The sequence below is a fragment of the Ostrinia nubilalis genome, chromosome 17, assembly GCF_963855985.1.
Source record: "Ostrinia nubilalis chromosome 17, ilOstNubi1.1, whole genome shotgun sequence".
Lineage (NCBI taxonomy): Eukaryota > Metazoa > Arthropoda > Insecta > Lepidoptera > Crambidae > Ostrinia > Ostrinia nubilalis.
The window spans coordinates 4,932,508-5,076,686 of NC_087104.1; the positions used below are offsets into that span (position 1 = coordinate 4,932,508).

Below are 144,179 nucleotides of genomic sequence, written 5' to 3' on the forward strand. Positions count from 1 at the left end.
TTACTTAACAGTTATAAATGCTAATCAAATATGGTAAGACTAGGAATAAAATAAAGTGCCCACACACTAAAACAGGTGCACGTTTAAGTTACCACACGAATAGCTCCATTATTTTACATTGAAAGAAGTTTAGTTACTGCTGCAAAAATATAGCTTTTTATAACATTTGTACAAGCTTTATTACGTTGTGTAATTGAAATAACTCAAAATCTCTTTAACAGACCCTTAGCTATGTTGTGATAGAGTGTAAAATACGTTATTTACTTTCTCAGACTTATTGAGTCAAGACGATTTATAACGTCTGAAAGAATTTAGATTCTGACCTCCATTACCCCTGGGCCACACACATTGTGATAATTCAAAGATTCGCGCTATTGCGATGTATGTAGACAAGTATTCGCATATAATGATAATACATAGTTTATTTGACTGAAGACATACTATATTTCGGTGCTTTTTTGCATAGACATAAGAATTTACTCTGTCTATGAATGTTATAGCTATGTGTGTGACCTAAGGGTTACTGATAGAAGTTAACTTTCATGATAATAAAACAAAAGGAAGTTTCATAAGGACGTACTTTTAAGTTATTTCAATTACACTACCAATGGTAATTATATTAAGTTTTCTATTCTCTTCTATCTACGTGATTGGTATTTTTGTTTGATGTTTTAAAGTGTATTGAAAATACTTGTAGAAGAACGTAGAAACAAGTCACACTACACGAACTCTTTATTTCTAATTCATTTGTTATTTTATTTAAATCGGTGTTATAGGAATGATTGTTTCAATAAATACAAGTTGCTGCTAAAGGCTTGCAAATCACGGCAATTAACAAATTTCTACTAGAATTACATCTATATTCTATAGAATTGGTGTCGAAAGGTGTTCAAGACATATTGTAAAATAATTTAAGGGACTTTAAAAGTATTTGAATCACATTTTTCACTATATTGCCTCAATAATTCTCTCAATCATATTTTTATTATTTTGTGTTGAGAGATTTTAATTCTAAGTAGTAGAATATGTTTTATTTCTTATAAGAAAAATGTACTCTATCTCTTAAAAGTAAGAGTGCAATTTTTCTTACACTGGCAACACCTTTATTTAGTAATAACAACATATTCGATAAAATCAATCACGTTTCACCTTTCGATCAAATTGACATTTTAATTTAAAATTAGCAGTAAGAATCGCAGGTGAGCGAGCAGTGCAAATTGTTCTCGTCGTCTTAATTGTAACGTAATTCCACAAAAAATCGTGTGCATCTATCAAGTGACGGTGTGACACGCCGCGAACGCTCGCGGAACGTTCGCAGCGGCGTGAGCGCGCACTAACAGTCCTTACACTAAGACCAGAGTCAGACCGAGCCGAGCGAGCGTTCGCAGTTGCTACGTCGGCTCGTCTGATGACATCAGCGCTTCTGACTGCTCGTCCAAGTCGGAGATGTTCCTAATTGCTCTGTAATAGAAATGTTGGAAAACTTAATTTGGTACCTAACGAGAACCATCATCTAGAGAAGTTATAATTAATTGTTGATACATTAAAAACCACGAAGTGGAAGTTGTGCCAGATTATATCTCTTAATTAGAAGAAAACTGCAGTCTATCGCATAATACTTTTATAAATAGAACAGAAACCGAAAAAGGCCCAGACGGAGCCGCGCCCGCTGTACACCTTAGGTCATAGATACTCACGAGAATCCCTCTGCGGCCCGCAACCGGTTGGTCAGCCAGCTCACAGGTCTTGGCCGCGGTAGTTCTACTGTTCTAACACCGCTGCCGCGCCGGCCCAGACGGAGCCGCGCCCGCTGTACACTATTCATCATAAGTATCTAACTTACGAGAATCCCTCTGCGGCCCGTAACCGTTTGGTCAGCCAGCTCACAGGCCTCGGCCGCGGTAGTTCCAACACGGCCGCCGCCCAGCCAGCGGCCGCCAGAGCCGCCGCGGCGCCGGCCCAGACGGAGCCGCGTCCGCTGTAAGCCTCCACGCACACCGCCAACGGCAGAACTAGCCCCAGCATACTGGTCGCTGTCACTGTGCTGGTGAACGACCGGCCACTGTTGACAAACACGATCGTTCGTAAAAAAATAAAAAATACCTTTCCTTACTAAAGCCCGGTCTGTGAGCACGTAGAATTTTGTCCAATGACCCCAAGCAACCCATCCTTAAGACCTCAGCCTCGAGTTTAGCGGGCAGCGGGGCGGGAGCGGCGGCGGCGCGGGAGCGGGGCGGGCAACGCAGACCCGTTCTCGAAACAAGCGGGCAGCTTGCGCGGCGCTTTAGCGGCGCAGTGTTGTGTTCGGGGTTGTGTTGTCGAGATATTTGTTTTTATTCGCAAACGAAATGTCTGAACAACGGCGACAATTTATTTCGATCCAAATTTATTCCTAACGCTCGATTTATTGTGTGCAAAAGAAGGAGTGCGCTGCCTACTCGTTGCCCGCTCCCGCGCCGCTGCCCGCTCGTTGCCCGCTCCCGCGCCGCCGCCGCTCCCGCCCCGCTGCCCGCTAAACTCGAGGCTGAGGCCTAACGCTCGCGCGCAATTATGTTGCTGTCGCGCTCGCACACTCACTGCGGGCGCCCGTCGCACAGTCGCGACAGCAATATAATTACGCGCGAGCGATAAGGATGGGTAACTTGGGGTCATTGGACAAAATTTTACGTGCTCGCAACCAGACTATAGGCACTTGTCGACAGAGACATTAGCAAGCCTGTCGAGTGTAGATATTAGTCATTCATAAGGTTTTCGTTTTAATACATCGAATGCCAACTACGCAATATTGCGTTGATAGGTTCAGCAGTGGACGTCCTGTGGCTGAGGCTGATGATGATTGTAAAAATAAATGAGTTTTTTAGGCAAAACAAGGCAGGTATTTGACCGCACGGTGTTAAGTAAGATGCAGTCTAGGATGGTACATATTTACCCTGTAAGTGTCTATTCAACTCGCGCCTTGAAAAGGCCCGGATTATAGTGTTCAGGAAAGACAGCAGCAGGCAGCGAATTCCAGTCCCTAGCTGTTCGTATTATAAAAGACTAGCGGCCGCCCGCGACTTCGTACGCGTGGATCCCGTTTTACCCCCTTCATCTATCTTACGCGGTTTAGATTTTTTCATACAAATGTTTTTTCCCGCTAACTCCCGTTTTGCAATATCCTGTTGTAACTAAGCTTTAAGTATACTAAGGTACCTGCATGCCAAATTTCAAGCGTCTAACTTAAGCGGTTTAGATTTTTCATACAAAAGGATTTTCCCGCTAATTCCCGTTCCCGTAGGAATTTCGGGAATTTCTTTCTTAGTGCACCTCTACGGTAGTCAGAAAATTGATATCTTCATTTTAATTATTTTAATTTTCATACAAATCGGATTGTATAAAATTTATTTTGTATGAAAATTTAAAATAATTAAAATGAAGATATCAATTTTCTGACTTCACCATACCATTTATATGCCTATGTTAACATGGGCTAGTGTCGGCTCATATACCCATTTACCTAACACCCTGTATATTAAGATTTATGAGTTTTTTCACTCACAGCAGCCACAGCGACTCGAGCAGCAGCGGGCCGAGCGCGGCGTCGAGCAGCAGCCAGCTCCACAGCCGCGCCGGCGGCAATTCCGCTCGCTCCGCCCCGCCTGCTGCCAGCGCCGCGCCTAAAAGCCACACGAGGCAGCCGATCGCGCACCCCACTAAACCTGATGAGAATAAAATTATAATTAAAAAAAAACTTTTTTAAAAACAAGCTTTATTCTGAAACTAGCTTTCCGCCCGCGGCTTCGCCCGCGTGGAATTTTGTCTGTCACAGAAAAACTTTATCGCGCGCGTCCCTGTTTCAAAAACCGGGATACTATGTTCTTTCCCGGGACTCAAACTATCTCTATGCCAAATTTCATCAAAATCGGTTGCGAGGTTTAAGCGGGAAAGCGTAACAGACAGACAGACAGACAGAGTTACTTTCGCATTTATAATATTAGTTGGGATGCAGTTGTACTACGTACGTAGTAGTTTTTTTAACTATAATTTTATTTTACAATTTTTAGTTGTTTATCGATCTCAGGATGATTGGTGAATTTTGACATATCTGTCAATGTCATGTAAAAATAACCAATCATGCAGCATTTGGACCTCGCGTCTACGTATTGCCATCTGGCGGATTATTCATTCGCGAAAACGCTCATTAATGGAAACTAGCGCCTGTAATTGAACGCGCCTAGCAGCCACACGAGGCAGCCGCTCGCGCACCCCACTAGACCTGATGAGGAAAACAATACTATTGGAACTTGTTTGAACTTACAGGGAGCATACAAGTATTACGTAACGCAATTTTTGAAGATTTTAGACTCCCCCTCCCCCCCTTGTAACGCACCGTAACGTTTTGTTTTTCTGTACCCCCCTCCCCCTCTCTAAACGTTACATAACACTCAAGTGACCATTTAACAGATGGATAGCGATTAATCCCAACTTAACAGTTTTATAGCCATAAAAGTTGGCTCTAATACAATCGAAAAATGACGACCAGACTATAATACAATCGAAGGATTCCCCGTAAAACGTAAACGAAAAGGGTTGCCAATTTGCGAGTTTTAATTCCCTAAATTTTTATTAAAAAAAAAAGAAACAATGTTACGTAACGTCTTGTAAGAAAGACCCCCTCCCGCCCCTGTAACGTAAAGTTTTACGAGACCCCCCTCCCCCCTAAATTGCGTTACGTAATACTTGAATGCTCCCATTAGTGCAGATACCGTCAGAATAAAATTGAACATGTGACATCTTTTAGAAATAAATATATTTTACTTTTTTGTCTTAGGACTAAGTCTGCGGGCACAAAACTGGCGACGGCCGAGCGATTGGCGGGGCGACACGACTCGGAGCGGCGCACGGTGGGCGAGAAATCGACCTCCCCTTTCATAGGATTTTTAAAAAAAAATTTTTACTTTTTGGCACTTTAAAGTATGCAGGTGTTTTAAACACATTATAACATTAAATTAAATAGTATTCACGGGCCTCGTCTCGTCTTGTACACCACGTAATGTGTCATTTTGTGTTTCAAATGTATGAAAATGAAAACTAATTACCTCATAACTTTTTCCGGTCTTGCTCGGTCAGGCTGAAACTTTCAGGTATTGTTACCGAGTCTGTAAGGAAGCTGCACGATCTTTTACTTTGATCCCGAACGGTCCCGATTAGGAGTTACGAATGAAAATAACATGCGATTTTTTTCTGATATTCCCGTTTAAATAATGTATTACTTCGGTACGACAGACAGAAAAATAATAAGTATGAGCTAGCTCCATTACACAACAAATACCAAATCACATAAAACAAATGAAAACATACCTATCGTTTGTATATTATGATAAAATAAAAATATAAAAATTTAAGTTTTAAAGGAAGGCACTATCAATACTGGGTTAATAGTTAAAAATTTTACCGTTTGACATTTCAGAATCGTTTCACTGTACATTTTACTGTTGCCAAATGTTTATTGCTTAAAACTTAAAAACAATTTTATTCTTTAACTATCCCCGTAAACTTAAATGAAGGTAAGTAATGTTTACAACATTATCTCATCAAATGCGGGTAGTAATTTATTACCATACTGTTAGTGAGGGTATTTAATAACGCTGTACTCTTAATATTTACCCTCGTAATACACTGATAATAATAAAATGTCACTTCACTTATCATTACTGGTACTTAATACCTTAACGTTATCCTTACGCAAATTTTTAATTATTGAAAATGGAAGGGCTTTTTTCTAATCTCGACGTGTTTGTGTACATGAGACAAACATCCTTTAACGCGGACTTGCTGTTTGAAAAAGTGGTCAATTCAGTGAAATTTTCTCTGTCCGAAAAACAGAAGACCGATCTTAAAACATTTTGTGCTACATATACCAGTAATCTTAAGCGAAAATGGAAATCTGCCAACAGCACACTGGACAATTTTAAGGTGAAGTTCGCTGGCTGGTTGGATTCAGAAATTAAATGGCCGGACTTTGTTGTAATAAACGAAGAAATATCTTATATGATGTTGGATAGTGAACTTTCAACTCCTAGTACATCATCCAGTCCTAATGTTCCTCGTAATGTCTCTGTGTCGACATCAACCACTCCATTTAGAGCTCGAAAAAGTTTTGAAGATCTAAGTCCCCTTCAAAAAAGAAGAAGAACTGAAAATCTTATTGCAGAAAATGATTTTGATACGTTAGCTCATGCTCTGGCCAATAAACCAGGAGAAAACCAAAATCAAACGGACTTCGCTGAGTTAGTGAAACATTTAATCAAACACCCTAATGACGCATCAATGCTTCTAGCTTGCCTCAAATCACCAAAGCGATCTTGTCCTGCTGAAAAAGCACTGGGTATGTTGACATCACTAAATTTATCAAAATGGCAATATATTGTATTGAGGCAGATGTTAAAAGATATGGGATGTGATATATTCCCATCTTATGATGCTGTGAGAAATGAGAAAAATGAGAAAAAAGAAGGTATGATAATAACAGATACTGGCGTTAAACTTAAACTACAATCTATTTTGGACATTACGGTAAAGAGGCTGTTCAAGACTCTGGAAACAAAAGCAGATGAAAATAAATTGTCTTTGATCAGTAAGTGGGGCTTTGATGGTGCATCTGGACACAGTAACTACAAGCAGACTATGGAAGGTGATGATTCCAGCATATTCATGTGTTCATTTGTACCATTGAAAATGGTACGAGATGATACTGCTGAAATTATATGGGAAAATCCCAAAGCCTCCTCAACTTTTTATTGCCGGCCTATTTATTTTAAATTTGCCAAGGAAAATGATTTAAACATTAAAGAAGAAATGACAAAAATTGAAACAGAAATTTCAGCTTTACAGCCATCAGTTGACGGAAGTGCAAAGGTGAACCATAAACTGCATATGACCATGATAGATGGCAAGATAACCTCACACTTATCAGATACCTCCACAGCGACATGCGATATCTGTAAAGCAAAACCGAGCGAAATGAATAACCTCGACATGGTATTGCAGAGACACCATTCTGTGGATATGTTTAAATTTGGCCTATCTTCCCTTCATGCACGAATTAGATGTATGGAATGTATCTTACATGTTGCTTACCGCCTTGATTTTAAGCAATGGCAAGCTAAAGGAGAGAATTTGAAGTCACAATTAGCTAGCAAGAAAAAAACCATTCAAGATAAATTTCGAGCTGAAATGGGATTGCTCGTGGACGTGGTTAAACAAGGTGCAGGGAATTCCAATGACGGGAACACTGCGAGAAGGTTTTTTGCAAATCCTGGGGCAACTGCACAAATTACGGGAGTGGATGAGGAACTCATAAAGAGATTTGGTGTGATTCTTCAAGTAATATCTTGTGGAGAGTATGTTGATGTGGAAAAGTTCCGTGAATATTGTGCTACAACAGCTCGAAGATATGTCGAGCTCTATGCTTGGTATTATATGCCGGCAAGCGTGCATAAATTACTCCTGCATGGTGCTGAAATAATTGAGCACAACAATTTTATTCCAATCGGCAAACTCTCTGAAGAGGCATCGGAAGCACGGAACAAAGATTTTAAGAAATTCAGAACCTTCCACTCTCGTAAGACCAGTAGGATTGCTACAAATGAGGATATCATCCATAATTTATTAATATCTTCTGACCCATACCTGTCTAGTTTTAGACCTAAGATGAGTCAGATTCGTAATAAACCTCTTTCAGATGAAGCCAAATTGTTATTAAATCATAGTGTAACTAAGGCAAATATTGAATTTGTAGATATAGGGAACCTGTCTGACTGTGACACTGATTAATTTATTGATTTTTCGATTTTTCATTATGTTATTTGTGAAACTTGATATCTTTTTAATTACAGCAATTTTCAAGTGTACTCTATTTTTTTCTCATCGATAGATGATTTTCCTTAAAATTAAAATACAAACACAAGGTACAAACACACGTACATAAATATAAACACACACACAATATTTATGTTTTTAAAACATTCACATCCAAATATGGATGTTATGTTTTGATTCATAACTTCTGATCGGGACCGTTCGGGATCGAGGTAAAATATCACATAGCTTTGTTAAGGACTCGGTAACAATACCTGAAAGTTTCAGCCTGACCGAGCAAGACCGGAAAAAGTTATGAAGTAATTAGTTTTCATTTTCATACATTTGAAACACAAAATGACACATTACGTGGTGTACAAGACGAGACGAGGCCCGTGAATACTATTTAATTTAATGTTATAATGTGTTCAAAACACCTGCATACTTTAAAGTGCTAAAAACTAAATTTTTTTTTTTTAAATCCTATGAAAGGGGAGGTCGATTTCTCGCCCACCGTGCGGCGCCGCGGCGGCGGTGAGGAATAATATTGCATTGCAATCGCCCCGCCCGTTTCGTGCGCGTCACCATAAAGAAGTAAGGGTAAGGAGTGTTGCAACGCGACTGTGAAAAAATAATGGAAACTAGCGCCTAGAAGCCACACGAGGCAGCCGCTCGCGCAGCCCACTAAACCTGATGAGAAAAACAGAACTCTTGGAACTTGATTGAACTTGTTTAGTGCAGATACCGCCAGAAAAATTGTACATGTGGACATCTTTTAGAAATAAATACTTTTTACTTTTTTGTCTTAGGATTAAGTCTGCGGGCACGAAACTGGCGACGGCCGAGCGATACGACACGACTCGGAGAGGCGCCGCGGCGGCGATGAGGAATAATATTGCATTGCAATCGCCCCGCCCGTTTCGTGCGCGTCACCATATCAATCAATCAATGCGCGGGGGTAAGGAGTGTTGCAACGCGACTGCGAAAAATTAATGGAAACTAGCGCCTGTAATTGAATGCGCCTAGCAGCCACACGAGGCAGCCGCTCGCGCAACCCACTAGACCTGATGAGAAAAACAATACTCTTGGAACTTGTCCATGAACCACACTAAAACCAGGCTTGTTCATCTCCGCGAGTTTGCGTGGAAAACAAAATACGCGCGACGGCACCTCCTGAGATATTTAACCTACAGGACAATCACGAGCGAGCATTGACGCACGCACGTGTATTCTTCACCCATTTGCATTGTAAAGACTAAACTATGTATGTAAAAACGGTGGTGCAATTAATACTGTGAAGTATTTTAACTGCCTGAATAATAATAGAGCGCAGCCCACTAAACCTGATGAGGAAAACAAACGTTTTTTCCAACTAGTCTTAGAACTAAGTATGGGGACACAAAACGGAGCGGCACACGAGGCAGCCGCTTGCGCACCCCACTAAAACTGATTAGCAAAACAGAACTCTCTTGGAACTAGTCTTAGGACTAAGTTTTCGGACACAAAACAGACGACGGCCGAGCGATGGGCGGGGCGATGCGATTCGGAGCGGCGGCGATGAGGAAGAGTATTGCTATCGCCCCGCCCGTTTTGTGCGCGTCACCATAAGGCGAGTTTTAGAGTCGCGCTGACCGCTCGCTGATCGTCGGCGCTGACAGATCAATATGTATGTAATGAGGGCTATCGTTTTTATACTTAACAGTTGGCACCCCTGGCGATTGACAGGACCTTACTCTACAGTGGCGCCATCTTGATGAGTGCAAATGCGATAGTCCTCCTACCACTTTAGCGCTCACCAGTTGGTGCCACTGTCTTCGCTACTAGCAAGTGACAGGACCTTACTCTACAGTGGCGCTAACTGGTGAGCGCTAAAACGATAGCCCTCATTGAAGGGAACGTTCCTGAGTGACGCTGATCGCTCGGCGCCGACGCTTCATACATTTCGGCTGTCAGCGATGACGGTCAGCGTGCGTCAGCGTGACTCTAAAACCAGCCTAATATAGATACTGTCATGTTGTTGCATGTCGTAATCAAATCAAAGTGACCGACACAGCTCACAGAATTACTAAAATCAAGTGGAAGTGGGCGGGCTACATTATACATAGCTCGCAGACGATGGCCGTTGGGGCAGAAAAGTTCTCGAGTGGCGACTACGGGCTGGAAGACGTAGCGTGAGCAGGCCTCCTACTAGGTAGACCGACGATCTGGTGAAGGTCACGGGAAGAACCTGGATGCGGGCAGCGCAAGACCGTTCATTATGGAAAAGCTTGGGGGAGGCCTTTGTCCAGCAGTGGACGTCATTTGGCTGAAACGACGATTACGCGTATGATTTTGACGTCATACTGGTGGTGACTACGTGAATAACATGCAGGAGCGAATGTTTTGTCATGGACAAAACCAACTAGTATCGGGGAGCTTTGCAAAGCGCGAATTCGAATACGCAAAATCAACTACACCCACAAACAACGTATTTATAAATTCTAACGTAAAATAGCAGCTGTCACAAACTTACCAACAAGTAGCGGTGAATTGATCCCGTCTCCTTTCCTGAGCTCCCGTCGGAAGAGCAGCAGATGGACGGCGTAGAACACGGCTGAGCCTAGCGCAGCCAGCACCGCCTTCCAGCTGTTCGTATGACTCTCTGATATGCCCAAAACTACCTGTAATAATAATATTGATGTGTGAATATCCTTACTTTATAATAAACACGCACTTTGACAGCGACAGTCTGTCAGTGGGCGCTTGTGCGAATACAGCGCCGAATGAAAACAAACTCTAATACCTAAGGGGTAACGTACACTCTTAAATGGATGCTGAACATATTTACCAGTCCCGCGGCAGTCAGCAGCACTGACACGCACTTTGACAGCGACAGTCTGTCAGTGGGCGCTTGTGCGAACACCGCGCCGAATGACAGCGCTAGTGATGCGGTTGTAGAAGTGTAGATATTGGCCGAACTCGCCGGCCCGTACAAGATACTCAGCCGGTACAAATAGTTTGATATGAACCACTGTAACAATAAAATTTGTTTTTTATTGTATTGTTATTGTGTGATCAAGGCCAAATCAGTTACGCTAATCGATTTAAATATAATGGCATGACTTATCTCATTATGTAAACTGGATACTGGATAGATAAGGAACCTTTACCTACCTATTGTTTTATAGTCTAATAACATTATTAGTTTTTAGTTATTAAACTTTTGGAAAGTAGTATGATAATATTTTGGATATTATTTATGTTAATTATGTCTTTATGAGAGATTAGAACTTAAAAAAGCTGTCTAACTTCTGATGTGTCCGAATATTCTGTAGCGCGTTTTGACGCAGCCCATGAAAAACATGCAAATGTCGCCTCTCCTGACATAAAACGCACAAGTTCAATACTTACTGGTATACAGAACAAAACAGCCAGCTTGAGGTGCCTCCGAGTGGCCGCGGCGGCTGCTCTGCGCTGCGCATACTCTGTAGCGCGCACTGACGCCGCCCACGATAGCCGCGCTAGTAGCGCACTGATAGTGTTTTGTTTCCTTGAGACAAGTTCAATACTCACTGGTATACAGAACAAAACAGCCAGCTTGAGGTGCCTCCGAGTAGCCGCGGCGGCAGCTCTGCGCTGCGCATATTCTGTAGCGCGCACTGACGCCGCCCACGATAGCCGCGCTAGTAGCGCACTGATAGTGTTTTGTTTCCTTGAGACAAGTTCAATACTCACTGGTATACAGAACAAAACAGCCAGCTTGAGGTGCCTCCGTGTAGCCGCGGCGGCTGCTCTGCGCTGCGCATACTCTGTAGCGCGCACTGACGCCGCCCACGATAACCGCGCTAGTAGCGCCTCGCCCGCCATCGCAGCGGACATAACTCGCACCTAAATATATATGTATATTATAAATATTTGCTGTAAATTAATAATTTTCCTGATCATCAATATTATTTCCAAATTCGATAAATAAGTTTTTTTTCCTATTCCTGTTTCCTCGTTTTTGCAATCGACACTGGCAAGATACGTGTCCCAAAATTCAACGATAAGCTGGCACCGTAGGGTGGACATGGTCATGACCACTTTAGAAAAAACAATAAAAAAAAATTTAGATAAATTACTTCTTTTGATTGTTACTAGTCTAGTGATTGTAATATTAATGAACTGAAATCAACATGTTTAAATACATACAAAAATATATCCTTAGAAGAGTACCCAGATAAAATTATAAACAAGATTTATTTATCTTTGGGCTGATTTTTCAATTGTTAGATATCTTTTAACTGAAGAATAACCTTGTAATTTTGACATATTTCCGATAGTAAAACTGTCAGAGTGCCAAACTTATTCTTTAGTTAAAAGTTATCGGACGATTGAAAAATCAGACCTTAGAATGAATCTTAAATAAAAAATGTTACCTCCGCCACTTTGTTGAACCGAACAGCTCTGGGTGCTGCATCGTCACTGTCAGTGGTCTCCCCTGCTCTGACGGGCACAAAAGTCGAGTCCCCCTTCAACAATGATAAATATTATTAATTACAGGCAAAATGTATAAGTTTATTTTATTATTGCTGTGCCCTAACAGGGTGCTGATGACATAATGAGAGCAGCGAGTGAACAGGCAGAAGTGAAGCAGGATGTTTTTGCCCATGCCACAAGAATGAACAAACAAATATTTTTAATTAACTTAATTTATTGTAGCCAAAATCTGTTTGTGAAAATAAAAGTTTTATATTTTATTTAATTAATTTACAGGGTGCATGTGATGCACTACCATCATACCATTTACTGACTGTCAAACCACACATGTAATGCAAATAAATGATTTAATTTTACTGACACTCAATGCAATTAAATTTGTCAATGTATATAGCATTTCAATTCAACACTGATGTCTATCACAATAAAATAAAAAAAATAATGTAATCACCAGAAAATGCAGAGTATTTAAAAAAAAGGTAATTATACTCACCAAGCTATTAGTAGACTCGGTGAAATAATTCTCATCATCTGTTTCAGCTGTCGGCTCTAACAGTTGCTGAAATTACAAAAATAAGTTAGGTGCTGAATGAACAGGCACATTTTTGAACATATAGAAACAATAAATGATTACCTAACCTACCTAATAAGTTAGTCCTAGTAACTCAATCTTTTGTCATAAAGTTTAGTGTGAATCTTTCCATAGAACTTTTTTAAATAACAATCTCAGAGGTTTTAGTTTTTTGTACAGTACATAAATATTTTTTAATAGACAATTCATGTATTTTTGCTAATAAATTTTATTGATATTATAAGAGCTCTATAGCATTAAATAATTGAGACTTACAGTGTAGTCGGCAGGTCGACAGGGGTCCCTTGTAGGAGGCGCAAAGCACAGCACCAATAGGTAGACAAATAACATAGAACTCCGCACATAGGTCACAAGGAATGGCCTGTCCAACTTCTTTTCAACATATATAAACTGTAAAAAATATAAACATATAGTAATCACCTGTAAACAAAGAATTAACGCGTAAATAGAAACTCCTCTACTTACTTTTGTCAGTTCTGATGATGCGACCCATAGAACCACCACCAAAAATAAAACAAATACACCGAAAGCGAATTTTCTCTTGCTGACATTCTGGGTGGATTCCTTATTGTTTTTATTATTAGGAAATACACGAAAATAGTTGTGGCACAAAGTCAACATGAAGATGAATGAAGAAGTCCAATGAGCTAAATTTTGTTCATACGAACAGTGGCATGTCAATGTTTTTGCACTGATTAGATATTATTAAAAATGCTTTATTTAACGATTAAAACACTTAAATCATTGGCATTTATACCATGAAAATGGTAAAACTTGCACAGGAACCGTAAAAATGGTAACAAAATATTTGACAGTTTGAAATTTGACAATTGACTGACAGGTGTCTCATTGAAACTTTTTAAAATTTTCATTAGTGGCTTTGGATTCTAGTCATTTAGTTACTGTACTCAATGGATCTAGCTAGCTTCTTGACTTGAGCCATCTACCCCTGTGATCTACGGCCCTGAGACTGCGCATTGAGAAGTTCGTTCGCATGTAACTGCATACAAAAAAATGCTATTAGAATTTGGAACAGCACAAGTTAATTTTTTAATTAAAATTCATAACCGGTATCTGAGCCCCGATTACGGTAACTTTTAACGCACAGATATGGATTAGAGTAGATACAGCAAGTTGATCGTCAAAGCGTGCCATTCCGATATGTCCAAATGGACATACATGGTCGAGTGATGTTCATGTAATCCGATTACAACAATCGGTTACGATGATTTTACGAGGACAGTAGTACGAACACGGTAGAAAGAAGAAATTATTTACAGATTGAGAATTGTAATTAACAGCACAAGTAACAAATAATTAATTAGAATAAAGTAGCAGTAGAAGAAGTATAAAGTAGCATTGTTTTTAATACATATCCTGCGATGTACTCTTAAGAGTTAAAACCATGGTCCCTGTATGTGGTGCACTCATACCGATCCCAAGGAACCGTACTTACTCATCAATAAGACACACACTGATGCATGTATTCATGCACTTGACAAATTTATGTCTTGAAACGCTTGTAGGGTAAAAAAAATAACGAGATTTGACGATTTGTAAGAATTAATTTATTTTAAAAAGGTAAATAAAGATGTTTTTGGTTTTGTATTTAAGAAATTATCAGTTTTATCGGAATTAATTAATTTTTGAATCGAGTCACACGATATCATTCGATGACTTTGCAAATGCAGTACGATGATACGATTACTTTTACGTTGCGGCAATCACTAAAATTCGCTAAAATGACACTAATGACGTTTAAAAAGTGGCACGCTCGGCTTCATACAATTTTTGACACATGCTGCATCTATCCATATCTGTGTTTTAACGTTTCCAATCCAGACACGCTTCTCGATTCTGCGATACGATTGGTCGTTCAACAGCGTACGTCAGCTGTTTTGACCAATCGTATTGCAGAATCAGAAACGCGTCTGGATTGTAGACGTTAAAAGTTACCGTAATCGGGGCTCTGCTAAAGATTAACCGACCAACCGATAAAACTACCATGACCTTTGCTACTATGGTTGACCATGAAGAAGAAAAAAAATGCGCCAACGAATGAAATCACAGATAAGTTAGAGTAGATGCAGCAAGTTGATCGTCAAAGCGTGCCATTCCGATATGTCCAAATGGACATACATGGTCGAGTGATGTTCATGTAATCCGATTACAACAATCGGTTACGATGATTTTACGAGGACAGTAGTACGAACACGGTAGAAAGAAGAAATTATTTACGGATTGAGAATTGTAATTAACAGCACAAGTAACAAATAATTAATTAGAATAAAGTAGCAGTAGAAGAAGTATAAAGTAGCATTGTTTTTAATACATATCCTGCGATGTACTCTAAGAGTTAAAACCATGGTCCGTGTATGTGGTGCACTCATACCGATCACAAGGAACCGTACTTACTTTTATAACAATAAGACACACACTGATCCATGTATTCATGCACTTGACCAATTTTTGTCTTGAAATGCTGGTAGGGTAAAAAAAAATAACGAGATTTGACGATTTGTAAGAATTAATTTATTTAAAAAGGTAAATTAAAGATATTTTTGGTTTTGTATTTAAGAAATTATCAGTTTTATCGGAATTAATTAATTGTCGAATCGAGTCACACGATATCTTTCGATGACTTTGCGAATGCAGTACGATGATACGATTATTTTTACGTTGCGGCAATCACTAAAATTCGCTAAAATGACACTAATGACGTTTAAAAAGTGGCACGCTCGGCTTCATAATTTTTTTTTCACATGCTGCTGTGAATGAAATCCACAATCGAATGAATGAATTGAATAGAAAGAAATGTCCACAGATATGGATTAGAGTAGATACAGCAAGTTGCTCCTCAAAGCGTGTCATTCCGATATGTCCAAATGGACATACATGGTCAAGTGATGTTCATGTAATCCGATTGCAATAATCGGTTACGATGATTTTACGAGGACAGTAGTACGAACACGGTAGAAAGAAGAAATTATTTACGGATTGAGAATTGTAAATAACAGCACAAGTAATAAATAATTAATTAGAATAAAGTAGCAGTAGAAGAATTTATAAAACAAGTTAGATCAGTGATCGCGGAAGACAGAGTGCACTGTTTAACATCGAAATTATACAAATCAAGAAGAAAAATCGGTGATCGCAGTATACGTCTATGTATACGACGGCACTGGATTTTGTCGTTTAGAAATATCTTCAAAACTAGGTACCTGACTTAGCTTTATGAAACAAAACGTATTGGCAAAACTACGCATTTTACATTTATTAAAAATAAAAACCTTGAGTTAGTCTTTATTTTATGAAACTAGGTCAAGTACTAGGATATTTAAAAGTATGAAATCGATGGCTCCTACGTATACTGGCGTAAGTGAAAAAAGTAAATTTTACAGGAGAGCCATTTTAGTGGCCAGAACCATATTTTTGGGTCATATCTTCTGACCTACTAAAACGAATTTAATGAAATTTCACATTTAGCCTTAACATGTAATGCTTTTGCTACTGCTGTTATCAATTTTTATATTTTTCTTATATATTTTGAGATTTTACGCATTGCCCTTTTACGTCGGCATATTTCTATAATTTCATGTATATTGTTCAACGTAAAGAGACTTAAATGACAACGTAAATATAATATTTTATGCGATTACTCTCTTTATTTATGCATGTAATTATTTTAATTGTTATCATGTGCTATATCAATAATAAATCAGTTAGAAAAAGTCGTTTAATGTACCGTTTTACGTTTTAACGCAAATACGCCCATATACTGTGCTCGAGATTTAGTTAGGTCTTTTAACATAATGTGTCATATTTTTAAAATATATAAATAACTTGAGTTTGTACAAATTTAGTTTGTTATTGTTTAATAAAGTTGTTATTTCTTAATAAATGATTAAAATAACTTGAAAAAATCGAATTGCCTAAGGCGGGAATTGAACCCACGATGCCTTAGGCAGTTCGATTTTTTCAAGTTATTTATAATTTTCAAATTAGTTTGAGATGCGACTCTTAACGCTAAAAATTAAATAACTATATAATGTGTCATTATTTATAAATAAAACAATTTGCTAAATATTTTCATGGCTTTATTTAAGATTTGGATTATAAAAAATATATGTTTATGTAAGCAACTACTCGTATAGATTGACGAATCGTATGATTGGGCTTTATACGTGGCGTAGTTTTGCACATACGCCTTTTTGCCTAAAATTTTATTTTGTATCTAATGGAAAAAAAATTTTTTTTTCTTACTGATGTTATAGATTAGAGCAAAGTGAAATCATTGCTTAAATAATTGGAAAAAGGCGTAAGCGGCAGTTTCGCCCTTATACGTAGGAGCCATCGAAATTAGATAGGTATGAATTACTAATAGTACTATTTAACACAAATGGAATAATGATCATTACTTTGATATACATTAAGCACAATAAAAATATTATTTGCAAATAAATAAGAAAATTAATAATATAGAATGACGTTTAACGCTACAAAATTATTTTAATCCACAGTTAACAAAATATAAGTTTTATCGGAATTAATTTTTTCGATACGAGTTACACGATATCTTTCGATGACTTTGCGAATGCAGTACGATGATACGATTATTTTTACGTTGCTGCAATCACTAAAATTCGCTAAAATGACACTAATGACGTTAAAAAAGTGGCACGCTCGTCTTTTTTTTTTTTTTTTTTTTTTTTTTTTTTTTTGGACTATCCCGCGGATTTATTGCCGCGGTGATTCTGCCAATGTCAAGTGTTTAAGGAGACACATACTTTAGTCTGCTTCAGTGGGTCTAGTCAAAATGCCATCGCAAACCAATATGAAGTTTTCACTAATGTCAGTCGGCGGCGGCCGCGTCACCAGTAATTCGATTCGATCGGAAAATGGCAGCCAAAATGCACATTGAACCACCAACGACGCGGCGACATAAAAGTTCATTCAAAATCGAATAAAAGTTAAAAAATGTCTATGACTTTGCGATTGTTTTTACTTTTTTTAGCTTTTTTTTTTTAATTTGTTTCTTCCTTCTTTCTGCTCTCTGTTTACGTCTATGCTTCGCGTAGATAGAGGATAGAATAAAGATAAGCTACTAATTAAAAAAAAAAATTAGAGTGAGAAAGCTTATATGTCAGATAAATATGGGAGAGCAGGACAAAACATTTTTTTCTGTCTCCGCTTGCGTATCGGTTTTTTATGTTTGCCACCATTTGCTTTGGTGGCAGACAATTGCGTGGTGTTTTGATGTTTTTCATCAATTTATAGTGATTTCATGTCAAATAAAACAATCAGAACATTGTTCTACACAGTATTTTGTGTGATTTCGTTTGCAGTAATGGTGAATTGTTGTATAATTGGTTGTAAAAGCCGTAGTGAACGAAAAGAACCAAACATAACCTTTCATCGGTAAGTAGCATTTTTTCGCTATTATATGGTAACTGAAGGTAATAAACATTAAGAAAACGATTGTTTGATGTTACCGAAATGTAAGTTTTCTCGTAATTATGTTAAAAATTTGATTATTCTAAACCTATAAATTGGGTATTAACCGACTGGAGTGAAAGTCATCATGTGCCAGAAGATTCATTATGATAATACATGTAATCTGTCATTAGTCGGGTTATAAGCCGCTGGGGATACCAGCAGGCCTAGTCAATATTCCCTCATGTATTTTTGTTTTTAGATTCCCGAATGAACCAAGTTTAAGAAATAAATGGACGGAGTGTACGGGCCGAGTACATTGGCATCCAAGTCAACATTCTCGAATATGTTCCAGACATTTTGAATCCAGATGCTAAAGTATCTGAAAGTTCGAATACATCATGCAGCTAAAAAGCTTTCAGAAAAGTCTGATATCGTCAGGAATTTTTAAAACAAATTAATTTTGTTTAAGGGTCAGTGATACTGATTAAAGTATTATATTAAAGTGGTTTTTTATTTAAATCCTCAAAAACTCAGTTTAACCTCTTAAATATAGAAAAAAGCTTGCACGCACACGCCATCAATCAAGTCCATCCAGTTGTTTAAGCGTAAAAAGGTAAACATACATACACACAAACTTTCACTTCACCTTTATAGTAATACTTACTAGATTTTGCGCCTCAGTTTCACCCGCAGCTTACCTATTTACCCCTAAAATCAGGGTAATTTTTAACGTAGCCAATACTAAGTCTATTGTTGTAGCTATAGATATGGTATGTACATATATTGCTATCTCACTCAGGTGTACGCTAATGACCCATCTACCTCTATTCTCTATCTACGATGCTTCGCCGTCAAACTAACTGTCAAAACGACATCGCGATCATGAAGCTACAGATAAAAATGGAGGCCAGACTCCCAATACCTACTTGAAGCACAAACTAAGTATCAGTATCTCGCTCTCTGTGGGCAGACTTGCTCTTTCTAAATAAACAAAAAATATAAAATTGTTCAAATTCAATGAAACCAATGTAAAATCTTTATTTGTTGACATAGGTATCATTAAAAATGATAAGTGTAATTACTGGTAAAACGTTTTAGGAAGAAATTACTGTAAAAAATGTGAAAAATGTTTACAATGATCCAATGTCGGAAATCACGAAATAAACACTTACGCGTGGAATCTCATGTCACTTCCAGGACAGCACGTACTACCGCAACCACGCACTACAAAATTTTGCACCAATTCTTGTGATAAAACAATGATTATTTCCTGTAAACAATCTCAAACGAAATTAACTGCTTAATAAACAAAATAGTAAACAACCGCCATGATGGGCCGGATTGGGCCGATGTTGCCACATGGTACCGATTACCCAGGAATTGGGATTGTAATTCCCTGATTCGCCAACACATTAAGCCTAAATGGCCGACAATTTTGTGATTTTTTATTTAACTAGGTAATCTTAGTTTCAAATATTAATTATTTATTTGTTTAACTTCTGATTTGGTCAGTGAATTGGCTATTTCGAAGAATTTACAAGGAGATTTAAATCAGAAGATAGCAATACTACAGTTCACACTAAAAAGAGAGGTAGGGCCGCAGAGAGCGAGATAGATATAAGTAGGTATTTGACTCAAGTTTTGTTCCAAACTCTGCCCTCCATTTTTATCTGTAGCTTCATGATCGCGATACGGATTTGTCAAAACAGCCTTAGGATGGGTTGCACCATCTTAGTTTAACTTTGACAAACGTCTAAAATCTGTCAAACTCCATACAAAAAACACCGGTTAACGTCATAGTTACGGTCAAAGTTAGGTGGTGCAACTCACCCTATTGGTTTTCGATCAAATGGAAGCTTATAGTTCCAAAATACTGGACTGTCCTATCGATGACATTGACAGTGGGGCGCCACCGTCAATACCGGATCGCTGGTTCCGATTTTTGCCATGTTGGAAACCATATAGTTGAACGATGGTAGCGCCCCCCTGTCATTGAGTTTGGCGGGACAGTTCAGCGTGGGTCATCTATATCACCGGGGTTTTAGTAATCGCAATGAAAATGGCGGGTGTTGCGATTCGATTCGATTTTGATTGAGTCTTAAATGCATGTTGGCTAAGCCTTTGTATGGGAAATTTCAATCCAGTCTTTCGATTATCGATAGGTAGGGCTTTGCGATTCGATTTTTTGCCGTTTGACTAAGCCTTTTTTGTTATCGACCTCTTTTGCGATTTGTTTATTTGTTTGCGACTGGTTTGCGATGGGTTTGCGATTTTAAAGTGCGTTTTGACTAGACCCGCAGTAATATTTTAGATAATGCAGCCCCTCTAGACAAAACGCACTTTTTGATCGAATCGAAAATCGAATCCGTCAAATTCCATACAAAAAAGGGGCTTTTCGACCACTTTTCGACTGGTTTGCGATTATAATGGCACTTTGTCTAGACCCACAGCAGTGTTTTCCCCTTCTTTCTTTTTTTTTTTTTTTTTTTTTTTTAAACCTTAAAACCACCACCTAAAACAACAACAAACATCACAGTCAAACGACACAACAATTATGTTAATAGGGAAAGAGGAGTTAGAATAATTTTATAGTTTGATGTCAAAGACAGCACAATATTTACTTAGATATTTAATACAAAAGTGTTGAGTTAATATATATTGGAAGTTGAAAGGACGAGGAGTTTTACGGGGAAGAATATCATATCACGCTCGTCTTTATACAAATTTTTTGACAAGCTGCATCTATCCATATCTGTGGAAATGTCTTCTTCTTCTTCTGTCAATGAGGAGTAATTTCAACCACAGATGACAGATCACATGCACAGATTAGAGAGTATGTCTAAAGATCACATGTAGATTTCAACTTCAAGTAATTTTACGAAGTTGAACTTTTGTGTGAAATTTCAATATTTTTCTGCCAATTTTATCAATAAATATGTGTGCATGTACCGTTGAAGTTGTGAAACTGGTGGGAAAATATTTAAATACACCAGTGGGCCCAATATGTTATAACACCGATAAGGTTTACTATTATTTTTTCATTACTTTCAATCTTGTATTTATAAAAGTCCTAAACTAATAAAGCTTACACTTTTGCAGGTGTTAACAACGGTTCTTGATAAGCAGAATGTGGAAGGTTTCGCTAGCATTTTGTTGAGGTTAGCATCGAAGTGTGGATGTCCAATGAGTCAAGAACAGACGCTGCTCTGCTATCAATGGTTGGAGCACATTGCTATGTATTCAAACCAAGCGATCACGAACCCCACGTTCGCCAAAAACTTCTTACAGGTTATTATTATCTTATTTACTATACTTAAAAACTGCTAGATAAAGGACTCCCCCAAGCATTTAAGTAGGTATGTATTGGGCATTCTAATTCACTTTTTTCTTCACCATTCGCTCTCTTCGATCGCTCATTCGAAAAAAGTGAATTAGTCATGCCCAATACATACCAAACGATTGTAATAATCAGAAAACATAATTATCCATGATTGCTTGAACTACAATGCATGGATTCTGCGCACCTTATTATACTTACCAGAGCTAATGAACTTCTTTAAACTAAACTATTTAAATGTTTTAAAGCGATGAATATTGTCATTATAATTAAGCTATTGCAGCACAGCGGACCTTTTAATTAGATAAATGAAGTTCCTGAAGCAAAAAGACTCGTTAAAATTAGAATGTGTTGGTCCTGTGTCATCAACTGTACCAAAACGTCATGGTAAACTATTACCTAACACTATACGCAGCCTTGTTTGTGGTCCATCCAATTGCGGAAAGACAAATTTAGTTATTAGCTTACTGTTACATCAGGATGGTCCGCGTTTTCGTAACCTTTACGTGTATTCTAAATCTTTGTATCAACCTAAATACATATTTTTAGAACACGTGTTAAATAGGGTTGCAGGCATATCTTATTACAAATATAATCATAACAGTGACATATTGAGCCCGCATGAAGCTTTGCCTGACTCAATTATTATATTCGATGACGTTGCTTGTGAAAACCAAAATAACATCAGGGACTATTTTGCAATGGGTCGCCATAAAAATATTGATTGTTTTTATATTAATCAAACTTACACTAAAATACCCAAACAACTTGTGAGGGACAATTCCAATTTGATAATATTATTTAAGCAAGACGATATAAATTTGAAACATGTTTATGAAGAACATGTAGGATCTGATATGACATGGACTCAGTTCCGCGAAATGTGCTCTACTGTTTGGAGAAAACCTTACAGTTATGTCGTAATCAACAAAGACTGTGAACGAAATAAGGGATATTATAGAATGGCATTCGATACGTTCATAGTAGTCGACTAACAATGGTGGTGTAACATTCATAAATAGATGTTATATTGGTAATTAATCAGTTTCATTTGTGATTTCATGCTGAGTGGAAACTTATTAATATGAACAGAAATTTAAAGGAACAAATTGTTAAATCAGCAAAAGCTGTAAAAAGGAAAGTTAAGATGATAAAAAATGCTAAAAGTGCTAATGACGTTGCTTTGGAAACGATGTTTAAGCCTATTGTTGATCCACTTAATCGATTGGCAAACAAACCTTGTGAAAAACAGAAAATAAACGAAGACGAAACTGAGCAATATCATTCTATAAAAAGAGCTAAGTACAGTGAAAGCGAGTCATCGAACTCCCAAAGCGAAGATTATGAAGAATCTGTAGATGAAGAAGAAAACTCGACAGATGACGTTTTTCGAACATCTGACAAAACCCTCACGACATCGCCACCTGAAGAGCATAACGTGAGCGAGAATTCATTTAAGTCCCTTCAGTCTTCTCCATCAAGTGTTGGAAACGCATCATTATCATGGTCCACGTCATCTGATGTGATGAAAGACGTGCCTTATGGCGTTAGAAATGAACGAGGGAAACTTATGCTTGGAAAATCACGTGTTTACGATGATGGTCGAACACTAAAAATCGGAAATCGAGTCATGGAAAACACTCAAGGTCTAAAGGAATTATTGTATAAAAAGATTCCAAATCTAGATATTGTTTCAAAGGATGATTTGGAAAACTATAAACTTTTACTTATAGACACTAATGCACATAGGCGAAATTGGGATGCATCCAAACCAGTCAATAGTAATAAGGGATTTAAATATACGAATGTAATAAAACCATTATTTAAATTTGCACGAAACGTAACTAGTAGCATGGAAAGTGTTTCACAGGGGCGAGGTATTGATATTTAAAAAAAAGTAAAATCTGATACCGATTTGGTTTATTGGGACGATCCAAACGAATTAGTCGAACGATTAAAATTACTACTCGCATCAAGAGAAGCTGGCAACACTGGAGTAGATAATGAAATTTATGCAATAATCGAGGAACTGTCCGAAGCTGGTATAATAAATGTGAAATATAAACATCATCAATCAGCTTAATACAACAGTCTTAATTGAGCAAAGAAAGCAGAAAGGTTGCAATGAACATTGATAAATTTGGTCATCACGTACATAAACGTTTACGACTATCTGAATTTATTGACACGCTCGCTGAAACATTAGTTAAATCAGATACAGGTGACTTCGATTTGAAATCTTCGCGATTAAAGGGATTACAAACTCCTGAAAATGATGATGAAGCTGTGAATAAGGAATACGTCGATAGATGCATTAAAGAACTTAAAAATGAAATGAAAAAAATCCAAAGTAATTTAAAAATTTACTTAAACAATTTAGAAAAATTAACGTCTAGTAATTTAAGTACATTGTATTACACAAAAAACGAAATCGATCGCATGATTGAAGCAAAAACAAGTAAAAATGAGTAAACTAGACATAGTTAACGAGCTTCACAAAGCAGCGAGACGAAATTTTTTTCGTAGGCATACAATTATAAAAGGAATAGATGATTTATGGCAAGCAGATCTTATGGATTTTAAAAAGTTTTCTCAATTCAATAAGGGATATAAATATATTCTTATTGTAATAGATGCTCTATCCAAGTATGTATGGATTAGTCCTCTAAAATCGAAAACAAAAAAATGTGTTTCGACTGCAATGCAAAATATTTTATTGGATTCCACACGAAAGCCAAAAAATTTGCAAACTGACTTAGGAACAGAGTTTTATAATGATATATTTAAACAATTAATGAAAAAATATAAAATAAACCACTATTCCACATACTCTGTAAAAAAAGCATCTATAGTAGAACGTGTAATAAGAACGATAAAATCTCATATTTACAAACTGTTTAGTTTACATGGACGTTATATATGGCTAGGAAACAATATAAACTCTGTAGTGAAAGAGTATAACAATACTGTGCATAGAATAACGAAATTTAAGCCTGTCGATGTTAATACCTCTAATCATATCTTAGTTAGATCAAACATAATTAAAACCCAAAAACAGAAAAAAAATCTTAGATCAAAATTAAAAGTTGGTGATTTTGTTCGCATAAGTAAATATAAAGGAGAATTTTATAAAGGTTATACCCCTAACTGGTCAACGGAAATTTTTCGTGTAGTAAAAGTTAATCAAACAAATCCTGAAACATATACAATTGAAGATAAACACAGGCAAATAATTTTAGGCACGTTTTACGAATACGAATTACAAAGAACTAAGTATCCCGATCATTATCTGATTGAAAAAGTTATTAAAAGAAAGGGAAGTAAACTTTTTGTAAAATGGTTAGGTTTAAGTAATAAAGAAAACAGTTGGGTTGATAAGAGTGAATTAGTACAGTAAATGTGTATATATATATTAAGCAAACTTATTTTTCGCATTCACTTTAAATTTATCGATGAAGGAAGGCAGTGGTATTATTAATAAGTTAATAGACAATTTACCTTTTGAGTTACATTTACCTGGATATCAATTTTGTGGCCCCGGAACAAGACTTCAGAAAAGGTTGCAGAAAGGTGATCGTGGTATAAACAAATTGGATAACGCGTGTATGTACCACGACATTGCTTATTCAAACAGTGATTTAAACAATCGACACAAAGCCGACTTAGAACTTTTAAATATGGCGAAAAAGAGACTAAATTCAAAAGATGCTGGAAAAGGAGAAAAAATCGCATCATGGATAGTAAAAAATGCTATGAAAGCAAAACTGAAGGCTGGTGCTGGTGTCAAATCGTTTATGTCGGGTGTGAAAAAAATACGATCTCAATTAAAAAAATTGAAATCTATAGACAATCAATCAGCCATTAAATATGCCTATGCGGCAGCAAAGAAAGTATTCACAAATAAAAAAGGAATACGTTTACCACGCCGTATTGCTATTCCAAAATGTGGAGGGCTTTTACCACTTATCCCTATTTTTGCGGGATTGTCGGCTTTGGGTTCTCTGGCTGGAGGAGCTGCAGGTATAGCAAAAGCTGTTAATGATTCGAAAGCCGCCCAAAAAAATCTTCAGGAAGCGGAACGACACAACAGGATGATGGAAGCAGTGGCACTAGGAAAAGGCCTTTACATCAAACCTCATAAGAAGGGAGCCGGTTTATATTTGAACCCTTCAAAAAACTGAGAAAGAGGCTACCCAGACGTGCACTCACCAATCTAGATATTTTAGAACACGCTAACGATATTCCATTCTTTCGAGGTGTTTTTATGAGAGACAAATTACCATCAAAACCTAGAAAAATTGAGTGTGGAATACTAAATTTGGATAGTTCCAAAAACCCTGGAACCCATTGGGTAGCCTACGTCAAGCAGAATAATTACGCTGAATATTATGATAGTTTTGGTAATTTAAAGCCACCATTAGAATTAATGAAATATTTAGATAACTTACCTGTCAACTATAACTATTTACAACATCAAACTTTTGGCACTACAAACTGTGGTCACCTTTGTCTGAAATTTTTAAAAAGTTATTGGAAAAATCATTTAAATATGTAATAAAGTAAATAAAATTGTCAGTATAAACATGTCTTTCACTGTGTCTATCACTGGGAGAGGAGCGTCTTTAATAACAGATTACTCACCACCCTTAGAATTACGCGGAGATTATGAATGTGGACTTTTGTATTTTTCTACTTTTAATTCGATACCTAATATCGATGAAAGAAATAATAAGTTTTATTATGATGAGAGTGAAGTTATCGAAATACCAGAAGGATCATATGAACTTCAAGATATTTGTGATTATTTAAGAGGTCATATTAAAAACGCTGTCTTAAAATTGACTTGTAATAATAACACTTTAAAGACAACAATTTTTTGTTCTAAAGAAGTTCATTTCAACAAAAATAATTCACTTGGTACAGTTTTGGGATTCGGCAAGGAAAAAATAAAAGCACATATAAGCACTGAATCTCAGTACCCTGTCAGTATTCTACCTACAACCATCGTGCGCATCGAATGTGATGTGATTAGTGGATCTTTTGTGAATGGAAAAGCAAGTCATATTATTTATGAATTTGTTCCTAACGTACCACCTGGTTATCGGATTATTGAAATACCTAAGAATTTAATATATTTTCCAGTTAATCAAAGTTCAATTACTGCGATTAATATACGTTTACTGGACGGAGAAAATAACCAAATTAATTTACGCGGTGAAGAAGTGCAGTTGTATTTACATTTTAGACCAAAATGATCAATTTCAATAAATACCCAACAACCTCATGCATTCAAGTCAGTCCTAAAAGAACTTCCCGTAAAAGAACACCGGTGCAGCTGAAAAAAAGGCTAACTAAAAGCAATAAGGAATTTTTAAAGTTAATAGGTTTGTTAAAATGAATATTTTAAATATATCTCAACAAACGTCGTACGATAACAGCATTGAAAGTTTTGAATATCACTCATACAAACCGTATGTAACAAGTTTCAACAAGAATGATGAAATAAGAATACCTATAAATCAACAAGACTTGTATGTGTTACCGTCACTCAGCACTTTATATATCGAAGGCAAAGTGAACGTTTACAACAGCAAAAAAGAAAAAGTATCCAGTGTGCATTTTGTAAATAATCCGATATTATTTCTATTTCAAGATATCCGATATGAACTTAATGGAATAGAAATAGATAAAGTTAAAAATGCAGGTATTACAACAACCATGAAGTCATATCTATCCTTGAATGAAAATGAATCCAAAAGCGCGAGAGCTTGGGGATGGTCAACTACAGGCACAACTAATGTTGGCGATGGTACATTCTCTGCGTCTATACCTTTGAACAAAATGTTGGGTTTTGCTGAAGATTATGAAAAAATCATAATGAACTGTAAACATGAGCTAGTGCTGTTGCGAAGCAATACAAATCTCAACGCTTTGAAGTTAAACTCGGGTGAAGTTGTAGAAGATATATTAATTAATAAAATTGTTTGGCGGGTTCCTCATATTAAAGTATCAGACCGTGAAAGAATCAATCTATTAAAACATTTGGAAAAAGATCGAGCTATCACTTTAGCATTCCGCAATTGGGACTTATACGAATATCCTTTATTGCCAAAAACACGTAAACATACGTGGTCCATCAAAACATCATCTCAATTGGAAAAACCGCGATATGTTATTATAGCTCTACAAACAAATAGAAAACATAGGAGTGATTTGTCAATGGCCGAGTTTGATCATTGTCATGTGCGTGACATAAGAGTTTTTTTAAACTCATCATATTATCCATATGAAGGGCTAAATGTTAGTTTCTCAGAAGATAAGATTACTTTATTATACGAACAGTACGCAAGATTTCAACAGTCTTATCACGGACGTCGACCAGAGCCGTTGATGAGTTTGAAGGAATTCAGAGACGTAGCTCCTTTATTTGTGATTGACTGCTCACGTCAACACGAAACATTAAAAGGTTCCATTGATGTAAGAGTTGAAATAGAGTCAGATCAAGAAATTCCTGACCAAACGGCTGCTTACTGTTTACTATTAAACGATTGCATATTTGAGTATAAGCCTTTGAGTAATATTGTCAAAAAAATATCATGAACTGTAACACAATATTCTTGGATTTGCAAGGATTTAAAGATAAACATAATAAATTTATAATCAAAGAATTAGCTTTAGCTACTCAACAACATACAGAAATATTTTTAATAAAACCACCATATCCTTTTTTTGCGCTAACTGATGAAGAGAAGCGACATGTGAGGTGGATAGAAAAGAATAGAGGACATCGTTGGAGCGAAGGCATCATTGACTATAGAGAATTCCACAGAATTATAAAACCTCATTTGAAAAATAAGAAAATTATTGTAAAGGGCGAGGAAAAAATTAAGTGGGTCAAAGAATTGAGTGAGCATGAAAATGTACTAGACATTAGCAATCAAAATATTCCTAATTTAAAATGCCTTCATGAACTTTATTCTAAAGATAGTTTTAAAAATTGTTTAAGTCATAGAAATATTAAATGCTGCGCTTTAAAAAATGTTCTGTGTATTAAAAAATGGTGTGTAGACAATAATTTACATTTTGAATAAAAACATGGTGTAAAAAACTTTTGTTTTTTTATTTTATGTGTAATGTGTACCTATCAAAATTATTACTAACCTACCTATCGAATTAAAAGATTAGACATTATAAAGAAACACATTAATTATGAAATAAACATTTATTTTATTTTAACATAATATTACGCTATAATAACATACACTAATAATATTTCAATACATTAATAACTATTATTGTCACTTATTTTCTTACATATTTTTTTTATTACCGTTTCCGTATCGTCCATTATGTCGTCCAAATCGTCTTTTACAACATATTGTGCACTTAACACTACATTTTCTTCATCGCATTCAATGTTCGATGTATCGGGTAATTCTCCACTTATATCGATCACTTTTATCTTGATAAGACGAGTCCCCCTCTGATGCTCGTTGTTGATCACGTACGAAGCTCTGCGCAGCCGAGACTTCTTGCAGCGGTGGCTCCTGCGCCGGGGCTGCCGCTCCCGCGGCACGGGCACGGGCACGGCGGGGCTCGGCTGGTACAGCTCAGGGCAAACTGGCCTGAACGCACTAGCAGCTCCAAATGGGTCTTGTGCGTACTGGTTGAACACAATTTCGCAGTCGGACATTTTCTGTAACAATAAAATAACATAATTATAAAATACGTTACACACATTATTAGGAAATAGATATTTTTTTAATAACCTTTTAATTTGAATCAAATTATACTTACAATTTTGTGATGCAATTGCACACCGCTTCAACCGAGCTCGAAAAGTAAATGAATGACAAAAAATATAATAATCTGATCGGATTCTAATTTCTTGCAAACTTAACATTTTTCAAGTCCAGCTACTAGGGTTGTCAATCTTTTCCATAACACATTCAATAATAAACAGGTACTGAGAAAGTAACGAAAGATTTACTCGTTTTTATATTGGTTAGGATATAAACATTAATAGTTGTAACTACATTTATTTATTTATTTATATTTTAATATCACAAAGTTGGTACATAAGGCATACATCGGGCATTCTCTGCCAGGTAACCTTTGAACTGAACAGAAAAAAAAAATGTATTCATAACGTCAAAGCGTTGTAAGTAATTATTAGAACCAACATTCTAAAATTTATATCTGACAACCCTATCGCGCTGCAAACATGCTGGAACTTGCACGGCAATATGACCCCGTTTGTTAACTATTTGCATGATTGCAATTTTTTTACAGGTATGTATTTGTAAAATATTATAATCTAAATGTTTCGTTAACTAGCAGTTCAGGGTTCGATTCCTAGGTTAAGTTTAGCAATATTTTAAAGTTACATTACATAAAAAGTATTAAATAAAACAACAAACGTATTTTAATCTAGTTATTTTATTTTATAGGTAATTTACAATTGTGTTAGCCTAGCCTTAAACTAAGCGCTTGCAATCTAATTAAAACATTTACATAATTAAAATATAAAATAAACTTAATCTAAATATTGTATTGCATGCCCAATCTATTCATATGAATCTAAGAAACTTATTGTAATTACCTAAAATAATCTGGATTTATGGCCCCAAGCCAATGTATCTATATTATTCCTTAATATGATACGTTTATCGTCATTAGATGACAAAACCACTTTATTAACAGATTGAGTAAATATTTGATGTTTGATAGATCTAAAAATTATATTTTTCTTGCGAATTATTTTTTTATCCAACAAAGCTTGATTGTAGTCTTTGAAAAACAACTGCTTTACCACGGGATTTTTAATGCCTTTTGCCTTCTTTATTTCTTTAGTTTTCGTTTTGATACAATATAATTTAGATCTCAGACCAACAAATTCCGTAATAAGTTGTCCGCCTAGTTCGTCTTTAAACAAGCCAGGAACCTTTTTGTTTTGACATATTATACCGTAAGAATTATTTTTTTCATAGTTGCTTGTATCAAAATAGGTTTGAAAATTATTTTTAAGGTCTTTATATACGTCAGTAGTCTTCACAGAGTAAAGGAAACTATCTGTGTCCGTATAACAAAGTTTCAAATTGCTGCCATAAAACGGTTTTATAACAGAATAATGAAATTGGTACATGTGGCTTTTTGAAATTTCTAACACCGTAAACCCTATATAAATAGGTTTGTTCAATATAACGGACTCTGGTTTCAATTGAACAGCAACAAAATTTTCAGAAAAAATAGTAGAACTATGATAATTTGGTCTCGCTATTAATTGTTCTGCAGTGAATTGTTTTTTTGTTTTATTTTTAGTATCAACCCACTTATTGACTAACTTTACATCGAGTCTTTTTTCCGTATCTTCTAAAGTTTTACCGAAAATACTGTTATTTAGCAACTTAAAGAAATCCTGTTCGAAAGTAGATTTAGCTTTTTGTCGTAATTCTGTATTTAAATCAATGTATTGTTTTAAATAAGGGCTCTGTTTAAATTTTATTACTTTATGAATTTTTTTTAGCTTTAAACCATGAGTTAAACACGTTTTTAAATGTACATAATGGATAACGTAGTTGAATTTATCGTATAAGTTTGGTATTAGTTTCGAAGCTTTTGAACCGGGTGGACAAAATTTTTGAGGGCAAAAGGGTAATTCGTTATGTAAATCGTGTAAATTTTCTGGGTATTCTAAATCTACTTCCAAAATATAGCCTTCCTCAGAATCATCGGGTGTCTCAAGGATTTCACGACGATCAAATTCTGAACTATTTAATAGTCTAAATTCCGAATGTGGTAAATACGAACACATTGCATATCCGTACAAATTATTACAATCTATGTAAAATAAATAGTTATCCGGAGAAGTCGGTTCGTAATCTGATAAATATTTGTTATTTGCTTTTGCATATCTCGTAGAACAGAGACATACTCCTCCGCGAATACCTTTCTGAATTAATCGAATTATTTCCAAGTCCTCGATCAATTCAAGTTTAACGTTCGTTTTAAGAAGCATAGCGTCAAAACTCAAACTTGGGGCTGTAAGATAGAACGAAGGGTCTAAATTGTAATTTGTCTTACACGTGTGGCGAAACTTTTCAAACACATCTGCTAGTAACAATACATCTGATTTCAAATATAAATCTGTGTATTCGCCCAGATTTTTTAAATTAAATTCTTTCCAGACATCATTAGCATGTTTATAATCAGACTCTGAAACAGTAGAATCACTTAAACTTGTATAGAAGCACTGTCGAGGAGGCAGTTCCTTTTCATTGTATGACTCCCAGGTGGACATATATTCATATGGGTACACACCTTTCCGTCTTAACAACTCGAACTTCTCATGTTCAGGAAAGAATTTAAGTAAATGTGCAAAATCTTCTGTATTTAAATTTGAAACTAATTTTTCAAGGCTTGTGCCCAAAAATTTAAAGGAGTCTACAAAACGAACCGCCATATGTTTATTGTCATCTGTCGTAAAAAACTTAGTAAATGATATGTAATTTTCTTTATTTTTAGCTATAACCTTGATGGGTCCTGATGTTTGTCCCAATTGACAAATAAATAAATGGCTATCGTAGCCCGACAAGTTATGAAAAAATACAGGTACGAATTGCGGTAAACGAAAATTAAGATTACAGTAAGAATGTGCCGCACCGCGATACTTGCCTGTCAGGTGACAGTGGTCTTTAACTCTATCGTCAAATAATAATTGATTGCACAAATAACAATATTTTGTTTTTTGAAACATTTCCACTTCGTAATTTGTTAATTTTTTCATGGGGATTGGATTTTTGTAAAGTTGTAATATTCTTGATACATCTCTCTTAATATTTTTTATAAAAACTTCAACACAATCTTCACCGCGGTAAGATACGTAACGGTTTAATAAACTATTATAAGAGCAGACAACGTAATAAGCAAAAGCAGCTGGTATGTGTTTTTGAAACGTTTCGGTACAATTTGAACTCGGACCATCCGGACTGGTTTGCAAAAGGGATTCGAAATCCGCGTATATTACAAACGGCATATCCTGCATTTTTTCAAAATTCTTAAATTCAATAAGTGTACCACGCTTCGGCAAAATAGTGGTGACACCACCACACACATGAGAATTTAATTTATGTTCATTCTCAAAAAATATCATACAATCGTCACAAAAATATATTTTGCCGTGATGCTTAGTTATTTGCGATCTCATTAAACGAGTAAGATTTTTTATTAAACAATAATGAGAACAATTTCCTCTTTCTATGTACAATAAGTTTATATGGTTTCTTTTTTTATTCTGGGTTCGATATAACGGACCAACAATATTTGTTTTATTTTTGAGCCCATAAACATTAACGCTTATACTAGGATTATTTTTTTCAAACGTTTTTATATCGGAAAACCTCACGGGAAACGACATATTATTTACATTCACTACGTTTTTAAAATGAGGATAAGAAGAAGTTCGATGCGCATTGTTTTTAGCTGGGAACAACGCAGCTATGACGCTCCACAAGAAACAAAACTCGTCTCTATTTTGAATGTTAATGCACGCACGTTTAAGCTTTATAGCTTTTGGCAAGTCAATAAATTTAGATGCTCGAAGAGGATTATACTTATTGATATTAACTTCCAAGTGACAATTACGTAAAAATAACCAGCCGCTGTCCCGTTCTTCAAATTCGTCAATTTTAGTTGAAATGATGTCAACTATTTCAGAAAAAATGTCTTGAAAATTAAAATTCCTGTGAATGATAATGTTTTCCGTAGCGAAAGACTTTATTTCAGTCTCGTCAGAATCATTGGTTCTCAAATGGAATTCAGCAAACAATTCAAAGTTCACCTTAATGGTGTCGAAAGTTAACTGGCGCGCGCGGAGCAGCTGCAGGACGCGCGCGCGCAGCCCGCGCAGGAACTCGGCCGGCGGCTGCGCGGCGCGCTCGGGCTCGTCCGCGCCGTAGCGCAATCGGTACGATGCGATTCGACTACGGAAAGCACTGGCTACTTTTTCTATACCATCACATACTTCAACGGCTGAGTTATTTTTATGAATCGTACTTCTAAGATGAGCTGAGAAAGCTTTACTTTTGACGGAAATATCACAAACTGAACAGTATATAGATCTGTTCGACATTTTTAATATTTAATTTTATGTTACAAATACAAAAGTTACTTAAGAAAAGGGTTGTTATAAATAAAATCAAATAGATTGAGCACTCAGTACGTTATAAAGTATAATCAAGTATTTATTATTTCAATAACTTACAACTAAGATACAAATTATAATAAAAACTAAAACTACTCGTACCTAAATCTACCTACTTCCTATTGGGGAAAAATGTACCTTCCTCAACGAATTCTGCGCGCGCTCTCTTAATAAACTGGCGCAAGAGATTCACTTCCTCAGCGTCAGAATCCGTCTGGTACTTGAGCGCCAAGACCGATTTCTCCCAGCGATCCTTGGGCGCCACCGAGCGGATGTCCTTGGCGTTGTAGAGCCGCAGCTCCACGAACAGGTCGCCGGGCAGGCTGGCGGTGCTGCGCAGGTTGCCGTCCGCCACGCGGCGCGTGAGCACGGACTGCAGGCGGCCGGGCGCGGCGCGCGCTCTGCTGGCCTCGACGTCTTCCTCGTCGTCCAGCTCCAGCTCCCAACCGTCAGCCCGAGCTCGTTTGCGCTTCAACGCTGCAGGTCTCTTCGTCTCTTTGCCGACTCTGAAAAGATCAATCATCGATAAATAAATGATAGGTACAACTAACATCTTATAAATTAATTAATATGACGTTTATAATATCTTTACTATCAAACAAAAGAAGATGAATTTAAAGATGGGAGCAAAATTATCATCCATAAGAGATTTCTAATAAACTTAACTACCAGAACCAATATGTGTAACTCTGTTAAGTATTGCATAATAACTTACCGCTTATGAACTTGTTCGTCTTCCGAATCGAAGAGATCTTTTTCAAGGCCTGCAGCAGACTTGCGCTTAGACGGTGGGGGCTTCTTTAGTGTCTTTGTACTGAAATTATAACAAAAATATCTGTTTAATCACAAAGTAATTTTAAATAAACATACAGTAATCATTGGTGATAATACGCGAACTCAAGTTATACGACAGTCAAGCCTAAAATTACTTAAACTCACCGTTTGCTAGCATGCTCGTCCTCAGAATCGTAAAACACCGCCTTGCTCGCCTTCCGAGGTCGTTGAATGGGGCGCTCGTCGTCCTCCAAGTCCTCCCGCTTGCGGGCAGCTCGAGGCTTGGCTTCAATCTTGTTGTAATACTCAATGTCCGACCTAAAGATGATTTAATAAACATAACACACTAAATTAGCACTCACACAATAAACACAATCAAAGTGAATCAGTAAAAAACTTACGAACATGATTTTTGCAGGGAATCCTCTCGTTGAAGCACAATCACAATACTTTGCAGGTTCTTGATGAACACGGTATAATAACACTGATTTAATTCTTTTTAATGAACTCGGGGTCTCGATTTATACCAAAATTTTGCAAATTCAGACAAAGAAATCGTAAACATTTTTGTCGTAAAAGTTAAAAACTTTTAGATAAACTTCAATGCAAAACTGTGAAAATTAACATTGCGAAAAAGGTTTACAAGCACTGCCTAAAAATGTTCCTTATGATCAGCAAATATAAAATTTTACCAATATTTTAACGAAAAACAAAAGTTTCAATTTACAGCAAAGGTAAGCATGTGTGATCAAAGGTTAGTTTAGGTACAGTTAGCGTTAATATTTTATTAATAACAACATTTAAGAGTTACTTAATACATAAAAAATTTAGGTAGGTATCTCGTCTTTGAATGTCAATTGTATTTGACAATCTTGCAAACAAATAACACTTAAGCTAATATTAACACCTAACTTTTGATCGTTAACCTATTTTTGATTGCAAACTGTAGTAACGTGGAGATTACGGTTTCTGTTTTAGTTGCTTTATAACTTGCTTTCTTAAACTTTTGAAGAACATTTGCGTTAGTATTAGGTCAGGTTATGTTTTTAATGTAAACGTAAAAATTTTACACATGTCGTTGCAGGTGACTGTACTTTAACTGTGTTGTTAGTTAAAAATATACGTGAATTGACATTATTTCATAATTAGAGTATTAGGGTTCCTTGTTGAACACATAAAATTCAAACAGTATCCCGCCCGTCAGTCATTATAATTCCATTTACAATTGATATCTTGTAATAAGTTTGTTTAGATTTTGTTGTTTACATTTTAATGACTAACATAAAGAATATAACTCAACATAAATACTTTTAATGTTTTAATATCACCTACAACCAGTGCTCACACACCAGAGGGTTATAAAACTAATGAAATCAAATTATTTTAAATAAAAATTAAATTGTCATAATATGAAATTCGTTTAGTTCTAAAGAGGAAAACAACATGTGCCTGTGGAATATCTAACAACAGCGTTTATCAAAATGCCTTATTTTATTTGTGTAATATTCTACAGAACCTTTTCTAAAGTAACATTTCATAATTATTCATTATTTATAGCATTTTCCCACGGCTTCGCCCGTGTGAAATTTAACTTGTCACAGATCTTTATAAATTATAGCTTATAATGTTATTCTGATGTACCTATAAACAATAATACCTACTGTAAAGTTTCCTCAAAATCCGTTTAGAAGTTTTTGTGTGAAAGAGTAAAACCATCCACACATCCACACAAACATTCGCATTTATAATATTAGTAGCATTATTTCATACAAGCAACAGCTACCTATAATATCATGTTGCAGTATCCGTCGGGCTGACGCTAATACCAGGGAACCAAGTGCTGACAAATCAAAAATGAATCAATTCTATCGTTCATTTGTGTTGCACCAGTGTTATAGTGATCGCCATGGGTTTCGCACTGTCTTGCGAGGTTTCTTTTCTAGGTACTAATTATTTCGAAACAAGTAGGACGCATAGCACAATGTGTTTAGTATTTGAAACTAAGTTCAGATTATGTTGATACGACCAATCGGGCCTGAACGAGCCACTCCATAGCGAAAGGTTCCGGTTCAGGGTGCCGACATTTTCTGGCAAAAGTGAGAAGAACGACATGTGCTTGTCCGAACGAAGTATGAAATAAAAGTACGACGAATCGCGCTAGAATAAACCTTCCGCAATAAACAGGCTAAGCGGTTCCCATCGAGCGTGATCTAAACAGTGAAGTGCAGTTTTGTGAATATTTTGTGTTGTGTTGTGGATACTGAAGCATAGCTGATTACTGGTGAGTTTTCTGATTATTACAATAAATCGTTTGGTATGTATTGGGCATGACTAATTCACTTTTTTCGAATGAGCGATCGAAGAGAGCGAATGGTGAAGAAAAAAGTGAATTAGAATGCCCAATACATACCTACTCATTTATACAACAACCGGTCCTGCGCTGTCCAAGACCAGCTACCCCCCGCGAACTTCACTAGATCGTCGGTTCACCTAGCGGGAGGCTTGCCCACACTATTTTGCCCAGCAATGGACGTCATTTGGCTGGAATGAATTACTAACTTTAAAAAATGTATGCTTCCAAAAATTTTAAGTTTCCTTTTCTAATTTGTTTTCAGGACATCAATAAGGCACTAGAAAAAAACACTTATTTGACTGGACAGTTCCTAACAGTAGCAGATATAGCAGCTTATTATGTATTATATTCGATACTGGTATGTATATTTTAACTATTATACTACATGGGGAAAGATACATAATTTCTGCAAAATTCTCAACTATTTTTTATTTACAGGAACGTTTATCAGTGTCGGAACGTGAATCTCTTCTGCATTTGTGCCGATGGTCCAAACACATTCAAGCTCAGCCAAGAGTGTGTGCCAGTAAACCACCTCTTCCATTGAATACTTTGACATTGTGTCTGCTTGCACCAGCGGTGCATTGAATGTACTGAATTATAAATTATGTGACATTAATTTATTAAATAATTGTATTATTTATATTTGTGTTTTATTGATCCCATCAAAAGCTTCAGTGAGCTTTTTGTATTTCTTTTATGGATATTTCATTGTACACTAATAAAATTGCAACATCAAAACTAAATCAAAAATATTTTTAACAATTTTATAGCAATTATGTTTTTATAGTAGGAAATTTATTCCTATGTCAATGATAAAGGCAAGGCAGCAATGAAATGTAAGCTAGGAAATTTGATTTTGAATACTTAATTGCTATGCTATGTATTCAATCTCAATTTTATTGGCAGTAAAAGTTGCACACACAACATAAAGTTGATTGACAGATAACATGATTTTTTACATTTGGTTAGTGTTTTTCGTTTGTGATTGTGTAGGTAAAATACCTATTTTATTTCTCTTTATTATTCAAATTCTAACAGAGGTGGCTGAAATATCTCAATTTTCAGGTAGCCAAGTCTCCAATTCCTTTGCCTAAGCAGTTGTATCCTCATGAATTAAAAAATGCAAGTTTGGAGCGCCCCTTGGTGTATCATCCACAACCTTTCTCATATCCTGGCTATCCAGTAATTTTGTACTTGTGAGTTACGTTACTAGAATTTGTTGGTAAATAAACATTTTAATTTCTTGGAACTAGGTACTAAATATTATGCCTACAGCTCCAATAATTTAAATCTAAGGTATTTGATAACTACATAGGATACCTATTCCTTGTAAATTTGATTCAATGAGATATTTTCCCAAGTCCTAAGATATCTTGTAAAACCGTAGGTGGTCGCATGAGACCGCGGTTATTAATGATTTCTTTTGTGTCTTGATTCGATGGGCTTTAAGCTGGGCTTGAAGGGCTACAGAGCCAATACAATAGATACGTGTCTCACTATTGCCTACGTCTTAGTAGCAAAAGTACGGTTAGACAAATCCTACCGATAAATTAAAGGCAATTTTACGTTCAGACTTTATTCTGATTTGCATCGTAAACGCTAGTAACATACATACAAACTCTATAAAGCTATTTTTTAATATAAATAATGTTTCGTCAGTAATTAACAGTAGGTATTAGCATCCATTGTAACTCATGTCATTTGTTTGAATGTGATTCAAGTTAAGTCCAGTTTTTCCCATTTGAGTTTGTTGTTTTCTGGTTGCTCGATTGAGTCTTGCTGGCGTCTGACTTCAGGCGATCGGAAAAGCGTAGCATCAGACACCGTTCCAGTTTGTTGGAGTACGAACAACCGTTGTCTTCGGCCTCTGTAAGAGCAAACCAGTTGAAAAACTTATTACTTACTAAAAAAAAGATCAAACTTTTTTCGCAGATTAAGTAGGACTTAGTATTAATAAACACTACATAATCAATATTCATTTAGTAGACCTACTAACTAGGTCTCATGGGTACCACCACTTAGTCTTTGGTAACACGTTTGTATTCCGACACGTGAGTTGAGTGGTCTTTAGAGACATAAAGTAGGGAGGATTTTTTATTATTATTTTATATCTTGCTTACCAGTGCCGGATTTAACCCACTAACTAAGCAATTGCTTAGTTAGGACATACGTCTTGGAGGTAGATCAGGTGTGGATTGCTTTGGGCATCAAGTACCTACTTTAGTCTTAATATGGCACTGTTGCTTACCCGACTGTAGCTCCTGGAAACAAGCCCTTATCTGGTCCCGTAGAGCTGCCCGCGACTGCTGCGACGTCACTGACGACTGGACCTTATTCCACAATTCTGCCTCCCGCGGGATTCCCCTAGAATCCACCTGTTACCACCATACTTGTTAATTAGTAAAAAACTCACTCATTGAATTTTTTCAAGTAGGCTTTTAAAAATCACTTCTACACATCCCAGTAATTTACAACATACGCGTTTTTACATAATTTGAAAACATATTGATTAGAACTTAGCAAATGTAGGTTTAGGCTAATAACTTACCACTTGCAGATTAGCAAATATGCATTGGCTCAGACACTGTAAATAAAAATATTTTTGCGATCAGCGGTTTTTCCAAAGCAAAATTAAATAAAGGACACAGTTGCTTGTCTTATTACGCAGTAAGTAGGTAAGTAAATTATTTAGACTGTGTCACAGTAGTAGAACATCCAGTGAAGGATGCTGCAGAGGCTGTGAACAGCAGTAGGTAGGCCTTATTAGGTAATATGGTCAAGGTGCCGCGGGTGCCTAAAAGATAAAGAAGACCCACCCTGCTGGAAAGTCGTATAAATGTCCAGATTTGGAAAATTATTTACGGACACAAATAGAAGCTTTCACCGGTAGGTAAGTAAATATGGTAGGTAAATACAAAGCAGTACAACAAAGTATTTAACTTACGACGTGAAGTTACTTAGTTTCCTACCTAAGTAGCTGAAATCTATATCATTAGCTTTGGGTTTTATAATATAATAAAAAAATAATAAGAGGGATGACCAACACTGGTAGGTAGTAGTCATTACCGGATTTTGGTTGTCCATACCTATAGATTTCCAAAATACAAACGGATCTGCTGATAATGTTTATTTATTGTTCGTGACTTTTATTTTTTGAAATCACATGATCTCGTATTTAGGTATGATCTCATAATTTTTTGGGAAAAAAAGAAAACAAACCATTATTTAATGGCCATAATTATGGCAATATTACCCTTTTATAATAGCAGACCCACCTACTTTTTTAGTCTTTTTAGATACCTACGATTTTTTTTGTTGAATTTTGATTTACTTAGGTAGCTTTAGGTTCGTTAGCTCCTGGGCAGGTTATAGTATACTTAGGAATTCCCACGGGAACGGGAATTAGCGGGAAAATCCTTTTGTATGAAAAATCTAAACCGCTTAAATTAGACGCTTGAAATTTGGCATGCAGGTACCTTAGTAAACTTAAAGCTTAGTTACAACAGGATATTGCAAAATTCTCACAGGAACGGGAGTTAGCGGGAAAAAACATTTGTATGAAAAAATCTAAACCGCGTAAGATAGATGAAGGGGGTAAAACGGGATCCACGCGTACGAAGTCGCAGGCGGCCGCTAGTAATAACTAATGATCTCCAAGATAACGCTGCAACGGGATGCTAAAAATGTAATATTACCTATACCTGCATTCAACTAATATCTAGTTAGTAGAAAAATAATGATAGCCTCACAATAACCCAACACTTGTATCTGTTTATCATTGGACACCTGTAATGTCAAGTGTCGATAACAAACATAACGTCCCGATAACCTTCCGACAAAAAACAGGAAGGCAATAATAAAAACAAAATTGGTGTAATAACCCAAACACAAATGTCATATCAGACCATTTTCCAGCGCTTAAAAGCTTGTATAAATAGCAGAGATTCATCCGAAGACTTTACACATCGACTCTTCATCTCTGTGGAATCGTTGCTCCTGACTTCAAAATATACAAAATGGCCGCCATGAAGACCGCCCTGATGCTGTTGCTCGTCGCCTTCGCCTTGATGTTAGTGACGGAGGCCGACGTCCGCGTCGAGCCCTGCGACCAGGTCTGCAGCCGCAACGACGCCGAGAAGGACCAGTGCTGCAGGGCCCATGGATACAGCGGATGGATCAGCTGCGATGGCGGGATGTATTGTTTCTGACACCTTAAGCACCAGGCCACGCTCAATCAAACATTAATCCTAACGAAACATAGCTAACGAACAAGGCACCGTGTTGAGCATCAGCATCTTTCTTTGAAAATCTAACATAAGATTTATAGAGTAACACAAAACAAACTGCATGGACAATTTTAAAACTTATTCAAAACTGTACCTATATTTTATTTGTAAAATTACATTTTGTCAATATTTTTTTTTGTTTTTCAATCGGCACAATAAAACTATCGAAAGGAAGGTAATGAAGTTATTGATATAAAGTTCTTATTTTAGTATCACTTAATAATTTCAGTTGTTTATGTAGATAATAATTATGTCAGAGTAAAATATAAAGTCTATTTAAAATAACTCGGGTATGTTACTCTATAATTATGTACACATTACAAGACATTGTGACACCTAGCGGCAAGCGGAATAGAGCAACAAAGAACTGAGCGGAACGAAGTCGCGGGCTCAGCTAGTTGGATTATAAAAGTATACTCTATTCTTAATATAACACCACAAAAAATAATTTTCTTGAGTGAGATCAGGGCTTCCTGGTGGCCAGGAGAAGTCACCCCTGCCTGAAATTATTTTTTGTGGGATGTCTCTTACCATCTAAATCAGCGGTTCCCAAACTTATTTTGTCTACTGCCCACTTTGAGAATAAATTCTTTTTAGCGCCCCCATTTGTAGTCGAGTGTCGAGTGCTCAGTCGGTGTCTAAGGCCTCAGCCTCGAATTTAGCGGGAAGCGGCGCGGGAGCGGCGGCGGCGCGGGAGCGGCGGCGGCGCGGAAGCGGGGCGGGCAACGCAGACCCGTTCTCGAAACAAGCGGGCAGCTCGCGCGGCGCTTTAGCCACATAGCGGCGAAGTGATGTGTTCGGAGTTGTGTTGTCGAGATATTTGTTTTTATTCGCAAACGAAATGTCTGAACAACGGCGACAATTTTATTTCGATTCAAATTTATTCCTAACGCTCGATTTATTGTGGGTAAAAGAAGGAGTGCGCTGCCCGCTCCCGCGCCGCTGCCCGCTCGTTGCCCGCTCCCGCGCCGCTGTTTTCGAGAACCGGTCTATTTGATTTTACGCATAAGATTCTGCCGCTCCCGCGCCGCCGCCGCTCCCGCGCCGCTGCCCGCTAAACTCGAGGCTGAGGCCTAAGAGTCCTCCTAGTAGATGACGCCTCCCAAGCCTCTACACAACGTCCCGATTTTTTTTCTGGGTCTCTTACCGCCCCCCTTTAAGCCTGCAGCGCCCACAAGGGGGCGTTATCGCCCACTGTGGGAAATACTGATCTAAATGCTCTCAGTTGAAGTGTGACACGTAGCCCCATCTTGATGAAACCAAGTGCTCCGGTCATAACCTTGCGAATCTTGCAACTTTGAAATCAAAAAGCTTTTCATATAATAATAGTAAAGCGCTCTCAAAAATTAATCATCCTTTCAATGCAACAAACCAATTAAGCAGTGGTGAAATCTCACTGCCTCTAAGAAGCGCTAATCTCATTCCAGCAGACTTCTTTTTGTGGGGTTACCTTATGAGCAGAGTATACTCTCTATAATCCAAAAACTCTGCAGCATTCATCCATCCTGAATCCATTTTGAGGTAACTCTAACGAAAGTTTTCCAAAATTTTGATGTATGTTGACCGAATGTTGTAAACGTCAAGGGAATCACATGTACGATAAAATTTATAAAAGATAGTAAATTTTAAAATAAATTGCACTCCTTTAAATTGCAATAGTACAAAAATGTACAGTTTTCGTTTCCTTGAATTTTCAAAAGTGAATTTTCTTCTAGGCCACCCTGTAAAACAATATACATACATGAAGTTGTGGAGAGATGGTGCTCCTGCTAGGCTCCGAAGATCCTGTGTTACGAGTTTTTTATTTTATTTTTATTGAAACGCAATTGGAATTTATTTTAAAATTCATGAAAGTAATTAAGTATATATTACAGTGCGTTTATTAATCATTTATTTATATATGGATTGTGTATACGTATAATTATAATTTTTTTTCCTGTAAAAATATATCTTAATTTGCCGCCCCTCTAAATCTGCCGTCCTAGGCACCGGCCTACTTGGACTATTGGTAAATCCGCCACTGGAAATCGGGCATTAGACTCCCCGCAGACTTCAGAGTTTTAGTCGGCCGATAGTTGTGCCCGATTCTAATTTGTATGAAGAATCGGCCGATAAGTACCAATGTGCGCACTTTCATATAATGTCCATCCATACTGATACTGATTAACAGCCTGACCCAACTATGGCTCTACAAAAAGTTTGTAGTCTGCGGTTAGGCTTACTTGATCAGTATCCGGTTTGTTCAATAGAGGTTCGCTGCGTTTCGTCCTGTTTTCATTGTAGCTGCTGTTATAGTCCCTTCCTGCTGGTCTGGGCAACGTCGAAAGGAACTTTTCGCCCTCACTACCTGCACCGTACCCCCCGTAGTCATAGTCGGTAGCATTCAAAACGTACATTTGGTCTCTTAGATCTGTTATGTTTCGTCTTTCATGAGCATACAGGTTCTGTCCATTGCTGCCGTTGTCTATTCGTGGGTAGTCTTCGGATCTGCGCTGACGCTGGTTAGCTGCTGAAGAATAAAATAGTTCTAACTAAATATGTAGGTAGGTATTAGTAGGTAGATAAACTGTTTGTGTGACGACATGTTGTATTAGTTAGGCTGTTTGGAATTTGGTTGTGTCTATGTTCTAACGGGTTTCTGTTGTAAGTTCCATAAAGTACGATTCCCATCGTCAATATGGCAATTTTTTAAGGTATTCCTAAGAGCTCTTGCACCTCAGGTGGTGACTCACCTGTCGACACCACAACCACAACGAACGCAGTGAACTTAGTTTCTCTCTAATGCCAGTAAAAAACTTACCCATTAAGTATGCCGATTGCGTTGTTTTATTCTAACACACCTACGAAGTAGAGTATCCTCATTCGTCGTTATAAACAAAGGGTACTTATCTATTTTTTTATCCAAGTCAAAGACCTCACATTCTGCGGTTTGAGGATAAAACGAGTAAGTAACGACCTAGCGGTCATACCTAGTAGGTACTTTTAGGCTAAGGTGAAGGTGAACCATCCCAAACACGGTGTTATTTTCTCGTATAGTTCACAGCGCATTAGAATAATATATTTTTGTTGAAAAATTGCATCTTTTACAAATTAAAGAAAGTGTTTACCTTTCCTAAAGCGACGACGCTATTCGCTGTCAAATCAAATTACAAATCGTAAGATGTTGACACCTATGTCATGATTTTGCTAACGCCCTAGTAGTAGGTATCCCAAGACAGCGGTGCACGCCCAACGCCGTAGGGACATTATATTAACCACGAAACATTACCCTCTATCCTACTGGCTTGAGATTGGATCCTACAACATATAAACTCTCACTTACCATCGTTGGCAACATCACCAGGCACAGCGCACGCTTTCATAGCCGTCGCTACATCCTCCTCCAGAAGTTTGATGTTGCCCTCGCCTGAGCATCGGACCAATGCTGGCACCAGCGACAGTATGACCACAGCAATGCACATGTCGCACTGACCGAAGAGTTTATGTTCCCACCAGCCTATATAAATGGCATTTGCACAGGAAACTATCATATTACGGGTGACAGATGATGGACAGCAAGGTTGTGGTATGCATTGGATGCAATCCCAAAGGTATAACGATTCTTGTGGTGGATTGCAGTGGACTGTATGCGTTTGTGTGTGTTCGAGAGCGCTGACCGGACGATGATGACTGCCGTTGAGAGCTTGCCCTTACTATGTCAGGCGTAGTAGGTGCTACTTGCAGGAATAAAACCACTATTTCACTTGCTGAGACTTCTCGCGTTTATTATTCGCTTCCTTTTCTCAGTTCTTGCTTCTTCAGATCACTTGTTGCTTGGAGCACTTGTTCTCTGAACTGAACACAACATCACATCAAATAAACTTAACTCCCGGAGCGCCTCGCTCCGTATTTATAGGGCCCCGGGCTATATCCATCCCTTTCTCTCCCGATATTCCTGTCTCTGTCTCTCATGTTCTGGACCATAGTTCTGGAATGTTCGAAGCGAGAGGTCCGATGTTGCCGTCCCGTTTCTTTTTCTCTCGAATATTCCAGAAGTGTGTGGAAGAGTATTTGATGTGCAAGCGAGATGAGAGATAATGTGAGAAAGAGATGGAATGTTATTTATACCTAATCGACTCTAATTGATTTATTTTACAACATTTTCTGACTGTTAATGTTGCTAATCGATTCTAATTAATAAGTTAGCGTATTTTCTCGGTTGACGTCGCTAACAATCTCCCCCGCAGTGCGAAGCACTCCCTCTTCTGGATGCGACGTCTTGGTAGGAACCAGAACTGCCACTCGTCGCTTCGGTCGCCGTAGCACTCCTCCGGGTGTTCGCACGTCGAGGACTCGTACTCTTCCGTCCGGACCAGGGTATACCCGCTGTACTCTCCTTCGTGGCCAAGAGTTTCTTGGTGGCGTTGCGTCGAATCTCAAGGCGACGTTGCCGACTTAAGGGTCTTCTGTCTCCCGTCCGGCTATCTTCCTTGGCATCAAAGTTGGCAGGTACTCTTTTAGCCATCTTTGCCAGAAGCGCTGCGTTGTCCTCCAGTTTGCCTTCCCGATGAGGTAGCAGTTGAGTCCAATCGGAGAATCTCTTCGGGTCCGGAGTGACTTCTGGTGTTACCTTTAATGTGGCAACAACTTGAGAATTCTTCTCCTCTCCGGTGTATTCATCCTTCATCTCGAAGCGATCTTTCTTCAAAGTCTTCAACGCTGGATCTTTTTCCAACTTCCTCTTGATGAGACGCTGATGTGCCTGATGCCCTCTGCTGGTCTTCTTCAGGACATTGCGAGCCCGTTTGTCGGCGTCGTTGCATGGCCGACGTGGTTCCACTCCGATGTCCTCTTTCTCGAAGTGTTGGTGAACCAAGGCTTCCGTTCCATCTTCCACTAATCTGCTGTGGTGCACTAACTTCACTGGATCACTTCTTCCAGTGTTGCATCCATGCAGAACCCATCCAAGGCTGGTCAAAGAGGCAACTGGTTCGGAGGCCTTCCCTCTGCGTAGTCTCCGTGTGACTATCAGCCCCCAATTGTCTTGCCCAATCAGAAGTCTAGGTACTTCTTTGTCGTAGACCAGCTTCTTCTTAATTTTCTTCAGGTGTTTCCAGTTCTGAAGCATTCCTTCTTCGACACCTTGCTTCGTCAGCTTCAAGTTGTCGATAGTTCTCGCTTCTATGTTGAGTTTATTTCTACAATGGACCCCCTTGATCTTCATGTTGATCCTCTGGGAGTTGCTCTTCACCATTCCGTTCCCCCCGACCATCTCGATGGTGATAGCTTCCGGCTTCCCTTGCGCCCCAATCTTCTTCGCCACTGATGAGTCCAGCAGCGTGACGGTGGACCCCTCGTCCAGGAGCGCGAGCACTCTTGCTGTCCCCTTGGGCCCGTAGAGGTTTACCGGCGTCATTTTGATGTAGGTCCTTCTGCAGCTTGTGGCGTGCACTGACGACACAACTCCTTCAGCGGGCTTCTCTTGAGTCTTCGTTGCTGCGGACTTCTCCGAGTGAAGACTGGTGTGATGCCACCTCATGCACTTCTTGCACGGCTGTGCCCGGCATGTGTTCCTAGCGTGCTTGAAGCGCAGGCATTTGAAACACATTCTTGCCTTCTTTGCCATTTCCCATTTCCCGTCTACACTGGATTCCCTGAACCTCTTGCACTCGTACAGCCAGTGATCTTCTCGGCATTCTGGGCACTTCTTCTCGTCGGTATTCTGATCTTCGTAGTATTCCTCCGCTTGTGGGACGTGGTGGATCGGCCTCTTGAACGTGTTCCTCTTCTGGTCCCAGGACACTTCTGGGGGAGCGTAATCACTGTTAATATCTGCTTCAACTTCCATGAAGTCGTACATGAGATCGAGCGCTGGTTTTCCCTCTGCCCGGCGCTCACGTTGGTACATCAGCCACCGAGACTTCATTGTCGGCGGCATCTTCTCAATAAGACACTCCACGGCCCCTGGTGCACACAAATATTCCATTTTGCCGAGTGCCCTGATAGTGGCTACGGCATTGCGGACTCGGCTGGCAAACATGCAGATCTCCCCTGATGACTCGTTGACCCTTGGCAGCCTTTCCATCTTCTTCAACTCCGCCAGGGCTATTGCTCCAGGTCTGCCGAACCGGACCTCCAGGCTCTTCATCAGCTCTTCCGGATCCTCGGCGGTGAACAGGAGGCTCTTGACTGCCTCCCTTGCGTGCCCTTGGAGACACCTTCGTAGTCGCGCCAAATTCTGTGCCGGCGTGAAGGAGCGCGCGGTGTCTTCATACGACCTTCTGAACGCGAGCCATTCTTCACATGCGCCGTTGAAACTTGGGAGGTCGACCAGTTGCATTGTGAGGCCACCTTCTGCCCTCTGTGACAGCTTGGTGATGGCCATAGCCAATTCTTGAATATCGGTCCTCCCTTCCGAAGGTAGTGGCTGCGGCGGCGGCAACACTTGCGGCGGCGGCGGCGGCAACACTTGCGGCTGCGGCGGCGGCAACACTTGCGGCTGCGGCAGCGGTAGCGGCGGCAACGGAGGCAACACTTGCGGCGGCGGTGGCGGCAACACTTGCGGCTGCGGCGGCGGCAACACTTGCGGCTGCGGCAGCGGTAGCGGCGGCAACGGAGGCAACACTTGCGGCGGCGGTGGCGGCAACACTTGCGGCTGCGGCGGCGGCAACACTTGCGGCTGCGGCAGCGGTAGCGGCGGCAACGGAGGCAACACTTGCGGCGGCGGTGGCGGCAACACTTGCGGCAGCGGCGGTAGAACATGCGGTGGCGGCGGCAGCGGCGCGGCGGTTGGCGACGGCGGTAGCGGCTGTGGTTTCGGCGGTACCCTCTCGGCGATGATGCTCGAGTGGTTCGACCAATCTTCGATCTGCATTTGCCTGTATTGCACTTCTTCTGGATCCTCTTCCACGTCGGAATCCAATTGGGCCAACTCCAATTCCGCTTTGGCAACTTCCAGTTCCTGGCGGGCCACTCTTAATTTGGCCTCTAATTCTGCCCTTCTTCTTGATGAGCGGACGGAGCGCGTGTCTTGATTCACTCGTGACAGTCGCGGCGTTTGTTCATGCACTTGCAGCGTGGGTGGCGCGTACTGTCCTTCAACAGTCGGCACGGTGGTCACCGTAGTCGCGGGAGTCGCGGCGGCGGCGTTGGCGGCGGCGACGGAGGCGGCGGCAACATTGGCCGCGGTGGGCGTGGAGGCGGCGGCGGCGGCTGCTGCGGCGGCGGCGGCACGTCTCTTCTCTGCTTCCGCGATACGGGCCCTTAGTGCTTCGTGTGGCTTCGTGACGTCGGCGGTTATCTCCTCTGTGTAGGAGTGCGGTGCTGGTTCCCCTCTTCCCAAATGCACGCCGGGCTCTCCCATAACCCGGGTGCTAACAGCCGGCGCGACGTGGTCCCTGGCGATGCGTGGTGAGGACGCGCCCCCGGCGGGATACGGGGTCAGCGTTGATGAAGTATCCGTGGTTTCCATCGGAGTACTTCCTCCATGAACCGGCGGCGACGTAATTCTCCCTGCGGCGGCGGCGCTAGCCGCGGCGGCGGCACCTCGTAGCTTCTCCGACCTGGTGACAGGCATCTTCGCTATTCCCGTAATCCGGCTACTCGAAGGACCAGGAAAATGTGGTGATCCGGCTCGAAGGACCAGGAAAATGTGGTGATCCGGCTCGAAGGACCAGGAAAATGTGGTGATCTGCAGTGGACTGTATGCGTTTGTGTGTGTTCGAGAGCGCTGACCGGACGATGATGACTGCCGTTGAGAGCTTGCCCTTACTATGTCAGGCGTAGTAGGTGCTACTTGCAGGAATAAAACCACTATTTCACTTGCTGAGACTTCTCGCGTTTATTATTCGCTTCCTTTTCTCAGTTCTTGCTTCTTCAGATCACTTGTTGCTTGGAGCACTTGTTCTCTGAACTGAACACAACATCACATCAAATAAACTTAACTCCCGGAGCGCCTCGCTCCGTATTTATAGGGCCCCGGGCTATATCCATCCCTTTCTCTCCCGATATTCCTGTCTCTGTCTCTCATGTTCTGGACCATAGTTCTGGAATGTTCGAAGCGAGAGGTCCGATGTTGCCGTCCCGTTTCTTTTTCTCTCGAATATTCCAGAAGTGTGTGGAAGAGTATTTGATGTGCAAGCGAGATGAGAGATAATGTGAGAAAGAGATGGAATGTTATTTATACCTAATCGACTCTAATTGATTTATTTTACAACATTTTCTGACTGTTAATGTTGCTAATCGATTCTAATTAATAAGTTAGCGTATTTTCTCGGTTGACGTCGCTAACAATTCTAATATGACGAAAATGCAACCGCTGACGGTTTGAAAAGTTGTTAGAAAATAATTGAATTTTTCAGTGATCTATAATAGTTAGTAAACTACTTTAGATAGGTAGGTAGGTACTAAGTACGCAATTTAGGTGATCTTCTTTGTTAAAAACGGTCTCTTACAAACAAATAGGTTATACCTACTTCTACCTATATGTATTGTGCAGAGAATAGCTTAAACAGTCATAAATTCTATGATGTTGCAACAGTAATCAATAAAATCCTTGTAAACTATTAATGATAGGTACACACCTCAGATCATAGGTACACACATTATTCAATATAGGTAATAATGATTAATGTGCTCATATGAATAAACTCTGATGTTATTATTAAGACTTTACATTAACACTTCGTAAAGTTGTTTATAGTAATTATTTATTGGGATTCCCAACCGGTTGCACTTATTGGTACTTGGTGTAGGATGTAACTGATGTGATTAACTTCCTATTATTATGGTCATAGTAAGCAAGACCACCACCATGTGCTTAATGTTTTAAAAAATAAAGTCAATTATTTCACATTAGCTTTCCGCCCGCGGCTTTGTCCGCGTGGAATTTTGTCTGTCACAGAAAAACTTTATCACGCGTGTCCCTGTTTCAAAAACCGGGATAAAACTATCCTATGTCCTTTCCCGGGACTCGAACTATAGGTATCTATGCCAAATTTCATCAAAATCAGTTCAGTGGTTTAGGTGTGAAAGACAGACAGACAGACAGAGTTACTTTCGCATTTATAATAAGTATTAGTATAGATTTGACCAGAAGGACACCTTTACTTCATTGAAAGTTCTAGATAGGAACTAACTGGGGATAGGTATGGGCACAGAATAAGTAATAGTGGGCGAGTTTTGATTATTTGCTGAAATTAAAATGCCATTATGTAACTATTTCATTCATAAGTACAAGTAACATCTAAGTTTAAAAGGGTTTTTTATTATGTGCTTAAGTATTCTGAAATAAGGGCATACGCACACTACATAGGAATAAAGAATTTGAAGTCATAAAACGATTATGAGTTCAAATAAAAAAAAAAAAAGATTCAGTGTTAATAAAACCAACCGTTGATTGTATACTGAATCGTTTTTATGAAAAATAATACAAAAGTTATTGTACAAATATTTTAATTGTTTTATTTTACTACGTATAAAACAAAAGAATCACATTTTACACTTTAATCCAATTTAAGTATTTTTCGGAGTAGCTTAACACATCACTATTGTTTCGTATATTGACCAAGTACCAATCTAAACCGTTTTCTATTTCACAAGCTTAAAAAGGTACTTGGTTTGGACGTCACTGACCGTACCACAAATAATCAGCAATAATTTTTAATTCTTATAGACATAAAGTTAGAAATTAAATAGGGAATTTGTGGTAGACTAATCATATTTAACGTCCCCAGCCCCATCCGCGTCCCCATCCGCCGCCGTACCCCCATCCTCCTCCGTAGCCTCGTCCCCACCCCCCACCGTGCCCCCATCCCCCTCCGTGTCCCCAACCCCCTCCGTAGCCTCTACCCCAACCGCCGTAGCCTCTGCCCCAGCCCCCGTAACCCCAGCGGGACTCCTCAGGCGTGAGCTCCTCATTTTCAGTAGGAGCGGTCAGGTCAGCAGTGTCTGTGGCATCACCCTCGGGTGCTGGGAGGGCCGACGCGTACGCCAGCGCGATGCACATCAGCAAACCAAGGGAGAAGATCTGGGAAATAACAAGTGAAGTTGAGAAAGGGCTTATGCATGCTACGTTTTTTCAGGTGCCTTCCAATTGCGTGACACGCTCGATCGCCTGAAAAATGCGGTGTGCATACGCCCTAAATACTTTTTTTGCTTGCTGCAGCAGCCTGACATTAAAATAACACCCAGTACTGACAAATGTATGTTCGAAGCCTTTTCCTTGTGTTTGTAGCTGCCTTGTTAATTGGCGGTCCTAAATAAATAATTTCTTGAGACTTTTTGCTCGCATCTTCAAACCAGGCTTAACTCAGCTAGCTCTAAATCATCAATGAATATTCCAGGTTAATCAAACTCTGGCTGGCGTCATTGCCAGTCATACTTCTTAATAAGTGAATAAATAATGCTTGTCATCACAAAAAAAGCATTACGTAAGTAGTTAGTGTATTTACCTACTGAATATTTTAGATACTAATGGAAGAAGATTGTTTAACACAAGTTTTAAGCCATTCGGAAGACTTTCTTCGTATTTTAGCGTAACTTAGCTATTAAGTACCTATTTACTTAGCCGATCAAATATTAGTTTTCATCTAAATGTAAATAAATGATGACTAATAAATGGAATTGCACAATATTTTCAAATTAACGCTCTCACTGTGCTTTCTAACCCTTTCGTGCTAGGGATCATTTAACCAAATACACAATCATAAGCGCTGAAAAAGTCTATAAAGTTTTCCGAAAGCTTTAAAAGTTTGTAGTACGTGCTCTATTTAATTTTGTGTGTTCACTTTATCACCTTTAATGCCAATATTTACTGCCCCCACAAACAGGTTTTAAAAAAACTAGAGCCTTATAATATACTTTTCTAAGTATTCAAAAATATTCAGATTTTTGGAATTAAAAAAATCTCTGCAAATTACAAAAGGGGGCCAATGTCACAAAATGGTTTTTAAATCCTAAGGCTGAGTTGCACCACTTTATTTTAACCGTGACTATAACCATAAACGGTGTTTTTTGTATGGAGTTTGGCAGACTTGACGTATGTTAAAGTTAAAGTAAGATGGTGCAACCCAGGTTAAGTAAATAATTTAAATGTGTCGTACTTACAGTCTTCATTGTTCCAATTTCTGCGGAGTACTGATGGTGGTGGCCCATACAATGCAAGTATTTATACACACGGGTACCAACAGACTGCAGGGCGCAAACTTGTGTCGATGTGTGACGACGCTCTACAAAATGTGTCTTAATGCATCCACATACCTGGCAGATTGGTCTAGTACTTAAAACCCATTTCTAGGTTCTTCCCTGAAGAACTTGCCCTAGCGAAAGAACTTTTGAAAGGTTAACAACCTCTTTCAGTTCGTGTGCGTAGACTTAAAAATGTCAACGCCCAGTAGCTGTTATACTCGTAGCTATTTTGTATAGAAGTAGGTATAACAACATAAATTAACTTACTCATGCCTTTTCTAGCTTCTTAGTAGGTAATTTTTATTGTCTTATTTTATGGGCTCCTGGTACAGTCAGCTTCAAAACAACTTTAATTTTGAACATTTTCTTTTTCTTAAAAAAACAGTAATTATTAGAATAGGTTCAAACTTGGTGTTTTATTTATAACCCTATTTGCCGATCGGATGCGACCTGCATTCAGCGGTTTTCTGCAACCTTATTTTATTTTATAAGTGGACAACCCACGCTGCGTTTTATTAGTGATGATTATTTATTATCTCGGCAACATGGAACTACATAATTTTGCTATTGACTGTACTTACAAATATTGTTTACCTGACTTTAACGAAGTATAAGAGTAAGATTGTCAAGATATTATGTGTCATCATGTCCGTTTATTAGTGACTCACCAATGACCATCTAATGACCGATCCTAATCTCTCCTGTTGAATAAAGGGCATGATCGATTTTAAGAGGTCATTCGATCCGTCTTCTTGTCCCAAGTGTCATATATTGAGGTACCAAGTCATCATCATCATCATTTCAGCTACAGGATGTCCACAACTGAAAATAGGCCTCCTCTAATGATTTCCATATTGACCGGTTGGTAGCGACCTGCATCCAGCGCCTTCCTGCTACCTTTATGATGTCGTCGGTCCACGCTGCGTTTTCCGGTACGTGGCCTATGGCTGAAATGATGATGATGATTCGATCCGTCTTTACCCAAGTAGCATTTTACTCCATTTAAGAGTTCACATTTAGTTCCAATGTGTACTAAAAGCATAGTCCAGTCAATAAAGCATTATAGATGGAAATCCATGGAACACAATTTTTGACTTCGGGAATTTATTTAGACTAGTTAGGAGGTGAACATAGCAAAAGTCCCCGCCTTTAGCCCTTGAGCCGGCGGGGAGAGGGGGGTTTAAAGGTGCCACTTTTCGGTTTTTCGCTTAATCCTCGGAAACTATGCGTCCTAGTGACATGACTACTATGGACGAAAAAAAGCTTATTCAATTTGCTATAGGTGAGATAAACAAGTTTTTCTATAAATTGTATAGTTTTCGAGGCATCTGCTCTAGAAGGTCTGTAATATTGGAAATTTTATTTTTGTCTTACATGTTCCCATCAGGAGAAAATCGACTAAATCAACATTGAGCAAATATTATAGACATGCGGGAGCATGTTAAGTCTAGTTCCAGGGAGGGGACTGCATCGTGCGTATATTTAGACGAACTAATTGGAGCCACTTTTGACTCCTCATCACTCAAAAAGCACTGTGCATTAACACTTCAAATTTGGCTCATGTGTTGAGACTTGCAAGATAAGCATCAGCTTCAAATTTCATAAATATACCTCAAACGGTTCTTTAGGTATTGACGTCTAAAAATCTACATGGCTGACCTATAAGACCAAATTCTAACCACTTCCAGATGACCTTGAAGGTTCAAATTTGGGATCCAGATAGGTAGTTGTGTAAATACAAAGGAACAAATTAAAAACCAGTAAATTTTAACATTTCACAGGTGATAGATAGATTTGAGTGTCCTAAATGTCGATTTTTGAACGTCAATACCTAAATAACCGTTTGAGGTATATTTATGAAATTTGAAGCTGATGTTTATCTTGCAAGTCTCAACACATGAGCCTAATTTGAAGTGTTAATGCACAGTGCTTTTTGAGTGATGAGGAGTCAAAAGTGGCTCCAATTAGTTCGTCTAAATATACGCACGGTGCAGTCCCCTCAGTGGAACTAAGCTTAAAATGCTCCCGCATGTCTATAATGTTTGCTCAATGTTGATTTAGTCGATTTTCTCCTGATGGGAACACGTAAGACAAAATTAAAATTTCCAATATTACAGACCTTCTAGAGCAGATGCCGCGAAAACTATACAAGATATAGAAAAACTTGACGGTCTCACCTGTAGCAAATTGAATAAGCTTTTTTTGGTTCATAGTAGCCATGTCACTAGGATGCATAGTTTCCGAGGATTAAGCGAAAAAGCGAAAAGTGGTACCTTTAAACCCCCCTCTCCCCGCCAGCTCAAGGGCTAAGGGCGGGGACTTTTGCTATGTTCACCTCCTAACTAGTCTAAATAAAGCCCCGAGGTCAGAAATTGTGTTCCAGGGATTTCTCTCTACACCGTCGTTAAAGCATTCATTGACTGGACTAGCATTAGTACAGTTCACTCGTGATGTATAAGCTGTATTATTGCAATTAATTACACCTATACCTGTCTAAGGGACTTATAGGAGTGTAGAGTTATACTTTTATACGATTGTTGGTTTTGTAATACTCTAACAACTATCCTTTAGTCAGCCGTCTGACTAAGAGCATTATAAGAGGGTAGAGATACGGCAACCGCTGTTTAACGACTTACTTGTACGATGTTATAGAGCTAGCATTTTAATAGAACACACGTGGTCATTTATAAAGCCAAAGGCTGTTATGTTTACTTGTTTAGACTGTTATACAGCTAGTAGCTGTAGTAGGACTTGTTTGTGATAATTAAAATAACCTTTTTTACTATCTGTACAAAAGTGTTTCAATGGTTCGCATGTGCACTGTAGGCTGTTAAAAGGACTATTTATGTGTTGTCCATTAACATCAATAGCAGTTTATTTGTCCACAAGTACTACTCTTATTTGCTTTAAGCTGAACATGAATGTGAATGTGATATTCTATTACACTTTTCCCCGAGCCTGTTTTTAGTTATTCATGGTGGTTCTGTACATGATGCAGAGGAAAATATTATGCCTGAACCTGAAAGTTCCCTTCAAAATATACAGATATCAGAGTGTGATGATTGCAGTTCTAGTGATAGTGAATACAATTTTGATTTGGACAATTATTTAACCTTTCGCAAAAAAATAAGAACATGGGCTATTGAAATATTCCTCATTCCGCTTTGAATAAATTGTCAGGCATAATAAACGAATTTAAACCGGGAACACTACCGTCTGATGCTTTAGGTATTCATACTTGACTATTAGTACCTGGGCTAGGCGATTTAACGGACATTAATAATTTTTATTGCGGATCTCTAAAATTTCAGTATTTGAAAGAATTAAAGATACACAATTGACCTGAACTAGGTACATCTTAAAGCTGTACATAAGTTCACATTAGAATAAATTTATAGACTTTAGCGCTGTAGTGGTACAAATGTGGAACTTCATATAGATAACAGCATTCTAACAGAATACATGTGAACCTAATATACGCTCACCGCATAAATTGGAGTTATAACAGTTCACATAGCCGTATTTCATTTCCACCATTTTGTTCTACATAACCTAAAATATTTACCAAATAAATCTCCAAAATTAATGCAGATTTATCACAAAATTCGCAGATAGAGCGATTGAGTTTTGGTTTTATGTTATAATTAATTACCGTAGTATAATTATAATGCCAATACAATATCAAAAACTGAAAATTGTAGATTTCCTCTCAGCCAGTTTTAAATATTTTAAAATGAATATCGCGTTTTTACAGAGGCGCGTAAATATTTTAGCTGTAAATATGTATACATTTCACGATAAAGTTGCATTCCCAATGGCATTAACATTATTAAGTATTTAAAACCCGTGTTATTATTTGCATAAATGATTAGCCGCCCGAGTTGTTTCCCTCTTGGCACTCACGTACAAATACCAAACTAATATTAAAATGTGGAAATAATTTAGGACACACGTGAACTTTATGCTACATTGGAGTACTTTTGTCGGACTTTATAACTTTGAAAGCTGTGCATTTAGCCACTTGTTACTCTTTATTACACTCACGTACGTTGTATGGTTCACACTGCGTCCCATATAGTGCCGTAAGTCAGCCTTAAGTCCGATGTTACTACTTAAACTGCTATTATAATGCTATTATACTGCTAATGTACAGCCATAGTGAACTTAAGGCTGTCTAATTTGTGCCCAAACTGGTTCTATAAAAGCATTATAGCAAGCTATACAGCTCGTATACAGCTGACATACACAGCTTATGGAGTACATGTGAACGACTAGACATACTATACAGGGTGGAATTTTGTAATGCCACCTGGAGGGAAAGTACTCTTAATACTGTAGATAGAAAATTTTACTGAAAGAAAACATTCCTTTATTTTTTTAAAGAAAGAGAACTGCATTCAGAGATTTTTGATTTTTTTTTCGAAAATTGACTACCATACCATACAATTTTCTGTACAAAATTAAAATAATTTAAGATTTCATAGTTTTCCTTTCATTTGATTTATCAAGTTTGTTAGAGAGATTTCATCCTTATACTTAACCCTAACGATCGATGCAATAAAAATACAGGGTGTAATTTTTAACAGATTTTAGTTGGTTCGATTCCCGTGTGTGGCAAGCAAATTTTTGGAAATCTCTGAATGCAGTTCTGTTTCTTTTCAGAAATAAAGGAATGTTTTCTTTGGGAAAAAAAATCTATCTACAGTATTAAGAGTACTTTCCCTCCAGGTGGCATTACAAAATTCCACCCTGTATAGAACCCCGAATGCTACTTGGTTATCTCTCAAGTGTCATACATTGAAGTACCAACTAGGTACCATCGACCAAAAATTAGTTCCAAAATAGCACCTACCGTAAATAAATAACACAATGTTCATGTGAAGTAAATAATGTCTTAATGATTTAGGGCAGGGCATTAATTAGTGGAATTTTTAAATATTTGTCATATAGAGGATGTGGCTTGGTGTGGCTATTAAACAGTTGATGTGTATTTTTTATTTTACAATAAGGACATACAGTAGAGCCCGTTTTAGAACAATTTAATAACGATTAGGCGTAATTAAGGATGTAGCACATTTATTAACCCGGAAAGGGATCGTAACCGTATCAACTCGAGCCGGTCAGTAATCTTTGTATGAACCTCCATACTGCAATGCACACTTATCCGCACCGTAAGGGCTCCTGTACACGACGCCGCCGCCGCCGCCGCCGCTTACACGCACCGAGTAAATCTCGCCCGCGCCGCCGCCGCGCCATCAATGCATAATTTCGCCAGCGGCGCGGCGGCAGCGGGCTTCACGCGGCGCGTATGAACAGTGTAGCGGCGCGGCGACGGCGCGGCGGCGGCGCGGTTGATAACGCGTGAAAGGCGATATGGTGTTGATCCCTTTCCGAGTTGATAAGTCTGCTATGACTTTTATGCGACAGTACACCAAATATAGTGAAGTTTTTAAGTATTTGTCATAGAAGGCGTGGCTGGTAAATAACGTGTTGTTTACATCAAGGACTTATGGAGCGTGTGTTAGGACTCATCGCTTTCCATCACGTGAGATGCTGGCCAAAAGTCTCTCTCTATGGGTAAAAAAAAAATAGCAAACAATAATTTGTATTTTATTAGTTGACATTGGATTTACCTAATTGGTTTGGAAGTCAATTAGTGTATATTTATCTAGATATGAAAAATTAATGATGATTTACAAATGACAGGCAATATTCATTATGTATGATCTTCAAAGTGGTTTTAATAAATATGCAAATGAGATTAGGGTTTCTTTTGAAGTTAATCTAAATAACTATGATCAGAAATGTTATGCAGCATGATTAAAAAACATTATACATTTTTTTTATTATGTCTTAGTTTCGTATTCTTACATTTTTCAATTGAAACCGTGTCCTTACCTACTTAAAGTGAGTATTCATAACTTAGAATAAATACTTAATAGTTTTTACCTAGTAAGTACGCTCGATAGCACATCAAGCTTAACACTGTGGCATCCTATGTAAATTGTGAAATTGTTACAAAAATGCATTATGTATGTCTGATGTGCTATCGACCCGACTGCGCCAGAAGGGTTATAGGGGGTTATAAGGAGGGTCTACCCTTTCCCGTAATGCCCCCACTTTCCATTCCCCCATCCGCTCCAGCCAGGCTTGCTGTTTCCACTGAACAGTCTCACGCCTGGGTAGCCGGACCCGTAAGTTCCGTAGCTGCTTCCCGCCAATGCTGACTTGCCGTAATTGCTGAACTTGGCTGGCTCGTCAGAAGAAACGCTCGCGTATGTGCCGGCTACACTGGCCCCGTAGCCCAGCAAGCCGGTGCCATAGCCGCCGACTACGCCGGACCCGTAGCCGCTACCGACTACGCCTGACCCGTAGCCGCTACCGACTACGCCTGACCCGTAGCCGCTACCGACTACGCCGGAGCCGTAGCCGTCGCTGCCGTAGGTGCCAGATACGCTGAACGTCAGCGGTATGTGGATGCCACCGAGACCGTACCCCGACGTTCGCATACTAGACCAAAATGTCTCAGAACTTTCCATTGACTCCGACTCCTCAGTTGTCGTGGTTTCTATGAAAAAAAAATGCGTTTATTAAAATTCCATGAGTAACATTTATTTTGGATTAAAATCTCGAAAACCAGCTGACTGGGCCAGTAATTCGAGTACAAGATCAGCTACGGTTGCTATTCAATTCTCGCCAGGTCGCTAGAGGTGAATTAGCAGTACGACAGTGGCTTTACTTGATTTCGAAGGTTTGAAAGCAGGAAATCCCTAAGTAACTAAGGTCATAAGTCACGCTGGATGCAGATGCTAGTGGAATTAAAAATACAGATTTTTGAGTTATGTGTAATCTTGAATGTGTAACTCGTTGAACTCTTTTGTACCTACTACGAAAATATTTCGTAACACTAATGAGAAAAATTTAGTAACGGTCGCGGTATCCTGTCTGAGCGAAATACCGCCTTTAAACTTACTTGAATCTGTAATTGGATCATGCGTAGCAGCTTCTCTCGTCACTCTACTTGGTTGGGACCACGTTGGGACCTTGCCGCTCAGAGGGGGGCTGGGCAGAAGGTACAGGGACGGGTCCAAGACAGCACTCTCTATACTTCCCATACAGATGCCCAGTAGTAAAAGTAAAGCCTGGAATGAAAAAAAAAAGTTTTAGCCACGCCTATTAGACTCTGGCTGGCCTGGAAATGTCGTGGTAAATGAAGTGTGATAAAAACACAGTAATAGTTATTCTGCAACAATATCTCTGTAATTTAGCATGTAACTCTATTACACGAACGACTACTACAATTTTTTTTAGTATTCTTATTCGGTAATCTTACTAAAAACTACGCAAGGTTCGACGACATCTCTTATCTCTAAACGCATCCGTTTTAGTTGACCCTAGAGTTTACGACCGGCGTTGCTATGTTATATTTTTTTTATCCACAACGAGGAAGCTCTTGGCCTGTATCTCACCTGAGGCCGTACCTATACAGAAAGAAAGCTGGAAACTTATAAGCGCTTTTACCAGCGCTTGTCAGCGCTGCCGCGCTGGCCCGTTCGTTCACAAAGGAAGCAAGTTGTATGGCATTTTATATGGCAGCGTCCAGCGCTGACCAGCGCGTGTTGAAACTTGTCGGCGCCGTTCAGTGCTTATCGGCGCGCGTTCATATAAGTATTTTCCTGCGCGGGTTACCAGCGCTGTCAAGCGCCGGTAAGCGCTAATAAATTTCCAGCTTTCTTTCGATATACGGCCTGATGGTAAGTGATGATCAGGCCGAATATATTCTTTTAGTGACAGTCAAAAATTGGCAAAAATAAGTATAAATAAATAAATTAAGGGAGGATATTAACAACAATAAATCAATGTCACTTGAGAACACAAACAAAGCTGATGAGGAAGTCATCTTAACATGCGTTAGGTTATTTACGTTGGCGTACAAGTAAACTGCATACCTACATATAGGTTTATACATATTTAATCAATTACAACTGTCTACAGCATTTTTGCGCACGGGTTATGCATAGCTTATTTTTATTGCTTTAATACCTAGAAATAAGAATAACAACAAAAAATTGTTCTGAATTTGCTTTTATTTGTAAAAAATAGAAAAATTCATATCAATGAATGTATGAAACATGAACATAGAGATGATTCAATTTGTTGCCAAATATTTTTCTTTCTTTCTTTCTTTTATTCTTTCTTATTATTAAAACATACTAAACACCCATTTAAGATTCATTCTCACGAGAGAAGTTTTAAAATAGAGTCCAAATATTTATTAAAAATGAAAAGTTCTACTTCCCTGTCATGTTCCATAGAAGATTTTTCTCATAAAAACCTAACACTATCATGCTTTCAGGATACTGGCCTTGGTAACGTCGTCTCTCAAATCCCACTATATTTTGACGGCAGCGTACCCCTGTTCTTGCGAATAAGCCCCCATAATTATCTATAAATGTATCCCAATGAGAATGTGACGTGCATCTTTAGAGACATTCTACTATGAAGATGGAAAATTCAAATCGCTATAACTTCTTCAAAAGCAAATATTTTCGATTTATAATCGCACTTTTTTATATAAATTAGGTTATATAATCATAATATAATAAGTAAAATCCATGCGCAAAAAAAAATATTTTTTTTGTTGACCGGTGTTATGTTTGACATCTCCTTTTATTATTAAGAAATTATTACGATGAGTGTTTTGTTTGTTATCATTTAATTTCAAAAGTTTCCGTGTTATTATGACAATGTTACCTTTGTGCGACTTATTTCTGATTTTAACTATCCCACTAAATACTACTAATTAATAGTGTTAAGAGTTAGTTTAAAGTTCGTTCTTTGTTCTATTACTAGATGGCACCACCTGTAATGTTTGTGTTTGTTTACATAGTTTTACCAATAGATGACACTTGTATTTTATGTGCAAAATATTAGCCCGCGGTGTCCAGATTTTTGGCCCGGCCTTTATATATAACCGGGACGCAATAAAGCATTGAATTCAGTTGACCTCAAGACAGTGTTTCATTCACTAGTAGTTAGTAGTACCCAGTCAGTGGTAGGTAGGAGTGAGTGATAGCGCCTAGGAAGTGCGCAGGGTGAGGGAATTCCACCCTCCTCTATGGGAGGGTTAAACATGGTCCTTCGAGCCGGATGCTATGAGGAGGTACTAGCATCCTAAGGAGTGGATTCCTCCTCCACGCGAGCAGTGGACTGCTGCTGTGGGGCACCTCAGAGGTCCAGAGGAGGGCCTCAGACGGCGCTGGGCTTAGCCGGCGTGTACGTCAGGAACCGGTGCCATTTGAGGACAGAGGAGGGTCCAAGGGCAGCTCTCAGGGGCTGCAGGAGGTGAAGGTCTACTTCACCTAAGAGGTCCTGAGGAGGATCTCGACGGCGCTTGGCTTGGTCGGCGCACGTCAGGCTGAGGACGGAGTGACGTCCGAGGAGCAGCCCTCCTACCAGAGGTTGCAGGAGGTTCGGCAAGGATTGGCAGAAGCGAGACTTCAGACTTCGGCATAATTCGTGAGAAATGTCACCGTGAGTAACTTCTTTTTGATTGACTGTCAGTGTGTTTGGTGTCAGTGCGGTTTTGAATTTTGACAGTCGATTTACTTTTAGAAGTCTTTAAAATTTTTGATTTTTCGGTGACAGGTTTTGTATTTTGTTTATTGTGTTTTGTCAAATTCATAAAATGGCGAAACGTAAAAAATGTAAAATTGAAATGGAAAATATTATGAGATTTCAGTATGATATTTTTAAGCGTTTGAACAAACATAAAGTTAATTTCAACAAACTTTCGGAAAGTCAAATAACTAAACAGTATGTAGAAGGTAAATTGGAACTGTTGGAACAGCTGTGGGTAGAGTTTTCTTCAGGACACAAAGAGTTGATGCGTAGTGCATGTCCTGAGGAACTAGCTGATTCCTTGTATGTTAAAGAGGACTTATGTGATCAAGTAGAGGAATTGTACACTTGGTTCAAATGTGATCTAAAAACCTGTTTGTTGAAGTTGACTTCCAACATCGATCAAGATAGTACTTCGCAAGTTGTTCAGGGGAAAATTAGTCAACTTGAATTGCCCAAAATTATTATTCCATCATTTTCGGGGAAATATTCGGAATGGCCCACATTTTGCGATTTATATAGTTCTTTGGTGCATTTCAATGAGCATTTGACAAAGGTACAGAAGTTCCATTATCTAAAGAGCTACCTTACAGGAGAAGCAGAACAACTTGTGAAGCACATATCTATAGCTGAATGTAATTATGATAGGTGTTGGCAATTATTAGAGGAACGTTATAACAATAAGAAATTTATTTGCCAACAAACATTAAATCGGTTATTTAGTCAGAAAAACATTGTAAATGAGTCGGCACATGCGCTGAAGGAATTAATTGACACGACTAATGATTGTTTGGCTACTTTGATGAACATTGGTGTAAATGTAGATAGTTGGGATGTAGTTCTTGTTCATATTTTGACATCGAAGTTGGATACTGAATCTAGACGTCAGTGGGAGTTCATGATTGCGGAAGCTCATACATCGGATGAACTGCCTACTTATGATCTTTTTAAGGAGTTTTTAACGAATCGTTACAGGGCATTGGAGTTTCTAGATTCAAAATCCACTTCGATAAATGTAAATAATGTACATAATAGAACTACTAAGTCTATGCATATTGTAAAAAATGTGCAATGTCCGTTTTGTACGGAAGGAGGGCATAAACTTAGTTATTGCAAAGAATTTGCAAGGGAGGCGGTGGAGTCTCGTCGGGAATTTGTTTTAAATAACAATGTATGTTTTAATTGTTTAGGACTCAATCATTCTGCCAAATTCTGTAAATATGTAACTAAATGCCGAATCTGCAAACGCAGACATCATTATTTGTTGCACCCTCGAGGTAATGTACATAGAGGTGTAGGAAACAGAAATGCAAGTGAGAAAGTTAAAAGTTCTGGGTCTTGTTTGTCGACAGGAAATAATAATCAAGTTTTACTGCCGACTGCGGTAGTCAAAGCTATGTCGACCAAGAAGAATAGCATAGAGATTAGAGCATTGCTTGATCAGGCCTCGGAGTCGTCTTTCGTAACTGAAGAAACAGTACGAAGACTTGGGTTGAAAAAGACTCCAATCAAAGAGCGCTTGTCAGGAATAGGTGGGGATAGTTTAGTATCCGAGGCTTTTGTTGACTTGGAGATTAGTTCAAGGATTCATCCAGGGGAGAATTTAGGGGTGAGAGCTTATGTTTTGAAGTCAATAACTTCTCTATTACCATCCCATAAGATAGAATCTGTGCAATGGGCTGAAAGTATGAATTTGCCGTTGGCAGATCCTGGCTATCACACGCCAAATCGTATCGATTTGTTATTGGGAGTAGATGTGTTTAGTCAGGTCTTGCTAGAGGGAGTTAGGAAAGGTCCAAGCGGTACCCCTGTTGCACAACAAACATTATTTGGATGGACTTTGTCCGGAAATGGTACGAAGTCAACTAACAGAACTGATTTTAGGGCTAAAGTTCGATTTAAAGATAGAAGTCAGGTTAGAAGGCAGACTGATTGAATATTTAATAATTATGTCTGGGTTATATTTCAAAAATATTATGCCTGCTTTCTTTAGTATTTTAAGTGTTCATAATGGGCGATTGTCATGGTGGGCGATGTAGTTAAGGACGAAGCTTAGCTCGTCCTTGGTGGGCGATTATGTTAAGAGTTAGTTTAAAGTTCGTTCTTTGTTCTATTACTAGATGGCACCACCTGTAATGTTTGTGTTTGTTTACATAGTTTTACCAATAGATGACACTTGTATTTTATGTGCAAAATATTAGCCCGCGGTGTCCAGATTTTTGGCCCGGCCTTTATATATAACCGGGACGCAATAAAGCATTGAATTCAGTTGACCTCAAGACAGTGTTTCATTCACTAGTAGTTAGTAGTACCCAGTCAGTGGTAGGTAGGAGTGAGTGATAGCGCCTAGGAAGTGCGCAGGGTGAGGGAATTCCACCCTCCTCTATGGGAGGGTTAAACAAATAGGTACGAGTATTATAAATGCGAAAGTATGTACGGATGTCTGGATGTTTGTTACTCTTTTACGCAAAAAATACTGAACGGATTTAGATGAAACTTTACAGTATTATTGTTTATAACCCAGAATAACACATAGGCTATAATTTATGACGATCTGTGGCAAACTGAATTTCACGCGAATGAAGCCGCGGTCAACCAACAGCTGGTGTTAAAATAAAATTAAAAAAAAAAAAACAACAACGGCAACATTTGTCCAAGTTTTTCTTTTATTGCAAAAAAATAAAAAAGTTTGTGAATTAACGAAACTTAGGTATAAAATTGGAAAGTGAGTAAACGAAACTTTGTACCTAGGTATAAAACGGCAATCTTTTTCAGGCGGCTTTAGAATACTTTAGATAAATATTTAAAATTATTATTATTATTTTATATTTTGTATAAAATGTAGTTTTTTAAAGTATAAAACACTCACCAGCATTGTAGCCTTGGAATTCCCGTGACCCTCGTCGTTTGTGTTATATTGCCGGGCACCGTGTGGACCGCTGCGCCCGTTACATAAGAATTTAGGGAAAGACTTTCACCCACTCGTCTCGTTCGATACTTTTACGGGAATAGTGATGTTCGTGCTTTTAACTCACTTGTCACTAGTCTAGTCACTTGGATTTAATTTGTATTTTTATACAGAGTGACCAGGGAGTTGAAAACATTACATTTTACACGAAACTTAGATAAGAAGTTACACGAAAGCTTCTAAAAACAAAAATAAAAATAGGGGTTAGTTAGAGGGTATCTTGCCTCTATCTATGCCCTTAGTAATCAGTACCCTGCTCTTAATATTATATGCAGGGTAATACTTAATACTTACTACCAACTTGATTGGTCTGTTTACCCGACTGCGCCAGAAGGAGGGTTAATAATTCTTGCTTTGTGTACCTACACTAACTAGTGTCGATACATAAGAAAAAAATGATGTCTATGATCTATGTGATGATTAAAACATACAATACAATCGTCAAATGATTGCAATGATTTGGGAAAACCCATAGGCAAAAATCTAATTCAAGCAAAAATTGGACTAATTCACAGTCCGTTTTATGTAATAAGACACATGACAAAAAAGTGAAGATTTAATAAGTAAAAAATATCGGAGTGATTTGTCACTGTTACTTACTACGCATTAGAAAACAGGTTTGGAGCGAGGCATCAATGGCAAGGTCATCTCTTTAGGATTGAACACGCGTCATAGACGAGAAAGCGTCTTGTTTTAACAACAAACTGGTAGCTCTTGTTAGACAGTTTTTAGGTTCATAATGCGGCTTAATTGCAGTGTAAATTGTTTTTATTAAAAGAAAAACAATCGCTTCATAGTAGCTGGTTATAAAGCGTTATTATGTCAAAAATATTAATTTGACACCTTGTCGTTCCTTTTGTATTTTTAATTTGTGTGATAAATTAAGTTAATTTATCCTATCTAATATTTTGCCTCGCCAAAAGGATAGGTGGTTCATCTGTATCTATTAGTGTGTTGTTTTTTTATGATAATGTGGTCTAAGCAACTTTAAATTAAGTATTCAAAATCTCTTCAATTATTTTTAAGGTAGGCTTCCTTACTGACGTTATGCACCAAATAGTGTTGGTAAATGACCTAAATCATACCCAAATCGGTGTCCGTTTCCTGGCAAAAAGCATTAAATGTCATAATTTTCCTTGATGATAAAGGTAAAAATATGGAAAAAAATTGCTAATCAAAGTAATTTACGATTCAAGACTAGTTATTATGTACCATTTTTAACCGACGTCATATAAAGAGGTGGTTCTCAATTCGTTTGTATGTTTATTTTTTTGTAAGTATTTTACTGCAGAACTTCTTTATTTGGTCTCATTTACATTTTTTATTAAAATTGGTTCATTAGTGTATTTTTAAAATTAAAATAACTAGAAAAAAAGTGTTGTTTCGTTTGTTTCAGCCAATGACATCCACTGCTAGACAGGCCTGCCCCAAGGAGTTCCACAACGACTGCCCCAGCACTCTACACATCCAGGTGGTTCCGTGACCTTCACCAGATCGTCGGTCCACCTAGTGGTATAGCTACCTAATTTTCTGCCCTACGCTATGTCTGTTGTAATTCAAGGTAGTTAGCATAAACATTAAAATAAAAATTAAAAACACTGATAAACAAGAAAAAGACGTTTTTAAAAGAAACTGTATATTATTAAAACATGTTTAGTGAAGATGTATAATTAATGTTCAGATGCAATGTACTTGATTCATCCTGCCAGCTCTTGTGCTGTGAAGTATAATTTTTCCTTTGGTACGCCGGGCAGCGCAGAGGCGAACGCCAAAACAGCACAGGCAATGAACAAAACGATGCTGACAATCTGTAACAACAGTCGAGAAGTTTTATTTATGTACACATTATATTATTTTTCTTTCGTATATTAGGAAGAGTAGATTAATTTAAACGTGTTTTTGTACAATTTACGCCCGCTTTTCAATAGTCATAGTCCTATAAACAATATGAAAATGTAAAACATCAAAAATGTAAGATATTGGATCAGGTTTAATCAAGGAAAGCGGGCGTTAGAGGTCACAGAGATATTATGTATATGATCTGAGTATCACGATACACCAGTACGGCTAGCACGAAAAACTTTCGAGTTCAAATCGTTTGCGTACTCGAATCGCCATCAAAAGATTTAGTAAGAAAACTACAACAGCGCCCTTGTGAACGTGTCGTAAAGTGAACTTAGTATGAGATGTGGTTGCATGAAACTTATTTTGAGAATCAAAATTGTCCCGTTATCGTTTAATTCGAAGTTTGAGTATCGAATTTTAACGAATACGCAAATGATTCGAAGACGAAAGTTGTTCATGCTAGAGGTACCTACAGTGGGCCTAGTGCGAGTTTACATCAAACGGGTTCCCTGGTGAGCGCGTCAAAAAAGGACATTAAATGTATGACGGATTGTACAGCGCCCCTAGCGGGAAACGTTCAAAAATTAAACTCACACTCAGCCCACCACTGTCCCGCAGTTTCCATATTTACCTATATTTTTCTACTTTCTGGTGGGTGGAAGCTAATTCGAAACGAAGTTTGCTGGTTAATTTTATGTTGACCCACACGTCCCCGAGAAAAAGGGTAGGGTGACAGGGCAAACGGACAACAAAGTTATCCTATAACATACGGAACCCTCGTCGATTAAAAGAAATATTTTGATAAAATTAAAAACACTTACAGTCTTCATGGTCGTGGCTTGAGAGTTGTAATGATAAAGAAGACTCAAAGTTAGGCCACATTTATACCCAGATCGCCTGGATAAAGGATTCGTCACACTGGATGCGTTTTGCGGTTAGATCAAAGTAAACGCAGCCCGCATAGGGTTGCCAGGTCCAAAAACACAAAAGCCGGACTCGGTGCTTAAATTTGGCCGGATATTTAATCCTAAACCGGACACGCCTTTTTTTTCATGACACGGGGGGGGGGGGGGGGGGTTCAATTAGTATCATAGGTGAGTGAGTACCTACTATCCAACTATCATCTTCGTATCGGTAGCCCAACATTCCGCGCACGTGTGCTTTTTACTGGGCGCGAAAAAGCGCCTAACAAAAGCCGGACAGGCCGGACAAGACAATTTTTGGCCGGACAAGTCCCTAAAAAGCCAAACATGTCCGGCTAAAGCCGGACACCTGGCAACCCTAAGCCCGCATCATGTATGAACAACTTTGTCGGTCTCTATACCACAGTATTGATGCGATCTGACACAAGTAAAGAACACAAGCGCTGCGGGCACAAACAAAGAACGCAAACCGCACCGTTGACAGATTGTTTTGCCTGGATGCTGAACGATTTCCCTGACCTCTGACCGATTGTCCTGACCGTTAGTGGGAGACCTACGTCTTCGGGCTCGTGGTCGCCACTCGAGAAAGGACAATGTTCGTTCTCCATACATTGTTCGCCGTTAGATCAACAGTGCCGAAAAAATACTTTCTAGGTTCTAAATGACACAAATCTTTATGTAAGAACAATTATTCCTGGCGGACCAATTCTATAAACTTATTGATAGCAATATTGTTATCATAACCTCTTACTTACTAGTATTGTATTATAATATTGTATGCACATCGATTTGGGAGATGTTCTGTATTGTAGTTGTCGCAGCCAAATTGTATTATAATATTGGACGGGTTTTGGAAATAGCTCGGCGTTCCACTTTTATGATTTACTTACTTACATTTTGCACGTAAATAAATAACATGAATCCTATGTTTACTTTCCACTATTGACATTTAACACGTGACTTACCAAATTAACTATTTCCATGGTTACCGTCTTAGTCTATGCATGACTAGGGATTGAACAACTTTTAATTGAATATTATTAACAATTCTCGATATTTTTTATCGATTGAAAAATATTCGGTATTTGAATCGAAAGGTATATTCAATTTTATCAATATCAAAATATTCAATTTTAATAATAAAATAAATATTATTTACTACCACCTATGAAATGTTCTGAAAATTGCCTGGAGCGCTCCCCCAATCCTGGGTTTTCCCTTTCCAAGCTGAGAGGACATCATTTTGGTTCTATCGATACATTATAAAGGTACTTAATTTGAAATGTATTACCAATTATTGTTATAAACATTTTGAGCGAATAAAACTTTCAATTCTATTAGAACTTTAGACATTTCTGTCACTTTAAGCGGCATTGGATTTTTCATCGGATTTTGAAACTGTTACAGATATATTAAAGATGATCCCATATTGTTGTCATTGTCAATATCAGTATTATGATCACAATTCTTTTTATTTTATTCATGACCTTTTAGACCAGTTGGACACATTAGATAGCTTGTTGTAGTATCGTGCAATATATTTTTAACTTTTAATTAAAATCTAGTCATACTGTAGCAATTTGGACGATTTATTTTATTTACAAGATCGGTATCTTATTGTCTATGATGACCGCAGTCAACATCACTATTACGTGGATTCCTAACAATGAAGTACGGCATTGCCTTGTGCCGATTTTACATAGATTTTATCGACACAAATTATGGAACTTCATAGGATATGGAGTAGGCCACGCCCTAAAATGTCCGGATGTCGTCATAGTATTATGGAATACATATAAAAGACTTTTATTATTTCATTTTCTACTCCTCAAGTGTCCATTACAATCTAATTAATATTTATGTTTTCAAAAAGTAAGAGATTAATTTTGATACTTTACTGCTGTGCCCAGGAATCTAAGGCCGTTTCTGACAATGTCCTTTACTGCCCTATGCTATAACTGTTGTTTAATTCCAGGTTTTTGATAGCAGCATAAACATTAAATCTAAATGAAAAACACTGATAAGTACAAGAAAAAGACACTTTTAAGAGAAACTGTTTATTATTACAACATATTTAGTGAAGATGTTTAGTATGATGTTCAGATGCAATGTACTTGATTCATCCTACTAGCGCTGCTTGTTGTGCCTTTCGTACGTCGGGCAGCGCAGAGGCGAACGCCAAGACAGCACAGGCAATGAACAAAACGATGCTGACAATCTGAAACAACAGACGAGAAGTTTTATTTATGCAATTAGGAAGAGTAGATAAATGTGTTTTTTTACAATTTTTAAATAGTCATAAGGACTATGACTAAACAATATGAAATGAAGATATTGGGTCAGGTTTGATTAAGGAAAGCGGGCGTTAGAGGGCACACATTAAAAAAATGTTTTGATAAAATTAAAAACACTTACAGTCTTCATGGTCGTGGCTTGAGAGTTTTAATGATAGAGAAGACTCAAAGTTCGGCCACATTTATACCCAGATCGCCTGGATAAAGGATTTGTCACACTGGATGCGTTTTGCAACTGGATGGGTCAAAGTAAAGGCAGCCCGCAATTTGACAATTCGCGAATTTGGCAGATTGCGACCGCTTTACAATTTGCGCATAAAGACTCTATCGTTATCATACTATTGCAATGCGATCTGACACTAGTAAAGAACACAAGCGCTGCGGGCACAAGCAAAGAACGCAAACCGCACCGCTGACAGATTGTTTTGACAGGACGTTGAATGATTTCCCTGACCTCTGACCGATTGTCCTGACCGCAGGCCAATTGCCCTGACCGCAAATGTTGTTCATGTACAATGCGGGCTGCGTTCACTTTGACCTGACAGCAGACCGCCAGTAAAGCCAGTATGACAAATCCTTTGATCAAGTCAGGTTTTTTGTATTTAAATGTATCACAAAAATAATATCATACGTTTGTTTGACCTTTCCTTAACTAACTTTGGTTTTAAACATTTATTTTTATTTATTTATTGACGTCTTTCTGATTAAAATACTTTTTTACAGATTAAAACTATGAATATGAAAAGGCTAAAACTTATTTGTGAAGTAGGTACTACTTACACTATACTATTTACACTACACTATTTATTACCACTCTACACTTCAGAAATTTTCAGACTAAGATTGAAAATACACTCAGCGGCACGGAATTTGGCCCAAGCCTAAACACCCAGATATGAGGCTAAATCGGTGTTGTATACCTAAGTTTCGTGTGACATGTTAACAGATTGTTTTTGTTAATTTAAGAGGCTAGATTAATAAAAAATGCGTCTGTTTAACTTTTGTGACTCTAGAAACGCATTTCGTTGTTGGAGCGTAAAGAGTACAGGTAAGTTTAAATTCGATATTAAATGTTGTAAGGGTTTGGCGTTTTGTATTTTGTTTTAATATTAATCTTAGGGTTATTTTGGTTTCCATAATTTGAGAATAATGCCCATTACTCCAGCTCAAGTTGCTCAAATAGTGTTGCTTAGAAGTCAAGGGCGTATGCAGCGGGAGATGGCTGAAACTTTCAATTTATGGCGTACAAACTTAAGATACACCTTAAAAAGGCATGACCAGATCGCCTTTTACACAAGAAGACCAAGAAGTGGGGAATTAAGGTGTATGTCAGCGCGCGATGACCCGATTATCGTGCTTGCAGTATCAAGAAATCGGGTTCTCACTACGTTTGATATACGCCAGTGAATGTCAGTGAGCACACAATAAGAAGAAGAATGGAGGATCATAACCTGCATACTCGAAGATCAGCTCGAGGACCAGAACTTCTCCGATAGCTTCGCGAAGTGCGACTTACGTTTTCTAGAGAACATGCAAATTGGACGTTAGACTAATGGAGTAAACTCTTTATGAAAACTGTCTGTTTGCGTAGTAACTCTTCTCCGCACCTTCTCTATACACTTACACGGCCGTCTGGAGCTCTTAAGGTGACTCTGCAATCATCGATCCATAGAACTTTACTCCATTAGCCTTGCGTCCAATTTGCATGTTCTCTAGAAAACGTAAGTCGCACTTCGCGAAGGTATCGGAGAAGTTCTGGTCCTCGAGCTGGTCTTGGAGTGTGCAGGTTATGATCCTCCATTCTTCTTCTTATTGTGTGCTCACTGACATTCACTGGGCTTGCTGTTTGTAAACGCTGGCGTATATCAAACGTAGTGAGAACCCGATTTCTTGATACTGCAAGCACGATAATCGGGTCATCGCGCGCTGACATACACCTTAATTCCCCACTTCTTGGTCTTCTTGTGTAAAAGGCGATCTGGTCATGCCTTTTTAAGGTGTATCTTAAGTTTGTACGCCATAAATTGAAAGTTTCAGCCATCTCCCGCTGCATACGCCCTTGACTTCTAAGCAACACTATTTGAGCAACTTGAGCTGGAGTAATGGGCATTATTCTCAAATTATGGAAACAAGAATAACCCTAAGATTAATTTAAAAACAAAAAACAAAACGCCAAACCCTTACAACATTTAATATCGAATTTAAACTTACCCGTACTCTTTACGCTCCAACAACGAAATGCGTTTCTAGAGTCAAAAAAGTTAGACAGACGCATTTTTTTTATTAATCTAGCCTCTTAAATTAACAAAAACAAATGTTCTGTTAACATGTCACACGAAACTTAGGTATACAACACCTATTTAGCCTCATATCTGGGTGTTTAGGCTTGGGCCAAATTTCGTGCCGCTGAGTGTATTTACTGTAATATACAGAATATGCAGTAAATATTAGATTATTAGCGTTAGAGCGAATTTATCCGTAAAAAATCAATAACTTGTTCAAAGGGATAAAAACTTAAGTATTTGCAAAATACATAATACAGAGTGACTGGTAATTAGTGGCGGAACCCTTAATATAAATTAAGGGGAGGTAGTCTAGGGTTATTCTGACAGATATCACTATGAGACCTACCGTCCTCTTAAAAAAAGATCAAATCATCATCATCATCTCAGCCATAGGACGTCCACTGCTGAACATAGGCCTCCCCCAATGCTTTCCATGTTACCCGGTTGGTAGCGGCCTTAAAAAAAGATGCATTTATTCTATTGTAGAGATGTAGAGATCTAGATAATATTTCTAATGATGTTAAGGAATATTGGTGCAGTATGGAACGACAAAATTAAAAATCTTCACTAAGTATTTCGATTTTGACGGAATCAAAAGTTTAATTCCGTTAAAATCGAAATACTTACATTTAAAAATATGGAAATTAGAGATCTTTCGATAGGTCAAGGCTGTGTTAATTTGATCAACACACCATTTACTTACGAGTATGTAGTTCTTCATAACTAATAATTATCTTTTTTGGAAAACCGAATTGTTCAAAAATATTTGCAAAGTTTTGAGGATTTTGCCAGCCGTAATTGCTTGACGTCATCATAATTAATTGTTGTTCCATGCTATTTTAGGATCTGGTTTCACATGATAATCTTCTCGATTATGTTTTGATTTTCGTTTCTTGTCTTTGTATGTAAATAAGTAACCAGTTTTCAAGGTAGTTAATTTTTATGTTAGTTACTAGCTTTCCGTCCGCGGCTTCGCCCGCGTGGAATTTCGTCTGTCATAGAAAAACTTTATCGCGCGCGTCCCTGTTTCAAAAACCGGGATAAAAACTATCCTATGTCCTTTCCCGGGACTCAAACTATCTCTATGCCAAACATCAAAATCGGTTCAGTGGTTTAAGCGTGAAAGCAAGACAGACAGACAGAGTTACTTTCGCATATAGTATTAGTATAGATTTGTATGGTACGCAAAGATTAGCATAAAATATTAGCCTGTTTTAATATTGTCCTAATGCGTAGTTTTTGATTATTCTATTGTTTTTGTTTTATACAGGGTGGCCAGGGAGATGACGTATTATTAGTTTTTTAAAGAGATAACTTGGAATTGTCATTCTCACTAAAATGTCTCTGGGGTGGTGGCGTAGTGAGGCGGGTCGTTACATTCCCTCTAATATGGTTGAGTGAAGCGATTTCTGGTTCACTCGTCATGTCTGTAAACAGGCGCTGCTTTCGGGGACTGGTCAATCCAAGTTATTAAAATTTATTAATGCGAGTCATTTCTTCTAGTAATTAAGTATCTTAATCTGTAAGTCTAGATATTAGCACGTTACTACCTTGTTTAATACACGCAATTTTGTATACCCATTCTTATAAGATACACCATACAAGAATGCGTGGCAAATTCAGTGAACTGCTCCTGAATCAAATGTACCTACTACTGCTTTTTCAGTTAACCGGCAGACAGTGGTGACTGAGTTTGTTGCGGCGCTTCTTCTCAGCACTTGCCAAATGTTGGTCTCGAAGCGCTGGTAGGGTAAAAAGATTATGAGACATGTAGAGGCTCCTTAAGAGCAAAATATTTGACGATTTGTAAGAACTATTTAATAGTCTATACAAATAAAGAAATTTTGACTTTGACTTTGACGTTCAAAGCTAAAATTTAGATTCCTTACATCAAGGTGTATCTAAATCATCCCCATGTATGTTCTACGATTTTGCACAGTTTAGGAGATAGAGTTAATTTTGTGATTTATCCTTAACTATCCTTAACTCTATGGTTGGTTTTTAATTTTTTTCTCACTCTGGAAGCTTCTCTAGCGTAAGTAACTCTATCTCCTAAACTAGGCAAAATCGTAGAACATACATGGGGGTGTTTTAGATACACCTTGATGTAAGGAATCTAAATTTTAGCATTGAACGTCAACTCCCTGGCCACCCTGTATTTATTTGTCTTTTAATAATGTTTTTGATTCGTATTTTATTTTGTGATTGTTTAGGTAGTTCTTTTAAAAGAATACGTCTGAATTTCATTCATTCAACACAAAAAATAATAGGTAATAATCCGTAGGACCTAAATACGAGATGTATGTTTGTTTGATTAATGAGTTTGAATTGTTTTACTATAGGTTTAGGTACCTACTCAAATTAAGAGACATGGACAATATGGACATCTCGACACAGAATAATAATAAGTACCTACTTGATCTCGATGACAATTTTGTAGCAATTTAGTAAGTAGGTATGTGTGTTTTGTTTAAACTTATTGTTTTTGTTAAATTTTGTTGATAAGCCATGAGGTAATTGATTGTGTAGTTATTGAATATTTAGCGTTAAGAGTTGATTGTGTATTTTTTTATTAAACAATAGAGTGCCACCAATTTCTGTTAAATCGAACAAGCACCTGTGACACAGAATAACTGGGATAATAAATAGATCCCCTTGTTTATATTTTTTAACGTTCTATTAATACTTACCTATTCATCATAACAAAATTTTCATAAGCGAATAAAATACTTTTTTGTTAAAACAGTTTATATTTCTTATTTCATTAACTTAATACTAAAGTCCGTACTAATCACAGATAATAATACTAAATGTCACGTTTAGCACATCACTTTTAGCGGCCGTATCCGTAGCCACGGAATCCGCCCACAATAAATCCGCCGCCGCCATAGCCGCCGCCGTAGCCGCCCCCGTAGCCGCCGTGGCCGAAGCCGCCGCCGTGGCCGAAGCCGCCGCCGTGGCCATAGCCGCCTCGGAATCCTCCGAAGCCGCCGCCGAAGCCGCCGCCGTAGCCGCCGCCATAGCCGCCACGGTAGCCGTGGTGCGCCGTTTCCGCCGGTTCAAGTGACTCCTCCGCGGGATTTTGGATAGGTTCTGCGGGATGTTGGAGGGTTGATGACAGTCCTGGCTCTCCTGCCTGCTGCAATTCCGCCAGGACTGAGGCCGGGATTGCTCCACCAAGTGCCACACTGGCGCACACCAAAACGAAGAGGGAAGTTAACTGGAACAAAAATGAAATAGTTAAGTTTCAACACACCGCAGTTGAAGAAAGAGAAGGAAAATATAATGTACCTAATTTGCGGTGTATAATAATTTAGCTGTGCCCGCGACTTCATTCGCGGGAAAATAGTTTGAACAATATTTCGCGTTTTTGCAACATTTTTCTTTACTGCTCCGCTCCTATTGGCTGTAGGGTGATTTTATATAGCCTAAGGCCTTCCCCGATAAATGGGCTATCCAACACAAAAATATTTTTTCAAATCTGACCAGTAGTTCCGGAGAATAGCGCGTTAAAAGCAATCAAAGAAACTCTTCAGCTTTATAATATTAGGTAGTATAAATTTTCCTGTTCTTTCAAAGCCTTCATTTTATTAACTAAGCCTAGCTTTAGCCCGTGGCTTCTCCTGAGTGGGTTTCGGCTTTCGGTTTGCCACAAAAATTACAAGCCATGTGTTTCTGTTTCAAAACCGGGACAAACTGTCCTAGGCTTCAAACTATTGTTCTATCGTTTTACCAAAGTTCGTCTAAATAGGTTTTTTAAGCGTATATGTAATAGACAGATAGAGATTTGTATTTATTATAGTTTTTAAGTAGGTACTTAATAAGGAAGTGAGGGTTTGAAAAGTAATTTCAGAAAAATAGTTTCGAGTTATAAAAATATAAGGACCCTAAAATACTCTACTGAAACAATGCCTAGATTAATGATAATAATGATCTATGAATGCCTTATAGTAAGAAAATTAATATGAAACTCACAGTGTTCATTGTGTCGATTTCGGTTTTGAAATGTGGTCGATGGTCAAAACTGGAACTATTTATACCTATTTCGGATACGCTGCCTGCTGGCTAGTGCGGTCTAACCGTGGGTAAACAACCTCTGTGGCTTCCGACGATGTTTTTGTTGGATCTCATCGAGTTCTCACATTCAATAATGAATGATCACGCACATGGATAATATTATATTAAAAGATATGCTTACTATAAATGGGGATTTCAAAAATAAAATGCCGACTCACGATCATTGTCAGTAAGCAAAGATCTTACTAATATTATAAATACGAAAGTTTGTATGGATGTCTGGATGTCAACATGTTTGTTACTCTTTCACGCAATAACTACTGAACGGATTTTGATGAAACTTCACAGTAGGTATTATTGTTTATAACCCAGAATAACATATTGGCTATAATTTGTGACGATTTGTGACAAACTAAATTTAACGCGGGTAAAGCCGCGGGCAAAAGTTAGTTTATAATAGTTACCTGTGTCATTTCTAAAAATAATTATAAATTAATCATTATTAACGTGTAAATTCTACAGGTACGAATAATCATCGCTGGGCCAGAAAGACGTTGGAGTGGAGACCCCGCAATAACACCCGCGGCAGAGAAAGACCGCCTAAAAGATGGACAGATGACATCCGGCAACAAGCTAGAATAAACTGGATGCAAGCGGCCAGAGACAGAAGTCGGTGGATGGTTGAAGAGGAGGCCTATATTCAAAGACGAACCCCAAAGGCTGTTATAGATAGATATAGAACGTGTAAATACTAAATAGTACACGTATAAAGGGCTGATTTTTTGTTTCAGTTTTTCTGTGTAATAAGGTGATGCCTGTAACAAAAATTTTATAGTCTGCCTGAACCACTGAACTGACCGATTTTGAATACAATGAAGATGGGTTCGTTCATTCGTTTCAGCCAAATGACGTCCACTGCTGGACAAAGGCCTCCTCCAAGGTTTTCCACAATGCACGGTCCTGCGCTGCCCGCATCCAGGCTCTTCCCGCGACCTTTACCAGATCGTCGGTCCACCTAGTAGGAGGCCTGCCCACGCTACGTCTTCTAGCCCGTGGTCGCCACTCGAGAACTTTTCTGCCCCTCTGAAGATGGGTTGGGATGGGTGGATGGATGGATTTTTCGAGTATTTTGATTGATTACGCTACTACGAGTAAGATACGTTCGCCCCGCGTCGATGGTTCTCGAATCGGATCGCAAAGCACGCGGTTATGGGTTCAAAACTTATATTATGTGACGCGGGTGTATAACTCGAGCCATGGATTTTTTTATATTTATTTAAATTTGCTTAATTATCGTGCAGATAGTCGCTAAGGTACAGAGTCAATAACTTCCTAATTATGCTTGGGCCATGAAAAATGGTTATAAATTGTTTTTTTCCAATCCACGAGGGATCATAATTACATCGGGGCCGTAACCCACGGACCCGGGAATGGAATATGCGACCTCTGGAATACTCGCAGCAAACACGCTAACCACTTGGCCAGGCGGCCGTCAACCGTCGTGCTTACATAATTAGAAAAACGGTTTTTTTCTGGTTTTCGATAGACTTTCGTATATTTTGGAGGTGTCGTGCGGTGCCGTTGCTTGGGCCGGTTTATTAACTGTTTTAGAAAAGTTATCATTCAACTCACAATCCTTGGCGCGTCATAATTGAGTTTCCTTCTTAATAAGAGGTAGTAAAAGGAATCAAGCGAACAGGCTCCAGCGACATTCAACAGCCAAACGAGAAAATTATATTTTCCGGGATAAGGCGCTCGAATTTAAACGCACAATCCTAAAAAGCCTTGCCTGTGAAAGGTGAGGAGGCTCTACTATATTTTACTTATGTAAATTTTTTTTACTGTTTAAAAAATACATACAGTGAAACATAGAGATACTTCCTTTTTTAGGCATTTCCCTGCATTGCGCACCCTGTTGAGGGATAGCGAACTAGAGTCGGTGTCTTCTCAAGGGAATTGTTATGCATAAAAAAAAGGTTACTTAAAGCACAATTATCTGTTATAGTGTATACTGTTTCTTTTATTAAACCGCATGTCTTTAATGATGCTTTAAGAGCACATTGTCAAGGTGATCAAGTTTAATCATACATTAGACATGGCCCTTCGTTGCACATTACTGATGCAATTCATGACATAACTGAATTTCATCTTAAGATTTAATTATCAACAACTAAAGATTCTTTGTAATGCTTTTAATGTTCAGTGTTCATAGAAAAATTGTCATCAGTTTGTCTTTAGTACGTTGATTCATTTAGCCTTGAGTAGCTTTAAGAGTAGGAATTTCACAAAGTAAAAAACTATTTGACTAATTTAATACATACGAATAAATTTGGCCTTGGGGTCTTTACTGTATTATAATTATATGTTTTTATTTTTATTCTTGTGTATGTCTTTATTTTATTTATATTTTTATTCTCAAACCATAACCCTTTAAAATATACATACAAAATTCCAACTAAATCGGTCCAGCCGTTTAAAAGGAGTAGGTTGAAAACGCACGTGGGCAGGACTCCTACTAGGTGGACCGACGATCTGTTAAAGGTCGCGGGAAGAGCCTGGATGCGGGCAGCGCAGTAACATGCATTGTGGAAAACCTTGGGGGAGCGAAACGTAGAAGAATTTTAATATTAAGATTTTATTGTTGTGGTCTTTTTGTCAATTAAAAGGAAGGAGTAGCATTTATTCTTAGACAGGATCTAACCGTTCTAGGAACATTCAGATTCTTATCAGTGCTGTACCTACGCCCTATTTTTGCAGGTTACTCAAATATTTGTAGCTTTGATAAAATGTAGAGACGAGTTTTGTGCACATAGACGAAACCTGACATCGTTGGTTAGTCTATTTTTATAAAGTAGGCTTTTACATTTTTATGTTCCGAATTCGACCGAAGTTATATTGAATAGATTTTTATTAAATCGCAATATTTGGATAGTGCGTGATTTGGAATATTTTTTACGCGTCTCCTCGCGCCGTAATCTTACGTTGAATCATCTATTTCCTGTTTGTGGTGAATCCCACGAGACAAGAAAAACCAAACGATACATTAATAAACATATTGCGTAGGTATAATAATATCAATAAAGCAAACATTCGTATCATGCCCATAAACGAGTTTCAACAATTCGTCTCTAGAGTGTTTTCAAAACAATTAATATTATGACTTTTGAATACATTCTTAATTAAAGTAATCTACTTGGTCTCAGAGGTGCTAATAATTATTGTATCCCTTCGGGATTGGGTAATGGTTTCAGGACAATTATCACTTCTTGTTCCCACTTCTGCAATGTAGATCCTGTGTAGCTCTTCAAACCCACAGCTCTTCTCACCATCAACGTACCAACCAGGAACTAAGTTATGGGATGGCAAAATTCGAAACCTCGCATAACTTTTTTCGGACTTTCTGAAGAAACTTTTGCAATAAATCTGGATCCTGTTTTTACTGGTCCAGTTTAATGACAAAACCGAATAGCAAATTCGAAAGGATCGGTTTTTTGGGGGACACTGCAAAATACATAGCTACCTACATAGGGGAGAGTTCGGTATATTGTACCGCCGGGTAAATTGTACCACCCTCATATTTCGTAAAGTATTTATTGAATGTCTGTAATTGCAACACTCAGCGATACACATTAAATTCAATTAATATCGGTCATGTGGTTTTTGCCGTGACAACGAACACGTGTGTTTTATTTTGAAAAGTATTTTTTCATTGTTTTCAAGTAACTTTTGACAATGCATGTTTAGTTTGTAATTTTGTTAAATTGAATCACAGGGTGTTTCTAATGTATTATTTAGAAGCGTAAATTAGTGTGGATTACAATTATTTGAAACATTTTTCGGTATTTATAAGCTAAATTTTTTACCGATTTTTTAAAAGCACTATCACCTAGTCGGCTAAATTGTACCACATCAAGTTGTATGGAACTGTACCAAAGGATTTTGAATTTTTTTTTAGTAAATCATATTTTGAAGTTATAATAGCGTAGTTATGTTTGACTAACAATAAATGAAAGCAAAAGACTGGCAAAGTAGATTAGGTACAACTGTGCGTTACGATAATTGGAATTACAAAACTTTTACTCAAAATCGTGATAACGTGTAAAACAATATCGATTGTCTATGTTATTAACTACTGTTCCTTTTCGTTACCTAATTTGTTAAGAATGTATCGTATAAAATTTTGCCATTGTTTTTTTATAGGCTTGAAATTTATTGAAATCCAATTTAGTAACCCTGTGGTACAAATTATCGAACCGGTTGGCTAAATTGGACCGATGCTCTGAACTCGTATTTTGTTGATTTGTGCTAAATATACAACAATGGTGTTGATTAATACCTATGAAATAGTAAGTTGAATAATTTCTCTTTAATTATATACCATGAACATTAGCAAAAACAAAAGAAAACTATGTGTAAAATGGGATTGAAAAAAACTGGTCCAAATTACCGGATCCCTTACTACTAAAAAGGGATCCCGCAAAAACCTGATGTTTCCTTGGGAAAAAGCCCTAAAAATTTCCATTCATTCCATGATCCATAATTTCATTTTCTTCCAGTGTAAAGTGTAAAGTGGATGACAGATGCCAATCAGAGGTTGCCTCCTATCACATAAAAAAAAAAGAGGTGTTGATTAAAGTGTTGGTTCAAAAACCACAAAGTTGAAAATTGTTTACCTTACTGGACGGGGATGACTGACCGCGGGATGGCTGACGGATGGCCAACGGTCGAGCTCTATTAAACTGTCTGTCATGAATCTCAATCGTTCTCGCTTGGAATCAATGACCGGTTGATCTCAACTTCAAAGGATTTGAAAAGTATTAAAGATGATGACTATGATGATGTATTAACACAAAAAAATAGTTTGTTGCCCTTTTAAAGCAATTTTGAGTAATAGATAAAATTGATCATCACCATTACCATTAATCATAATCATCATTTCAGCCACAGGATGTCTACTGCTGAACATATGCCTCCCCTAATAATTTTCATATTGACCGGTTGGTAGCGGCTTGCATCCAGGGCCTTCATGCAACCTTTATGAGGTCGACGGTCCACATCGTGGGTGGTAAAATAAAATTACATTATTATGGGGTTAACAAGGAAAGAGAGTAAGTATTTTTTTAATTTCTTAGAGATTAGAATCGCTTTTCAAACTAAATTTCCCGCCTTAGGCCCAGTTTTTTGATTCACAGTTAAAATAACCAATGGTCAAATTTGACAGATGTCAAATGACAAGTGGTTAAATATCAGAAAAAATGTTTTTTAACAATGGTTAACTTGATTTTTAGTACATAATTTAACTATTTGTTTATATTTTGTTAATATTTAACCATTGGTAGCAAAATTTAACAATTAGTTATTTTAACTAAGAACCAAAAAACTGGGCCTTAGGGAGTTCGATTTTTTCAAGTTTATTTAAAATTAAGTATTTTTTCTCAAGTTCCATCTCCTTTCTTCTACAACTACATATTAGGAAATATCAACAGCCATAATACAATTTCGTAAGTGATTAATCGTGAATAGGTATGTTTTGATAAAAAATTTGCGGCATTAGTATTTAGGAGAGGCATTAAAATAATAGCGCAAAACAAGTTGTGGATCATCGCTAAGTATCAAATTAACCATACTTTAAAGGTAGGTATGGTAATTAAAACCACAAAAACAAAATAACTTTACATATATACCTAATGGATTTAGTTCTGACACGTTAATCACGTCGGGCACAGGGATAAGACTTGAGATGCATCTTAATATCTATTATAGAAGTTTGTGAGGATGTATGGATGTTTGTAACATTATCTCATTTTAAGTAAAGAATGTAAAGTTTTTGAATATATCCTTAAATCCATACCTATCTAGTAAATCACAATTGCTAGGAAAGTTGTTAATTTTATTTGATTTACAGCCGCCCGCGACTTAGTTACGCGTGGATCCCGTTTTAACCCTTAGGGGCGGAGTTTCGTAAAATCCGTTCTTAGTGAGCACCGTTCTAAAAGGAACCCCCAAATAGAGACTCCTAGCACTTGTAGTTTCTGAGATTTGGTGATGAGTGAGTGGAGTCAGTCAGTCAATCAGTGACGTTTCACTTTTATAGACCTAATATGTAGATTGATCCTAGAACAATCCCGATGAAACCATTAGGTATTCGTCTCTTCCAAGGCAACAGGATTTGTTATTTTTGTGTGATAATTTAAAATTTCAAATAGTTTTACTTTTATTTACTAAAAAATGATCGTCGTAGCAGACTATTCGGTCTTGTTTTTCAACACAAAGAGTCACGGGCTGCCCAATTTTGTCTTGCGATGTTTTTCTTCTTTTAATTTTGATTTTATCTTTAAAAATGCTTTTTTTGGTTGTTAATGCTGATTCGCTTTTAGTAGTATCACTTTTTGTTGATGTATATTCATAAACTGCTTCAACCTGTTTTGTTGTGTTTATGCTTGATATCTCTGAGGTGTTATCTATTATATTTATTGAATTGGAGTCATTACCGTTTATTACATCAGTAGTTATATTGTTTGATAATGTGAGAGTCGCTGTTGGTAATGATGAACTATATCTTTCTGTAGTAGTTGAATCACTTATATTTAAAGTTTCTTCTGTAGCTGTACTTGTTAGTGTTGAATTAGCTGTGTCTGTCAGATTGAAGGTCACATTTATATCTTTTGAAGAATTTGACAATAACAATGATTTTAATTTCATAGTAATTTGTTTAATCTTTTCAGTTGAAGTTGTCATTACAGATGCAGCACGCAATTTCTTGATTAACGGCATTTTTTCTAATGACGTTCTGGATGGATTTTGTTTCGCGTCTTCTCCACCATTAGCCAACGGTGGTGGACGTCGAATACCCTCGAAAGGACCAGTGACGTAGCCGCATTCAATCCTGTCACCTCTCATTCGACACCCATTTCCCATATCCACGATATTCTCTTTGTTTTTAATGTCGCCCGTATTTTTATTATAGCCACACAGAACTCTGTTATTTACAAGTTTGCAATTGTTTTCGTCGAAGTCATAGCCATGGCAGGGTCGTCCTGGTTCTTCCTCAGGGCTGTCAGAGCGCAGTCCGATGGCAGCAATAGGAACTGGTGGTGGTCGTTCAACCATGGGATTGCTGATATCTAGTGTAAGTGGATCAAACTGGACTGGACCCAGTTTAGGTTCACATTGTGATATTATCAATAGTTTTGTAAATATTATGAAGTTCTGAAAATATTTAATTTTTTAAGTACCTATAAGAAATTATATAATTTAATCTAACTTAGGTCATACCTACTTACCAGTACTCGTATAAACATTTTAATTTAAAAAGTCATTGGATGCATCGGCGGAAACTATATTATGTGAATTAATCTGTAAAATTAATTATTATTGAGTAGGGTTTACAAAACAGACTAGGGTTTAATAAAAACGTCACATAAAATCAAGTTTCTGGCGATTCTGGGTAATTAATGGCCATTATCTTTTAATGCGTCATATGATTAGAGCTAACGTAAATGAAACTCCAAAAAGTTTAAAATAATTTATGGCGCGAACTTTTTAAACCAGATCTTCTTGATAGACTGGCCACAAGGTCATGGTCGAGCATTATAAAATAAATCTCACGAGATGACGTTGTCTGTTATTTATCAGAACAGAAATTGTGTGGGAAAGTTAAAATGGATACAAATATTTACAATTGAAAATATAGAAACATTTCTTACTTGCAGATATACTTAACCATATGCAAAATGTAGTTGCTGGAGGAAATATAAAGTAACAATCTTCAATATGTCTAAAACCAGGAAACTAATAATATTATGTGTCGCACCAAGAAAAGTAAGTTCAAAGTTTAGCAATAAACACGACTGCTGAAAGTAATCCTAATAAAGATGTAAGACATACAATTGAAAACCAAAACTTCTGTATTGTACCTGGACTCGATCCATCTCACACAAAAATTGATATACAGTATTCATTCGTACATAATTTAAACAGTGATAAATAACCATATCGTCCTCAATATTCCTTCAATTTAGTTGAACCCAGAAGAGACCGTATAGCAATAAGAAAGAAAAAGAAAACTTGTAGCGAAAGATGCGGACCTAAAGCATGCATAAAGAAGATTTGCCGTTTTTTTTGTAGAAGAATTAAGAGGTGTGTCAAGAAGAAAGTCTTCGGAGTGCCAGACCCCAAACTCCACGAATATGAAGTCGTCGGAATTAATCTAGGCAGCATAAAAGATAAGATATTACCAAGTAAAGATCGTAGTAGAACATCGCTAGCTAATCAAAACAAGAAAATGACGAAGCTTTACCTCGAAGATTTAGACCTGATAAAAGGAATGAACGCAAGTGAACTGGGAAAGAAATTTTCTGTATCACCATCAAAAGCCAAAGTATTAGATAAATTGGTTGAAGATTATAAGAAAGGACGCCTTTCTGTTACTATGTTGCCAAACAAATCTAAGATAAGGACAAGGAAACTTAACAAAGAGAAACTCAATAAGATAATACAGGATTACGATGAAATTAAAAAGAACAGTAAAACTAGGTCATCGAAAATCATCGAAAAACTGAGAAGTATGGAGCCAGCGGAATTGAAAAAGAAATTTTCACTGACTAGTTCAAGACACAGAGTTTTAGAACGAATGGTGGATGATTATAAGAAAAATAAATTTTCCTTTTCAAATCTATCACACCATTCTAAATTCAGTTCAAGACGAATAAGCAAGGGGCAAATGAACCAAATGTTGACAAATTATGAGGCACAGAAGAAAAAGAGTTTGAAACTTCCGTTTTCATTGCCATCTAGACTGGGACCCTTAGAGCCTTTAATTGATGAATTAAAGAATACCAGAATGTCAATTTCCAGCATTACCAGAAAAGTCTTCAGAAAATGATTCATTTTATAACTTGCTTCTAATAATGTCAGTACAATAAAGTTTGTCGTTGTGCCTTATTATATTTAATTTAATGACTTCACTTCCTCCTAAGTACGTGTGTTACTAATATCAAAATATTATATTGTTTTATTCATAATTAGGCCAATTTTTCAGGCGGTTTAATAATATCTGACTGCGCAAGGTTCCTTGATCACTAATTATACTCACTCCTCGAGCTATTACTTGGGTGGGTCCGCGTGGCCGTTTGGTCTGAGTCACCCTCAGATCATAGAAGAGTCACCCGACTGAGATGTGATGATAAATATGCGAAATACGTTAAAACAATTGAAACATTTTTAAAGGTAAATAGCGAATCCTATTTACGGAAATAAGACTTTCAGTTTGCAACATACTATTCAAAGGTATGCATCGGCATTGCAAGGTTACATACTCGCGGTATTCACGAGCAACCACGCAGAACCTCGCAATGTTGGATATCCGATACACACGCCTTATGGTACCTTCATAGCAGTTTCTAAACCTGGCAATAAAACCTTTTCTAAAAGAAGGAAATCATGACATCAGCGTTTGACACTGACATGATTACATTACCGTTCCCCAAAAATTGTAAGTGAAAAATGAGTAAATATAGAAAAAAACATGGGATAGTTTTAAAAACCACTTGATATAACATATTTTCTGCGTATGAAAAATGTGTCTGACGTAAAATAAAAGCAATATGCCTAGAGCGATGTTTTTACCATGTGTATTGGAAGGAATAAAAGTAAGTTGTGTGTTAGTTTTTTAGAAACTTAATGATAGGTAATTTTTAAGTAAATTTGAGACGAGTATGATTGGGACATTATCGGATAATGTCGTATTTTCAATATCTCTAAGTTTTCAAGATTTGCAAGTAGAATCGCACTTTAGATCTATTAAAAGTGATTGCGTTTCCATCGAATATTCCTTTCATTCAGGACATCCAAGAAAGGATAGCAGAATAATTACGAAAATCCTAGATACTACTGGATGTTCCTGCCACGACATAGAATATCAAAATGCAGAAGCTTTACGAGAGCATTTCTAACAAATTCGATAACAATTATGCTGCAATGAAGTTTAGTGCAATATTGAGTCTATTTAAAAAAAAGCCAAAAAAGCCTCCTAGTGTTGTAACCTTTTATAGAAATAAGAAGCGATTGAGTAGATTATCAATTAAAGATTTGGATTTATTAGAAGGAAAAAACGTTGAAGATATAATAAAGAAGTACCCTTTGACGCCATCGAAGACAAAAGCTTTAGACAAAATGATTGTAGATTACAGAAAGGGTAATTTGTCTCTATCCGGGTCAACCACATCAAAATATAAGAAAAAGAAATTGAACAAAGAGAAACTTGAGAAACTCATAACAGATTACGAAGAGGCAAAAAAGAAGAGAAGAAATAGTTTGTCACTTAGAATTATAGATAAATTTAAAGAGCTGGATGTTGCTGAACTAAAAAAGAAATTTTCATTGACAAGTTCCAAGGGAAAGCTGTATAACCAAATGATTGAAGATTATAATGATAAAAAAGTGTCCTTATCAAGACTTTCAAACAAATCAAAGTTTGACCCAAAAAATATGAGCAAAGAGAAATTAAATAAAATTTTAAGAGATTATGAAAATAGAAAAATAAATACATCTACTTCTAAGCTAAATGACGCATTAAGGAAATTCTCAAAGATTTCAATTGATAATATCAAGAAATTATTCTAGATCAATTTTTACTACCTAAATTAGTTTTTTAATATTAAAATGATCGCTTTAAGTTGTTTTCGACGTAAGAGTATGATTAAAATAGTCAACCTAGTCACAACAACGTGCTTTGTGTCTAAGCGTTTCACACTGATTGTTTTTTGCAGGTAGTGAATCTCTCCATTCGTCAGATACTTCGCGTAAACGTTCGCCTCGGCCGGAGAGAAAGAAAAGTAACAGTGCGCAGAATTTAAAAAACGCCAATAAGTCACAGTCACAATCCCGTGCAGCAGTAAGACCTCTAAACATACCTGGTTTATTCCCATACAATATTCCTGGCCTGAAGCACAATAACGCACCCACAAAACAAAACAGTAATACGCATGTAAGAAAAAATAGCATCTTGGACTTAAAACAAAACATAAGCAAGGGAAAGGTGCCTGTTATAGAGACAGAGAGACGCAGAGATAAATCCCCTAAGCCAGAGGTACATAAAGAGGTCCATAAGAAATTAAAAAATCGGGGTGTTGTAACTCAAGAAGTGTACCCAGCAGTGGTCAGTGAAAAGAACAAGCAAACTTACGTAGATGCTGCAAAGGTCTGGAAAACTCCGCCTCCGACTCCTGTGTCTAAAGATTTGCCTGGCCCGAGCAATCAAAAAGTTAAAGACAAACCAAAAAAAGAAAAAAGAAGAAAGTCCTTAAAAATAGCAGTACGACGTCAGCTATGGAATTGGTCGAAACACGCTCTCAAGGATAATGAACATTGGGGAAAACTATTCAAAGATAATGCTATAGATGTTGATAAAATCAATATTGACAAAGTGGATTTAAGTCTCATAAATATGGATGGTTTGGGTATTCAAAATAAATTTGTAAGACGAACTGTGGAATGGTTACTGAAATAAAATAATGTTGTTCTATTAGCCATTGTTTTAATGTATAAATCCAGTCTTCGCCAGCTAGTAGATACTGTCTCCGATAGCAAATAAAAGAATCGGATGAAGTTGTACAATATGTCTGATAACTATGCCTCAAGTACTAATTCTATTCTATGATTGTATGAAATGTTGATGTCCAAATGTTCAGTCGTGCTGCGACAGATCACGAACGACGACATTGAAAATTTAGATTTTGATCTTTGTCTGGTTTTAATTATTGTTTTATCCTATTGATCCTACCACTTTTGCATGAATCATGGTCATGGCGGATCGCTTTGAGTACATTTTCTGTCTGACATGTATCAACCAAATTCTTATGTTTCGCACAATAATACTTACCTATTCATTATTACAAAATTATACTGTTGACTCTACATTCTTTCAATCAATCCCGAGTAGCAGGTAAGTAATCGAAACGCACTGTGATTTGTGATAAGAGACATGCTGAATAGCTATGTCGGATTTGTTATGGTTCGTTGCAGTAGTTGTTCGTTTCTTGATTATAAAGGATGTAAAGGATACTCGTAGATTTTGTTCTTAAGAGTTGCAATTTTTTCAGGTATACCTCAGACTTGTAAATTTAGTAACGACACGAAATTGTCAACCGCGAACTAACCACGAAAATCAGAATCAACCACAATCTCTTAGCCCAGGACTACCAGAAAATGACAACCTTAATGAGGCACCCAATGTGAGACCTAGAAATCGATGCTGTCCCTACGATTTTGACAGTACGTTATGTAAAGTTGTCGATGATAGAGTCCTTTGTGGATTTAACAGAAACGTAGGGAGGCCTGCGAGTAAAGATCATGAAGTTGAACTTGGCCAGAATTGCCGTTTGAAAGGGGGAAGATTGGAATGTGGTTATGTGAATGGGCCTTTTACAAATCCGCGCAGGCCTCCCCCGTGGTATAAGCCTGGATCCGAATCAGATGGTGACAATGATGTTGATTTCAATCCGTCAGGAAATGACAATGATGTTGACTTCAATCCTCCGGGAAATGACAGTCCTGAAGTGACTGATGAAGAGAGCAAACAAAAATTGAAGCACAAAATAGTGACGCCTGCACCCCATCGAGGGGTGACCAGGTGTGTAGAAATAGGGGAACGTATCGTATGTCGGGATATGTAAAATGACGGCGTTGTTACTATCTATTTGGGTCATTCTACGATAGGGTAGGTGAAACGAAAAAAAAAGTAAAATCCACTTTTTTAATTATTTATGGTATCAAAAATATTTGTCTAACATAAAGAATCTTATAAAAAATAACGACAGAGATCAAACTTAATTATTCAATTTTAAAATGAACTTTTTTTAAATAATGTGATAGACAGAAGTGACCTTAAAATCGACAAATGTGACACTTTGTGTTATAGGTCCTAAGAATTATAAAAATTAAAACAAAATCAAGCCGTAATATTATAGCCTTTAACGTTAAAAACTAGTTCTCAGTCTCAAATAATTCAAGGTAATCAAAAGTTTAGAATTAAAAAAATAAGAAACGATGTCGTCAGAAAATAAATCATTTCTGTCGACGATTAAAAAAATAGCCTCATCACTAGACGATGACATTAAATGAATGCGTTTTTGTTTTGCGGAATTAGGAAGATCGTCAAATACTTCAAACTGAGTCTCAGAAATGTTTTATATAAATAAAAAAAATGTTGCATGCAATACTTCATGCATGGCAATATTAACAGAGCGATCAAAACAAATACGTTTCGTTCTACCGATTTTGTAATAAAATTTATAAAAAAGTAAAAATATAGCACAAAAAAAATCACGAACTACTGTTTTTTTATTTTGAAATCACTAATGTTTCATGTTATAAAAAGTAATTGCATTTGCAATTCTCATTGCTAACAATCATGTTTTTATTGAATAATTTTCAAAGAACGAAACGCTCTTGATAGTATTGACCAAATATCGAGCCCTAAAGTCGTAATAATATGCATAACTGGCAGAAAAAAGCTAAACAATAATGTTTCTGTCTGATAGCGCTATTTTAAAATTCTTTAATAATTTAGACGGAAGCATGGATAATTGTAGTGCCACGATGTCACAGACAGATACGTACATATCACACACACAATAAAACACCCTTCTGTTTGAGTCAGGAATTGAAAACAATATTAAAAGCATGAATATATCATTTCTGTCGACAAAACTATAGACAAGTGTGACATAGACAGAAATGACAATTTGAAGTAATTTGAAAATTGTGGTTTTAATTTTGCAGTTAGATTGTAAATAATCTAGGCACAGTAAATAATTCCACATTTGAACAAGGGCATGTGATAAAAACATCTCCAATAAGTAACATATTTTAATTATGTGTCTTTTAGAAGTGACACTTCAACTTTGAGATGATGTAGAACCACTCTTAAAATATAATAAACTGGTGCAATATTCTCTTTGCAGAAAAAAAGGTCTCTATACAATAACAAGTGGGTTGAGGTGTTGTCATAAAATATAAATTAATGTTCCCACCATTAAATTTTCTTCATCTTTTGGTAGAAACTTCAACAGTCGACAGGTGTGTCAAAAATCTTATAACAGTTGTAGAATCGTCGGTAATTTCTTATTTTCAGATCGAAATTTATTGATATTTAATAGATATAGTCTTGAGTATGTCTGATTTACTTATCACGAATTGTTATCCCATTTTAATGAACGGGTTTTTTTTTGCAGGTATGCAAACATGAAAAGCCGTGTTCATAACAGTCGACAGAGCGTGATATGTCACATACTGTCGGCAGAAAAAATCTAATAAAACAAATGTCTTTTATGTTTCTTCACATATTTTTTGAAGCTACTAAGTATACTTTTGCTTATAGAAGTTCATAACTAAACGAAGACAAATTATTTTACAAGTAATTTCACCTGAACAAAAAACGGCCTCTTCGTAGAATGACCCATTTAATAAAATAAAAACAACTTTTTCTAGTGGAGCCGGTCCTGTGTCCTGTGTCCCATGAAGATGTAAGCTATGTTATTGAGGCAAGCATCAAAATTAAATTAATAGCTACTTATTGAATTTGCTTTTAATCATCGTTTTAACCTTTTACATCTTGTTTTCTAAACTAACTAAATTTTAATTTGTATTTTAGTCTAACTCTTCGGTTTTATCGAACACAAAAACCCTAGGTGTCGAACTTTGCAGCTACTTTTGAAATAGGAGTTCGTACGTACAGAAATGTTTTTTAATGTCTAACATTTTATTCCTTTATGATGAACCATTTAGATATTTGGTTCCAATGCTATGTTCTATGCACTACTTAGACAACGTGCTCCTTTCTCATTTTGTGAAAAAAGTACTCATACCAAGATTGTTTTATTTAATTAAAGTTATTGCTAAGAATAAGTTACAATAAATAACAATAAATACTTAACATCTTAATACATAGGGTTCAGTCGTTTGTATGTAGGTACGTGGTAATAAGTGTAAGGGCTCGTAACATACGACGTGGCGTTTCACGTAGGTACCATGTTTATGTGTACGAGCCCTATACTTCTGAAGAAAATTAATCCTCTGACAAATAGTCCATTCCCGAATATTGACTGCTAAACAAGTTGTTTCCATCTTCGTTGTACATGGTGAAGATGTTCTTCATGGCTTTTGTGTCCTTGTCATCTTTTGGGAACACTTCGTCTAAGAAGTCGGTGATTATCTCGGACATGCTTCGCATTTTATTCTTCCCTCCGAACATGAAACCAATGATGTCCTCCAAAAAGTTGGCATCACATGATGCCATCAGTGACAGCAGCACAACAACCAGGAGAGTGCTTCGGATGACGCTCATTGTTCTGGAAAATAGAATATTGGACGTTTAATTAATTGCTTAAAACAAGAGAACACTTGGGTAGGTAGGTACTATTGGACTTGGAAACATGATCGAGTTATATTTTTGAATCGAATTTCACATTGCATGAATCTACATTACAAAAAACGTCTCTAGAATACGTCAGAGGAGGAGAAGAAGGATCGAAAAACAGCTACTAACATTAATTATAAATTCTATTTTTTTTACTATGTGCCAAAAAACTTTAACGAAGAGTTTTTTCTGCCGTAAGTAGGTATTGGTAATAATAAAAGTTACACCATAGTAAAAGTCTGGTTTAAATTGTCATTTAGTAACTATGGAAATGTAATTTTAATCCACTTTTCGTCCCAGGTTTTTTATTAATAAGGGGGGTATGGTATAAATGTAGCTATAATATGAGTAGTGAGTACGTACTTAATGATCATTATATTTCCGTTGTAAATTAACTCAATTGATGTCAACTCCAGCTTGTAATTTATCTGCGATATTATGATTGAGATATCATTTGCATAATTTACAATAGGTAGGTAGGTATAATACATTAAACTATGTCATGTTCACCTAAAAACCAAAACTTTCTTTTGGAATTACGTATTCGCTAGTAAATATTTATCCAAGAGAACTGGCTTTGTTTGTTCTTTTTTGCTAATGTGAGAAAATGTGTCAGTAAAAGTAAAAACTACTATATTTCCGGATTACAATTTAGGTAATGTAATTATAGGCAAATAATAAATCTAACTCTAATCGTTCTTTGTTCAGTTGTCATTTGATAAAAATCTTTGTCTAAACCAGTATGTAAATTAACTGTCCGAAAAATAACGAACAAACCATTAATAAAGCGTGGGTATTCTAGTGTCATCTATTATAATATTCTGTGGTGTCAGTGGGTCATTTGACCATAATGGTTTGGTGACTCTCAAATCAGACATAGCTCGCAGAGCTGATGACCGTTGGGATGGAAAAGCTCTCGAGTGGTGACCAGACCACGATCCCGAAGGCGTACAGACGGCCAGGCCACTAGGTGGACCGATGATCTGGTGAAGGTCGCGGGAAGTACTTGGCAGCACAGGACCGATCGTTATGGAAATCCTTGGAGGAGACCTTTGTCCAGCAGTGGACGTAATATGGTTGAAACGAACTACCTATTCCTGTCGTTCATGCTGCCATTTCGCTTTTGCCATTTGTTTTTAATTAGGCGTAAAAAAAAAACGGAAAAATCCTTCGGACAGTCAGAGTTCTTTCGCACAGATATTAAGCTTCTACACCTATACTAAACTAATAGTAGATTTGAGATATACTTTATGAGTCTATGTTAGGTTAATAGGTACTTATTTAGAAAGAAACGATCGCGTTTTCTAATATTTTCTAGTCTACATATCGTGAATGCATAATAAAAGCTGCGATATTTTCTTATAATGCACCTATTATTATCGAGCGACTACATACTTTCGCGTTTAGAATATTATGGTTATGGTATTTTAAATTAGGTACAAGTAAGTATATAGTAACTTTTCCCCCACGAGTTTGAGTGTTTAAGCATATATTAGGGTGTATTAAGGTGAGTATTTACTTGTAACAGAACAACGAGCCGCTCTATGATGTTCTACTCGTAGTGTTCACCCTTTAAAGGATCACGAACCAAACGTCGCACTTTTGTTAGAATATGACACTACATAGGAATGCTCTAGTGACTAGAGTAGTCTAGTCTATACTCACCTGCAGGTCACACATAGTGTGATATCACTGACCCAGTTGTCAACGAGGCATGGTGTATCAATTAGTGATACCGTCATCAGTAACGACGTTGCGTGACGATTTAATTGTAGGATAAGTTTTATAACGTTTAGTTGTCTAATTAAAGCATTTAAAAAGTTAGCGTGATTGTAAAATGAGACAAGGTTTTCTCTACATTTTTATTTTCACAGAAAGTCTATCGCAAACCAATGATCGACATGAGAATGTCACTTGGCATCTGTAGCTACGAGTCTATCTACAAACAATTTTAATATTATTTCAGTAAATAGCTGAGGTAAATAGGTACATAACACAAATAGGTCATATTACGAATGTCTGAGATGATTATTTGTGATTTTATCATCATCATTTCAGCCACAGGACGTCCGCTGCTGAATATTCCTTAATGACTTCCAGATAAGCAGGGGTGGTAGCGGCCTGCATCCAGCATTTAATTTTCGTAGTGTGCAAAGTTTCAGTGTCGTTTCAGAATAGATTCATATGCTGTACTCGTTAAGCTTTCCCTAAGAATCAGTATTTCCTAAGAAAAATAAATATTGGAAATGTACCTACTTGCACCATTTCTTGCCCTGAAATTTTTACAACTAACCAAAATAAGCATACCTACTTGGCGTCGCTGGCAAACATTGTAATAATATTTTTTTACTAAAACTTACCTTAATATTATCTGTTGGTAATTCTCACATATCCCACATATCAACGCACTATTTTTTATTCATTTCACTACCACTGTCGAGAGAGAAAAAAAACTGTCATTGCGTCAGGCCCGGAGTGCGTCAAGCCTCGACTGTCGCATGGTCACATGCGTTTAGCGGAACGCAAGTCGCAACCACTTTCTTTCTTGCTAAAGAGATGCAAAACCAGCACTTATGGATTAAGCATTAAGATTGCGGCTTTTATAAAATACGGAAGAGGGTGGTCAGCTTCAGTTACGTAATTTAAATTTTTGGAGACTTGATGCTGCGGTTAAAATTTTCTTGAAACGTAATTGAACACGCTACGATTACCTGTATTATGAAACCTTTATGAATGATAGGTGTGTTTTCTTTTATGTTGTTGTTAATCTTGTTCTCATAAAGGTAGCAGGAAGGCGCTGGATGCAGGCCGCTACCTACCGCGCAATCTGGCATTCAATAGGGAGAAGCCTATGTTCAGCTGTGGACGTCCTGTGGCTGAAATGATGATGATGATAATCGTGTTATGTTATTTATTGATATTCTTCAAGTGTTAAGTGCTATTCAAATTATTTGCGTATTTGGTTTTTCCGGTTTTTTTAGAAACCACAACATGACTCATACATACTTTTCGTCTTTAATCAAAACAACTTTTTTTGTCATTAAAAGCATTCATGGCACCTTACAATGGTGGATTGCGCAATTCACCCCTTTCAAGTTTCTTTGATTAAATAAAGTTTGTCCTTTTCTAAAGTATTTTTTTAAACTAATTGAACTCTACAACAAAATTAATTTATTTTAAAAAAATTGAGTAAGAAAATCAAAGTTTACTTAATTTCACATTTAAGATGTAATTTACCTAATTCAATCTTATTTTGCATTTTACTAAACTATCTTGAGTCGTTAATGAGAAGTTAAGCGTCGTTAGCGAGTTCAAAAGAACATAATCGGGGCAAGGAATAAATTCAATGCCAGCTCTGCACTAGTTAATAAGTAATTAATTAAGATACCTACGATATTCTGACACAAAACTGTAAAATGAATTACCTACCTACTTAATTTCCCTAACTAGTTTTCCAGAAACAAGTACTTAGTTTTTGGATATAATCTCTCGATTGGTTGGTTTTTGGACGCGAAAGGGTTTGAGAAAAAAAGCCTTTTTATTTTTTGGTATTCCAAGACACTTAACAAGTTAGAATATTATTTACTAGCTTTTGCCCGCGGCTTCACCCACGTATATGTTATTCTGGGTTATAAACAATAATACTGTAAAGTTTCATCAAAATCCGTTCAGTAGTGTTTGCGTGAAAGAGTAACAAACATCCAGACATCCATACAAACTTTCGCATTTATAATATTAGTAGGATTTCTGTAAAAAAATGCCAAAACATTACTTAGTTATTCATCAGACAATCGTCGTCATCAATTGGGACTGAGTCATAATGCGTAACGATTTAGGTTCAACGTACAGACAACAGCACGATAATGTAAACATTGTGACATCTTATTCAGTTGTAATAGGTTCTATATTGCAACAAAAATGGATAACATACAACCATAAAAAAAGATTCGATAGTAAAATCCAAAAGATCCGGCCGAACCTGTTTAAGGAAGCCAGCGAAATGAAAACGAGCCTCATCTATATGATAGTTCCACATATCGATTTATCAATTTTTAAAGACAGGTGAAAGTGAAACAGCAATATCTTAAAACAATGAGCGGCTTATTACAAAATGTTAAACGACCGTTCAACGTTAAACAACCGTTGAACACTTGTTTAAATTGTCATTTAGTATAGAAATGCCATTTTAAACCAATATGCAACGTGTGTTTAACTTTTTTTGTAATAAGGCTCTGAGACTTGAGTTTGAGATTCTCCTGTGCTTGAATTTAAAATCAATTTGAATGATTGTGTTCGAGCATATCTCTCTAGTAATATAAAATTCTCGTGTCAGTGTTTGTAACAAAACTCCTCCGAAACGACTTAACCGTGCGTGTAGACTAGTATTATATTCGCTATGGTGTAGGTTTAATAATTAAATCTGAAAGTGAACTATTTTTCATACCCCTAGGTGATAAGGGTTTTTCACGCGTACGAAGTCGCGGGCACAGCTAGTTTCTTATAAGGATTGCTACCTATTTAAAACAGGCTCGATCAATGCAAAAGAATTTCTTTTTTATCTATAATACATTTTTGCAGCTATAAAAACTGGTTTGTGTTTTCACTTCTAGAATTAATTTGTGATTCCTCGCGCATTCAACATTAAATACTTTCTGTCTCTTTGTCCAGTGTTTCTTCATAAATATGTATAGCGGAGTTCCGAGAACCTTTGGTGGGTTTTAATGAATGAAGTTATCGAATGACACTGTCTTCAAATTTACAAGTCTTCAAAACCAGTTATTGAAAACTACTATGCAGGTATTTAGGTAAAAAAGTAAAGATGACTTAGTTTCTTCCGCCACTTCTCAGCACCAGCCCATAATTATGTTGTCCCGAAGTGGTGGTATAAGGCAAGCTATATTTGGGACGTATCTAAGCGCCCTGGAAAGGGCCTAAATTCATTTTATTTATTTAGTTTATTCAGAAACTCAACAGCTATATTACATTTTTTTAGAATATTTTTCTTACAATGGTGGCACTTAAGCTAAAAAAGAGTTCCATGACATGCAATAATGTGGGTCCATATTCGGTTGCATAAAAAATATTGTCATAATTTAAGAGTGCATAAAGTTTTTTGGCATACTCATCATTTCGCATAATGTTCATACAGAATAAATCATAAGGCATATTTTTTTTTGCCATAACCACTTTTATTATAATAATATTTTAGTATATCTTTTTTCTGTATTCTTGTTTTTTTAATAACGATTTCTAGGCATAACATTTATTGGCATCTAAACCAATGCCATAAATATTAGCATTCATAATATGCAAAACCATAATTTTAACAAATATGAAATATAAAAATGTTATACATATAAAATATAAGTTAACAAATATAAATAGACAAGCAAGCATGCAAACAAGCATGCAAGCAAGCAGCAAGCATGCAATCAAACAGCAAGCATGCAAGCAAGCTGCAAGGAAGCATGTAAGCATGCATGCAAGCAAGGATGCAAACAAGCAAGCCTGCAAGCAATCAGCAAGCAAGCAGCAAGCAAGCATGCAAGCAAGCAGCAAGGAAACATGCATGCAAGCAAGCAAGCAAGCATGCAAGCAAGCATTAGGATTGCCTTATCTCCGGCGCTGCGGGAAGTGCGGTCCTTCCGCTCTGGCGTAACATATACCCGGCATGCCATGCTCGCTTCCGCAGCTTCGGCTTGCTGGTCGCCTTCGGCGACCAGCCTCAGCCGCTCCAGCTCGCACGGCTGCCGGATATATGTTACAGCGAGCGAGGACCGCACTCCCTCCGCGCCTCCGGCTTTTAAATTACACTCTAGTATAGGGCAGACTAGTACCACGTGGAAGAGACCACGGCCAGTCGGGATCAACATAATTTCAGACCAGGCTAGCTTAATGTTGTAAAAGAAATGTGGACTGTAAAATATGTGCGTTATAATAGATAAGAGGGATTCGAGATCAAACAGAATGTATTTTCACGAGCTTAAGTTTTCTAAGAGACAGGTCAAAAATTAAGAACAAAAATGACAATGATACAGAGAATTTAGTTTTTGCAAATCTATAGGCCGAAAAAGTATAAAGGTGGAAGGAGGATCGTTCGCAACATCACAAATACATAATTATTTACTCTTCAATGTTGGTTGCTCTTATAGACAATATTTATGACTTTAAATGTTATAAATAATTAAAATATGTTTATAGTATTTTATTAAAAACTAACTTTATGTATATAAAAATTATGTTCTTTACATTTATGATTATTTAAATTATGGTATTGAAAATTAGAGAAAATTATTATTATGCCTAAGAAACCATTATGCATTTAGAAAACTATGCATATCAAAGTTTATGCGAAAAAACTTTATGCAAATACTGTTATGCCAAACTAAATTATGATGAAAAATGTTATGCGTCTGAAAGGGCACCCCAATAATGTTCGTACATTATAATATCTATTGTTATTTATTCATTTATACATATCTTTCTTTTTATATACCTTATACTTACGCAGGGTGAAACCGAAAGGCACCGCCAAGCTTTAGGAGCGACTAAGGATTAGTAACTTAAATTTATTTTAATTTAATTTATAGATGTTATTTTAAAACTCGGCAACGCCCTGAAATCCCACCCCGCGCGTTGAAATATTTTTATTGTAATTATTATTTATATTTATTTAAACTAGGTATAGTTACTAAAGCAAAAAAAAGCCCTCATCAAGAAACTGAGGGTTAGTTGAAATTTCGTAAATACTCAATTGACCTAAATGTTCAATATGTGATTCTGCAATTGTTTCTTCAATGCACTTTTACTCACGTTAAGAATATCTACGTCTTTATATTTAACATTATAGGTTTTAACATTATACTGAATAAAAGCTGTGATTTTGACATATTTTGAGATAACAATATTTAGCTGTTAATAAACGATTGACATTATACCGTCTCTCTAAAATATTTTCAATTTCTCTTGCCAGTGAGAAATAAGAATACAATTACCTTTCATTGATAAATCTCTCATTGACCAAGTGCCTACAATAAGCCCCATTGTTCTATTACGTAGTTAGTTGTATATCACGAACGACACAGTTTTAGATCTGTGGCCATCACTGCCCTTGAACTGTTAACAGAACAATTAAAACAGTAGCGTGCCATCTCTAAGGTTATTCAATAATTGTCTCGATTCACCAGAATCCATGTTTATTAAGGCTCCCATTTACTGTTCTGCTGCATTTTTCATCCAGCACTTTCAACAGACAGTACAATGAATCGGTTGACACAGGTAGTTATTTAATTTGTAAAAGTATTTTTAAGGTGCAAGTTCAAAAATGAAGTGCAGTGATTTTTTGTCTACAGATATGTGTATTGTTTGTGGCGATCCTATGCTACGAGCCAGCGCTCTCCTCACCATTATTCGAAAGTATAAATATAGAGCGAAAAATCAATGTTGAGCTCAAACCTATGAAATTCGGACCGATAACATTTATCAAAGAGAAATGGGGACCTTTCGGGAAGTTATTCAAGAAACATACAATCGAGAGGAGAGATCTAGATGCAATGAACACCATAGATAGTAAGATTGAGGGGCCGATTTTTGAGGAGCGTTTTATACCGGTGGTAGAGAAAGAGGAGCCAATAATGGGTCCGGTGCCTGCGTATCGCCCGCCAGTCCAAGCTGTAGTTGCTGAGAGCGAACCAGCGCTCGTCAGTAAGCTGAACACGGATATTTCAGCTGCCATGGGAGCGAATACCTTTTTCACCCCAGCCAAAGCTCCAGAGAACAACAAGGAACTGGTAGCTCGACCGCCGATCCTAGTTGTGGTTACTGAGAGCGCACCAGCGCCCGTCAGTAAGCTGAACACGGATATATCAGCTGCGATACCAGCGAATTCCTTTTTCACTCCAGCCAAAGCACCAGAGAACAACAAGGAACTGGAAGCTCTAGGAGCGGTCCCAATAGCCGGGTCTGCACCGATTGAAGGTCCCTTAATAATACCTGTAACTCCAGAAGCCGTCACCCCACTGGTAATTCCTCCTTCCCCACCCCCACCTCCTGTGCCTGGTGTGGGCATTGTAGAAACACCCCCTACTTCTAGATTTGGAGCTTTTGCCCGCTTCTTCGGAGAGATACTCTCCGAAATTGTCAACCGTCTTATAGCGAGAGCTCGGTTGTCTTTCGGTCAGTTTGCGAGCCCGCCTGCAACTCAATAGGTGAACCGTTATTTATTTGCAAAGTCAAACGATTTTATACTTTTTTTAAATATGTTTAGTAAGATAGTTTTTTTTTATTTAGCTTTTGTAATTTATGGACTGATTTTATAACAGTCAGTTAACTATAGCTCTTATTTTTTACACCAAAACTATCAATGTCTACTTATTTTATTTGCAGATATATTTTTATCTGTATCAGTAAAATTATAGCGTATGAAATAAAACTAAATATTTTTGTAATAAAACTTATATTAGTAACAAAATATCTCACAGCTCAAGTACCTAGCTTAGCAATCCCATTCGTCGGTAATATTAATCAGGTTAACGGCGGCCAAAACCACCTTGTCCAAATCCCCCTGGGCCACCTCCAAAGCCCCCTTGTTGTCCAAAACCTCCTTGGCCACCTCCGAAGCCCCCTTGGCCACCTCCGAAGCCCCCTTGGCCACCTCCGAACCCTCCTTGTCCAAAGCCCCTTTGGCCACGTCCGAAGCCCCCTTGGCCACGTCCGAAGCCCCCTTGGCCACCTCCGAAGCCCCCTTGTTGTCCAAAGCCTCCTTGGCCACCTCCGAAGCCTCCTTGGCCGCCTCCAAAGCCTCCTTGGCCACCCCCGAAGCCTCCTGGGCCACCTCCGAAGCCACCTTGGCCACCGAAGCCGCCACGTTGAGCTAAGGCCACGGCCACCAACAAAGCCACGATGAACGTAATTTGAAGAAACTGGAAATAAACAATAGTTGTTATAAATGGAAAGTCGTCATTCTGTAGTTATTTTTTTATTACTTTTTTAGAATTGGATTCATAATTCCAATCAGTTTTAATTACCTACTCGTATGTTTAAAGTGTGTGTTTAATAGCTGTTCCCAAAATCGAAAGTGCTTCCGAAACTTTTCATAAGTATGTAGGTAGTTGTATTTCGTAAATGTTGTTTACTCAAATAAGTAAGTACGACTTTGCAAATAAAATAATCTTACATTATCTTACTGAATTTGATTAGGTACATATTTTTTAATGGAAATAATACAAGTGACCTTTTTATGTATCATTACAGCAACGATTCGGATACTTTTCTAAATTATGTATTTAAAACACGAATTAAAAGGTCACTGAACTAATGTAGGTATTATCCTAATTTATTATTCAAATCCTAGTAATTAACAAGTCTGTTTGTGGTTTTCCATTAAAGTGTTAATGAGGATGTTTTGTAAAATATTGCTTTTTTATCTAGTAGACAATAATACCTAGATATTATTAAAAACAGAGTCACAAGAGTTACCTTATTATTCTAAATATATTTTTTACAATAATTAAATCGTCTTTTTATTAATCAAAACCTGTTAGTTCCCAAATTGGTAGTTATTGTTACATTATACTATAATTATGTAGACCGATCTTTTGATTACATACTTGTTGTTTTACTGCTTTGGTTTTTTTCAAGTGCGTACATAATATGATTCCTTAAGAGTAGGCGCACACCGTTGATTTTTAGTTGGCCGATAGTTGTGCCCGATTTCAAATTGTATGAAGAATCGGCCAAATCGAATCGGCGTAGTGTGCGCACTCCCATACATGACCATACTGATCAACAGCCCGACTAAACTATCGGCCGACGAAAAATCAACGGTGTGCGCATACTCTAACTCGTGTAACCATGAACCCATCTTTACGGTCGAGTGGACTATAAAGTACGTACTTACTATTTTTTTGTCCGACAACTTATCTAATACATAATTAGGTAAGTATAATGTTTTTTCTATTATTTAGAATACTTTTATATGTGCTTTTCTGCATACTTTTCAGCAGTTATAGCAGCAAGTTAATTAGTATAAAGCGTCGCTGGTATATTTTTAAGTAGGTATCATTTTGTTAGTGTTAGTGAAAAACATTTTTTATGGAGTCAATTTCAAAAAAATATTTAAGCTCTTTTCGGTATCTTTTGATATGAATATTGTCAAGAAACTAAGATTATATTTATATTTATTTATTTTCCATATAAATACACACAGTAGGTATATACATTAATATCTTCTGTCAAACAGTGATACAGTTTGTCGGCATTTAGGTACCTAACAGAAACTGCCACAACACGAACGCGATAGGCAACAAAACGCATAACTACAGCGTTGTTGTTTATTTAACAAGGCGTTACATTTCTTCTTTAAAATCCTCTAGCCCAATTTAACTGAACCCGTGGTTTATTGCTATTATTACTTTTTATAGGTTTCTACTTGGCCATGTTTTAATTAAAAAATCCTAAAAAGTATCTTCATCATAAAATGACAAAACATTATTTTGCTGAAACCTCACGGTTTTAGGTGAATGTGAACACAACTTTTTAAATCTTTGTGATTGTTATACTTATTACTGGGGAAGAAAGAATGTTTTCTTTATACTTATGAATAACTTATAATAATTAATAATGCACTTCACTACTTATAACTGAAACGATAAACATTCCCGAACCTATAAAAAAGGTAGAGTATTACTATTCTATATTCTAGCATTATGTTTAGATTCAAAAAAAGCTTATAGATGAAGAATAAACAACACTGCAAGTTCAAAAACATTGTTTGTTGTCCCAAATAAAGAGAAGATAAAAAAAAAAGCCTTGCGTGATTAGTGACTGATTCATGGATTTTTCACCAACTCTACCTCAGGGTGCGTGTAGTTTGTTCAAGGTTAATATATTTATTATCTCTACTGTAGTTATGCTGCATAATATGTTATTCTGTAATCCCTGGTATTCCTAATATAAATAAATGTTTGGGCAATAATTTGTTTTTGTTTTTGTATAAATTAAATTACAAAAATTTACTCAACTTTATCAATTTAGCATTCTATTCTACTTTACCATTTAGTTTATTTACGAGGCTATTATTTTAGTAGCCTTGATATTTATGGTCTTTTTCACGTAGGGTGTGTAAAGTGACATATAGGATATACGCACGTTATAGATAAGAATTAATGTTTTTATTAAAGCACTAAAATAATTCAAAACTTCAATTTATTTATGAAGATAATTACACTTTAATTCAGTTTTATTAAGTAATTTTACCGTGTGTCACCTACCCATCCTATGTGAAACAGGCTCTAGACAAATAATAACACTGAATGACTTTGAATTAGCTTACGTATATCACTTTAATTTTATTTTCAAAACCGCAGGTACTTACCTAATTACTGTATTTTAGTTAGTAAAAATGTAATACTCACTTTAGCCATTTTGATTGTGATTGAAATCCAACTGTGACCACACTGGACTACGCCTGCGATAGCATCGGCTTAAATATATGTTAGTAAGTTTGGGGAATGCTGTATACATATACGTATTTCCAGTTCCATGAAATCATACACAGACAACGATGCCCAAAGTTTACATGCTTTTGTACTTAGGTGTGCAGGTTTACATGGTTGTAACTAGTTATTTTTTGCTGTTTTGACTAAAAAGGATACCTAACCTGTGAAACGGAGCTGAACTGAAATGATGGCATGGTAACTGAAATTTTTGAAAATTGCAAGAGTACCTACTAAATACTGCTTTTGGAACGCTTTGTACGTTAAAACTTTGAGTTTTTTGTTGTGTTTGTTATTGTCAGGAGAAGTTCCTTATGTGATAAAATTTAAGAAAGTTGTACGGAAAATAATAGAAATTAAGAAAAATTAACAGACATAATTAACCTACTTTTCTTATGACAGGGCAAATGTCTGTCGGGACAACTATCACTACATATTATAAAATAAAGTCGCTTTCCTGTCTGTCTGTCCCTGTGTATGCTTAGATCTTTAAAACTACGCAACGGATTTCGATGCGGTTTTTTAGGGTTCCGCAGTCCTGACCCTTATAGTTTCGATATGTCTGTCTGTCTGTCCGAGGTTTTGCTTGAAAACTTTTGGCACTAGGGAGCTGTAATTTTGTGGAAGTATGTGTATTAATCACGCCGACAAAAGGGTAAAATAAAATCGCCCCCCCCCCTCTAAAAACTAAACTGTTGGTTTGAAAAATCTGGAAAAACTCGTAATAATACTGCTTTTCATGAACTTTCAAGGAAAACTATAACATTGAAGATACATTTAGTACAAGTTAGTTTAAGAGTAATCGTCATTTGACTCATGTATTATAGAATTTCTTAACCAGTAAAAATTCCTCAGAAGAAAATATTTAAAGTGACTTTAGATGAAGTAATTGCTTGCTTCTGAAATATACTGTGGTAACGCGGACAACTACGGAACCCTACACTGCGCGTGGCACGACACGCACTTGGCCAATTTTTAATAGAGTGATTCAAGATGAAGGTTTTTAAGTATACCTAATACATTGTAAGTACCTGTGCGAAGCAGGGGCGGGTCGCTATTTAAATAATAAAAACATCTTCATACTTTGAGAGCCGCAGTCTATCAGTTGGTCTACGCAAATATGGATTCCTGATTAACACAACTATGTGATTTTTATTATTAGTTCACAATAGTTCGGAAAATCGCGATGGTCACTCGCGTATGATACGAATAATTCAAGGTATTCTCTAATATGAGGAAAATCTATTGTTGTTGAACCCAGTGAGTTACCTATATCTACCAAAAAAAGATTCTAATGCCCGTTTTCACCATCAATTCCTAATTTTTAAGAAACCCCTATGAAAACAAAATTCTGTACCATAGGGGTCACTTAAAAATTAGGGATTGATGGTGAAAACAGGCATAAGACAAGCTATCTCTAGATAACTTATTTCAGACAAGTGGTTAAAATCCAGTACTGTGCGTATTGAAATAATAATTAGCTAGACTCTTAGCACAGCTTTTAACTGTGAGTTGACAATGTTGTTTTTTAAACCATTTATTAAGTTTGACTATTGGTTGTTTAACTACGGATAAAAAAGTGACCCTAAGATACTTTTTATGATCTTTCAATCTCGTCCTCCATAGAGTTTAAATGGTAATACCCATGTGACGTCACGTACTTACTATATTTTCAAAATCAAAAGTCAGTGACCGTTGAGATCAATAAATCAGGTAAAAAAGCTTCATAAAAAATGAGACAACTTTTTTGAGACTAGCGTTCTACACTACTGACGATCCCATAATATGATTATGACGAGCTGTCCCGGCGAACATTTTTTTTTATGCATAACAAGGTGTAACATGGCAGGTATTTGACCACAATCGCACCTGATGTTAAGTGGGATGCAGTCTTGGATGGTACATATCTGCCCTGTAAGTACCTATTCACTCTCGCCTTGAAAAAACCCGGATTATAGTCTTCGGGAAAGACAGCAGCAGGCAGCGAATTCCAGTCCCTAGCTGTTCGCATTACAAAAGAGTTATCGAAACGCTTAGTGCGAGCTGGTGGAATGTTAACAATATAGGGATGGTACGCTAACCTGCGTCTGGTTCCCCGATGATGGAAGACCGCCGAATATTAATTTATGAATCGGATCTTGTTTAACTCTATAATATTTGACAATAGCTGGCTTGACGAACTTCGGTAAATGTGTTTAGTTAATTCAGTATTTACCTAAAAACCTGCTTAAATTAATTAAAAATAAATTAACGTGTGACGTCAAGTGCCAAGTTGCGGAAAATGGCCGAGGAAATGCCTAATTAATTTATTAAGCAGATCAAAGATTTTTGACTAACTTTTTTGAAAACATTTTATAGCCTATGTTCAGCAGAATTTTTTTGGATTCTAATGGTAAATTTTTTTTTTAAACCGGTTCAATAATTTCGGAGTGTATTCCCTCGTTTAAAGAAAAATAAAGATATTGCTCTACCTAATATAATATGTATGCAGGACTCAGAGGCACACTGTAAGAATAGTGGCGATCGATGTATCGATCGTATATGACCTGTAGGTCGCAGTAAAATATATAAAAAAATACAATTGAAAAGATAATCTCCTTCTTTTTTGAAGTTGGTTAAAAGTAAAAGACAAACACATTAGGGTAAAATTCTAAATTAAAAAAAAATATTTTAAGTAATGACAAATTACAATATCCTTAAGTGAATCATTAAGCAATTGTTGAATAGCATCATTAGTGTATGTTACTAATGTATAAAACAACACATTTTTCAGGAAAAACAGTTTAGAAAGTAAGTACGTGACGTACACGCCAAGACAAGTTACTACGAGTTTACCAAATTCACAAACGATCCTTGCTTAAGTGAAGCAGCAACGCTATGTGAAGTCGAACGCACAGCGTTGAATAGACCTCTTTGATTTATTTATTGATTCGTGTGTGTCACTCCGCCACTCAAGTATTGTCTATGAATGGGTTTTTGGAACCCTGTGCGTCCACGCGCACTGTGAGACCTCATAGTAATGGTTGTGAATACGGGTGTTAGTTATTGGCAGTTAAGTAAGGTTTGTATTTTGAATCAATGTTCAAAAGTAATATCATTACAAAACAAATGAAAGGCCACATTAGTTAAAATCAAAGCTTTTTATTTTCGTTAAAATACGTTTTTCATGTTTTATTATAACATCGCAAGCCAAGCCAAGAAGCCAATCAAGTCGTCATCAGTGTGTCATTTTTCAGTGGTAGCTGCCATGTCCACCTCTGCCTCCGCTGGAGCCTCCCTGACTGCCACCGAAACCCCCTTGGCTACCGAAGCCGCCTTGGCCGCCATGACCACCGCTAGAGCCGCCGCCAAGTCCGCCTCCTTGGTTGCTCCCAAAGCCACCTTGGTTGCCCCCAATTCCTCCTTGGCTGCCCCCAATTCCTCCTTGGTTGCCCCCAATTCCTCCTTGGCTGCCCCCAATTCCTCCTTGGTTACCACCTCCTCTCTGGCCACTAAGACCACCCAACCCACCTTGGTTTCTACCACCATAGCTACCGCCAGCAACGGCCACGGCAAACAAAGCCGCCCCAAGGATGAACAGAATCTGAAATATAGAAAAGTTTTCTTAGTGTTAAAGAGGATCGGAAGATACTTGTTTCATCACCTGCTGATAAAGGCCCCGAGAGCCTATCAGAAACCTATCTGTCAGGTAAAATACTATTTTTAATTTTACAGATCTTGAATAAGCATAATTGACAGATGTAAAGTTAACAGTAATCAGAAACCCTTGTTGGTCCTCAGTTTTCTTTAGTGTCAACACTGTATCCGTGTCATTTTGGCCATCTCTGGGAATCTCTGATGGACAGCTATTAATCTAAGCATTTTAGCATTTAAGTATAATAAGTACGAGAATGCAAGGAAAATGAACAGTTCGATGTGTGAATGTGTGAACTACTGGTAATCTGAGCTCACACTTCATTAGGATGTGTGTTAATTTGTCAACGTCAACAAAATGCGGTATGAGACAGTGCATTGTTTGTGCACATGCAATTTTATGTCCCTGTGACCAAAATTCTGTAATATCTAAGTTGGTAAAATCCATGACGTAGGGGAGAGTTCGGTATATTGTACCGCCGGGTAAATTGTACCACCCTCATATTTCGTAAAGTATTTATTGAATGTCTGTGATTGCAACACTCAGCGCTACACAACTAAATTCAATTAATATTGGCCATGTGGTTTTTGCCGTGACAACGAACACGTGTGTTTTATTTTGAAAAGTGTTTTTTCATTGTTTTCAAGTAACTTTTGACAATGCATGTTTAGTTTGTAATTTTGTTAAATTTAATCACAGGGTGTTTCTAATATATTATTTAGAAGCGTAAATTAGTGTGAATTACAATTATTTTAAACATTTTTCGGTATTTATAAGCTAAATTTTTTACCGATTTTTTAAAAGCACTATCACCTAGTCGGCTAAATTGTACCACATCAAGTTGTATGGAACTTTACCAAAGGATTTTGGAATTTTTTTTTAGTCAATTATATTTTGAAGTTATAATAGCGTAGTTATGTTTGACTAACAATAAATGAAAGCAAAAGACTGGCAAAGTAGATGAGGTACAAGTGTGCGTTACGATAATTGGAATTACAAAACTTTTACTCAAAATCATGATAACGTGTAAAACAATATCGATTGTCTATGTTATTAACTACTGTTCCTTTTTGTTACCTAATTTGTTAAGAATGTATCGTATAATATTTTGCCATAGTTTTTTTTATAGGCTTGAAATTTATTGAAATCCAATTTAGTAACCCTGTGGTACAAATTATCGAACCGGTTGGCTAAATTGGACCGATGCTCTGAACTCTTATTTTCTTGATTTAATTTTGTGCTAAATATACAACAATAGGCTAGTTGCCACTATTTTTATTATTTGATAAAACGGTTCATTACGATTATATTACACCATAAAAAAAATATGAATTTTTTTTGAAGTACATAACCTAATATATTTTAAATTTTAAATTATATTTTATCTATACAGCCATAAACGCCGTCCGCCATGATGGTCTATTAATTATCTGTGCCGTGACGTCACTATTCTTGTAAACAATACGCGTGAATAACATAACCTTTTTATCGGAATTTAAAACCATGGCTTCGAAAGGATTACATGATAAATATAGTAATTACCACTATTGTATCGTGCGGGAATGTCAGAATACATCAATAAAGAACCTAGAGAAGTTGTGGATTAAAGTACCCAGTGATGAGAATATGCGGAACTCCTGGTTACAACTAGCTAAAAGAAATCCCGTAACTCTGTCCAGTTGAACTGCAGTGTATTTCTGTGAAGATCACTTTAATGTACGTACAATAAACTAACAGCAGATTATTTTTTCAATTTTCACTTTAAACGTTCAGGTGAGGTTATAAAATATACTAGCTAAGTCAGTCAATTTTAATTGCATGTTGATCATCATTTAAATGATTTATTCATGTAATTTGTTCGTTTCAGAATTGCCTAAGGAGGATGCTGTACCATTCTTCTGTTGAGGATAAGATTTGTGACAAAATAATGCAAGCAGAACAATGTAATCCTCACTTCAGAGATAAGGCAGTGCAAGCTGAGCCAGAACATGCATCATGCCAAGTAGTTTCAAATTATGATCACAAGGTCACTCAAGTATCAATAATGAAACACTATAGAAGTAAGAAGGTGCAATTTAGTGCAACTCTGAAAGATGTCATATCTTCACCAATAAAGTCTACGTCCCACCAATCAACTACAACATCTCCCAAGAAATCTACATTTAGAAGTAAATTGTCAACAAGAAGATTAGTTTTTTCAAGTGAGGAAAAATATGACAGTGATTATCATACACACCTTCTTCAGGATAGCAAATTTACAAGACTCTCATTCAATAAATTAAATGATACATACATTAAGTATTTTATTTTTATATCAGTCTATTGTACAAAATAGCTTTGTTTTATGGGTTATACTCGTATATTCATAAATTATTAAAGGGGTAAGTATTCAAAAATTAGTCTCCCCACTACGTTGTAAGAGGAACTGCTGTGCAAAATTTCAAGTTTCTTACCCTTTTATACATAAGGCAAGAGGTTATATGTTTGATAGCATTGATATTATGTCAGTCAGTCAGGTAGCTTCTTCTTACTACTGGTTTTCCCATGATTTAAGTTTATTCATCTCATACTCTCTGTTTATTCAGATACAAACATCTTTCTTTATAATAATTTACACTATTAGGTAAACATTAGATATGGAAACAGATTGATAGAAAAGAAAAAAAAATTGTTAATATCTTACTATTCAGAGCTTAGGCAATGTGAATTAAATGTGTTTTTGAACAGAACAAGTTAATGAGTATTTTTGTCTTAATACTAGACTTACAAATGGGTAAAAATAATAAAGCTAATACTAAGAGTTAAATGATTTATTATTGAGTTACACTTTCAAATAGTTTAGGACAAATCGTCTTTTGGCCTTGTTTCATTGCAGCCGTCAACACAGACCTTGCACCAAAAATCTTTGCAACCAAAGAACCATCATGCGTTCTGCACCGACTAACTTTTTACCTCTTCATAATCTCCAACATGCTTGATAAACTGACATGATTTAATTTTTCGGTTTTTGCATTCAATTACAAATTCCTCCATAACACTGGTATCTGGTTCCGGAACCTGATGTTTTGTGCTGCCGACTTTTGAACGATTGGATTTTTTTCAGTAGCATTCTACTGATGTGCAAGATGTCTCTTCACTGCGACGATGCAACTACATTAAAAATGCAACAGCATGTTTGCAGCCCCCTGCTGCAGCTGGACAATCTTGACAAACAACATAATCTCTTCTTCTTCATCAATGACTGCTGAAACTGATACTGCTTAGAGTGCACCTTATGTTCAGGACACATTTTACATTTCACATTGTAGATTTTACTTTCCCTTTTAAGTTGAACATAACCAATTGCATCATCACCATAATATGATTCTCCTGCAGACCTGAAAAATAATATAATAGTTTAGCAATAAGTAGTTGGTCAGAGGTTAGAATACACTTATTAGTACTTATTTCCTTATTTTCAGTTAATGATGTGGTCTAAATTAAAAAAAAAGGTTGTAAATGAACTGTACTTACTTAGTTAACTTAACATTCCTTAGCTTAGCTGAGCAGAAATCTGGATTTAAAGCAAACAATTTTGCAACCATCAATGTGTCGATTTTGAGCAGATTTGTGCTTTCTGCTTTCACAAACTCAGGATCCATGATAATTTTCAATAAATGCGAACTGTACAATATATTTTTTATGTGAAAACAAGGCGTTTATATGAAAGACCACGAATAACCTGAAACTAGTGTTTGACGTTTTGTTGTTTACAATATTGGTGACGTAGAAACATGGCGGACGGTGTTTTCAGTCAAGAGAAAAAAAAGTAAAAAATTAACGGGTTTCAGTTGAATTTTTACAGCAATCCCTTATTTATATTTATTGAAGTTTATATATTTCGGACCCTTGTACAGAATAATATTTGAATTAAAAGTTATTATGATAAATGGTGACATGAGGCAACTAGCCTATTGTGTTGATTAATACCTATGAAATAGTAAGTTGAATAATTTCTCTTTAATTATATACCATGAACATTAGCAAAAAGAAAAGAAAACTATGTGTAAAATGGGATTGAAAAAAACTGGTCCAAATTACCGGACTCTCCCTTATTCTTTATGCTTACATATGTTCCACTGTTGGGAAATGATGATGCAAACCAGCCTTATTTGTGTTTTTCTCATTTTCACCGATTTGAAAATAAGAAAAAATATAATATCATGTTCATAGATTTTAAAATAAAATGTGCCTTGTATCTTACCTTAGCTGAAGCCATTGTTGAGATGGAATGAGTTACTGCCTGCCATGGCATCTCCCGCAACTTATATACTAGTCAGTTAAGCATATTCCATGTGTACTAGGAACCTGATAATTAATTCTATTTGTGTATCAATCACTGTGCAATGTTGGTTTAATAATAATCGTTAGCGATTAATATTTTTCGACGCTCGCGCTCTGTTGCAGGGTTGCAACTACTTTATCTGCGGTTGATTTTCAAGGTAGTCTGATATGGCGAAAATAATTGCTATTAATCTGATATGTCTGGTTTAGTACTAGTGTCATTCCAATAATAAGTAGGATAAATATTTATTAAAATAATCATAATTCGACATTAGCTTTTGCCCGCGGATTTGCCCGCGTAAGCATCGCTCAGTCGTAGAAAGAAATTATCGCACACGTCGCGAAAAAAATCTGGGATAAAAACTATCCTATGTCTTCCCTGGCGTTGTGCTTGCATGAACTATTTCCACAACCAAAATTGTATCTACCATTACTAAAACTCACTAAGTTCGCCACGAAATTGTTCAATAGAAAATAGGAAGAGTTTGAAGTTTGATCGACATAACAATAAATATTCAATAGAAATTATTAGTTGCATTATACAGTCAGCATTTCGGTCACTCTCCGGATCTGGATTATTTTGTTGATTACCCCGACCTTTTTTATTTTTTAATTTAGAGTAAGTTTAGGTAAAACATTTCAAAATAGACATAATTACGAGCATATTTTTTATATTGGCCCATCTGTAGCAAGCAGGAATAAAAAGTTATGCGACATCAAAATTTTCATGGTCGGGGGTCAGAGTAATCAAAAATAAAACAAAATATTTTATTTTCTAAGGTTTTTTTTAAAGTTATGGTAAAATAAATGTTATTATAACTAGCCATTTGTTATTTTGATGTATAAACGACAATATTGTAAAGTTTCAATAAAATCTGTTAAGTAGTTGTTGCGTAAAAGAGTAAAAAACATACATTTATACATTATACATATAATATTAGTGACTCAATGTCCTATGTCTCCTATATGGGACAGAAGGCGTCCACAACAGTCCTCCATCGCATTCGGTCTTGAGCTTCGTGTTTGATCTCGCTCCAAGTCTTAACAGTGCGCCGCTATGTTTTTTTGGCGCGACCACGTTTGCACTTTCCCTGGGGGTTCCAATCTAGAGCCTGCTTGGGGATGTGATCGGGGTCCCTTCAGAGAGTGTGGCTGATCCAGTTCCACTTGCAGCGTTTATTCTGCTGAAAGATCGGTATTTCGTGGCAGCGTTCCAAAAGTTCGTCGTTTGAAGATTTTGGAGAATTCGGTGAAGACAGCGGCTGAAGAAGATCTGCAGCTGGTACGAGATAACCTTAGTAACCTTCCACGTTTCACGTCCATAGAGCAGAACTGGTTTGACGTTGGATCCGAATATTTTGATCTTACTTGAGTCAATTTCCGTGACTGCCATACGGCTCGAAGTTGTGCGAAGGTAGCTCTGGCCTTGGCAATGCGCGAAGTAATGTCCTCTTCGGTACCTCCAGGCTCTGAAACGATGCTCCCGAGGTAAGTGAAATTGTGGACTCGTTGGACATCCTCTGCACCAACGGTGTGCAATTCCTCACTCCAGATCGCATCTCTTGGGTCTTCCGGTACTGATACCCTTGCTTTACCCTTTTTTCGGCACAATAATTAGAAGCCCCTTATGCCAGTCGTCTGGGAGTTCCTCTTCCATCCAGATGTTTTCGAAGACAGGTGTCAGGACGTTAACGGCGGAGTTTACATCGGCTTACAGCATTTCAGCGGTGATAAGGTCGAGTCCAGGGGTCTTGCCAATTTTGAGGGATAACATTATGTATTCATAGGAGATAGGATTTCATTTTAGTAAAGGGTAATTTTGCTTATTAAACGTTATTTAGTTAATCATTCATTAGTAAAATTACAGTATTATTAATTACTCGGTGACAAAAGTCGGGGTAATCAAGGTCGGGGTAGTCAAAAAATTAAGGTTTATCCTGAGCCCTGCCCAATCTGTAAGTTGAATCTCATATGTTTTAATACACAAAAATGCGGTTACATGGACCATTATTCCTGTACATTCTCAAGAACTTTCCATGTAAAGAAACCTAAAAAAACAGGATAGAGTAAATCAATCGTGCACTGAACCAAGGTCGGGGTAATCATATTCTTATCTCGATAACTCCGAAATCCTGCGACGAGTTGCATTACCGATCACCTCGGCACGCAGGCCACCACTAAAGGTTCACGGGGGAGGATAGAGCTCGTTTCTAAATTGCGTAGCTAGGGACGTAGGCGCACATTAGTGACGTGTCGGGGTAATCACGGTTAACGCCCGGACACAACTTCAAATAGTTATTTTACAAAACCTTTTAGTCATATAGTTATATCGTATTTAATTTATCAATGTTTATTTAATCAGTAATCCATTACATAAGCATTGAAAGCGGTAATAATAACGGATTAATTTATACGAGCAAATTTGTTCTGAAATCGGGAGCGCGGACACGTCGTGGTAATCAATTTTTGACGACTTAAGATTTTTTTTAAATTACTTGATTAACTATTATTAACTATCTCTGTGGTTTAACAACAAGAACCAAAGTTATACTATTAGATAAAAATATTTGTTACTAAAATATTATGATATTCGGGTACTTTTTGGCCCCGGACACGTGATTTTCTTGGCCGGTGGAATGACCCATTTTCCAACTTGTTATTAAAATGAGATTACGTCGATTTACGCACGCAGTCGGTAAATATGCAAGATATGTTATTGTAAGATTGTCACCATGAGAATTTTCCATGCCTGTGCGTAGGGCTTCATAAATTTTCCATTGTATTAATAAAGCTTAATTATTGTAGGTTAACAATTAATAGTAGGAATTAACCTATAGATAAATAAAAAAAAATTAAGGTATTTGATACATTATTTTATTATAATACACAGAGATTATATAAATATTTATTATTTCAAATCGAATATAATGCAAAACTTCAAACAAATAATAACACACTTAAGTGAATAAAGCTTTATGAGCTTAGAAAAAAACTTAAGATGGACAATTAGACATACTGAATATTTTTCAGCTTAAGGAGTGTGAGATTCAGATAAATCCTTGTTATCTTTTCTAATAAAATAGTTGATATTATTATCTGGTGTCCAGTATGGATTCACTGGTGACGGATATAATGGAGAAATTGCATCGTAAGCATACTGTGGAACCGTGTACAGTCCCTGGACGTAAGGCAGAGGAATATAGGGCTTGAATGCATTGCTAAAGTACATCTTATCTTCTTCTGTTTTAGGTTCCTTTTTGGCTGGTCTCAGTCGGTCTCCGTAAGGACTAGAGACTGGCTGCCAATGATACTGGTAATCTTCATCTCCGTTTTCATCGTAATTGGCACTTACTACACTCAGGCTAAAAATAAAGATTACGGCTATATGAGAAATATTTCGTAAAAATGTTATCGACATCTTGTAAATGCATTTACAAAGTTAAAAGAAAACTAAGCAGCAAAAAAAGATTTGCCATTTAAATAACTAAAGATTTGCAATTACCGTTATCTCCACTGAGAAAATTGGTGATATTTATCTTTGTCCTTGTTTTTCCTGCCTTAATTACTTTGGAAAATCCTTTCATTTATGTTCGACAGTAATTGCACTGACTCTACAATGTACTAAGTTACTTAAAATACTATTTCTTATCTCTCGAACTCAATAGGCCTTTGCTAAGAGTTTCATCTACAGTATGGAGAGATAAAGTATGTTTTTGGGAAAAGGTTTTTGTGAACATTTTCTGCGTAGCATGGGCAGTTGGCTTCATTTTAAGTATTTAAGGTCAAATATACAAATTAGGTGCAGACTAACTGTGTGAATATGTAGTTTAGAACTTAATTTTTAGTTACTAAGCTTCTAGACGAAACTCTTTGATTTAGTCACTATCCTTATTACTAACTTTAAAAACCCCAATGGTTTTATTGTGACAATATTCTCTGATCGAAGTCTTGAAGCTCATGTTTTTTCTAAAGGAGTTAATTTTATACGAGTACCTACATGCATCATTTATTTAGGTAAATACCTACTAAATAACAAAAAAAATACTTTTGCTTCAGATTTTTATTGTGACAGTGCTGAAAACAAAACTATTTATATTGAATAAAGGCCAAGGAAATGCAATAAAAAGATGACATTTAATTGATGGTACATATCCTTATTTATGGAAAGCGCAGCGTAGGACGTCCACCAACAAGGTGAACAGACGACCTCATAAAGGTTGCAGGAAGGCGCTGGATGCAGGCCGCTACCAACCGGCCATTATGGACATCATTGGGGGAGGCCTATATTCAGCAGTGGACGTCCTATGGCTGAAATGATGATGATGATCCTCATTTATTATGCTGGGATCAGCTTGGTCGGGTCCCATTTGCTGGGGTCCCACTTCGAGGGGTCCCATTGGTCCCATTTTATGAAAGGCTTTACTTTGTCTATCCAATTGCCTCCGGATTCCGGTTCCTTGGTTGAAGAGGTGTCTGTCTTCGTTGTGGTAGCTTCTTCTTCTTCTTCATCACGCTGTGGATCATCAAATGTGAACGGGATTATATGATCAGATGGCGTGTAAGCTTCTGCAGGGTCAGGTTTAGCCAATAGTACTGGTGGTCTTCTAGATGGAGCATCAATAATGTGGAAATATGATATATCTGAAGGTCCAGGAAGACCGCCATTCACCGGTTTCGGATGAACGGACTGGACCAGGCACCAGAGCATGATTACGGTGACGATTGTCATCTGAAAATTAAACAATAATGACAATCGAATCAAAGATAATAAAAAACCAAATGTATATTAGTATACCACACAAAACAGAAACATAAAAGAAAGGAAACACAAAAAAGATAAACAAAATTATTAGGTATCATATAAAGCGATCTCTTCAACCACATTTTATGCAAAGAAATTGATTTTCATTTCTTTTCTCTCGGACAACAAAGAGAAAACATTCATTAATCGAATCCTATGATTCGATCTAATAAATCAGCATCTATTGTTAATAATTGAAAATAATTAAGAAATTTCGTTCTTCTCCATTTTGTTAAGAAATATGTAAATAAACTACAGATGTTATGTTATTCACCACAACTGTCTTACCTTGACTGCCATTGCGAGTTCTCCATGGATGTTCAAAACAACCATCGAATTTATATGTTGGAATATCGATATATTTATGGCGCTATGATATCTCGAATGCTGAATTTTTCACTAATTAGCAAGTGATAAGACGAAATTACTCGTTCAACTCGCTGCATTCAAGTTAATTTCCTGTCTCTATCGTTTTTCGGAAACATTTACTTTGCCAATAAATAGTTATTGCATTCTATCGTATCATTCAGGTTCCTGAAATTCAATTGCTTAGATGACGATCTCCTCATTGTAAGGTTTTCATGTACCTAAACATCGATTTGAATCGTTGAGTCCAGTGCGAACAGCGTTTGACTGCTATTGCGTATTAAAAAGGCATTATAGTAACATAATAGCAAGTTTTTGTGTTTGTCTGTGTACTGTGTCTTATTTTGTACGAATTACTATATCGTAGAGATTGTACAAGAAAGATCTCTTGAGTTTTACAAGAGTTTACCAGGTAAGTATGCTAAAGTCATAAAAATGAGATAGGACAAGTAAAAGATGAAGCCATAGGTAGAAATTAGTCTAGATTGTAATTTAAGTGTAGGCATGATTTTATAGTTATTTGATCGTTGCATTTATTGCCTAGTTTGTTAAGCCGATACTACAATTTTCTTTTCCTATTATTGCTATACCTTATTTTAAAAATACAGTTTCTTAGCATTTACTTAGATAAGATATCTGGGAAATCCAAAATCCGATTATTCTTCTCAATGATACGCCACATCAAATACGTGATTTCAACGTAAACATGATGTTTTATAAAAACCATTGATTTATAAAATAAATAATTAGTTGTACGTTTGAGACGGTCGTTATGTTAAAACAAGTTAAAAATAGTTGACGTGAAGAGTTTTTAATTTTCATTTGAAGTATTTGCTTTCAACTAAGATGAGATTGCTGTATCTACTGCTTGGGGTAAGATACCTTTTTAAAACTTCTTATTGTGACGCAGTGATAGGCAAATGTCACTCAGATCCTAGTTAGGAAAAACAGGACTATTCCCACATCTCTTTCCCACCGCTGCAACTCCTGTGTAGCCAGGATCGACAGCTTGACCGCCATTTAAAACCCAACCAGTGAAGGTCAATTTTGTCTCGGGGGAAATTTAGACTGTCATTGGACCCGCAACGAAATTAATCAGAAGAACCTAGGAGGAGTTTGAAATTAAGGTTTGATTTCCCTCCAGTGCAAAGCAGGACAGCAGACAAAAAAGATTCCCAGTCAGGAAGTGACATTTCTTTGCGTGTATTTCCAAGTCGTCACGTACTCGTAGTACTTCTTATTAGTAGTTACTGACCTACTAAAATTCGACATAGGCTGCGTAGAATTCCGTCCCAAGTGTTTAGTGAAGGAGAAGGAAAAAGAAAGGAGATTCATGTCTTCACGAGGGTTCTATTCCGAACTTCAGACCAATATTATGACGGTTCTTATTAAAATCCCAGAATAAATAATAATGAATCAATATGGCAGGGTGACTCTACATTATACAGTATATCCTTTACACTAATTTCCCAAATAAAATGTTCATCATTCATCGATCTATTTTGCATTTGTGCATACATTCGAGTTTTAGTATTTTGACTTTTGCAGATATTGCTACTTCAATGCCTACGCCCAGTGCATTCTAAAGAAGTTTTATTAATACTGGTTCACGCTAAAAATGATAGTAGAAGACTTTCAACGGACGACATAAAATCTAAATTTAATGATTACTCCAAAACAGTTACAGACACAGCTGGAGAAACCAACGAGAAAATCAAAGGATTTTTTAATGACACTGGAAAAAAGGTTAAAGGTTTACTGGATGATGTAGGGTCATGGTTTAAAAAATGGCGCTCAGATCCGATATTGTAATTCTGTGTCCTAGTAATTCTTATTAAAAATATAATATAACATTAGAATAATTGATTGTGTTGTTAATTTACCCTAATGTTTGTGTGACATTTCTTTAGTTATGAAAATAATTAAATACAGAAAAAACTTAATACAAAAAAAAGTCTTTAGCATTCTAAAAATCTTTTAAGAAGTTAATATTTGAATAAAGCTAAATTGCGCACGTTTCAGTCAAATGACGTCCACTGCTGGACAAAGGCCTCCCCCAAGGTTTTCCACAATGAACGGTCCTGCGCTGCCCGCATCCAGGCTCAATTGCGCATACTTAGTGGGTTTCTTCTTTTTTTTCTTCAAAGATGTCCACTGTTACCTGTGCTTTGCAATGGAGGGAAGTAGAACCTTAATTTCGAACTCCGCCTATGTTCTTCTGATGAATTTCGTTGCGGGTCCAATATGACAGTTTAACTTTCCCCCGGGACAAACTTGACCTTCATTGGTTGGGTTTTTATGGCGGTCAAGCTGTAGATCCTGGCTACACAGGAGTTACAGTGGTGGGAACGAGAGGTGGGAATAGTCCTGTATGTCCACTGTTGGACAAAGGTCTCGTCCAGGAATTTCCACAATGACTGGTCCTGCACTGCCCCTGTCCAGGCGCTTCCCGCAACCTTTACCAGACTATTTATTGGTATACCTACTGTGTGGAGGCCTGCCTACATTTTAGTGGGGTACATAATATTATTGATTATTTAATAAAAAACGCACATAGTACGCAGAACTGACGGCCGATGGCGCAGCAAGGTTCTGGAATGGAGGCCGCGTACCAGAAAACGCAGCGTGGGACGTCCACCTACAAGGTGGACCGACGACATCGTAAAGGTAGCAGGGAAGCGCTGGACGCAGGCCGCTACCAATCGATCAACGTGGAAAGCAGGAGGGGAGGCCTATGTTCAGCAGTGGACGTCCTATGGCTGAAATGATGATGATGATGATGATTTAATGAAAATGATGTTTTTTACAGATATTGTTACTTCAACATTTAGTGCCTCCAGTGAAGTCTGGCATAGCTACAGATTTAGGTTTAAATAAAGGAGACACTTGGACTGAATTCAAGCGTGCTTGTGAAAAAATTGGTTACAAAACTAAAGGCTTTGCAGAAAATGCTACCGACAGCATTTCATCGTTTTTTGATAAAATTGGATTGTGGTTTAGGAGGACGTTTAGTTAAAAGTTTTATAACTGTGCTGTGAAATCTATATCATAATAAAAACGTGAAACTGAATGTTTGTTTGATATCGTCCATTCTGATGAATTTTGTTATAGCGTTATGTAAAATATCCAAGTTATTGTATTTAATTTAAAACTTACCTTTAAATCGAAATTGATGGAAGTTCGTATCGGAAATCTTCATTTGACCTTTCTCATGTTGCATCGATGCAATGAAGAAGAATGCAAATGCAAGAATCCGTAAAAAAATGCAAGAATGCGTATTTAAGTAAGTACAGTACTTATAATGCACGAGTGTCCTATGTTGAAGAAGTATCGGGATCCACTGCATTGTAAGAGTTAGGATTTATCCGAAATAATAAATTCTTACTAAAATTTCTTAGCCTTTAGAGTCACTTCTCAAACTAAATCTATACTAATATTATAAATGCGAAAGTAACTCTGTCTGTGTGTCTGTCTGTCTCGCTTTCACGCCTAAACCACTAAACCGATTTTGACGAAATTTCGCATAGAATAGTTTGAGTCCCGGGAAAGGACATAGGATAGTTTTTATCCCGGTTTTTGAAACAGGGACGCGCGTGATAAAGTTTTTTTGTGACAGACCAAATAACACGCAGGCGAAGCCGCGGTCGGAAAGCTAGTTATAAATAACTTGAAAATTATCTTTGTATGACCCAACCACTTAAATGGATAAAGGGGCAACATTTTACGATGCAGACTTGTGATTCAGTTCTCAGTATTATGTTATTATTGTTATTTTGCCCAGTGTTTGTCACCTCCGCCGGACGCCGTACGCCGATTACCCAATTTATAGAGATGGGGCGACCACACTTTGAGGTCAAGGTGATCCTTTGGCGAGTAAATAGGTCCATATACAGAGGTCACTTAAATATACGTTATAGATGAAGTTATCTTCTGCTACAAACCAAAGGTTGTGCCTTTACAAGTAGGCTTAGGCCCGCCATACACGGACAGCTTGAGCAGTTAGTCAGTGATCAACATACACGGACCACTCTTGTAGTCAAGAGTCAACAGCTTGAAGCTGCCAGTTATAACTGCTCGAGCAGTTGGTTCAACCAACAGTTCGAGCGGTGGGCAATTTCAAATCAGTAGCACCATGGATTTTGAAGAGACCGGAATGAAGAGCGCGGGCGGAGGCTGCGAGCACTGCTCGAGTTGTCCATGTTTGCCGGTATGCTCAACGTTCCAGTTACCGCACAATGTTTCCACAAGGAAAAACAACCAAAACTCTTGGATCCCTAAGAGGTGAAGCTGCGATTATCCGCAAGTCCCGGTGAACCACGACATACTAGCCGATTCCCCGATTAGTATCGCCTACCGTGGTTGACGTGCTCAACTTGTCGTGCGTAGCTAATCAATACCATAGTGATGCCTAGATCCCAGATATTTTCATTTATTTTTTTATTAATTGAAAATAAAATTAACCCAGAACATGACACTGGTTCGACTCATCAATAAATCGCATGTCACATTTAGATCGCTGTAACATTTTAAATCAATCTTTTACTGTTGCTAATTGGATAAAACATTATAGCATTCCATTCTATTCACACTGCTTCCTTTAGATAAATAGCTCAATCATTAGGTAGTATCCATTTGAATTTGATGATTGAAATCTATCTATCTAAGTAAATACAAGCGACTGAAATGAAATGAATAGTTCTATTTAAGTCGAAATGAATCGACCTAGGTATGACAAATCGATTAAGTAACAATACAATAAAACTAGTATCACGTTGTTTATCCCGACAATTTGCTGATCCGATGTGACTTTGGCGTCGTACATCCCTCGATAAAACCGGAGTGTGCGTCGAGTTAGTTTCTCAGTTAATCACACGTGTGTTGTTGACCACTCCTGCCCCTCCTGGGTCCAGTAGGATCTACATCTGCGAAGAAGCAACACGGCATTATCAACCTGACCTGACCATCTAAGTACAAGTACTAGCTAAGTTTTTCTCGGAGTACAACGTCGTAAAGAAGCTATGGATTTCAGACTAGCAGCTCTCTTTTTTGTAGTAAGTTTTTTTTTTATTTACTCACTGATTTCTTTGTTTGTGAATCGTGGATGAAGAGTAAAATAACAAACGTCTTTGATGCCTCGATGATCTTATTAATTAGTGTCTGGAACAGCGCTCCATTCAGGCTCATGATCATAAGTTTAGTAAATGGACAAGGGATTTGTGTTTTTGCGGTTTAATAAAGAACAAACGATATTTTATAAGTCCAGATAATGAAAGTGTCTCTAAAGTTATTTGGAATATTCTGACTTACAGTTGCAATTTTTTTGCATTGCGTCGCTTCGCTTTTAGAAGAAAGTTTTTTTCAAAGTGATTTACTTATAAATCTACAAACATACCTACAGGTTAATTAAGTTTATCAGTTTACCTGTGTATCATTTAATACAAATATAACTACTTAATTCAATTAAAAACACCCAAGAATGTAAACTGATACGGAATAGTACCTACTCGTACTTTAGATAACGGTTTTATTTTGTTGATTATTCACGAAACTTATTTCTAGCTTGTGGTGTTAATTGAGAAATTAACAATACATATTATTTGTCATTTAATGACTATGACTCGACTGACGTTGTTTTGTTTTGTTTGTTTGTTTTTTCTAAATGTCAAAAGCCATTAAAATATCAAAATTCATGGTCACAATGATAACATTTATTTATGTTCTATGAACTTTTAACACTATTACAAATAAAATAATGGCGGAGTAACATCTTTTCGGTTTGATTTTATTATTATTTATTTACAATGTTATTGATCAAAAATCTGATTCCGACTAATGACATTAAAATGTTTTTTTTTTTTTTAATATTTCTAATTAATAAGTAGGTAGTATTATGCAATTTGCTGATATTAATTCTCAATTTCAAGGTTGTAGTACCATTAAGAATTCTAAAGGCTATGCCTGCCAGTCACATTATGGCAAAGCATTCATTTTATGTTTATTTGCTACGCATCAATACGGATTGAAATTAAATTTTTAACTTACGAGTCATAATAATACGAGTTATATTCATCAACATTATTAAATATTCAAGTTTATTTGGTATATGATACATGACAATAATAAATAATCATAATTGATAATGTAGACTTTAATTAAAGAATGTTGTTGTCAACAACCACGTCATATTAATGCTGTTTACACACCAATTTTGTTGTCAAAAGTCATAGAAAGTACAAGTCATCGAAATGATTCTTGAAATAAAGCCGCCGACTCCAAGCCAACGGGCTGTTTTAGCGTGTAGAGTCCTTAACAGTTACCTATACCTATATCCCTGGAATTAGAACTTACACAGAACATTTGCAGGTTCCTCTTTTGCATGATCTAACAGAAATAAAAAATTCCAGGCGTTGATCGTAGCGGCCGCAGCTTACCCCTCAGAAGACTCCAACGACAGGGAAAAACGTGACGTCGTGGAATCCATGACGAAGGCGTGGAACGAGGTGGTGAAGACCCTGAGTGACGCTGGAGACGCCGTGGTCCACGTCTTCAAGCCTACGGAAAAGAGCGTGCTTGATAAAATGGCTGACGGAGTCAAGGGCATAGGACAGTAGCACGTACTTGTGGTAGAACGTCTGAGCCACTGTCCTAAAAATTACGAATTTATGAAATTTTCCAAATCAGAATTTAGAATTTACCTTTCTCGGTTACCATTTTACCAACCAAACAAAAAAAAAACACTTGATTTAACTTCATAGTTTTTTATCTTTTAACTAAGAAGTTCTAAATTTCATTTGTGTGGATTGCTGAAGAATTTCAAAGGTACATAATTTTTTAACTCTATTTATAAGCTTTTGTCAAACGTAGAAAGAAAGAGCATTTTTCCCGAGTCTGTTATTCTCATTGAAATAACATTACTAGGATCTATACAGTCGACTCTCTACATCTTGTAAAATATCACCTATCACAACTAAATAAGGCCATAGAGTTTAGCTTGATTTGGTGTTTTCTCCATTTAACACATTGAAGTAATATTACTACGTAGTACATTATAACTCAATGATTTAACACGGCTGAGTTGCACCATCTTACTTTAACTTTAACAAAAGTCAAAAAATTGTCAAACTCCATATAAAAAGCTCCGTTTATTGTTATAGTTTACGGTTAAAGTAAGTTGGTGCAACTCAGCCTAAAATAATAAAGGAAATTTAGCTCCATTGCCATTGCACAAGCATACGACAAGTTTTGGGTTTCGTTGCAATTATGTAAACATGACCATAAAATTAAAGTATTAATTTTTCACTCAAAAACAGTGTTGCAAACAATTACATCAGCATATTGTAACTTAGCTGTAAGTAATTGCGTATTTTTATATAATGATACAGGGGAATTACCGTTAAGACAATAAATGAAAACATAAACATCCGTGTTTCATTACCTTTAATATCAAAATTACAAAATGTGCTAAGTGAAGCATAACACGTGCTCGAGTACCTACTCATACAATGTGAACTGTGAATGCTATAAGATTTTGTGAATTTATTATGTACTAAACTTTAGACTTCACTATGATAAGGGGAATTAGAGTCAATTTCGATGATCCCGTCCCTGTAGTGGACGTCTACGGCATTATCGTTGAATATCTCGATCAACTGCTCCGTGCCTGTCTCCATACAATGCACAGGGCTCTCCGGATAGTCCGGCCTCTTGTCATAGTCCTCATCCTTTTGCTTGCGACGGGATGGCAATATAAATATACCTGCAGTTATCTCCTTCTTTTCCACTTCTTTCTCTGTCTCCTCGGACAGCTCGTACTGCCGTCGCTGCAGATCCGAAATGTTGTAGTGATAGAACTCCGACTTATGCCTCTCCCTGATGAACATGCAGTACACTATCCACACAACCACTATAGCGGCCTGTCAACAAATAATGAGGTCAGGTATTGACTTACCTAATGCGGTTGAGCTAACACCGTGGCGTCATTGTCAACTCACCAAGACGAGGGCACAGATAAATCCGCCGATGTAAACACTCATTTTTTGTTTATTTACTGAGATGAAAAGATACGCTGATATTGCTAGCGAAGGCAGAGAGACAGTGGGGCGAGCGATCGGCCGACGCGCATCCAATTAATGTCAGCGCTCGTGATGTCACCGAGAGCGATTTTAATTCCTCCATTGAAAGTAATTCATTTCTTGAAGTAGGTACTCTCTGGTATTGTTAACGACTGACACATCTCTTGATATTTTTACCTAACAGGTTTTTCTAAACGATTAAAGCCATACCTACCTATTAGAATGTGACTCAACAAAACTGCGCTTCTAAGTCAGATTCATGAATAGAGGTAAAATACTAAAGGCGGTTGGCTCATATTGCGTTGTACTGCCATTACGTTGTATTGAATCAACGAACCTTGACCTAACGGTTGTAGAAATAGAGCACTCATGAGTAGGAAACCACAGTCATGATCTAGATAGGTCGCTGCGTAGTTTCTTAAACTTTATGTGGAGGAAGAGTGGGGGCTTTATTATTGTTTTAGTACATGAAATATTAAGTAACATATTATAAGGGGATCCGAAGATAATCTACAACAACCTAACTATTTACTTAGTAAGACTAGTAAAAAAAACTTCTTTTACATTCATTTATTATTTTACTTTTTATACAGTTTATTATTATTTAAAATATTTTTAAAGAGTAAAAATAAAATTCGAAATTGTTAGATTCGTACACATACTCACTCACAAATTGGATATTAAATACAAATAGTCTGAAACCAACTTATTCACCAATACCATAATTTGCCAATTCAAGCCATCAATCATAGGTACACAACACACTGATATTTTAGAAGGCTCTCGGGTCATGGCGTTTAGCTCGCGGCCAACGTTCGAATGCCACAAGGAATATCTTTTTGTTATCCCGTACGACTCCCCGCGTTCCTCAGGTGTAATTTGATAGCCAAATCAGCGTTAATCCTTTCGTTGCTAACATCGTTGCTAACAGACGGCCGTCCTGATGCCGGAATGTCCCCATTCCGCTTCGGCCATTCGAACGTTATGATGTATGTCCCCATACATGTATGCTATCTATGTCGTTTAATTACTTGAGAATCAATTATCATCTGCAACACCTTGATCAACAGTTGAATCAATCGTCCAGCTGAAATTCGATTCGCATTTGACAACACCAGTGTAGTGTCAACACCTTCCTTGTGAATAGTTTCACCCGAGGACCTTAAATTAAACATTCTATTTTACTCTTCCGTTTTCGTTACATTTTCTTTTTCTCTGTTATTGCAATCATTATGTCTAAGCGATATTCAGTACCATTTTCATAATAATGATTCTGGCGGTCTTCGAGGCCAGTGTCATAAATCAATCTTCTTTCAGTAAGTCCTGAGGTACTTTCTTCTTTAGTCTACGAACGAATACTTGAAAATATATCGTCCACAAATAAACTGTTATGTAGCTCCAGTTTTCATTATGATAAGTTTAGCTTTATTATTTATTTCTTCTTTCACTGTTTTGATACCGAATTTTCGGTAAAGTCTCTCGTGACGTACCACGGTGCTTCTACAATATCTCAATACTCCATCGTATACTGCTGCTTTACCACATTAGTGCATTCACATAAAGATTTACAATTCAGGTAGCATCTTCGACAGTTTCCATTGAAACTTCAACAAAAACGTTTGTCTAGATTGGTTTCATTATACACTTATACTATAACAAGACCTTATTTTCCACTGCAGGTTGACCATTTCTTATGACTTTTTGCGTTATTGTTGTCCTATTGCTGGACGTTTGGTAAAAATATGCTTTTTCCACGTTACGTTTCATCCAAGTACATGCCAAGATGTAAATATCTCTTCATCGAAACTAATTTTGTCACGTTCGCTTTGACGTTCGTTATTTCATTTCAGTACATCATTTCATTTCATTTCATTTCATTTCATTTCATTTCATTTCATTTCATTTCATTTCATTTCATTTCATTTCATTTCATTTCATTTCATTTCATTTCATTTCATTTCATTTCATTTCATTTCATTTCATTTCATTTCATTTCATTTCATTTCATTTCATTTCATTTCATTTCATTTCATTTCATTTCATTTCATTTCATTTCATTTCATTTCATTTCATTTCATTTCATTTCATTTCATTTCATTTCATTTCATTTCATTTCATTTCATTTCATTTCATTTCATTTCATACTGTATCATACTTAATATTAACTCTGTAAGGGTGTAGCAATTTTACAACATATAATAATTTAGGTACTGAGTGAGCGCAGCTTGTGCTTCGACATCCCTTTCACATTTTTGAGTGAGCACCGCTTACACTTCTGCCCCCTTTTCACTAACAATATACATATTCGTAATAATTCAGGTACTGAGTGACTACCGCTTGTGCTTCGACATCCCTTTCACAATTAAAGTGAGCACCGCTTGCACTTCGGCCTCCTTTTCACTCATAATAATATAAGATTTATAAACATTAGCGTTCCATTTCAATTCAGTAAATCGTATAAAATTGTCACATTGAGACCAGCGTTTCTTTATTTTACTCATAATGTAGTTTTAAAATAATTCAGCTATCTACTGAGTGAGCACCGCTTAAGCTTCAGCATCCATTTCACGATTAAGTGAGCACTGCTTGCTCTTCGGCATACTTTCCACTCCTTTGTCTAATAAATAATATTAAATCATTACCTCCATTGGTGGCAGCATTGCTACCGAAATAATATTCTTAATCACCTTTTTTTTTTTTTATCACTTGCTTTCCTTCTAAGTAGTTTGGTCCCGTAACAGTAATATAATAAACATTCTGAAGTAAGGAATTCCACCATTGCTTTAACAGTAACATTATAATTTACATTACATTACATTTTATTCTCAATATAGTCAACCAATATGTAAATGTTCATAAATAGGACCCAGTAATCATTACTTGTACACATGATTAAAATAGTTGCCTGCAAATTTTGTCACGTACATATCCCAAAATGAGTAGTAATTGGATAGTCCACATGTCTAATCTTAACTCTCAATGCGCTTTTCATAATTTAAAGTAGGTATCCATTGGTGACGACTTTTCACATTGTCAAGTCTCTAGTTGACTCACTCTAGTCTCAACTCTCAATGCATTATATCCTAAAGTAGGATCCATTGGTAACAACTATTTATTTCACATTGTCAAACCTCTAGTTAGACTCACTCTAGTCTCAACTCTCAATGCACTATATTGTAAAGTAATTGTATCCATTGGTGATGTGACTATTTCACATTTCAAATCTCTCATTTTAAATTCACTTTAGTCTCAATTCTAGTATTCGCTAGATTCACAATCGGCCTTGTTATTACTGCACTGCTGTCCAGGGTTTGTTTGGAATTATAAATGCTTGATAACCTTAGTGCTGCTCTTTTACTCAAGGAAATAGTGGTGAGTCTGGATGTACTACTCACATCTCGCATACATGGTATGGTGGATTAGATCACTATCATAAGTTTCATTAATGCTTTTCAAGTGTGACAAACTAATGAAGTACCACTTATATTCGTCAATATGTCTACCACTTCATAAGACAAGACATGTTTATTCAAATTCAAATTATTTATTTCTCATTATGGTAGATAAAGATTTTACCACGTGTTAATCGTACCTATGTTTTTTCAAGTGTATCCCATTTATAAAAATTCACTGTTTTCTATAAGTTGGAACACATTATCATGTATCTGTATACATACATCTTGGATTATTTCATTGAGATGGCAGTAAATATACTTTTCTTTGTTGTCACGTCCACTAAATGTATAGTAGTAAATGTATATATTAATAAGTACTTTCACCAAACGTACCTATAATATGTAAAACAATAACACAATCACTTTGATTTCATCATTCACCATTATTGTTCAGTTTCATAAAGTCCAGCATTAAAACTCTTCTCATTTAAATGAACTACGACTTGTTGTATCCTTTGCAACTTAATTATTTATGTATGAATTTCGTATACATAATGTTCCGATAATGTTTTATAACAATAACTACACTCGAGCCTGGAGTCGGTCATTTGAAATGTTTGTAAACATCTCAGTGTCCACACTTGTATCGACTTCCATGGACAAATTTTCATATGTGGCCAATTAATTATTACATTATCATCTTCAACTTTTCATTATCTTATGCTGTTAAATACAGTTACAGTCCGGAATACCGGAAATGTAATGTAACATTTCCGGTGTAACATCATTATCTTCAGATTTTAAAAGTGGGAAGCAAATAAGTATGCGTTATAACTCTTGTGAACTGGGTCGATCGTTGCAGAATTCAGTAAGTACCTACTTACTAACTCTTCCACCAATGAACTTGAATCATTATAAAGAAGTTTAGTCCCATGTAAATAGATACATATATGTACTAAAATAATGTCTTCATTTAACACTGGAACAGCCACTTCGAGAATCGCCAAGATAAACGTAAACTTTTACTGTTTGCAATTATCGCTCTATTTTATTAATATTTCATTTATTCTAGTGATTGGGTTTTCAATAAAATTTTGTCCTCCGTCAAAAGCCTGCTTAAGGTATCTTTTGCTACTCGTATTATATCCATTATCAACAGGCAACTTTTTTTTTCATTTTCTTAACGTTCCATTTATTAACCTTTTACTTTTATTTCCATCCCTGGAATATCATTCTGATTTAACTTAATCACCAAATAAGTACATTACTTATTTTAAACTTTCGCATACCATATTTTAAGTGTACCTTGAAATGTGGTTAAATTTATTTCTGTATAATATTATAACATCTATCCATGCGAGGATTTTATATTATCTACTCAATTGAGTACATTGTTTTCACCGTATGACACTCGTAGAAGCTGCTCTCAATTAACAAAATGCTCTAAGATCTGTCTGTCAGGCACATGCCTCCTCGTAGTCCTGTTTTGAATTTACATAGTTGTATTCTCCAATTTACACACCTCTAGTTCTTTCGTCTTCAGTGTTGTAGGTCTCGCATATACGTAACAACAGCTAAATTGAGTCTCATAAATCATTAGTATTGTGTTATCAATTCATTATCAGGCAGGTCCACTAGTACACTGCTCGAAAATGGTAGGTAAACATTAAACTCTACATAAATTACAGAGAATGTGACCATGTAATATGAACTCCAGAACGACGAGTCTGTTTCGATTCCTTGTCTCGCAAATAAGCAGGTTGCTTCTTTTATTTTTAAGTCGTATGACATTTGTCACGGATATTTATTTTTTTACATACATCACTATCACATTTCACATATCAATAAACATACATTCTTTTCACATAGTATCACTCGTATATTAGTCTCTTCTCCATAGTGATTCAGGTCTATAGCTTACTTATTTGTTAGTTCATTCATCACTATTCATTCACTATAAAATATAGGGTATTCGACACAATTTGTGTTACTAGAATCAAATAGTTCGATTTGCATCAATTATTATGGGTAATTTGTCTATTTATAAGAATAATCTCAGGCACCCTTGTATTTGTTCTCATAGCATTTCCCTTACTCAATAATTCAGGTATCTATCTACCAACTGAGTGAGCACCGTTTAAGCTTCAGCATCCATTTCACAATTATGTGAGCGCTGCTTGCTATTCGGCCTACCTTTCTTACTCAGTCATCGAATAATAATAATAATTACAACATTAACACACCATAACTTTTCCCAACGGGATAGTTACACTCAAACTAATATAACGTAATTTCAATGATGTATCTATTTTCACTGCTAATTGGTTATACCACCAATCACAATAAACTGTCTCTTGGTAAATCAATTGTAGGTATGCTTTAAAACACTGTTACCCATATGGTACACAATTTATCTAGCTCTAATTTCGCTACATCCGCTTCAACAAGATCAACAAACGTAAACTTAAAACCGCTCTAAATAACTGTTGTAAAAACCAGTAATTTGATTAAAATCATATTCATCGATACTACATGGTATCGCTCACTACACATGGCTGTATAAGCTGCACTGGATGTATTACACATCAGTTATGTATTAAATTACCTTGTTCCGGTTAACAAATCATCATTTAATTCAAATCTTTCAATCAGTATCTGTAAACATTACCTGTAAAATCATTGTTATCATCACAACATCACCGGACTTTCGTGATCTTTACACTTAGGTATCAAACCATTATTAACTCAAGTTCAATTTTTCATAGTGACGTAATAACCAATACGTTACTCATATAATATCACAAACATTCTAGCACAATGGCTACCAAATCTGAAAGCCCAACTGTTAAATCCCACATTGATGGTTGAAAACAAATTACTTACTTATCACTTCATTTACCTCAGATACGATTTTATTTCAAATACATTGCGTGTGGTAACATAAATGTAACGCAGACACATTTAGACAATCACGTAGGTGTCGCTTTTCAACTTGTAAACTTTGACCAATCTTTAACCACTCTGACAGTGTTAATTACGTATCTTCAAAACAACTCCATTCACTGGAGTAATGAACTAATTACCGAATCTTATTTATTTTTCGACGTCAAAATCAAAACACTTATCATTTGTGTTCACATCTCTACGACAATTAGGTAGTCTTACCTACTTATTATCGATTTGTTAAAATTACCAACTTTCATCGTCCATGTGTTCAGTCAGTCAATGTTATGATTATTTCAGTACATTTGCCATTTGTAAATATAGCAGGTACCATACCTTTCCATGGGCTAAAATACACAAAATATAAATTATTATTACCAGTAACTCTTAAAATATATGTATCTCCATAAATCATGTTTGCACAATCACGACAAATTGTCGAACCAAATTCATCATAATAGTAACAAATCACAAGTACTTACTTTGAACCTTTAGAACCACACACAATGGTGTTTATTGTTTCGAGGCCTCGCCACGAAATTTTATCTTAATGGTGTTAATATAAACACAGGTTCGCTTCGCTAACGCAATCCGAGTCAGGATGTGTTTGTTCCAAACAGCATGTCATATTACATTATTTTAATACAAAACAATTACGAACTCTATATGGGTAATTTAAATTTACTTAATTTACATCACCATAATTATTATTTCACAGTAATATATTCCATAATTGACTCACATAACTTCTAATAATCCTTTGTCACTTTCAAATAATTCACATTTATTTTGTTAAGATCTTAATAACCAATGATGGAGTAAAAATAAAATTAATGAACTGTGCCATTATGATATATTTTTATATTAATCATAAACTATCTGCTGAGAACTTATCTTTTCTCTTAGTAAAATGGTACTTTTACGAATTCAATATATTCACTATAAAATCACTTTTAGCAATTCCAAATTCATACCTTAGTTTCTTGCGAAGATCTAAATTATAAATATCTTCAATACTTGATAAATAAAAGAAATCTTTCTTTGCAAAAATTGCATAATGACATCCTCATACCAAAAATTACTCACTTCGCGTTTTTTTTTTTAAATTAAATTAAAATTTTAAATTATCGAAGCAGATCTTCTCAAATAATAACGTAAGTAACAGTATCCAAAATAATATCAGTTTTTTTTTTCTCACTGTATTTTCCATTCATTTGTTGTGAACTTTATCGCGCAAAATAAAAGCGCATAAAATAAGGACTTAATGTTATTTTCTGCCAGTCAACTATTGATTGAGCGGCTACTTCCAGAAAACTCACTTGTTGTTTCATGCAACTGCATCAATAATAATAAAAATAATTTACATACCAATGGGCGTCGGACTCACTTCTGATATGTTAGATTCGTACACATACTCACTCACAAATTGGATATTAAATACAAATAGTCTGAAACCAACTTATTCACCAATACCATAATTTGCCAATTCAAGCCATCAATCATAGGTACACAACACACTGATATTTTAGAAGGCTCTCGGGTCATGGCGTTTAGCTCGCGGCCAACGTTCGAATGCCACAAGGAATATCTTTTTGTTATCCCGTACGACTCCCCGCGTTCCTCAGGTGTAATTTGATAGCCAAATCAGCGTTAATCCTTTCGTTGCTAACATCGTTGCTAACAAAATAGGCCACGTAGAATAAAGGAAGTAGCACACTTATCAACCCGGAAAGGGATCGTGTATCAACTCGAGGCGGTCAGTATTCTTTGTATGAAACTCCATACTGCAACGCACACTTAGTTAGTTAGTTAGTTTTGCAGGGCAATCGAATGCCGCACTTAGCCTCATGATAGGGCCATTGTGCGCGATTTGTGGTTTATCTTCCTACTCCAACCACCCGAGATCCCCCCAGAAGGCGAGCAGCCCGTCCAGGCTGCTGCAGGCTTCCTGTAGCGACGACGGTGATCGAAGAAATTGAGCCCGTTGTTCTTCCACGCTACTGCACTCCATGAGCACATGCTGCGGTGTTTCCTCTGCCTCCATGCACCCCCTGCATAGTGGGCTGTCTGTGACACCTATATTGTATAGGTGCTTGTTTAGCATACAGTGTCCGGTTATGACACTTAAGACCTTGCGGATGCTGTCCCTGTTTAGTCTGATGAGGCTGCGGGAGAACTTTTTCGATACGTCCGGAACCGCATCTTTTGTTTGCCTGCATCCTTCGCTATTTTTCCATTCTGTGTGGTGTTTTTCTTCTGTTTTGGAACGCAGCCAGTTCCTGATCTGTGCTTGTGGTATCGGCAGTATTGGTTCCGGGCCAAATACTGTTGTGTCCGAACCTCTTTTTGCCAGTTCATCCGCTGCGTCGTTGCCTAAAGAGTTACTGTGCCCTTTGATCCATTGCAGGGTAACTCCATTTACAGCTGCGATGTCTTGGAGCGCTTCATGGCATTCCAATATAAGGGCCGTTGTTATTGTGTTGCTTTTTAGCGCTTGCAGTACGGATGCACTATCCGAGATAATTCTTATGTTTAGACCTCGGATGTCTCTGGCTGTTACCGCCTGTGCTGCTTTGGTAATTCCAATGCATTCTGCTTGGAAAATTGTATTGTGTTTATCTAATGTTGTTGATATTTTTATATTAAGATCATTCGAGAAGACACCAGCTCCTGTACCCGTTTGAGTTTTGGAGCCGTCCGTGTATATCCTAACTTCATTGATTCCAGAGTAATCTCGCGTCTCCGCTGTAAGTTGGATATTATATCTTCGGTCGAAAATGTGTTCACAGGGTATCCTGTCGATGGGTGCCTCAGTGAGAGGTATTTCTTTTATGGTTTTCTGCAGGATCGCAGAGTGTCCTGTCTCCTTGTTTTGCTTCCATAGGCCGTTTCCTTTAAGTCTTAGAGCGGCTGCTTGCGCTTCCTCCTGAATGATGAGATCTAAGGGTCTAAGATTCAGAAGGTACTCAAGTGATGCCGATGGTGTGGTTCTCATGCAACCAGTGGCCGCTATGCTTGCTAGACGTTGCAGGCTTTGGAGTTTTGTTCTTACTGTGGATAGTTTTGTTCTGGGCCACCAGACAACTGATCCATAAGTGACAGAGGGCCTGATAACTGATGTGTAGAGCCAAAGTGTTATCTTAGGGTTAAGACCCCATCTGCTACCAATGAGTCTTTTACACTGATAAAATGCTATACAGGCCTTCTTTGTCTTGTTTTCAATGTGACTCGCCCAGTTCAATTTGTGGTCAAAGGTGATGCCCAGATACTTCACTTGTGTTGAGAGGGAGAGTTTTGTTTTAAAGAGTTCTGGTAGCTGGAGCTCTGGTAGTTTCCTTTTGTTAGTGAAAAGGATTAGTTCAGTTTTGTTTGGGTTTACTGACAGCTGGTGGTCGTTGCACCAGTTTTCAACAATGTTTAGGGCTGAACGCATTATTTCACATAGCACGTTTTCAGCCCCTCCGTTTAACAGTATGGTGATGTCATCTGCATATCCAATGGCTGTGTACCCTCTGTCATTTAGTTTCCTTAACAGACTGTCCACTACCATGTTCCATAGTAGTGGCGATAGGACGCCTCCTTGAGGGCATCCTCTGACAACCTCTGCTCTGGTAGTCGTGTTCGCCACCACCTGAACCGCCCTTTTACTAACTAGTTCAGTGACCCAGCTTCTTACGGCTGGTTCTACGTTGAATTGTTCCAGGGCGTGGTTTATGCTGTTGTGCATAGTTTTATCAAACGCTCCTTCTATGTCTATGAAGACAGCAAGGGTTGACGCTTTGTTTGTGATGGCCGACTCTATTTTATGTACTACCATGTGTAGAGCCGACTCTGTTGATCTGCCTTTCCTGTAGGCGTGTTGTTGGGGGTGTAGTGGTTTGCTTTTCAGCACGCCATCCCTGAGATGCCGGTCTACCAATCTTTCCAGTCCTTTTAGTAGGAACGATGTTAGACTAATTGGTCTGAAGGATTTTGCCTGTGTGTAGTCTTCTTTTCCCGGTTTCGGTAAAAAGATTACTTTTGCTTCCCTCCATGGCTTGGGTATGTATTTAAAAGCTATGCATGCCCGGTATATCTGTACTAGGTACTTTAGTATTTGGGCTGTTTGCCATTGTAATAGCGCTGGGAAGATTCCGTCCAGTCCTGCGGATTTAAAGGGTTGAAAGCTATTTAGCGCCCAATTTACTTTATTCGCTGTTGCTATACTATTGGCGATTTTCCACTCTTCGTTTGTCGGTGTGCTTTGTTGTTCATCCTGCCACCTTGCGATCGATGTGATCTTACAACCCGGAAAGTGTGTTTTTAGCAGCATTGTGCTTGTTTCATCTTCCGTGTTCGTGTAGGTGCCGTCTTCCTTCTTTAGGAAGCCCAGGAGATTGAGATCACCTTTTGATAGGATTTTCTTAATCCTAGCAGCCTGGCTTGTTGAGTTTATGCTACTACAGAAATTGCGCCAGTATTCTCTACTACGGAATCTGATCCGCTTCTTGTAGTGCTTCTGTGCTTCTTTGTATTTGTTCCAGTCTTCATTGGTTCTGGTGTTTTTCGCTCGGTTGAAAAGTGTCCTGAGTTTTTTCCGAAGGCGTTCAAGTTCCGGCCCCCACCAGGAACCTTTGTTCGCAACTTTGGGAGTAACTTCTGGGCATGACTCTTCGTAGCTTTTCGTTAGAGCAGTTGTGAGGTTTTGTATGTTTAGCTCTATATTGTTAGTGCTAAGTGTTACATCTGTCATTTGTGTATCGTTTAGTGTTTTGGTTAGTATTTTAGTGTACCTTGTTATATCGGTTTTACGGGGGTTACGATATGGAACAGGGTCTGTTAGTTTCATTTTTATTTGGTAACATATGCGTCGGTGGTCCGCAAAGGATGGCTCGTTTGACACATGCCAGCCTTCAATCAGTTCCGCCGCCTCATGTGTTGCCAGCGTCAGATCTATTATAGTTTGGTACCTTGAACTTACGAAGGTGGGTTCAGCTCCTTTGTTCATAATATTCAGGTTCGATTGGAATAAATATTCAGTTAGTAACTCACCCCTTTTGTTTGAATCCGTACTTCCCCACAGCGGGTGGTGTGCGTTGCAGTCTGCGGAGATGATCAAGCCCCAGGCCTGCTCTCTACAGTGTTGTACCAGTGCGGTGAGTTCTTGTGAGGGAACTGCATCCTCACTTGGCATATACACTGAGGCTAGCACTAGGGTTTGTTGTTCTGTCACGGTTTTCACTGCGGTGACATCTCTGGAACAGAACTGATTTAACATGGTACAGCTTAACGTGTTCGGCATGTAAATACACGTTCTTGGTTTATCAATGGAGGTGTTTACTAGTAACTTACCTCCTGTGTTGTTTAGGCCGCAGATTTTGTTGTTTCTGATCCAGGGCTCTTGGATCAGGGCGACGGTCCTATTGTTATTTACCTCCAGCACCCTGCGTAGTGACGCCGCCGCTATTTGTTTGTGCTGGAGGTTGGTTTGTATGACGTCGATGGTGGATTTAAGGACTGTTAAGGAGGCCATCTTCGTCTTCACTGGTCCCTCCTTCCGTCTTTAGTGGCGAGGCTGTCTCCAACTCGCTCTGACCCTGATGGGGAGCTGAGGTGGAAGGCTCTGGGGTCGACGTCTCCTTCGTCGCTGCTGTGGTTGTGGTGGTGGCCTCCGATTCTTCCTCCTTGCTACTGAAGAATTTGATGTAGCCACCACCAGACAGGTGTGATATCTCTGTCGAGGATGGTAACGCACACTTATCCGCACCGTAACGTAAACGCCTCGCCTCGCGGTTGACAGCCCGCGAAAGGCGATACGATGTTGATCCCTTTCCGAGTTGATAAGACTGCAATGATGACCTAATCATTCTGGGTGTTAAAAAATGAACGAGTAAACACAAAAATATACCTAAGTAAACACATGCGACTGATATAAAATAATTCGACCTGTGAATGACAAATCGATTAAGAAACTAATAAATAAAACTCTCTATCACGTTGTTTATCCCGACAATTTGCTGACCCAATGTGACTTTGGCGTCGTATATATTCCTCAACAAAACCGGAGTGAGTAGAGTTACTTTCTCAGTTAAGCACACGTTTTGTAGTGGACCACTCCTGCCCCACCTGTGCACCGTACATCGTCATAAAGAAGCATCGGATTTCAGGCTAGCAGCTCTCTTATTAATTTGTAGTAAGTATTTTTTTATTTACTGACTCGCGGTTTATTTGTTTATGAATCATGGATAATGCGTTTATGGACAAAGAGCCAGTTGTTATACGGTGGTATGATATAACACAGTGAACGCCAGACCATAACCATGAAAACTGATATTTAATGTATAATATTTGAGGAATAATTAGATGATGTCTACATTCTACATCAGCCAGATAGTTGGATCATGACTGTGCTGACAAACTTTCAGCTATTATAAAATAACGAAGGTCTGGCGTTCCACTAGGTAGACCGACGATCTGGTGAAGGTCATGGGAGGTGCCTGGATGCGGGCGGCGCAGGACCCGTCTTTGTGGAATTCCTTGGGGAAGGTCTTAGTCCAGCAGTGGACGTCATTCATCTGAAACGAACGAACTGCAACGAATGACGTTCACCAGCTTTTTATGATTATGATGATACACTTAATATTAATAGACAAGGGGCTTGTGTTTTTGCGGTTTTATTTTAACCTCAGTTTGATCCTGAGGTTAACTGGAGCCACTGGAGGAGAATGCTTAATAGCATTAATTCCACCTTATGTACTGTATTGTTTGTAAGTTTTAAATAAACTATTGATGGTGCGGGCTTTTTAACGAAAGTTGTTGACAACAACCTCGTCATACTAACAGTTGGAACTCTCTGGAATTCGAACTGGCACGGTTGTAGGTAGGTTTCTCTTCTTCGTGATCTAAAGCTTCAACCAATCCAACGTGTGCCTATCGCGTCGGCGATAGCGATTACTGTGCGTTAGTTTGGCTGAAGCTTAACAGGCGTTTCACATTTCAGGCTATGAACCCCTCAGCAGACTCCAACAAGGGGGTAACTCGTGACGTCATGGATTCTATGAAAAAGGCTGGGACCGATACGACCAAGGCCGTGACTGACGCGGGAGAAACCGTGGTCAACGCCGTCAAACCTGCGAAGAAGAGCGCGGCTGATAAAATGGCTGAAGGAGTTAAGAGCCTAGGGGAGTAGTATGTAGTTGTAGAAAGTAATATACGAACCATTGTCTTGTCCTAAAAAATTTGTTTATCTTTTAACTAAGAATTTCTTTAAATTTCATGTGTGTGAATTTCCTGAAAAATTCAAAGTGTACCATTTATGGTGTTTTTACTGTTATGTACAAAGGTTTCGTCAACTGTAGAAAGAATATTTTGCAAGAATGTATTCTTGTTCTTGTATCATTGAAATTGTGTTACTAAAATCTAAGCAATGCTGTAAAAAACAATTAAGTACATCAACTTAACTTAGCTCTTTGTAATTGCGCATTTTTATGTTAATATATTAAATAACATTTGATAATAAATGAAAACATAAATAACCGTGCTTTATTACATTTAATATCATAATTATTCCAAAATGTGCTAAGAGAGGCATAACAAGCGCTCGAATACCTACTTTTAAAAACAATGTGAACTAGGTACTGTGAAAAGCTGTTTAAACATGGCGGAAATTATGCAATGGAAATGCAAGGGAAAGTTTTCATAATGATGTAGATAGAAAATTTTACTCGAAGAAACATACCTTTTAATGGAGATTGGCACATATTGCGTTGTATTGAATCAACGAACCTTGACCTAACGGTTGTAGAAATAGAGCACTCATGAGTAGGAAACATGTCGATACCTTCAGGTTCAATTGTCGTATAAACCAAAACCCTACTTTTCAGGAGAGCCAAAAAACGTTTTTTTTTTTAATTAAAAAAATCGTAACTTTTTTATTTGAGAAGTTATAAAAAATGACCAAGAGAAAACATTTTTCAATTCTTGCGATGAAAAAGTATAGATATTTAAAAAATGGGTACCTTCAGTAGTTTTATTTATTTATTTATTTAAACTTTTATGCCAAAATAAAGGACAATGACCAAAAATGTATGGAGTGTGGTCCAAATGTCCACCACTAACGAGACCTATGTAGTAAAATAGTCTACTAAATACTGATTCATTATAACTAAACCACAATCAAAAATATGCTGTCAGTAAAAAGTTATGACTGAAAGAAAAGTCTGTTTTTTACCTTTTCATCCGAAAAATGTTCTTGATATCATTCTATCCATTGCACATTTTGGACTAATCTACGCATGTTTTGTCATATCGCATGTGGCGCGAGGCTATAGACGAATTTTATTAAACATTATACTAGCTGTGCCTACGACTTTGTACGCGTGAAAATAGTTCGAATAATATTTCCCATTTTTACATCATTTGTCTTTACTGCTCCGCCCCTATTGGTTGTAGGGTGATATTATTTATCCTAAAACCATCCTTGATAAATGGGCTATCTTTATCAAAAAGATTTTTTCAAATCGGACCAGTAATTCCTGAGGTTAGCACGTAAACTACTACAATTTTTCAAACAGTCATAACTTTTTACTGACAGCTTATTTTTTTTTCGTCCCATACTGAAAGTTAATCTCTATTTATTGGACTATAAGCCAATATAGGTCTCATTAGTGGTGGACATTTGGACCACTTTTGGTCATTGTCCTTTGTACATAAGGCGAACTTAATGCACTAAAGCATTCTCGACCAGTTTACCTTTGGGTTGAGCAGAAAAGAAATTTGTTTGGCGGTACTTCTAGTGCAGGAAAGAAAAACAAAAACAAATAATAATATGCTACATACATAAATAATATATAAAATATATAATAAATAAATACATACATAAAATAGATGAGTTTTAAAGTTAGCTTGGAGTTACGTCCTTAAAAAAGGCACTCGGTGGTTTATACGACCCATTATATTGGACCTAAAAATAACTCTTTACGTCGTATTTGATTTTTTAGTAAACACGAGACTGAAATTGATGGCTTAAAGACCATTAGATGTAATTTTTTTGGTTTATATACCCATTGATAAAGTGATTTATTCAAATGTATTATTAAAACTATACATGTAAATAATGTATTGTTTACTATTTCCAGGCTTTTGTTGTTTAGAGAATTTGCACAAAGATATTTAACAGTGTAAAAACTATATTTGGTTGAGGTAGAAATAATAAATTTGCTTGCATACGAAAAATAACAAGTTTATTGTTGTTCAGGGAATTTAGACGAACAATAAAAAGATTTGATTTTAGAATAATAGGTTTATGGATTTACCAAGTTTGAATATAAATACAATGAAATCAAGTTAATAGTTCGGGAGGCGAAAGAGGTCTGTCGTTGGAGTGCGAATTTGACAGCTCGGCGCGGGAGCGCCCACGTTACGCGCTGTGATTGGTCCATAGATCAGCAGCGACATTATGGCGTAGACAATTGTTTTTTTTTAGAATTTTGCAGGAAAATTATGGCAAAACTAATAATTTTAAACAAAACTAATCACCATAAATTTTGAACAAAAAAATGCAATTACAGCAAAACATTAAGACATCTTTCCTGGTTCTCTGCTGACGCATATTTGGTTTGGTTATGATAAATTTTGCATAAAGAGAAGAGCCCCAGTATGCTCAGGAGAAGAATTTGTAATTTTTTGAGAATTTCTCTAAGGAATTTATATCTTTACAAGATACCCAAATTTAAATTACAGCTAAAAGTAAAGGCTAGATGACAAAATTTCAATTATTTGTCCGTCAGACAGACAATTAGAAAATATTAGACTCACATTTTTTAGTTTCTTTCATAATTAAATAATAACAGTGCTACATCGAGTTAAAATGGCGCGATACGTCACGCTAGAGTAGAATTTTTACTCAAAAGTGACGTCACGCGACATTTCAACTCAATATAACACTGTAATTATTCGATTATGGAAAAAAAATATGAGTAATATTTTCTAATTATCTGTCTGACGGACTAAATAGAATTTCGATTTCATTACCTAGTCATCATCCCTAATAGTACTTGTAAAGTAATAAATTATTACAGAGCATATCAAAAGGGTATAAATAGCCTTCATGAGCACACTATGGCTTGTTTTCTTTGTTAAAAAGTCTTGAATTCATCACATTTAGTCGAGATCAATTCATGAATGTACTAGAACTGGAAAGCAACCTTATATACCTACCTATCTAGTTATTATCTTTAAAAGTAGAAACAATCAACTTTATTTAACTTTTTAATTAAGAAAAACTTACTTACTGTCCATACATACATATGTGATGCAATAAACAAATGAATATGAATATGAAACAGATAATTACCATATTGAATACGTGGACTTACGATGTTGGATCCAAATATCTGGCCATATGTCTTTGGGCGTAAAAACCATTTTCAATTACGAGAGAGTTTTACGTCCTGGCTTAAAAAAATGTATGGTTGATACATTTTAGCAAAAATACCAAATACAAGCATTGGGTTTTTACATCGTTTATAAGGTATTTATTTATCTTTTAGGCTATAGTTTTTTGGGGCGTATAAACATTTTTTTAGCGAATTTCAATATATCGAATATACAGCTCGATAGAGAAAAAAATTCTGATTAAAATGGTATATATAACTCAATTTGGCCAAAATGGTTTATACGACAATTGAACCTGAAGGTGTCGATGTCATAGTCACGATCTAGATAGGCCATTGCTTAGTTTCACAAACTTTATGTGTAGGAAGGATGGAGGCTTTATTTTTGTTTAAGTAAGTGGAGTATGAAGTTAACATATTACAGGGGAATTCAAAGATTACTTACAACAACTCAATTATATTATTTAATTCTTAAGGTTATCATCGCACATTTATCAAGCCGGAATGGGATCGTAAACGTATCGCCTTTCGCCGCGCGGTCAGCCAGGCGTCCACCTAAGCACGTAACGTAAACGGATCATCAACTTAGTTACGGGTAGGCGCCAAATAGTCTAATGGCTGATTTTTCAATCGTTACCTTAACTTTTAACTGAAGAATAAACTTGTCATTTTGACATATTTCCCATACTGAAACTGTCAATATGCAAAACTTATCCTTCAGTTTAAAGTTATCCGGCTGACGAATGAAAAATCAGCCCTTAGTAGAATAAAATTCTATTCCGTCTGGGTGTTTAGTAAAAAGACGGAAAAAGAAAGATGATTCATATTATCTTCACGAGCGTTCTATCTCAAGTTCAGATCAATAACTGTTACGACGGTTCTCAGAATAAATAACAATGAATCGGTCTGGCCAGGGCTGGAAGACCGACCGACGATCTGGTAAAATGTCGCGGGAATATAACCTTGGGGCCTTTGTCCAGCAGTGGACGTCATTTGGCTGAAACGAACGAACGAACAATCTATGCTGGCTGGGGCGACTCTACAGTATCAAATAACATTTTCATCATTCAAAGATCTATTTTGTATTTGTATTCGAGTTTTAGTGTTTTGACTTTTGCAGATATTGCTACTTCAATACCTACACCCAGTGCATTATAACGATGTTTTGTTAATACTGGTGAGCGGTATAAATGTTGATGATCGTAGAAGACTTTCATTGGACAACGATCATTCTTTTAGTATTGCTTAAATGGTTAAACTGCTGAACATAGGCCTCCCCCAATGACTTCCACATCGCACGGTTGGTAGCGGCCTGCATCCAGCGCCTTCCTGCTACCTTTATCAAGTCGTCGGTCCACCTTGTGGGTGGACGTCCCACACTACGTTCTCAGTATTATTATGAATTTTATTACATTTAAAATTTTATTTAACACACAAAAAAGAAGCGGTATAAAAGTTATTATGTTATTATTTTATTGTTATTTTGTCCAGTGTTTGTCACCTCCGCCGGACGCCGTACGCAGATTACCCAATTTATTGAGATGGGGCGACCACACTTTGAGTCAAGGTGATCCTTTGAGGAGTAATGAGTCCTTAAATAGAGGTCACTTAAATATAAGTTAAACATAGAGTTTTCTTCTGCTGTAAACCAAGGGCTGTGCCTCTACAGACAGGCTTGGTTTCAGAATTTAGAATCAATGCATCAGATCTTTTCGTTAACCTAAGGCCCGGTTTTGGAGCGAAGCGAAGAAGAGAGGAGAATGTGTCGGTCGGACTCATTTTTGATAGCGGTGGCGGCGCGATGTGGAGCGGAGCTGTGCGGAGCGGAGAACATATACATTATAATATACATTGATTTAAGTAAAACAAAAATGGCATACCAGAAAGTCGTAGAGGATTCTAGCATTTTAAAACCCATTTCACAAGGATTCTGAGGCCCTAACATAAACAACTGACTCAACGTTCCAATCATCGCACAATGTTAACTACATAATGTTTCCACAAGGAAAATTACCAAAATCTTAGGGTAATTCAAGTGCAATCTGTCATTTCAATCTATTCTATTTGTCATTTAGCTTGTTTAATCTGTGCTCAATAAAGTGCACAATATTTAAGCAGGATATGGTTGCACGCGGATTTTTAGAGAGTTAAATCTTTTGGCCAATAGAAAACGTCATAATAGTTATTATATGAACTGGGATTGGTCAATGACTTTTGAAATTAAAATCCGATGGCCTGAAAAAATCGGTTTTCCAACAAACGTCAGTTACGCGCAAGGAGGTTTAGCTATTTATCCATCGAAGTTAATAAGGGAGAAGACATAAGACTAATTTTATTATTTGCCTGCCGCGACCCGGTTTTTACGAACAATGACGATGACGAACGATGAACCAGTAACGAGGAGCACACTTAGCAATGCTTCCAGGTTGCGCCTCGGTATCAATTAAGTAACATTTTTCGTTAAGTTTACTTTATGGCCAACTAAAGGACTTTTGCCGTCTCCATGGACAAACTCGAAGTATGATAACTACAGTCATTGTCAAAATTTTGCACTGCCATTGCCGCTGGATACCATATATCGCTACTATATTCATAGATAATAGACTTTCAGTTAATCGTCAAAATTGACATTGTTTTTTAAATAACAACAAATGGTATGAATTTTTAAATGTGATATTTTTATAAAGGTAAGTCCCCAAAACAACATTTGATAGCCTATTTTCTTTCGTTGGCATCTAAGTTCCTGTTTTCTACATATATGTTACTACTACCTATTTGATAAGTAACTAAAAACTTTGTCATTTTTTCCGTGTGAACAAAAGCCCTACAATAAATCACCTATTTTTACCTAGTAGGTATACCCTACATATTTATGCTAGACGTGTTGCAAAGACAATAATAATTATTATTAGCATAGCATGCCATAGGTACTACTCGTACCTATGTACACGTGTGGAATG

General features: G+C 37.1%; 11 protein-coding genes and 9 long non-coding RNA genes across 20 annotated transcripts; 7 read left to right on the forward strand and 13 right to left on the reverse strand.

The window, feature by feature from the left end:
• Positions 1-1,391: 1,391 nt before the first annotated feature.
• LOC135080215 (uncharacterized) lies at positions 1,392-13,716 on the reverse strand. The gene is made up of 10 exons (XM_063974898.1): positions 13,355-13,716; positions 13,145-13,279; positions 12,791-12,856; positions 12,237-12,329; positions 11,554-11,706; positions 10,667-10,849; positions 10,352-10,499; positions 3,539-3,698; positions 1,844-2,062; positions 1,392-1,461 (listed from the first exon to the last, which is right to left on the reverse strand). Exons 1-10 carry the CDS (start codon positions 13,508-13,510, stop codon positions 1,392-1,394), a joined length of 1,383 nt encoding a protein of 460 aa, XP_063830968.1. The 5' UTR covers positions 13,511-13,716.
• Positions 13,717-15,708: 1,992 nt separating this feature from the next.
• On the forward strand, positions 15,709-37,634 carry LOC135079901 (eukaryotic translation elongation factor 1 epsilon-1). Its single transcript, XM_063974531.1, has 5 exons — positions 15,709-15,725; positions 21,196-21,347; positions 21,425-21,613; positions 37,254-37,349; positions 37,430-37,634. Exons 2-5 carry the CDS (start codon positions 21,261-21,263, stop codon positions 37,577-37,579), a joined length of 522 nt encoding a protein of 173 aa, XP_063830601.1. The 5' UTR covers positions 15,709-15,725; positions 21,196-21,260; the 3' UTR covers positions 37,580-37,634.
• Positions 17,990-18,827, forward strand: LOC135079660 (uncharacterized). Its single transcript, XR_010258857.1, has 2 exons — positions 17,990-18,307; positions 18,585-18,827. It is a non-coding gene; the product is annotated as an uncharacterized LOC135079660 (long non-coding RNA).
• LOC135080155 (uncharacterized) lies at positions 33,862-35,203 on the reverse strand. The gene is made up of 4 exons (XM_063974839.1): positions 35,166-35,203; positions 34,804-34,956; positions 34,580-34,678; positions 33,862-34,370 (listed from the first exon to the last, which is right to left on the reverse strand). Exons 1-4 carry the CDS (start codon positions 35,201-35,203, stop codon positions 33,977-33,979), a joined length of 684 nt encoding a protein of 227 aa, XP_063830909.1. The 3' UTR covers positions 33,862-33,976.
• Positions 37,635-37,924: 290 nt separating the features above from the next.
• LOC135079778 (uncharacterized) lies at positions 37,925-38,243 on the forward strand. Its single transcript, XR_010258898.1, has 2 exons — positions 37,925-37,958; positions 38,060-38,243. It is a non-coding gene; the product is annotated as an uncharacterized LOC135079778 (long non-coding RNA).
• A 442-nt stretch (positions 38,244-38,685) lies between these two features.
• LOC135079661 (uncharacterized) lies at positions 38,686-44,775 on the reverse strand. The gene is made up of 5 exons (XM_063974279.1): positions 44,603-44,775; positions 43,503-43,786; positions 39,543-39,578; positions 39,243-39,369; positions 38,686-38,861 (listed from the first exon to the last, which is right to left on the reverse strand). Exons 1-5 carry the CDS (start codon positions 44,739-44,741, stop codon positions 38,716-38,718), a joined length of 732 nt encoding a protein of 243 aa, XP_063830349.1. The 5' UTR covers positions 44,742-44,775; the 3' UTR covers positions 38,686-38,715.
• Positions 44,776-50,695: 5,920 nt separating this feature from the next.
• On the reverse strand, positions 50,696-53,139 carry LOC135079662 (neuropeptide-like protein 32). The gene is made up of 3 exons (XM_063974280.1): positions 53,115-53,139; positions 52,366-52,487; positions 50,696-51,286 (listed from the first exon to the last, which is right to left on the reverse strand). The coding sequence occupies exons 1-3, from the start codon at positions 53,122-53,124 to the stop codon at positions 50,981-50,983; spliced, it is 438 nt and encodes a 145-aa protein (XP_063830350.1). The 5' UTR covers positions 53,125-53,139; the 3' UTR covers positions 50,696-50,980.
• Positions 53,140-58,338: 5,199 nt separating this feature from the next.
• Positions 58,339-65,135, reverse strand: LOC135079664 (peroxisomal membrane protein PEX13-like). Its single transcript, XM_063974281.1, has 3 exons — positions 64,937-65,135; positions 59,420-59,588; positions 58,339-59,014 (listed from the first exon to the last, which is right to left on the reverse strand). The coding sequence occupies exons 1-3, from the start codon at positions 64,940-64,942 to the stop codon at positions 58,542-58,544; spliced, it is 648 nt and encodes a 215-aa protein (XP_063830351.1). The 5' UTR covers positions 64,943-65,135; the 3' UTR covers positions 58,339-58,541.
• A 1,519-nt stretch (positions 65,136-66,654) lies between these two features.
• LOC135079665 (uncharacterized) lies at positions 66,655-67,898 on the reverse strand. Its single transcript, XR_010258858.1, has 2 exons — positions 67,702-67,898; positions 66,655-66,843 (listed from the first exon to the last, which is right to left on the reverse strand). It is a non-coding gene; the product is annotated as an uncharacterized LOC135079665 (long non-coding RNA).
• A 1,946-nt stretch (positions 67,899-69,844) lies between these two features.
• On the reverse strand, positions 69,845-70,304 carry LOC135079666 (uncharacterized). Its single transcript, XR_010258859.1, has 2 exons — positions 70,219-70,304; positions 69,845-70,021 (listed from the first exon to the last, which is right to left on the reverse strand). It is a non-coding gene; the product is annotated as an uncharacterized LOC135079666 (long non-coding RNA).
• Positions 70,305-74,657: 4,353 nt separating this feature from the next.
• LOC135079667 (keratin-associated protein 19-2-like) lies at positions 74,658-76,452 on the reverse strand. Its single transcript, XM_063974282.1, has 2 exons — positions 76,358-76,452; positions 74,658-75,602 (listed from the first exon to the last, which is right to left on the reverse strand). The coding sequence occupies exons 1-2, from the start codon at positions 76,364-76,366 to the stop codon at positions 75,216-75,218; spliced, it is 396 nt and encodes a 131-aa protein (XP_063830352.1). The 5' UTR covers positions 76,367-76,452; the 3' UTR covers positions 74,658-75,215.
• Positions 76,453-83,938: 7,486 nt separating this feature from the next.
• LOC135079889 (uncharacterized) lies at positions 83,939-85,345 on the forward strand. The gene is made up of 2 exons (XR_010258914.1): positions 83,939-84,220; positions 84,421-85,345. It is a non-coding gene; the product is annotated as an uncharacterized LOC135079889 (long non-coding RNA).
• Positions 85,346-85,857: 512 nt separating this feature from the next.
• LOC135079888 (uncharacterized) lies at positions 85,858-90,979 on the forward strand. Its single transcript, XR_010258913.1, has 3 exons — positions 85,858-86,049; positions 87,169-89,030; positions 90,890-90,979. It is a non-coding gene; the product is annotated as an uncharacterized LOC135079888 (long non-coding RNA).
• Positions 90,980-100,255: 9,276 nt separating this feature from the next.
• LOC135079668 (probable H/ACA ribonucleoprotein complex subunit 1) lies at positions 100,256-103,338 on the reverse strand. Its single transcript, XM_063974284.1, has 2 exons — positions 103,232-103,338; positions 100,256-100,738 (listed from the first exon to the last, which is right to left on the reverse strand). The coding sequence occupies exons 1-2, from the start codon at positions 103,238-103,240 to the stop codon at positions 100,346-100,348; spliced, it is 402 nt and encodes a 133-aa protein (XP_063830354.1). The 5' UTR covers positions 103,241-103,338; the 3' UTR covers positions 100,256-100,345.
• A 3,101-nt stretch (positions 103,339-106,439) lies between these two features.
• On the reverse strand, positions 106,440-111,295 carry LOC135079670 (uncharacterized). The gene is made up of 2 exons (XM_063974285.1): positions 111,190-111,295; positions 106,440-106,895 (listed from the first exon to the last, which is right to left on the reverse strand). The coding sequence occupies exon 2, from the start codon at positions 106,838-106,840 to the stop codon at positions 106,538-106,540; it is 303 nt and encodes a 100-aa protein (XP_063830355.1). The 5' UTR covers positions 106,841-106,895; positions 111,190-111,295; the 3' UTR covers positions 106,440-106,537.
• Positions 108,209-109,016, forward strand: LOC135079669 (uncharacterized). The gene is made up of 2 exons (XR_010258860.1): positions 108,209-108,719; positions 108,814-109,016. It is a non-coding gene; the product is annotated as an uncharacterized LOC135079669 (long non-coding RNA).
• On the reverse strand, positions 109,742-110,897 carry LOC135079890 (uncharacterized). The gene is made up of 2 exons (XR_010258915.1): positions 110,460-110,897; positions 109,742-110,323 (listed from the first exon to the last, which is right to left on the reverse strand). It is a non-coding gene; the product is annotated as an uncharacterized LOC135079890 (long non-coding RNA).
• A 4,061-nt stretch (positions 111,296-115,356) lies between the features above and the next one.
• Positions 115,357-116,421, reverse strand: LOC135079671 (uncharacterized). Its single transcript, XM_063974286.1, has 2 exons — positions 116,359-116,421; positions 115,357-115,998 (listed from the first exon to the last, which is right to left on the reverse strand). The coding sequence occupies exons 1-2, from the start codon at positions 116,401-116,403 to the stop codon at positions 115,606-115,608; spliced, it is 438 nt and encodes a 145-aa protein (XP_063830356.1). The 5' UTR covers positions 116,404-116,421; the 3' UTR covers positions 115,357-115,605.
• A 7,435-nt stretch (positions 116,422-123,856) lies between these two features.
• Positions 123,857-124,642, reverse strand: LOC135079891 (uncharacterized). The gene is made up of 2 exons (XM_063974520.1): positions 124,428-124,642; positions 123,857-124,349 (listed from the first exon to the last, which is right to left on the reverse strand). Exons 1-2 carry the CDS (start codon positions 124,467-124,469, stop codon positions 123,990-123,992), a joined length of 402 nt encoding a protein of 133 aa, XP_063830590.1. The 5' UTR covers positions 124,470-124,642; the 3' UTR covers positions 123,857-123,989.
• Positions 124,643-136,701: 12,059 nt separating this feature from the next.
• LOC135079892 (uncharacterized) lies at positions 136,702-138,360 on the forward strand. Its single transcript, XR_010258916.1, has 2 exons — positions 136,702-137,018; positions 137,826-138,360. It is a non-coding gene; the product is annotated as an uncharacterized LOC135079892 (long non-coding RNA).
• The last annotated feature ends 5,819 nt before the right edge of the window (positions 138,361-144,179 follow it).

Coding starts and splice junctions, on each gene's coding strand:
- LOC135080215 (XM_063974898.1), bottom strand. CDS start 13,510: ATGTTGACTTTGTGCCACAACTATTTTCGTGTATTTCCTAATAATAAA. Junction 10,850..11,553: donor CTGTTTTGTTCTGTATACCA/GTGAGTATTGAA, acceptor TTATTGTTACAG/TGGTTCATATCAAACTATTT. Junction 2,063..3,538: donor CTCGAGTCGCTGTGGCTGCT/GTGAGTGAAAAA, acceptor GTTTGTCAACAG/TGGCCGGTCGTTCACCAGCA.
- LOC135079901 (XM_063974531.1), top strand. CDS start 21,261: ATGTGTGCATGTACCGTTGAAGTTGTGAAACTGGTGGGAAAATATTTA. Junction 21,348..21,424: donor TATGTTATAACACCGATAAG/GTTTACTATTAT, acceptor ACACTTTTGCAG/GTGTTAACAACGGTTCTTGA. Junction 21,614..37,253: donor TCGCCAAAAACTTCTTACAG/GTTATTATTATC, acceptor ATTTGTTTTCAG/GACATCAATAAGGCACTAGA.
- LOC135080155 (XM_063974839.1), bottom strand. CDS start 35,203: ATGTTTACGATTTCTTTGTCTGAATTTGCAAAATTTTG. Junction 34,957..35,165: donor TCTGAATTTGCAAAATTTTG/GTATAAATCGAG, acceptor AATCATCTTTAG/GTCGGACATTGAGTATTACA. Junction 34,679..34,803: donor GACGAGCATGCTAGCAAACG/GTGAGTTTAAGT, acceptor TTATAATTTCAG/TACAAAGACACTAAAGAAGC.
- LOC135079661 (XM_063974279.1), bottom strand. CDS start 44,741: ATGTGCATTGCTGTGGTCATACTGTCGCTGGTGCCAGCATTGGTCCGA. Junction 39,579..43,502: donor ACAAACCGGATACTGATCAA/GTAAGCCTAACC, acceptor TTTTATTTACAG/TGTCTGAGCCAATGCATATT. Junction 38,862..39,242: donor TTTCCAGGAGCTACAGTCGG/GTAAGCAACAGT, acceptor TTGCTCTTACAG/AGGCCGAAGACAACGGTTGT.
- LOC135079662 (XM_063974280.1), bottom strand. Junction 51,287..52,365: donor AAATTGGAACAATGAAGACT/GTAAGTACGACA, acceptor GTTATTTCCCAG/ATCTTCTCCCTTGGTTTGCT.
- LOC135079664 (XM_063974281.1), bottom strand. Junction 59,015..59,419: donor TGATCCAATTACAGATTCAA/GTAAGTTTAAAG, acceptor TTTTTTTCATAG/AAACCACGACAACTGAGGAG.
- LOC135079670 (XM_063974285.1), bottom strand. CDS start 106,840: ATGGTGGTAGAAACCAAGGTGGGTTGGGTGGTCTTAGTGGCCAGAGAG.
- LOC135079671 (XM_063974286.1), bottom strand. CDS start 116,403: ATGGTTGTTTTGAACATCCATGGAGAACTCGCAATGGCAGTCAAG. Junction 115,999..116,358: donor AACTCGCAATGGCAGTCAAG/GTAAGACAGTTG, acceptor TTTAATTTTCAG/ATGACAATCGTCACCGTAAT.
- LOC135079891 (XM_063974520.1), bottom strand. CDS start 124,469: ATGAGTGTTTACATCGGCGGATTTATCTGTGCCCTCGTCTTG. Junction 124,350..124,427: donor TTATCTGTGCCCTCGTCTTG/GTGAGTTGACAA, acceptor ATTTGTTGACAG/GCCGCTATAGTGGTTGTGTG.